The 144,179-nt window shown below is 39.2% G+C and overlaps 1 protein-coding gene and 1 non-coding gene across 3 annotated transcripts; both read right to left on the reverse strand.

The window, feature by feature from the left end:
* Window positions 1-16,246: 16,246 nt before the first annotated feature.
* FUT8 (fucosyltransferase 8) lies at window positions 16,247-74,564 on the reverse strand. 2 transcript variants are annotated; one of them, XM_086613503.1, is made up of 10 exons: window positions 74,362-74,564; window positions 64,881-64,996; window positions 64,568-64,733; window positions 63,733-63,813; window positions 57,061-57,199; window positions 43,373-43,610; window positions 29,508-29,754; window positions 27,810-27,986; window positions 20,803-20,953; window positions 16,247-16,579 (listed from the first exon to the last, which is right to left on the reverse strand). In XM_086613503.1, the coding sequence occupies exons 1-10, from the start codon at window positions 74,562-74,564 to the stop codon at window positions 16,262-16,264; spliced, it is 1,836 nt and encodes a 611-aa protein (XP_086469629.1). In that variant the 3' UTR covers window positions 16,247-16,261. The 2 variants fall into 2 exon arrangements, with proteins under 2 accessions (XP_086469629.1, XP_086469630.1); XM_086613504.1 differs by lacking the exon at window positions 63,733-63,813 and having other exon boundaries at window positions 57,061-57,175.
* Window positions 42,301-42,382, reverse strand: TRNAS-GCU (transfer RNA serine (anticodon GCU)). The gene has a single exon. It is a non-coding gene; the product is annotated as a tRNA-Ser (tRNA).
* Window positions 74,565-144,179: the final 69,615 nt, after the last annotated feature.

The following is a 144,179-nucleotide window of genomic DNA, read 5'->3' on the forward strand; positions in this document are numbered from 1 at the left end:
TTTAAAAAATACAGCGTTGCACAGGGGAATTCAGGGTAGCATTTTGGCTACCAGACCCTTCTTACTGAAACTAATTCATCAGACAGAAGCAACTGTAATTCTTACCTCCAGTATCATCATTTATTCACAAATTGACCCAATTTGACAAGGACACATTCGAAAAATGAACTCGGAATTCCGCATTGATATTTCTAAGTATAAGAGGACAAAGGCCACAGTCAGATCCCCTCTCCTGCCTTTCTAGAAGATAAGAATGGCATTGTTTTCTTCTAGTCCTTAGGAAGATCCCCCAAACAGAATGACCATCCAAAACCAAGAGTGACATCAGCTAGCTCCATCAGCATCTGCTGAGTCAGGTCCACTCATGGACTTGTGCATGCTCAGTTTAAGTCTTCCCTAACCTAACTCTCCTCCACCAAGGGTAAATCTTCCTTGCCCCAAACTTTCCTACTGGTCTCAGAGGTCGGTGAGAGAGGTCAGCCTCAGAGAACACACTTCCATCTCAAATTCAAGAACGTATGACTTTGTTGATCCTGTCAAAGATGACTGAAGATAACCAGTACTCACAGTAGCTGTCTGAATTAACCTTGAATGGGGACTTGGCTAATCCTGTCTTGTTTATGCCAGATACATCTGAATGATGAATACAATGATCGGAAACTGAAACACAGTCTCAGTGAAACTTCTGGAATGTGTTCATTGCAATACCATTTGAGCGGATGAGAATAAAGAAGAAAAATTGATTAGAACTTTTGTTTCTTCCGGACTGAAGAGATTACAATCAGGAATTAACCCTCAGTGTTTAATAGTGCAGAGAGCATTATTGTGCTCAAATTACGCTACCTGAGCGGGCTTCCCACTTATGCTATGGAGAGAAGTATCACTGAAAGAAGAATCTTGTCCTTGTCAGGAAAGCAATATGGCAGTATTTAGCAGGAAAGTTGTATGGCTTAAATAAAAATTAACTAAGTATTTACAAACTTGGGAAAAATAAAGAGTGTGTCACAAGTCAGATCCATTCTGTATTGGCAAAGTGGAAAATAGCCTTTGCCTCAAAAAAAAAAAAAAAAAAAAAAGAAGATTCCTTCTATCGGGTTTTCTGGTTCTGCAGTTTAAATTGGCTTCACATTCTCAGAATAATCATAATTAATGTTATTCAAATAGTAAGCATCCAAGCAACTAGAACCAGGGATAATGCAGCATGCTGAAAATTTTCATCTTACAAGGGATCCACCATCAAGACATAACAGGTCAAAACCAACAGGTAGCCAATGAAATTAAAACATTTCCTTCTATCATGCCTTTTCCTTGGAAGAGTCACAGAAGAATGAAATACAAAGACAGAGGAAGATTCTACTCAATCCAAAATAAAGCATCCACTAAATACCTTTAACTCCTCCCTTAGAATTTATTTTCTAGAGTGACAGTTGTCACAAGTAAACAGACTTGAGAAACTGTCCAGTTTTCAAACAGAACATTGACTTAGGATCTCTTCACAGGACACAATGCTGCTTGCCAAGTTCATCTGCATGATGTAGCTTTTCTTCCCAGACAAAAAAAGCAAACAAACCCCTCCCCCATGGCTATGAGATGTTAATTAACCTATCATTTCTAAAATATAATGACTTGGCAGCAGAAAAGGCTAAAATTGTGAACTGACTTCAATAAGGTTCCCCATTCCAGATGAGAAGTATCTTTAATTAGCACTTAAGCAACTATTAGGTAGCCATATTTGGATGGTCCTTACAGCTTTCCTTAGGTTTGATGGCCAGTAGGAGTTGAAAAAGTATCTGACAGTAATCTGAGTCTTCAAGACATATTCTCAAAAAGGCCCCTAGCAAGCTCTTGAATGCAGACTCAGCTTGACAGCCATTTTTTTTCAAGTGCATCTACAATTAGGACGTCAGTGTCGTGTAGGTATGTTTAAACCAGGGTTAAACTGAATGAATGGTTAATTAGGTGATGACGACTTTCACTTTACTATGGTGAGATTGCTGCTGGTACACTCACTGGTGTATTAAAACTATCTGGAGTATGTCTGATTACATTCCACCAGAGTATATGCAGCAGACTGCTGAGATACAGACATACATGATGCTCAGGATTTTTCCTACAGGTTTACCATCTTCCAGCACTTATGGACTAAGGCAAAATTAAAGCAAAACTCGATTAATTTATAATTACCCAGCAATAATGATTATGTTTTCTTTTTCTCTGAACATCTGTCACAAAATGTTTTCATCTTCGCTGAACATTAGCCAAACACCTGCTTCTCTGAGCTGTGATGCTGTGAGGAATCATTCTCCAACAGAAGCTTAATATGTGCTGAAATGGGAATGAGTACCTGTGCCTTTAATTAACATGGAAAAAACGTAATAATACAAAAAACCTGCTAACACCTCTTGGAAGCTGAAATGCAAACATAAGTTCTCTTTCAAACTAAATGAGATGAGCCACTTGAAGCCACTTCAAAATAAGGATCAAGAACCAATGACAAGGTTTTTTATCTGAAAGAAAGTGTACTGTCATTAATCTTCAGGTTTCAGAATTCTTCCTCCTCTTTTTTTCTTTCTTTGACAGATTTTATTTTTTATAAAATTAGGATATTCGAGTAGTTAAATGCTTTCTGAGTTTTTTTGGCCAGTATGAGATGTGCATTTCAGTCTAGATTTCTTATTCTCATTTCTAATATATAAAGGTTACCTTATTTTTACAAGAAATTGTCAATTATTTGGATTGAAAACAGATTAAATGTATATGACTAAACTTAAAAAATACTAATGTTTTATTTAATGAAAAACTTACAAAACTCTTAACGTCAATAAATAGCAACGCAGTATGAACTCAAACATGAGTTTCTTATATTTCACATATTTTAAGGTTTGTATTACACACTGGCAGACTGGAAGCTGAGAGTTAGTCCTGCTGCTGCTCTGAACTAAATGATGGCAGGGCAAAGGATCATCAGAGATCACCACCTGATGACATTTTTATTAGTGACACTTAGGTCAATTAGTATGAGTCTCCATTCAGAATATATATGCTCAAATTAGGCTCATTTTGCAGTTGTTACAGAATTATCAGTGTCCAATTCTAAAGACCAACATGGTTCCTGAAAATAGAGGAATAAAGAGAGAACCACACTATGCATAAATGATAATGCAGTTGAACAAATGATACTGGAAAAGTGTCAATCTGAGAACGTCACGGTTTAGGCCGACGGGCAACTAAACGTCACTTAGCCGCTCGCTCATCCTCCCACACCCCCAGGGGATGGGGAAGAGAATTAAAGGGGAAAAGGGAAAGAGACCTGTGGGTTGCGAGAAAAATTTACTACTACTACTACTACTACTAAATGAATATATACATATGTATAATGATAATAATATATACAATATATACAAACTAGTGATGCACAGTTGCTCACCATCCCTTGACCAAGACCTGTCCCCATCCCTGACTAATAATCCCAAAACAGATAAGTCCCCACACCACAATCCTGGACAAGTGAGAGGCCCGAAAAGAGAGAGCACTGCGAGAGTCCGAGAGTGAGAGCGTTGGAAGAGCCAAGGACCATTTTTCCAGCTAACCCTCATTTTTCCACTGGCCATAACGCTGCATGATATGGAATACTTCAATGGTCAGTTTGGCCCTCAATCCCAAATCTAAGTTCAAATCATAAGGAGACTTGTAATAATAATGGTGAGTGATCCCTCTCTGCCCTTGTCTTGACCCACGAGCCTTTCGTTATATTTTCTCCTCCCCATCCCACAGAGGGGGAGGACTGAGCAAGTCTGAGTCTCGCTAATACGTAGTTTAATCCTGCTGAGCCAGAGAGTGAATTCTGTGACCTCCCTCAGTGATGTAGTACATTGCAGTAACAGCTGACACTGATGTAGACTAGATTCCGCAGTAGTGCTACAATCCCTGCAACTACTCTACGCAACAACTGAATCTACACTTCATACCTAGTCCAAAATCTTGAGACCTGCAGTTCAGGCCTCCTTAGGATGTCATGACAGCATTACTTCTAATTTAATGAACACTAAAAAGTAATATTGCTTTCAAGAAAATCATAGAATCATAGAATGGTTGGAGTTGGAAGGGACCTCAAAGATCACCTAGTTCCAACCCCCCTGCCATGGGCAGGGACACCCTCCACTACACCAGGTTGCCCAAAGCCTCATCCAACCTGGCCTTGAACACTTCCAGGGATGGGGCATCTGCAACTTCTCTGGGCAACCTGTAAAAATAATTGAGCAGGCTCCAAGTTCTGACAAGATCAAAATATAAAGCTACAGGGATCTTGGAACTGTAAGGATCAGGGTTAAATGGTAACAAACATCCCTCATTTTCACTGCCATCTGCACATCTAGAGTGGTCACCATTGTTTGTGAAACCTGGCAATAAGGGAACAAATCCTAAAATGAGTGACTTAAGGTTTCTCATAAAAGCACTCAGTCTGCTCCAACAACATTCTCTTAGAATAAAAAGCCTAAAAATAAAACAGATTTATATATATGCACATTCTAGAACACGGATAAATAACCCTAAGTCAGTGATGGCTGAAGGAGAAAAATGTCACTATGAATTTGGGAACTATGTATTTGGGGAAAAGCACTACTCGTTATTCCATCTCTTGATGAACACTGTGAGGGAAAGAACTGACAGGGGACTGGTCTGCTCTTCTTGCCCTAAACTCTCAAAACCAGCAGCCACAAGAGCAGTCACTGTCCAAGAGTGTAGCGGCTGGTAACTAAATCACCCATGACACCACACACTGAAGAGTAGAGGAAATACGTAAGACAACTATGGAGAGAAAGGCGGATGCACAACTCCAGCTATTAAACCCTTAATAATTAAAAAATACATACCTGTGTGGTAGCTGATGTTTTCCAGACGTGCTGCCATTGTGTGCATTCCACGAGGGCTGGGCATGGATTCCTGCTCCTAAGGTCAGAGAAGGGAGACTCTTCAGTTCATAAGTACTCTTCAGCTATTGATGCACAGTGGAAAGGGAACATTCTACTCTCATTTCTTTTCCTTTATGGACTTCATGCAGTATAAAGAAATCTGAATCAAAGGGGAAAGTTGGGAAAAAGTAGAATACATACGGGAACAGCATGTTACAAAGGTAAATCTGTTACAGAGGCAATTAACTTTTCTCTTTCTTCATATGTTTTTTCCTATTCAACTGTCATTTTCTTTCAAACAATGAATGAATGAGGTAAGAAATCAGTTCTTTTTCAGTACTGATGGAAGGAATGACTAGCTAGAAAACATACACTACTTGTTCAAAATGCTTTGCAAAAGGTCTACCAGGAAGTCTCTATTTTTTTTTTGTACTTGCCAATAAGTAAAGTTGGCGAAAATTCTTGAACATGCTGGGATTACACTGAACATTGGTGTCTGACCATTGACAGCATCCCTATTGCATATCTAGTTTGAAAATTTCTAGTGCAAACTAGAGAACTTGTCAATCTCTCAAAAGAGACAAGTTTTGAACAGCTTAATTCAAACCCAAATAAAGATCAGGGCCAGTATGATACCTGAGCTGTGTATATTTATCAGTATTTTTAGGAGCTTTGGACAAAGGATACTGCCTTTTAAAGGACAGAAAACTCTAATTGCTGGCAAGTACACATGAAGTAAATGCTGGGAGCGGCCAAAAGCTTGCAAAGAAAACTACAGCCACTACCATCAGTAGTTGCAATTATATATATATATAAAACAAAACAAACAAACAAACAAAAAAAAACCCCAAGACTTTCTTTCCTTATCTAAATTTTCTTTGTAGATTTTTTCCTGGTATTCAGATTAACCTTTTATTGAGCATAGCCTGCATAGGTCAGAAATGCACATAAAAGCAATCTTACTAGCTAGAGTAGAAAAGGTTAGAGTGTGAAACTAATACTCTGTTGTCAGTCAAAAAAATCACATTTTTTTTGCCAGAAAACTGGCAGAGAGTTTGAACAACCTGAAAACTGAGTTTGTCTTGTCTATGCAGAAATTACTAGTATAAAGTGCTTTACTTAATTTTTTGAGAAGTCTCAGAAGCAAGAGAATTGTAAGGAATGCATCCATCAGCACATCTGGAATCAAAACAGCATCCTTGGGAAAACCCAGATTCCAACCATCTTTGAAAAAAACCTTGTTACCTTTCATTGCAAACAGACACATAGCTAAATGATACTACAGCTGAAAATAAGTTAATACTTAACCTCAGCATTGACATGGTAATCTGATGATGCATGCATGCATCAATTCCAGAGCTCTAACAATCATGTGTACAGAAGGAAAAAGCATTTGGAAAAATCTTGTTTGCCTATGTAGCATATTTTTCTTATATTGTCATGTACAAACACAATCGTGACAAACGTTAGGAATTCTGAAAAAGCATAGGATCAGAGTAACATAAAATGAATAGATGCTCTTACAAACAGTAATAAGAAAACACGGGTACGGCGCACTGTGCTGACGCTCACTTCGAAAACTAAATCCTCCCTAGACAGACAGTTTGAAGACTCCGGAGCAGAGACTTTTCTCTGAACTCATTATGAGACTTCTAACCTAGTAACTCATTCTTTCCTTAATTTAAGTGATTTGGGGAGTTTCTCCAAAGCAATTTGTTTGGCTGCTGGGTGGGACTCAACTATCCTTTGATTTTGCCTGCAGTAGTAAAATGTAATTTACATCCTTCACTATTCGGTCATTGAGTGCCTGCCAGACCTCAAACCAAAACAATGGGGAAACTTGTTGTTAGCCATAGCTACCGTTCTCTAATGAAAACATCCCGGTTAAAATGGACAATGATTTCCCAAATCAGTTGTCAGTCATACTGCTGTGCAGTAAACTGTGATACACTTTGCACATCCTGAAACTGAAACGAAAACAATTCATTAACATGACATCTCACCGTATTGCCTTATCCATAGACAGCTGTTCCTACTCTTTCCAGATGGACATCTTTAAAGTTCATCTTACACACCACCCACTAGTGGTTATCCAATAAGCTCAAGGGGCAAAAATATTAAATGTTATAACAGAACATCAAGATAATTTTGTATTAAAAATGTCTTGGGATAAAATTTCATAGAGTTGTTCTGATAGGAAGTCTGTACATTGAAGAGTCTGGCCGGTTCAGCAGATGCTAATTAATGCTGGTTCCTCACAGAGAAGCAGCGTCTTAGATGACCTATTTAAATCAACATGGGGAAACCAGGGGAAAAAAAAAGTTATAATCCTGTGTATGTCTTATTCTAGCATTCAGAGTAATCTTTCATGCAGTTCTACTTTTAGGAATTTAATGAGATTTCTATTTTTTATGATGTTTCTACTAGATCTAAACAATCTACTGCTTTTGGAAAAGCTTCACTCCTTCTAGAAACCTTTTTGTCTATTAAGTACAAACAATAAAAAAATATTTTTTTTTGCTTCTGAGAATTTAAAATTCAAAAATGTGACATAGAGAAGACAAAATTTGATAAAAAGGCAGATGTGTTGATAATTTAATGCATTTAATTTCCATGTTTTGCACATAGGCAGTTTTGAGTGAAGATCATTCTACGTATAAGACAGAGGGAGGAAATCAGTTGGACACAAAGAAATTAAGTTGGCACCGCTGGTAGAGAAGTTGCTGGAGAAGATGTTGCATAAATGAAGAGATTAATGAACATTATTGTGCCTTGCACTAGCAGTACTAGTAAACTCATTTACAAATGCCTTTCAAGCACAGATAACACTATTGCCCTGTACACCTGGAACTGTGAGACAATTTCTAAAACAAAGTAAAGCTGGATAAAACAAACAGAGGCAAAAGAGTGGTAATGTTGGTAGGAAAAAGCGTATCACGCAATTAGCACAAACTAGTTTTTGTGGACTCCATACAATTACCACGAGGGAGGTCACCACTCTTTCTCAGACAGCAGGAGGAGTCAGAAACACTGGCAGAGGTTTAAAGTTGACTTTCAGTACCAAATAGCTGACTACAGCCAACAGCAGTAAGCTACTTGCCACAGAAAAGAAGTTAAAATCTACCTTGTGGTTTTGCAGGTGAGTAAGGCAAATTACAAGTATCTCAGCAATAAAATACCAGGTTCAAATCAGCAAGGAATGGAATTATTTTCTTTTTTTCAACCATTATATATGGCTTTACCAAAAGGAAATGCTTCAAAGGAGACTGTGAAGAGAGATCAACATCAACTAAACACCGCACTGAGAAAATCCTGGTTGTTTTACTACAGAGGTAGTACAGCAAAGCACCTGCATTAATAGGATGCATCTCATTAGAAAGGAACAGCATGTTCTGGAACCGATATCCATCCAGCAGGAAGTCGTGACAAAATAACGTACGTCTGTTAAATGAATCCTGAAGGGGCAACCCAGGAAGAGAAGATGACGATGACGACCTCCAGTCAACCACATCAGCAGATAAAGCGAAAACTGGAACAACTTCATGTCAAGACAACCACTACGTCAGTTGCATCCTCACATTCTGAAGGTTTTTTCAGGCTCTTCAACACATTTTATCCCTTCCTGTTAGATACATAACTGTTTATGGTGTATGCATCTGTCTCTCTGTAACATACTTCTGCAATGTGTTATCTTGAGAGTGAAAAACGGCACGAGTAAGCTCTAGCCAGCTCAACAAAAGGTGACAAAACCCTACTCTTCCGATGGTTCTTACACTTACTCTCCTACATTCAATTCTAAAAGCACAGAAATGAAGGATACACATTCGTGTTTACTTCCCAAACTCTCGTTGATTACCATATACCAACTCAATCAGCAGTGGCATAGATATTAATCTGTTTCGATTCCCACTGAAATAGATTTACCTTACACATAGTCTGTTACCAAGTCTCGAGAGAAGGAATGAGAACAAGCAAAGCACAAAAGGTAATTTCTTAGATCACTGCTGTTTCAGAACCGAACATATAAATATACTATCAATAACAAAGGTCATGAGCATGCAGTAAGGAGCTAAGAATACTTCCTGAATTTGCCTTCTGATATTTGGGCTTGGGTTTGGAGTCTTTTTTAAAGAATTTCTTTCCGTACACACAATGGCAAATAAATGACATATATAACTAAACAAAATATTAATGTAATAGAAATAAAAGCAAACACTATAAAATCATACTGAATTTAGCATTATAGATGAAAAGCTTCACCCATTTTATGAAAACAATTGTTATTTATATTACTGTACTGTCTAGGGATCCTACTGAATGACAAGAATCCCACTGTGACAAGACTGGTGGACACACAAAAAAAGGAAACTCCTGGATCATAAACCTTATAATCTAAACATCAGACAAAAGGATCGAGCAACACACTCAAACACAAGAACATGAGCTAGTATGAATCAGTGTCACAAAGAGTAGTCACAACACATCAGCAGCCCTGGAGAAACACATTTTGAGCAGGCAGTTACATCCTACCATTTTTTAATATATAGAAAACATTTTTTTCCTGTTGTGTATAAACAAAAGAAAAAATTAAGCAAATAAATCCATCAATCCTAAATCTATTCTGCGAAGGTTCATTAGCCTCTGTATAGTGATGCACAGGTTAAAAAATGGTCAAGCCAGCCTAACAGGATTTGTCTATTTTTGCTGAAAAATTGAAGTTTAGACCTAAGCAAAAATCATTTTACGAAATGTTAGGGCACAATGAACTCCATCTGAGGCAAGAAGAATCATTGTCAGTTCAATCTCACAAATCTGTACTACTTTGTGTATAAAAATTTTATTCTCAAGTGAAAACAAATAAAATTTTATAGATGTTGCAAAGTGACCACAGATTTAAAATTCTAAACTCGTTACAGATCATTCTCCAGCAATAAACTGGAGTAGTGAAGCAAACCACTCCCATCAACTCGTCAACTGCTTTCCAACGTCTTGGTTGGACGTAACTGATGCCCAACCCCTTCTCATTCACAAAGAAGGAAGAACATCATCCTGGTTTTTGGTCTCCTTCCATTCTTCCAGGTTGCTACTGCTTGGAAAGATATCAGTAAGCATACTCGCCTTCTTTAAGAGACAGATCTTTTGTAGAGAGCCAAGCTGGACAGCAATCTCTGTGCTCAGTGGATTATCACAGTGGAGATGTGATATTCTTGTGGCTTTACTTGTACTGGAGTAATTGAGAATTGTACAGTGGTGTTATACAAAAAAAAACTTGCCAAAGAAAGAGAGCAGGAACACTAAAGTCAAGCTAAAATAAAGGATTCTAAGACCGAAGAGAACAAAATGATCTGTCTCTTATGGTCCTGTGAAAAGACTGCATTCAGATTGTGTCCCTAGTGTTTGCACACTAAGCTGCAGGAATTACTGTATAATAAGTGCTAGTCAAAAATGGATAGGGAATGCTGTGAGAATACATCTTCCATCTGGTTAAGAAACTTGCTACAGTGTGAGCTGTAAATCTTACTAGATAAGGAACTTCTACGCCTTGTAAGTCTCCTAAATGCTAATTAGGCATATCTGATTATTTTCTCTTTGGATCCTTGACTATACCTTCCGTTAGGGAAAATACAAAAATGCATTTTGTAAAAAAAAAAAAATAACCTGCAAGAAATATAATTGCATGTGTTGTTATGAAAAATCAAATATGGACACTTGCTGACCCTTGGATTCCTGGACAAGTAGTGACCACTAGGCAAGGAAATCAAAACAAACTAAGCAGAAAGACTTGAAGAAGGTTCATACAAGCATGGTAGATCAGGCTCAGATGCAAGTAGGCAATGGGGCTAATGGAAGAGCATAAAAATGTCATAGTCTTCAGGAAACATTGATCTGGATGATTCTATTAAAATGTCATGACTGGAAGATGTCTTTAAGACAATCAGAGGAAATCGGGTGAGGTCCGATATACTTCTCAAAGAAAATGTATGTCTCACCATGATCAAGAAAAACTTTCATAAATATTCTAAAATAAAACTAAAATCTTGAGTCTGTATAAAGTGGAAAATTCATGCAAAATTGAAAGTAAAACCAGTACACGTATGTGCCAGCAGTTATACCAAACGTACAGTATAGCCCAGTGGAGAGAGCTCCTTCCCTCAACAGTGTCTCCTTAGGAGTCCGTCTAAGGGTGTGGAGTTCATTTTGAGTAACGGTAGAGATATTTTTGTGCAAACAACTGGTGTGCCTTTGCATTAATCCAAACTTGCTTGAATTCCAGTGCCAATAGGATTCTGCTGACAAGTGAGTTGAGCCAAAGGAAACCAGCATACAAAATAAAGGAATGTTCCACTGCACAGCCAGCACCATCAGCATTGTTCGGTATTTGTACACGGTGCCAAAAGAGGTAAAGACCAGCAAACACATCAATAGAAGGGATTCTCCAACCCCTGTAGGGGGCTGGAAGACCTCTGCCTTATGTATTTTGATCCTGAAATAATCTTGGACACAGCAAATGCAACCAGTGATGCAGGCAAAGAGACCAGCAACTTTTTTTGCAGGTTTGGAAATTTTATACTATCCTCTTATTTGTATCACGCAGTGCCACATTTCATGGTTTTTAGAAACGAACAGGGTACTCTGAGGTCTAACCTAACCTGTTTGCAGCTGATATTCATGTAGAACTTTCTTCGCTTCGGTCTTGCTCCCGACATTGCAGGTACATATAGGGGACCTTGGCAAAAGCCTGTAGACTACAATTGGAATTCTAGTGGTGCCTTAGGGAATGGAGTTTTTGTGAGTTTTAAATGCAATTTTGATTCAACACAACACATAAACTAAACAAAGTTTGTGCCCTTTGACGGTGTGCTCCCAAGCTACCCAAATATGAATGAAACTAATACAGTAACAACCAACGATCAGAATATGACCAGCATGATGTTTATACACGACTGGGACTGATATCAGGCAAAATCAAAAGAAGGGTTGCAAATTTTAAGTATTTCTGGCAAAGAGCAGGATGATTTTGCTGGCAGAGGTCCTTAACCCAGCATTGAAAGGTTTATTTGTGGCTTTATACACTGTTATAGCAAGTTAAATTAAAAGCACAATATCATATCTTCTTATTAGACTCTCTCCTTCCCACTTCCCAAACTAAGCAAATGATTTTTAGCTGGATTATTCAGACACTTGAGAGATTACATTGCAAAGAAATTTATGACGTGGTAAAACAAAAGTTCAATTCCCTGTTTTGAAAAAGTTCCAAATGGTAGGTGCTACTCCACTGGCATGAAGGAAGATCTCCCTCCCCTTATCAAGAATTATAATGAAAATTTTCTATTTCATATTCTATTCTGTTACAAGCTCAGAAGACAAGACTCTTATTTCATAATTGCATACCAAAGAAATATAAAACTCATTACGGAGGAATCTTTCACACTGTGAATATCTCTCTATAAGAAAGGTAACATCAGTTCTCTTTTCTGAAAAATTTGGTAAAGAAGAGAAATTTTTCTGGTAATTGCAAGTTTCCTTAACATCCAATGGTAGAAAGGGTAGACAAAAGACTTCTCTGAAGGTAAATATTTTAAAAATTTGAAATAAAACATCATCCTTCATGAACGAGTCCATAATACTCTGCAATTCACAGGGATATGGTGTTGGTGTAGGAGGTTGAGAATCCCATGCATGTGATCATAGGCTGGGCTGAAAATCAAGGACAGAATTCAGGCTGGTGTAATTGCTGCTGACCCCAGTCTCCAGGTGCACCAATGTCACAGAAGACTAGCTAACCAATCTTCTCCGAATAAATTACTTAGCCCAGCTGATAAGAAGCAAGTAGAATATTCAGTTTCCAGAAACTACATTTACCTGGCAAATAAGTTATTACAGAGAACATGACAATGATAACGGAAAATAGCAAAGAAGGAAAGAGTACTCTTCATATTCTTTTTTAGGAACGCAACACGCGCGCACACACGCGCACACAAATGTTTCTTAAAGAGGAAAAATTTAATTAAACATTAGCTTGTTTAAGAGAGTATGAGGACTGTCTTTGTTTTACGGATGTCCGACTGGGTGGTTTGGTATGAGGCAAAAATTACACGACGGGATTGTTGCAGAGCTACAAGGCGAACGGAAGAAACAAGATGCAGACTTGCTCGCTTGCAAGCGTTCTGGTTAGTATCTTCACTGGTTCACAGCTTTCCAAAGATTCAGCTTGCTTTCAGGTATTTAAGACAAAATTTTTATTTCCTGTTATTTCAATTTTCTGTGAGCTACAATAAAAATCTGGGGGGGGTGTGTCTCATTTTCATTTACCCATAGATCCTTCCATACTACCTGGACTCCACCGTAACTGAGAATAAACCTCTAATATTCATTTTGGTTAATATAAAACAAATCCAGTTTTAGTGTCCCAAGTTCCCAGGATTCCAAGACATAACTAACTGGTAGTCTTAAAGGGAACAAATCTCTAGAAACAGATGCATCTAGTAAGCAGCCTATTGTTAGTTTTTTTCCTCTGAAAAGTACTGCATTATAAGCACTGGAGGATCATATGGCCCAGGGGAATAAGGTCACAGCATCTACATCAGTGCATTTCTTAATTATTAACAATAATTTTATAATTTCATACCATTTCATGACCGTTTTCTCAAAGATGATGAGCTAATTATTCATTAGGTGCTTAGAATACGTAAGGAGGCACATGTACCTTGCCAATCTTTTGTCAGATGTAGTCTGTTGAGGAACTGGCACATTATATAGGTACATCTTCTGTAACATCAGTGTTTTCAGTTCTCTCGTTACTACATCAGAAGACCTGCTCTGGCTTTTGGGCTCACCTTAGATGTTCTGTTATTTATCTTCTTTAGTGATATTTTCAGTTGAGTTACCTGACTATGGAGGAATTTTCACATGTTAATTCATTTATGAATACTATTTCTGCATCACACTCTAAGAAACGTGCTGGAAATGATGAGCTCTGAAGCTTTAAGTAGCGCTTCAAAACCAAAACATTTGCAAAATCTATAAATATCAAATAGCTAATGTAGTATTTGTGGAGAAATAAATAAATTAGTTTTCCCAAAGATAATATGCATTGGTCTAATTACTGAGGAAGAAACGTAGGTTTGGATTTTTTTTTTTTCAAGTTGAAAAGGAAAGCAGCAATAGCTTTATATGTACAATTCAAATTTAAGTTTTAAAAAAAGTTATAATTTAGCCTATACTTGTGCCTCTGAAATACCACAAGTTTGACTAAGTTAGTGGAAAATTTATCAGAATCACTTAGACAGGAAACTGCCATCGAACAGCTTCCTTATCCTCAGTAGTTCCAAAAGACAGAAACCCCAGTTAACCCTCACCCTCTTTAGCCACAAAGATTCATTGTCTTTAGCATTTCTCAGCCACTCTTACTCATCTGCCTTTATCCTTCAATCTGTCTTTAAATCCCATTTGATATCTCCACTCATTTTTACTGATATGTCTATTAAATACTACTACCAGGCAATTTATCTTTTTTTTTTCCACAGCACTTTTCAACTTTGATTTTGCTATTCTTCTTCAAGATACAAAATAGTTTTTCAGCTGAGGAACACATAACTGGAAGGGATCTACAGGACCTGTCCTGCAAGTAATGTCAAAGAACTACTTTGTTAATTCCTTTACGTACCAATCAAGTTGCATCTTACTCACCACTATTTCAACTGGAAGACTGCTGCTGAACTCCTCATCGCTAGAGATCTCCTTGTACTTTTCAGTCTAAAATTTATTCATCCTCAAGTGCATCCATTTGTTGTCTCAACACTGTCCTTGGTCTATTCATAAATATAATTAAATATCCTGTTATCTTTTGCTTTGTTAAGGTCAACCAGTCTTTTTTTTTTTTAATCTTTACTCTTGTGGCATTTTCTCAGTGTCCGAATAGTAAACATTTTCTGCACTCCCAGTAATCCAGACTGGATTGCACTAGAACCTGTACAACACTATTAATAATCTTTCTATTTGGAAATAATCTCTTGGTATCTTGTACATTTTTTAAATATAGATATATACATACAACCCCCAAACCTGAAAATTTGTTTGTAAAATTGTTTTGTAAATTATCTCTTTCCTTAATAGAAAGCAGACTAGCAACAGATTTCGAAACACTAAGAATTACTAACAATTTTATGTCATGCATAAAAATTAATCCTTGTGTATATTTTCTTGGAACCTATTATTTTTGGGGTAAATTGGTAGATTTTTTTAGAGTACTTTAGATTGAAGGGTTCTATAAATAGGATAACCTGAATTATTTTACTTAGAAGGAACTACATTCAATGCCAAAATTATAAATGGCCATCTATAATACTCTAAGAAAAATATTTTTGGACGAGAAACACAGAAGGTAAAAGAACAGTGCTAGAGAGTAAATGTAAGAAATTGAGACACTGAAGTCATCCTGCTGAAACCACTGTCCACAGAACCGAGCAACACTGTGCCACTAAGCAGTTGTTACACTATATAACAAGTGTTTAAAAATTCAATAAAACTCCAGCGACTTTTTCCTTTGTAGGTTTAGTGGTTTGTTTTGGGGTGGGTTTTGTTTGTGGGGTTTTTTTTGGTTTTTTTTTTTTTTTTCAATCAAAGGCAATGTCTAGAAACATTATCAATACTAAAGAATCTGTTCATGGCATTGTTTTACAAAAGTTCCTAACAGACAGTGACTATTTTATTGTTGGATGTATCCTTTATTTTATTAATGATGAGAAGTAATCAATGAAATGCTAAAAAGAAGCTCGTAAAGAAATCTAGTCTGAAATCTGAATCTGTTGTTTGAAGCGAGTTCAGTGGTCACGGTAACACCAGTCGAAGATTGACTCTTGCCCATTGTGAAACAGGCATGGCTCTTCTAAAAAGGTCACAAATTTTTCAAATATAGGCACCATGTTTTCAATTTTGCACATACAAAATATGTTCATGTCACTCAAATTACACAATGTGGCAGTGTTACAAGTCTGAACATTATTGTCAATTAATGGCAGAGAAAAGAGCCCAAAGCTCACGTAAGACTAATGACTGGGACAAATCCTGAAAAGAGACAAAAAGTATAAAACAACCGTTTTCCTGTTGTAGGTGGGTTTGTGTGTGCATGTGTGAGAGTGCATATAACAAAAAATGTTTTAAGAGTAGGTTCAGATAATAGCCCATCCATTTGTTCTCAGTTTCTTATCCAGTTCCATTGCTAAAGGCTTTGACTTTAACTGCATGTTAAAATGCAAATTCGAATCCCATATAAACCATTAGTTAGTGTGTTGACTGGTCCAAACCAATCAAAATTGAGAATTACTGCCGAATGTCTTCCTTTTAATCTACTCATCAGCCTCTGGGTATGTAGGATACTTGACTGTCTCAATTTTCTCCTTAACTTTATAGGACGGGTACAGGCCTGTTCTTCCTAATTTCCTGTTGATGCCTTTTGAATAACCATCCCAGTGGTTTCCGGCTACTCCAATTACGTCTCCAGGTTCCATAGGGATTTCCTCAGCAGTTCGTGGATGATGAGCATAAATAGCGACCTGGTTGTGGGCGTTCTGTCCCCCAAAGTAGTAGATATCATCCAAAGAATGGAAATATGCTGAGGCGTCTGGATGCAATGTCTGCATAATTTCATAGGCAACGCGACACACCTTAGAAACAAAACCAGAAGAGAAGTCATAAATCATTGTGTGTGCCAACAGCATGCCACAGAAATCAGAAGCCAATATGTAACAATTAAATTTCACAAGAGGATCAAGTTTTGAAATGTCTAGGTCAAAAAACAAACAAACAAACAAAAAAACCCAGAAACAACTAAACACAAAAAACCCTGAGTATTTACTAACAAGAAGCATATAATTTTGCAGCATTTTAATTAGTACTCCAGTGATCAGATTTGGTAAATAAATAAATAACAGCCTACTTTTCAGTAAAAATTGAAAACATCTATATGAACACTTGACATCCTGCTTTTTAAAATGAATGGTATGTAGCCAAACAAATGTAAAAGCAATTTTGTTTTCCTTTTCTTCTACTACTAAAAACTGTATTTTGCTTCCCTTGCAACCTTTTAGAACTTAACATTTTCAAAATTTATTCTGCAATAATGAGGTTTTACATTTACTTTTCTACAGGAAGCTCCCATTTTCACAACCCAGCAGTTCCAGAAGTCCAAGGCTTTCAAATGCTGTTAATATTAGAACAGTGATAGGATTATGCCTGTTGGCAACGTGGAAGACAACTAAATGAAACTGAATTCCAGTGCAACAACAATGATGTTGGTGAGCAGAAAGATGCACTTTGAAGTGTCATTGTATCACATCTTAGGAAGGGAATTTTCTTCCGATTGAAAACAGGTCCCCACATCTGTTGTCAGAAACACAAAAAGCTGCCACTGTATTAAACAAAGCTCTTTCCGACAATGGGGTAGAAAGTTCTTCTCTGCCAGGAGTCTGATCTGGCCACTGTGACCTTTCCCACTTCCAGCTGACATTCCTGTATCCTCTGATTCTGTGTAAGCTTCATAAACTAACAATGCAGCAGACTTCTTCAATGTGAAGAAGCATTTAAGCTGCTTTTTTGTAATTTTCAGTCTGTGTAAATATAGTAAAGCTTGATTTTACTTTTCTTTTCTTTTGTCCCTCTGAAGATATGGTGAATAGAACTTTGATCAGTCAAAGCAGACATGTTTGTACCTTCCTAGCTTCTTTGAGAGAGGCATTTGCTTTACAAATGTAATAGATTTCCTTTTATCCCTCTCCATCTGATCTCTGAAATAACTTTTCAGAAGTAGCTTTCAGAAGATCAAGCTGAAGTTAATTATTTCAAAGTACCTGTTATACCCCATAATACAGAAATAAATTTGATTATCCAAACATTGGTAAGAGGTTATTTATTTTATAGCTTCTGTGATTGTTTTTGATGTTCCGTTCTCTGCATGTGTGAGCACCCCAGGAGGAGGATGCACACACACTCTGTAAAAGATTTGAAATCTTTTCAGTAGAAATGCTTTTTAGTGTCAGTGTCCTGCATACCTGGCACAGAACAGACACCACCACCTCGCTGCAATTGTTTCCTTTGTAGCACCAAACCTGGGTAACTAAACTGTGAACTGTGGCAAAGAATCCACATGAAGAACTACAGTTAAAGCCAACCTCCCATTTTTTATTCATAGATTCACTTGTTTTGCAGCCTGTATACTTCCACGTACAATACAAATAAAATACAAAGACTAGTAAGTCCTGGAAGGAAATGAGATCATGAAGAAAAATAAGTCAGGCAGACAGAGCTACCATTTCATCTAAATGAAGACTGAAGAGACAAAAAAGCTCTTTGTTTTAATGTGCAATCTCAATTCTGCTACCGTGGCTTTTCTATACATCTCAATTAATGCAGCGTTGCTGAAATACAGTGCCAAGTAGGTTGCTTCCCTTGACATCACTCATTGGGCCTAATTTCTTTAACAACAGTATCTTAATGAAATATTCATTTCATTCAATTCATTTAGTTTTGGTAGCATAAATAAGATTTAATATAGGCAATTTCCTAAAGCACCTGATTCTATTCACATATACCGTAGTTTTCTCTTAATACCTCTGCAATGAAGTTTGGATTCTTTTTGGCATGGAAAATGGAAAAAAAGTCAGTATACAATTGATTAATGTGAAAGTCCAAATTCACACTGGAAATAAATCAGACTACATTCTTATCCTTACTTTCTCTTCATACAGGTTGGACAAAAGATGGTCATTAACAGCCCGATTTTGCTTACCTTCAATGCCCAAGTAAACACCACGCTCTTTATTTCATTGATGAAAAGACAAGGATAGTGGTTCAAATGTTAGGGATCAGAGGATCAAATTTTAAACCCATAAAAGAGGAATATTTCTAAACAGTGGGAGAACTTGCAACAGACCTTAGAAAAGCCCAGAAGAGCAAAATCACAGAGATCCACCTTGTTGCATGACCAGCAAAACCAGTGCTGAATGAGTTTTGAGGAGTTTGAATTATGAAAGCACAAGAAATTGTCCAGAATAAATTAAGCAGATGGCTGGACCAAATTCATAGTCCCGGCTATTAAGAGTAACAGTCTAATACAAGATTTCCTAGACTTTGACAGAATTTTCTGCAACTGCGGAAAATCGAATGTGTCATCCAGCAAACATGTCTATTGTCAACTACAGGGAGATGCAGACTGAAACTGGGTCTCAAAGACACCACGTACCTCAAAGGTACCCTCCAGAAGTCCCCATCAACCTCTGTCACCTTAACAATGTCAATGTATTTTAACACACATTATTCTTTTGAAATGACTCCAACACTTAAAATTCAATTACAATATATTCTGTCCAAGCAATTTGTACCTATATTTAAACATTTCTTCTACATTTATACCCAGTGTTTTGTATAAAGCAAACATTTACCACTTTTAACTCTGAATATAATGATAGCAGAAAATTTTCAAGGTTTCTTAGTAAGTTTTGATCCAACACCACATAATTCTTCCTTCAGAATACGAACTATCTCTATCCCAATGCACGTGTGGCATTTAAGACATATAGTCCTAAGCCTTGGCTGATGATCGCCCCTCACTGTGACGTGCATCCAGTGGACACACATCAGCTGAATCAAATATCTGAAAAGTGGATGGCTTCTCACAAGGTTTTCTTAGCGAGGATTTTTACTTCGGAGTATATTCATGTCTTGAAGTAGCCTATACCAATGACTTTCTAAATATGCTATAAAATGTCACTTTTTTCACAGGGTTTGGTGAACAGTGAAAAAAAAAATGTATCCACAAGCATCATTTCTACTCTTTTTCTCGTTTTGCTGTCTTCTTGTCACAGTAATGCTATCACAAATCTGGCTGTCAAGGTCAATATATCACTGTATTGATCATATCTTAGTATCAATATTATGCTTGTTACCTACTGAATTGCTATTACAGTGCAGAAGACAATTTATATTGAGGCTGTGGAAAACATTTCTTTTTGAAGCAAAGTTTAACTTCCAGTTTTGTGTCCACTTCCATGTAATAGTACAATCATGTTTGATCACGACCTGTTGCCATCCATAGTCGAATGCTTTCCTAACCGGGAGAGTCACGAAAGAGCATATATCACAAAAGTAGGCAAAAAACATTCACTGTTTGATTTCAATCAGGTTTTGCCATACTTGAATTACATGGATCAGCATATCAGTCACAAAATACTGCTTTCTGATCTTTTTTTAATCTTCAAACAGCTTTTAAAAAAAGCTTGCCATGATATATGAAATTAATATATAATATGATATAATAAAGAAGAAAATGCCAACGATGACAATTACAGGATTCAGTTTTCTAACGGACTTCAACTTGCTTCATCAGACCACTCAAGAAAAGAACCTTGTAGCACATAATTATCTGCAACAAGGAGTCTCTCTGGATTCCAGTGGTCAGAATTCACATTCATTGCGCTGCCGTTGGATTGCCAGAAATGTAATGGACAGGAGAAATTAAATATCTGCTCTCTTCATTCCATTCCCACAATCGACTAAGGCAACAGCAGACATGTTTGAACTGTAGTAGAGTGCAATAATGTGTAGAATTGAATGGACACAAGCTATTCATTAACTTTATGAAAAACAAGGAACTCAAACACATTTAATATTATTTCTTATTTCAAATGTCTTAATTAAGCCACTAACTTCAATTGAAGAGACGTAATCAACCAGCGTGCACAATCCTCTAAATACTCACACAGCATACTGAGCCTTTCATTCTTCCCTGAAATTTTCATGAGAAAGCACTGAGAATAAGACAACAGGAGCACGAAGAAAATCAAGATTTAGAACTGATACATATACTCTATATTGTATTTGTATTGCAGTTTACCTGGGACGAAAACGTACAGACCAGGAAGTCTGCCTGAGACAAGAAGTGAATATCCAGAATAACACCTCGGAGGGAGTTTTCAGTGTACCGGTTATGAAGTCCTGCTGACCAGGATATGGAGTTATCACTGATAAATTCGTAATTTGGATACCTGGGAAAATACGATATACTGTTAAGAGTAAAGTCTTATTCTTTTTTTTGCTTTCTTTTTTTTTTTTTTTAAGAAGCATCATCTTTGCTGCAAGACAAGGTTGTTAATTTGTTTTAAGCAAGTCTCTGCTTTACAGGGAACAAATTGTAATTTTGCTGAACGCTCTAGAATGTTACTGCTGCCTCAAAGCACGACCTCTCTTTATCCAGAAAAAAAAGAAAATTATATAACACGATGCTGTTAGTCTATCTGAAATCCAACATTGTAAAAGAATATCAGGAAGTATATGCCACATTCTGCTAATGCTACTGATTTTAGACAACATATACTCAGATCACTTCACTTTCCCTGCTGCTAAATAGAATGTGGGATTGTGTCTTTACTAGACTACATTTTGTTTATTATCACACTCTTCATTAGATCCTGATAACGACACTGCATAAAAATCAGTCACCTGTAAATAGGACAAATTAATAAATTACTCTAAACTAACAAAAAAAATTAATCAAAAAGTCTTTCACAGTTATTAAGGTTGCATGGAGAACAAATTCTGCAATTTACTGGACAAAAGGAAATAAAAGAAATGTAAAATTTTATGTCGATACATCTTTCTTGACATATTATAAAAATATAGTAATGCTTTAAGTCAAAATATTTTTATTTGAAACATAAAACCTCATTTTATATTAATTTAAACATATATTTAAAACTTTTTAACCTGTAACAATGACTTTCAAAGAAAAAATCCTTTTTAAAAACGTTGAAAAAGAATAGTCTTTTTCAAAACATTTGTACCCTTTTACTGGGGAACTGAAATCTGAGATAAACTGCAAAAAGCAGCACAAATTAATTTAATTTTCAGTTAGGCTCCTACCAAAATATGTTTTATTCAAGAAATTCCAGGTAGAGGTAACAAAGATGGTAATTATGCTGCTCTTACACAATAATTATATTTCAATCATGAAGTGCAACTCATGCGACTAATGTGCCAACTAATGATAAACTAATTTAAATAAAATCTATTTTTCAGATTTACAACATCATAGCAATTAGAAAGCAATATAATACATAAGATACAAATGTAATATTGGCTGCCTTTTTAAGAATTAATCATTCTTACAGTGCTTAATAAAGAAAATCAGGATATAGAGCAGGTCGTAAGGGCCAGAACATCAATAACTCCGACACGTACGTAGATGCTTCAAAGCCTGACAGTTGGAAAGTTACTGAAGTTACAAGCACTTGTACGCAACAACACAGCACGGGCATACACTCTGGACACGTGGTAGACATGATTATGACAACTTCTGGTAAGAATATGCCTCATTTATTCCATTTTCATGCAAAAACTGTGGGAAAACTGTTTTCAAAAGTGAAATGGCAAATATAGCAGGCTTGTCCATCCAACGTTCACTAGCCGTGACCACCAAATCAGGAAATTTATCTCAAGAGCGAATCAAAAAGCCATATGCAAGAATTCCACATTTAAGGAAGAATTTTGATTTATCTTCATAGTGATTTTAATATAATTCTATGTTCCCAAGAGGAACACCTGCTCTAACAAAAAATAATATATGTATGGTAAATTTCCCAGAGATAGTGTGACAACTTTCAAGGGTACATTTGATCACGAATGTCAGGGGAAGTTCATGTCACATTAAAAATAATACAAAACAAAACAAACAAAAAAAAAAGGAAGAAAAGGTGGAAATATTATTCATTTGGAACAACTGCTAAGATATCTGAGAAATTATAGAAGCATACGCATCAAAAAATAGTTTTTTCAAGATGAACTATCACAATGATAAGAAAGAAAATTATCTACTCATGTCTAACGTTTTTTGTCAACGCAACAGATGACACCACAACATTTGTCATACATTCTGTTTCCATTGTGTGAATGATATTAGTAATTTAAAAAAAAAAAAATAAATGTACAGACTAACAGGAAATATATGAAAACTACCTGAGGAACAAAGATGGGCATCAGCCTTATTTCAGCGACACAACTCCAAGGGGAGCAACATGAAGAACGTTTAATAGATGTCATTTCTAGGGACAGTGAACATAGCAGAGATATATTCACACACCCTTTTGCAAGTTCTTGGCATCAGGAATACTGCTAAAATTAATCACTTCATTCAGACTTCAAAAATCAGAATCCACGTGCTAAGTACAGACAGAAGACCCTTTCTTGAAGAATCTGATTTTTTACTAGCAAAAGATCAATCTAATACCTTAACAAATGAAGCACGCTGAAAAAGTGTCATATTTGATCTGGTAAAAACCAAAACCAAAACATTTACACATCTTAAGCACACATTTAAAGCTTTCTCCTTCCTCCTTTTATTCTGGAAATAGTCTTTGAGATGCATTTAAATCCGTTCTTCAATTGCATTCTGTAAAGTTGATCCAAATTCACTTAACTAACATTTTCAGAACCCATGTCTTCAAACCAGTGATCCCAGCTTAGCATTTATCTACTCACATGTTTAAGTTTTCAGACAGCACTTTCATGGTGTCCTACACACACGACGTTAGATTCATGCTTGGGAAAAGAGGTTTCTTTTAAACACCCTAAAACGTGAGTATAATAGCAGCCATGCTCAGTGTGACCAAAGAATTTTCTAGTCCACTGTCCCATCGCCAACACGGGCTGAAAGCAGAGCACAAAGGAAAAGGCCAAGTCTATTCCCCTCTCAAGCTTGGCCATACGTGGCCCACTGACTTCCTGCACGAAGCGAGGTTTAATCCTCCTTCCCACTCACTATAGTGCTTTAGATCCTATTTAAAGCTATTCTTACCACAATGGCTACAAAGGATAAAAGAAATGCAAGTTCTAAAGCTCTATAGTTAGCTCTTACTTCCTTCTATGCCCTTTTCCATCTGTATTTCTATTATCATTAATGTAATGCTTGCATTGTAAGCTTTTGGAGAATTTTTTTTTTCTTTTTAAGCAGAACTCGGGCACAATCCTATTGCTAGGATTCCTGAATATGTGGTAAATGAATAATAAATAATAAGATGTCATATTCCTACTGACAGAATCACCTAAATACAGTATTTTGTAAGATCCCTCCTAGATTTCCGAAGAAATTACCCACACATTCTCTTCTCTATAACAGGAAAGGACCAGACTGTGAAGATAAAACCAAAGAATGGAAACTGGCATAATACTTTTTTCTTTGTATCAGACTCCATATAGAGAGTACATCTCCTCCACGTATCTAAAAATAATATCTAATTCTTCTAAAGCTACCTAATAGATTCTTGAAGTCTATACACAGGCCAGGAAGGAAAAGAGGAAAAGAAGAAATCAGAAGACAGGGAAGAGATAATTTAAAATCTTTCCTTCCTGCACCTACCAGCCTCAAACCCAAGCACAGTTATGAGACTATTTTAAGTTCCAACAGGTTTCAGAAGCTGACCAACTAGCTGTTACTATGGCTTATCGCTACGCCGTGCGGCAGGTGCAAACCAAAACCAGTCCAGGCTCTTGTTCCCAATTCGCCAGGACTGGGGAAGTGTCCAGAACAGGCAATGCAAGTTTTCTTCCCTCTGAAAGAAGAGGGTGAGCATGTGTGCGAACAGATAGAGTAACAAATAATGTGTTTGTTCAGGTCTTGCTCCAAAAAGAACTGGAAAATATATGAGCTGTTCATCAGACTCCAGAACTTCGAAGCACTACAGAATTCTATATATCAGGCATGCTGTAACTCCGGGGCAGGGCAGGTTGCAACAGCTAAACTATAGATAGTACATTGGCAGAAAAGACATTAATTTGCTATTGTGGAAGTAAATAAGCAGCAAAATACGCAGGGAAAAAAGCTTTCATGAGTGCCGAGAGAAACAGCAAAAAAAATGAAAAAGCAAAATACAGGTGATTTTACAGGGAAACATCCTGAAAGGAAGAATGCAATTTATTGCGTTTTAGTGCTTATATGCATCAGAGAGAGACCTAAATAGATTCACATATAAACCAGAAAGGTATTAAATAGAGTTTCTGAAGAATTTATGTGCATGTTCAGCCGCATTATTTTGAACACTCTACCTTAAAGAGAGGAGATGCTTCAATACTATCATAGCCTAGAAATTCAAAAGTTTGGATTTCAAAGCTATTGTATCAGCTGAAAAACAAGTGACTTACACCGTCCCTAACACACCACTTAGATAAGACAACTACCTTGACCTCTGCCTACCAGAAGCTGTCACGTGCTTTAATCCCACAATCACCACAGCTGTTGAACCGTGCTCCTCTATAATCATGTTGTTCGATATCATCCTAATTCTGAAAATATATCACTTCTTTCTTTCTTTTGGAAGATAGATCAAACAAAAACACTACAGACTGACAGCACTGACTCCGCTGTTTTTAATGCTGTACTTGCAGTTGGCAGACATCTGACTGCAAGGGAAGCTTCTGAAACTTAAGTCAAAACATTTCTGGTTTTGTGACTATGAATAGTTTCAAATATTTCTCTTAATAGAAGCAACATGCCTATTCGTGTGAATGTTGGCTAAATTTTCATATTTAAATGTCAACATAGTTTGACAGCCATCACTCCCATGTAAAGAGAGTTACAATACCTAGTACTTACCAGTACTACTGCACCCAGTAGTGAATGCAACACAAGCTTCTGCAGTACAACGTGACAGCTGTTTCTATCAAAGCTTGGTAGTTCAATGTCACTAGAACTTTTTTGTCAGAAGCGTAAACTAATTTGTAGTTTTCTTCACAAGAAGAAGAAAAGGTTCTTTGTTCTCCAAACCTGACCTTAAGCTGCCTTCATATGCCTTTAAATGCTGAAACATCGAATTGCATCCTGCCTTCTACGAAATCACAGCAAGTTTCAAATGCCTTCTACTCGACTGCAAGCAGCAGTAGGGTGCAAGCAACTTAGGAAATTATGTCTCAGAGCAAAAAATGACCTGAAAACTCAGCAGCAACAGTTAAAAAATTCTTCACTAACGGATTCTATTGCTTTTATCGAGAAAACATACAAAATGAATGCTGTACTAACGAGCTGTATCTTCCCGTATTCGAATAAAAGCGTGATTTGGAATGGACCTTGAGCTGCCACAGAAACTGCAATGCTTCATCAAATCCAGTATTGTTTTACTGAGCAAGTCACAATTCTATTAGTTTTTGTTGCTATTGAGAATTGGGAAGATATGTTTAGCTAGGTAATGCATCTCATTATTCTTCACAAACTATATATGTGCTAAGGATTGAAATTTGAACACAAATCAAGAAAAAATGCATAACTAAGATTGTTACAGCAATACTGAATTCTGTTACGTTACAAACAGTAATCAAAGTTATTTAGGACAATGTAATGAATTAAATATTATAACCTCAGGTTTGTATTACCTGTCTTTTCATTGTTCAGATTTGCACTTTAAATGTTATGTTATCATAATTGTTTCTGTTACTGTTCTTGTCTCTACATACACGAAAAAGGATTAGATTGCCATCATCTGGAGTTGTGTACGTTCATTGAGTTTTTTCAAAACTCCATAATTTTAAACAGCAGCCCTTTACAGATACGAAAGAAAAATAGAAATAGCACAATTGAAATACACAGGTTTGCAACGCTGTAGAAAATTCCTCTACTACAAAATCACATTTTCTGCTCACTTCGTATATGCCAAAGAAAATTTGTAATCCAGTATGTTTTCTTATGTATTTTTTCCAAGCATGTCTACCAAGAATAAAAGTTCAAAAATTGGCCATTTTTTGAGTTAGCTTGACTTTAAAAAGTATTAATTTCCTTGCTTAAATTAAAAAAAAAAAGTTTTCTTCTGTTCAAGGAAGAAAAAACTTTGGAAACAGAAATGGGTGCTGTTCAGTAGACAGATAAATCAATAGTACTCAAAAGGAAAATACAGTAACTTGTATTCGGTAACAAATGCACTTAAATTCAATGCATCTGAAACACTTATCCAAGTTTCCAATGTCATGGCAATAAGCATTTGTGAAATTATTTATACACCGTAAACACCATAACCCAAAAAAGATACAGTTAAATACGGAACATTGTTTTTCCATATGCATCTGCCTTCTTTTACTAAGCAGTAGGTTTTGCCATCTCAATGACACCTCGCAAAACATGCAACTTAACAGTGAGTTTTTACAGGAAAACACAGGCTGTGTTAGGAGTAAACAGATCCATGCTGTGCATTTCCAGGTTTGGACACGGATATATTTTCTACGACAAGCTGGGATATCCTATAGCTAGGGTAGGTGGTTACATCCACGTTCTGGAGAGCTAGAAGAGGTCAAAGAGCAAAAAAGGGACAGAAAATGTTACAGATCAAGAATCCCACTTATATTTAAGGACAAATTTTAAATTATTCAACATGTAGGGTGAAAATCATCTAAGCTGTCAATACAGAAATCTTTCTGAAAATCATCGGAAGCTTTTCAACCAACTTATAAAAATGTCTCTGGCGACGATTCACAGAAAGTTGAAATTTCTTAATATATTAACTACTTTTTACAGTATTTCTGAGCAGTTTCTTTTTAGTATGTATGTTCTATAAGAAGTTTGGTGTATTTATTAGTCATATTTTTGTTTCCCTTTTACAATATTGGTTTGTTTTTAAATAGCCACAGGTATCTTGCTGCACTCTTCTAGATTTTTAACACTAAGCTTTGAAAAGCACACTTGGGAAAAAAATCATGCAAAAAAAGAGAAGGTCTGAGAGAAAAATCAAAATCACTGGAAGCCGAAATGCAATCTTAACTGTATAAATGATCATAAACACCTGATGCTAAGATTTGTGCACACAATAGTCAGAAATTGTAACGCTAAGCAGAAGGAACAAACTGTAATACGAACATAATTCATCTTACTTGGATTTTGCCTCTTGCAACAACGAAGGGTCATCTGTCGCCAAATACACTCTTTTTTTATCAACGTGCATTCTGCGAGCGAGAAGTTCAAACCTCTCTTCAACATGTACCATGTATTCTTCTATGGGATGAAACGCTGCCTCTGTTCCTACTTTGTCTGTCCTTCGGACGTGAACACTGGAAAAAGGTAGAAACTAGGAATTCAATTTAAAACTACAACACATACCTCAGCAACTGAAATCTTAACTTTAAACTCCATGCTTGTGCTTTTAGAATGCATAAAAAATTGAATCCCTACATAAAAAAAAGGAAGGATACAAAACTCATTGATGTCCATCAAGACACACTGACAACCTGAATTTAGCTGTCAGGCTGGTTTTGAAAGCAATATAATAATCTTGCAAGGAAGGCAAAGGGTAACCAAAAGAGAAGAATGAAGGAGATTTAATTAGATCACACAAGGTATTTTGCGCAGAAAGTTATCTGGTGTAGTTAGATCACGCCTGAGCAATGCAGTTCAAAAGCAAAATAGGAATATTTGCATCATGGATACACTGGGACACCGGCTACAACGCAGGGTTTGAATCAAGGCAGGTAAAAATGCCTCTTCCTCATCTGCTTGAAACCTAACAAGTCTTCAGATCTGCCAATGAGTGACCTACTGTCTTAATGGTCAAAAGCCAACTAACGTTTGGAGAGACCTACTGTGTACTCCTGCAAAAAGAAAGATTAAGGATTGAAGGACAATTCTGGCAAAGGAAGCGATATTTGCAGATTCTAGTACAACAGCAGCAAAATTTTTTACATTACATGACAGTAAAACCTGTCTTCCACAAGCTGCTCTTTATTGCCCATAAGGTGCTTTCCTTCCTTCTCCCCGCATCTCCTCGTACAGACCTTTCCAATTCACAGTTACCACTAACGAACAACAATAGTGAAAAGATCAGCAGGAAAGGGAAAAGCACATACCACGTTTAGGGGCAGCCAACAATAAAATTACTTGTGGATTGTGGGATGTAAAATGTAGGCTTAGCCTTTTTTCCTCAAATATAAAGAGGGCAGACTTAGATTAGATCTAAGGAAGAAATTTTTCACTCAGAGGGTGGTGAGGCACTGGCACAGGTTGCCCAGAGAAGTTGTGGCTGCCCCATCCCTGGAAGTGTTCAAGGCCAGGTTGGATGAGGCTTTGGGCAACCTGGTGTAGTGGAGGGTGTCCCTGTCCATGGCAGGGGGGTTGGAACTAGATGATCTTTGAGGTCCCTTCCAACCCAAACCATTCCATGATTCTATGATAAAGGCTATAGGCACTTGAAAAGAAGACGCAAACAGAAAAGTGTCTGTATTTACAGAAAAATAATTAAAATTTTCTTATTTAAAGAATACAAGCTGTAAGGCAGTTACATGAATGAAATTCTGTATGACATTACTAGATATGGAAGGACAAATTAAAAAACCTTCTATTGAGCCACTTTTTATGTATCTGTCCAACTACATGTAGGCAAGTATGCTGAAGAGGTACCTGTAATCAGCTTGTATTATGCACAGTTAAAAATAAAGAGCGTCATCTAGAAAGTTCCCTCTCTCCGCACAAAACGCTTGAGGCTTTTGGACAACCATCATAAAATGATTTGTCCAGAACAGGAATCATGATCACACATATTAAAACACAGACAGTTAAAAAGACAACTAAATACCCACCCGATGACTGGATGTTTGAAACCAAGTTTCCGTGTGGCTTCCTCTATTTCTTTTTCTAACCAGGGCTGTGGACGGATCAGGTATTTCACAAACTGTGAGACCCACCAGACTGCAGGATCCCCGTGCACACGGATGAGCCTGTCGGCCAGGTCCTCGGGGACAGCCAGCGGTAGGTACGGTGGCCGTGGGTGTAAGCTGTCAACAATGGGAAGTTCCACCACCTGAACGTCCTTATCATTGGCCTCACCTGTTTCAAAATACATACTAGGATGAGTCAAGCAGTTTTCTTATTAATAAGCTTTGCCATTGGCAAGTAACATCCCAAGCATATCACATAAAGTGTATCTTTAACCTCAAAAAGACTACATAACCCTTGCTCTACTTTTTCAAAATAGCATTAAAAAAATTAATAAAAAACATAGTTTTAGACTAGATTTATGTACGAACTGTATCTAACAATCCACTCCAGTAAAACAAAGTTGAAGGTCCTTGAATTCTTAGCAGCTGGTAGTTAATAAAATATAAAAAGTGTTCCTGTTTATATATTCATACCTTTTTATAAACAACTACATCATTACTGTGTGCTATGGCTTACTTGGACAGACATCTAAAATGCTTAAAATTCAGTTACTTGTTTAAAAAATAAACAAAGAAATATTTTAAGGCATAAGAAATTGTTAATAAAGTACCTACGCAGCCCTGCTGCTCTTTTGAACACATTTTATTGCAGCAAATCTCAGCATTTCAGACATCATTAGAGCCACTGAATTAGCTACTCTACTGACAGAAGGGGAGAAAGGGCAGAGACAAAATTCCTGCCTTGAAGAACTTCTACTATGAAGATAAGTAACAAATTAAACAGATCAAGGAAAACAGCCAAGAACTATATGAGCATGTGATTTACATACAGGTAAGAATTTCTCTTCTAAATACTAACTACAGCGGAATATACAGATGTTTTAGATGGGACTTTCATTCAAGGTTCAATAACCACGAAACATTTTTAAAGAGTTTTCACAAATTACACAAACATAAGTGTCTGCGTAACTGATAATTCAAAGCTCTCTTCATAAACTGAAATAAATTATAATACATGAAAACATAAACCAAAACATTACATTTTTGAAAGACGGAACATTTCAGGTAAGATTTCTGGTGCACTCATTGCCTCCAGAAGAATATTCTCCTTGTCTGCAGCGTTTGCTGATGAAGATGGCTAATTCTCTGTTTAGTGCTCAACAGTCAGGAACAAAAACTAGTTTCCATATAATCAAACCAAACTCACGTAACCGTTGACGACCAAGTAAACCTAACGGCTCAAAAAATCGATTCTGTGCAAGGGGAACGAGTCTTATTTCAAGGACAGTTAAAAATCCCTAAGGTTGGAACACTTCTGCATGCACCACAAATTATTTTAGTCCTAGAAATACGAAAATTGCATGATTAAGTCATACATTACCAGAATACTACATGAACACCAGTGAGCCTATGGAAACCAGTCAAAACCCAGCAGTAACTCTCTAAGATATGGTTATTTAAATAAGGAATGTTTGTTAGGATCAGGTACATTTTCAACTAACTTCCAATAGATTGGGAAAAATCTGACTTCACAGACGTATCCATACGTTAATATTTCATCACTGTGCTGTCTAACACCAACCACTGCAAAGAGATCTTTTAGAAGAATTTCCCACAGAATATGTGCTGCAAGCACGGATGACACTTTTTAATTCAAGAAGCCAATTCAGTGTTTTACCATCAATTATATCACACTTACAGGAGAAGATTTAGTAAAAGTTCATAAATTTAGTAAAAATACTGAGCATTTAAGTTTTCTTATAGTAAGATGGATAATATTTTATCAGGATGTCTCTAGAAAGCTGCAATGAAGAAAAGCAGCCTGAAGCCAGGGAAGTGCTAAATCTGGTGGTGCATGAAAATCTAAATCTAGCAGGTGCATGAAAAAGGTGAATTTTTGGTAAGTGTGGTATCACTGACAAGTTTTTAAACTTCATTCTATCATGGAAAAATGTGTAAAGACAACCATTTGGAGAGTCTTGTCACTGAGAAAGCTGATTGAGTGATCTGACCCACTATTTGGCATTTTGACCCTGAAAAGCGCCCAATATGTTGTTCCATACTATTCAAAGGACAAGAGTGTGCTTCCAAAAATTTCCACGGGCTGTCTTAAGGTTTTGAAGGAAACAATACTGGCCAGCAGTAACTAGGAAATCTCTCAGCATATAGCAAACTAGATTAAAACATACCGAAATCACAAGAATACCAAAGAAGATTGTGCAAAAAAAGCAGATTTCAGCTTTCCACTGCGTATGATACGTTGTTTGAATAGTAATGAAGTTGCAAACCAAGATCAGAAGCAAACAAAACTTATTCCATTAAGACAAAACAAAGAATTTGGTTGTGCAAAATTAACTACTGGGTCAAGTGTTAATGAGTGCACTTTGAGATACAGAAAACAACTTTCCTATTAGGTCAAGAGTTAACAAGTGCACTTTGAGATACGGAAAACTACTTTTTGAGAAGGAACTGAAATATCATACGGTTATTTCACAAAGATTAAGAGTTCCTTAATTTGTAAAACTACATAATACGAGACCCAACAAGGGAACTATTACCGAAAGTACAGGTAACAAATGGAAAGTCATAAAAGGAAATGTTCACAAATACAGATCAAAGAATGTGGTGGTGTTATAATTCGAAATTTTGAAATGTTTACAGAAGCCCCTCATGCTTCAGAACTTTTGCCAGTTTCTAACTGTTGACAAAATGATTCTGATACACACAGTGTCATGTTGAGACAATGCATGTAATTGTTTTTTTTTTTTTAAAAAATAAAATCAAATGATCAGTATGGTCATCACTATTTTGAAAAATGTTCTATTTTGTTAATAGTTTACATAAAATTAGAAGTGGGCAAGTGTACAAGTCTATTTAATCCAAACATGCAAACCTCTGGTAAAGCACAGCCATTTGACATCACCGATTAGAACATCTGTGTAATCGAACACACAGATGTGTGAAACTTTTGGACAACTTTCCAGTTTTTATTACCTTTATTATCATTCTGAACAACGAAGAAAAAACTTCCTATTAGTCTTCACTCACTTTAAAAAGCGTAAGACAGCAGATGCAGGAAAAGGAAAACTTACAGCAACTGTTTGCTTTTCTCCTGGATAAAAATATGAAGAGTAACTCTTTAGTAACCTGAAGGAGTAAATAAATATCTGCAACAGCCATATAGGCGAGTGACAGCTTTTTTATCCTATTGATCACTTTTTTTTTTTTTTTCAGTGTTCGTTGAAAGATTCCTAATAGGCAATGATCTGTTCTTATTTTCAACAGGCATAGTTTAAAAAACTTTCATGGAAATTTTGGATAGCAGGTTATTGTTTTAGTTTACCCAGAAAGAAGCTGCAATCAAAATCAACGACACAGCAGATAACCAAAACTTGGACTGATGGGAAAGCATATATATTACAAAAACATTAAGTTATATTCTTCATCGATATGAGTCGTAGCTGTTCGACTGAAGATAGTGAATGTGGGTTAAAAATACAAAATTATCTTTTTTCCACACATTTCGTGCGTTCTTAGCTATGTATTCTCTAAATTCTAAACCAGTTCCATTCTTCCCCTTCCCAGCTGTGTTTTGTTAAACAATAGATAAGCCATAAAAGGCAATAATTCACACTAAAGTAGTTCAAATCACAGTATCACCATTCCAATCAGGCCCAATTCCCTGCTCAGTGCAGGTCCCACTTTGATATTTGATCCGGAATCACGAGATTATTTAGGTGGGAAGACACCTCTTGAGTTGTTATAGGTCATTTACATTTCAGCAATACTTCAAGCTACTTCTTCCAATGTGATTGATTTTGCTTTCACAGTTGCCAAATTTTGCCTCTATAATTGTGTTTACAGCTTGTTTAACTTTCATATGATTCCAGGTGCTATTTCTCAGTTTGGATTAACCTAAATAACTGTCCTCTGAAGTTCTGCAACTTAATCCATTTTTCCTTCACTGATTTTTGTAACGGTCAAAGTACTGCAATTATTGGTAACACTCGCTCTTTTATCATAATAACATACTCTGGAGGAAAATCATGGTCTGTAAAGAAATTGATTTTTATTTAGATGACCCATGCCAGTTGCACCACCCAGTTCTAATTTATCACTATTTTTGGGATATGTTCATCACTAATAGATCAGTAATACATTTTCAATTTTCAGGAGTCCCACTGGTTTAATTTTTAAATACGGAAATGAGCTCTGTGTGTTACAAAAAGCATAACTTTGTTTCCCTGCAGTATCCCAACATGCCTGAATCGCTTCCTTTATAGCTCACAGGACTTACACATGTTATTTTTCATTATTTGCAATAATCTTACAGCCTACTTTCCAAATTTAATCTTTGTCCTTCTAATCTAAAGCCCATTTAGAAACTATCGCTATTTGTATCTTTCATATCAGCTTCTTTGAAGCCTGAAAAATGTTCGTTTGGCTCAAAGCAACGTTTGGAATTTTGTCATTTTACCTTACCTCACTTCCTGCTGAACGTTGGCTCAGACCTGCATTTGAATGGGCGTTTTTGTGAAGTGTTCATTGCTTTGCACAGCAAAACGCCAGCCTCCTTTCAAGCAACAGTCAATACTATTAGATAACGTTAACTGAAAACCTGTTTGAGCACTTTGTTCATTATTTCATTTCAAAGTACTCTTTCAAGAAGCTGTCCTTACAAGTATGCCAAGGAACACCGTGCTAAGGAAACTCCTGTTGTGTAAATGAGAACTGAATTTAACTTCAATTTGTGTTGCTAGAAACACAACTGAATAAACTCAATTAAGAGTTACTTACTAAAGTAACTAAAGTAACTGTTAAGACTTAAAAGACTTACTACCAATTTGAAACATCACCCCAATTGAGTGAACACCTGTAAATTCAATCACACAAGCTATGTCAGAGTTCTAGGAACGCTGTTAGATTATCCTGGGATATGGTGAAAGAGGCTGTGCTGAATTCTCCCAAGGCTCCTTCGTTATCCTGCTGGCTACTATCACGTCTGCAAAGACAGCAGGCTCCTGGTTCATCAGCTTCAATGATATCATAATGCTTTTCTTTGCAAAGCAGAGAAAAATGAAAAATGGAAACTATGCAAAGTTATGGTGTGTTTTGCTATTTATGAATTGTCAACTAGTTCAGAAGAAAGAAAAAGTATGCTTTTATCTGTCCTGTGCTGCAGACTTCAGCTCATCTTTTGAGCATTTTAAAACATTATTAGTCACCTAGTAAGGACTTTATGGCATAGTTGAACAATAAAATGGAATTAAAAGGAGATAAAGAATACTATTTTTCTTTTAAAGTAGTCAATGTAAAATATAACTTGTATATCTAAGGGTTTTTCTCTAAGATTTTGCTTTGTACATTTTTAATACAAAATTTTTTGAACTTGATTTCTGATTACTTTCTCACTAGTGTTCCACTTACTGATTTTTTTTAATCATCCTTCATCTAATCAAACGTTTTAAGGAAAGCCAGTATTGAACAAATTCAGCGCAATTCAGTCTTACAGAAACTGAAAATACAGTCTTTTGGGTTTTTTTCCAGGTTTTATATGCCATACGGGTAGTGCTGTCCCATTTGTCATCCCAAGAGGCTGATTCTTGACAGCTTCAGGAGGGAATAAACCAAAATGTTTATTCCAATTGAAACATGCCAACATGGTTTCTATTATTTTCCCCAACCTAGCACTCCCGAGGCTTTTTTCCTGCCTCTCTTGTACAACTCTTGCAACTACCCTCACGTAATCCCACGTCTCTTACCACTCTCTGTGCTGTTTTCCTGTTGGAAGGCAACATCTGTGGTCAATCACTGCTTCTCACCTGCTGGTGGGCAGGACTGAGAATGGACTTCAGCAGCTGTAAACACATACCTAGACTATCTATACTAAGTACTTCTAAGAGACCTTAACAAGACCTATTTCTTTCAGTCAAATTTGGCCAAAAATTTATCCAATATTCACAACTTGTACTAAGTTAGGATATAAAAAGGAGCAGATAGAAAGGTACAGCACGATGACAAAACTTTTGCTTTCACAAGAAACCTGGCAAAAATAATTCTCTGCCAAAGATACAGTTTTATCAGTTCCCCCTCAAAACAATAAAACTTCTATGGTAGTCTTATTTTTGCTCCAGGAAAAAAAAACTTCCAGAGCTCCTGAACTCCCAATGTGTCTTTAATGCCATTAACTCTGCAGAACTTTTTATGGTTTGAGTTTGCAATTTTCAGTTAGTCCTTTTGATTACTGTTGCCTGATTGGCTTTAATAAATTTAAAATTAATTTTGTGTACCCACAGTATCCTCTTTCTTGAATTATACATATAAACTTATTAGATAATTTATATTTTAAGCTTATAGTTCAATGAATACTTAAAGCTGGCACTACCACCACATGAAGAGCTTTACCATTTTTTTCCCCGTCTGTTTCAGCATGTTGCAATGATAACATTAGGATCTAATAATTAAAAATATTTATGTGCAATGTAACTATTTTAAAGAAAAATAATCAAAAAATGTAATGATAAATACATCTTCACAAGTTCTTTATATTTCGGCTCTTATTACTAGGAAGTCATACATGCTTCTTATATCAATTCCTACCTAAATTATTCATAAATAGTTTGGCCATAGATATGAAGGAAAAATGAACTACGAGAAAGTTACAATTGCAGGCAAGGTATCATTTTAAAATTAAAATGAATGTGCATACAACCATCTCTTATCAAGATTTTTCTTCTCTAGAACGACAGCATGAAAGTCAGTGAAACAAAGGAAAAGGAAAAACTGGGCCACAGGGCAAAAAAACTGCTGTATTTGCGAAAGCTTGAGATAGAATTCTCAATCTTTTAACATATTTAAGCTAGAAAAACTGAAAAATAGGAATAGAATAGGAATACCATGTCAAAAGCAAAGAACACTTCTCGCCAGGGATGACAAGGAATGAGATGACCCCTAATTCTCCACACGGGTGAGAACATGCCTTAATCCTCTTTTGCCATCAGACCAACATCAGCTTGCCTTTTAAAATTCACCCTACTTCCCAAATTCCAAAAACATGCTAATTTCCTGTGAAACAGACAAGCTTAGCTTTTATTCCTAGTTAGGAGAAGACTGGACCAACAATATTTTAAAAATATATATATATTCTCAGCTCATATTAAGCCTCTTGATTCTTTGTAGAAGGGATTACTAACCAAGTCATTTTGTTGAAGATAGACCTCAGAAATCTCAAAATTTCATGTTGCTAACACAACTAAAATAAAAGTGTCAAGGAGAGGCAATTTAATTAAAAAAAAAAAGATAGATAAATGCACAGATTTAAACAATTTTGTCATGAAGCACAAGTTATTAAATTATTATCCATGCAGGTCTGGAAAGTACATGAAAGTAATTCTTTAAGATGATGGAATTTTCTTACTTTTTGGCCTATTTCTGTAATTTACACTGATATCTTGTTACAAGTATTTACCTGCATGAATATTTTTGATACATAATTTAAACACTTTTATTAAAATCCCACACATGGCATGGTAAGTACACTATGTAGGAGAAACATTTAGTTTATGAGAAATGGAAATGTATAAATATCAAGGCATTTTTACACACTTATTTTGAAAATCTCAAAAATCCCACGCTGATTTCAGAAGTTGTAGAGGGAAAAAAAAATTAAAGGTATGGTTTTGCAGACAAGCTGTTTTTAATTGCAGTTCAGAATTTCAGACTTATTTATCCCTGTAAAAGTACAAGGAGTAAAAAAAATTAAAAAAAAATAAAAATCTCTATAAATTTAGAAAGACGTAAAAAACATACAGAAGTCTTCAGCAAGACAGAACGCATTTCAAATTTTCTGGCAATTAAGTAACCAGTGAAGATTCCTACTGAAACCACATTGAAGCTAGTAAAAGAGAATGATTTTTCAGTATCATTCTTCCTCAGCCACTGCAGAATATTAGAATTTAACAGTTTATTGTGTGTGAGGCTCGCCAGCAGGCGAACTATAGAAAGATTGTCTTTCACAGCTGAATGTCTGCCATCTCTAGAACATCAAAAGTCAAATTAGTGGCATTCATTAATTTTAAAATAATTTTATCACATCAAAATATTCACATGTTCAGCCTTCAAACTATTCATCTGATCTAGAAACTAATTGGAAAAAGAAACAACAAACAACTGTAGGGAGCTAAAAGGAAACATGGTTTCTATTTTCATCATCAACAATCCATAGGAAATCATGGAAATCTGTTAAAAAATCATTAAAATAAGACACGTGTCTTTTTAAGCCACGTGTGCATAAGTGCTCCAGAACGCTGGTCCACAGCCTACTACGCTAAACATGCATTGAGAGCAGCCCTGAGGAGAAGGACTTGTGGTGCTGGTGGATGAGAAGCTCAACATGAGCCGGCACCGTGCGCTGGCAGCCCAGAAAGCCAACTGTGTCCTGGGCTGCATCCAGAGCAGCATGGGCAGCAGGGCGAGGGAGGGGATTCTGCCCCTCTGCTCTGCTCTCCTGAGATCCCACCTGGAATACTGTGTTCAGCTCTGGGGTCCCCAACACAAGAAGGACATGGAGCTGTTGGAGCAAGTCCAGAGGAGGCCACAAAGATGATTCCAAGGGCTGAAGCACCTCTGCTATGGAGACAGGCTGAGAGAGTTGGGACTATTCAGCCTGGAGAAGAGAAGGCTCCGGGGTGATCTTATAGCAGCCTTCCAGTACCTAAAGGGGCTACAGGAAAGCTGGAGAGGGACTTTTTACAAGGATATATGGTGACAGGACAAGGGGCAATGGCTTTAAACTGAAAGAGGGCAGATTTCCATTAGATCCAAGAAAAAAATTCTTCACTGTGAGGATGGTGAGGCACTGGAACAGGTTGCCCAGAGAAGTCATGGCTGCCCCATCCCTGGAAGTGTTTAAGGCCAGGTTGGATGAGGCTTTGAGCAACCTGTTGTAGTGGAGGGTGTCCCTGACCATGGCAGGGGGGTTGGAACTAGATGATCTTTGAGGTCCCTTCCAACCCAAACCATTCCATGATTCTGTGAGTCTATGCACGGCTCAAAAAACTGTCTGCAACTGAATTCTGGGATCACATAGAGCAGTCTGCCCAGAACCATGCGCAGATGGCAGCTTCAGTTGCTAACTTTGCCAAACACAAATAAAACTTCAGATGATGTTTTCAACATTAGTTTTCCATTTCTACTTACTTTTAGAAAACATTCAATCGTTTCAAAGAATTGGATATTTTGAAAAAATTCTCATTCACAAAAAAATGCTGAGTTTTCAAAGAAGAGTATTGTAGCATCTTGAAGCTTTGAAGAATAGATGTGATTTCAATGTGCAAAGGTTGTTTCACTGCAGACACACAAGTACATTTACACACCAATCTATAAATTGGATTTTGTAAATGAGAAAAAGTTCATTTTCGATCTCTAAGACTTTAATAGTTAAATTCTTTAAGATTGCATATGCACTGGGTATGCAGGGTCCTATTGAGAAGCTTGAAGATTTTTATACTTTCTGACTATCAACTACATGGAGAAGGACGGAAGATTCACCTGCATGTATGAGGATTCAATCATGTAACCAAAACAGGAGGATCTGACCATTTGTAGACATTTCTCCTTGACACAGCTTACCCTTTACTTGCCCGCTGTTCTTGTAATTTCACCTTCTAAAGCAGCTGGTTCTGGACAGTGCCGGTTCATTAGGATAAAGGACCAGGTTAATATTAGTCATAATCAACACTTCCCACACTAAGTTTGTCCAGATCACACAGTGTATAGGTCAGGAGGACATCTTCAAACTTCTGCTCAAAGCAGGCTCAGTCATGAGACAGGAAAAGGTTGCTCAGGTCTTCAGCCAGACCTTGAAAGCCTCTAAAGATGCAGACTGCACACCCTCCTTAGAGAATCTGTTTGGCTATATTCATGAGGAAAAGGTTTTGCTTTTAATCAGCATTGTTCTTGGTGTGGTACCTACAATGAGGACTTGGAAATGGTCTTTACTGGTCACAGAAGACAAAAGGCTGGCTTACTGAACTAGAGATGTGGGCTTGCTTTGGAAAGGTGAGTACTGTTTCTGCATTTTATATGAAACCATAGTCACCTGCAACATTTTACCCTGCCCTGCCTTCCTCTGAATTCCCCAAGGTTATCATATCTGAACCTTCTAAGAAGCTACAAACAGTTAATTGGAGGAATATTCTGAAGTAGAAAAATACGTGTAAGACCTTTTCCACAGAGACAACAGTGGAAACTCTGAGATGTGGTTGACACTTACACACACACCATGTGTTGGATCAAGGAAATTTCTGTGAAGTTTGATTCTTGTTATGACTGGACTCGAATAGCCCCTGGGCCGAATCGTCCACTGCACAGGCAAATTCTCCTTCCTCTACATATCCTCCAGGGCACACTTCCTCACTAAACTGCTAATCAGCCAGGTAACAAAGATCTTCAAGTACTATTGGATCCAACATGAATAAGAAATGTTACTGATTCTCTGGAAAAAAAAGAACACAAATGCAACAAACAAAACAACACACTGCTCTCAAAAAACCAACAAACCCTACCATATGACACAGCTCCCAAGAATTTTCAGTAGGAAGTAAAATAACTCTAAAGCAATCATTCCAAGCAGTACCACTGCTGAAGATACAGACAGTGCCACTGGATGTAACTGGAAATCCTTGCAAGGTGTCAGTTCTGCCTATCACAGGCTCGAGGACTCAAATACTTCAGGAAACTGTGAGAGGCACGGTCACTATGGAATGACAACTGAAACCTGTGACACTTGTCAGAACAGACAATTATTCCCTGTCTGAAAGTACCTATGGGACTGGCCACATGTTCCACCATTTCAAAGACAGAAAGACAGAAGTAGTGAAGGAATGAACATCTACATATTTTTTTCCCTCAGAAATGATGTTAATTTTCAAGCCCAGTGACTAGTTCAGAGTACCCCTGAATCACAGTGTAACCCTGCACCTGCCAGAAATGAAGGAAGAGGAATATTTCTTGTGACTCCAGGGTACAGTCTCTGGTGATTTAGAGATTTGGCCATTCTTCCCTGCATCTAACTTCACACACCATCCAAAATCCATGTATGGGGTAGCCAACAGAAGAGGAAGAACGAAGACAATGGAGGGGAAATCGGATTCCGTCACTCAGAATTGAAAAGCTCTGCCTGCTAATCCAAACAGACAAATTATATATTTATATTTATAATCCAAACGAAAGACTGTATATTTATATTTACAATCCAAATGGACAAACTGTTCATTGTCTCTGTGGCACTGGGATAGTAACGCTCTGCAGAAGCCATGTGGTTCCAATGGGAAAACTGTACACTAAAACAACATCTCACCAGTGCACTGGCTCTTACTGATGAGCACAGTCTGCACAATCGTCTGTTGAAAATCCCTACAAATTTTTTTAACGTCCCAATGAAACCCAAGTCACAACTGTTGCTGCTAAATAGATCCTTCAGGACGTACTGGAAAGAAATTCTTGAATCTGTTTGCACCACTCACATAAATAATAAAAAGTACCAGTCCTTCTTACGTGTCCTTAAATGGAGAGTTACTGAGCCAAAACTCCTTTCTGGGATAAGATCAATGTGCCACATGCTAATAATCAAAATTTGCATCAGTGCTGATAAATAAAACAGCTATAGCCTGAAAAGTGGCGCAGCATCTCCCTCACTGTTTCCCACTCTAAATTGTTTTTGTCCATAGCCTAGCCCATTCTCTACCCATTGTTAGCTTATCTACTCATCCCATAATTACTATGTGGACTATCGCTGCCAATAATACAAAATATTATTAAAATTAACATTCCACCTATGTCTAACTCAATTTTTTTTTGGTTTTGTTTTTTTTTTTCCAAAAATCATAGAATGGTTTGGGTTGGAAGGGACCTCAAAGATCATCTAGTTCCAACCCCCCTGCCATGGGCAGGGACACCCTTCACTACACCAGGTTGCCCAAAGCCTCATCCAACCTGGCCTTGAACACTTCCAGGGATGGGGCATCTACAACTTCTCTGGGAAACCTGTTCCAGTGCCTCACCACCCGCAATGTAAAGAATTTCTTTCTTATATCTAACCTAAATCTCCCCTCTTTCAGTTTAGATCCATTGCCCCTTGTCCTATCACTACACACCCTTGTAAACAGTCCCTCTCCAGCTTTCCTGTAGGCCCCCTTCAGGTACTGGAAGGCTGCAATAAGATCACCCCGGAGTCTTCTTTTCTCCAGGCTGAACAGTCCCAACTCTCTCGGCCTGTCTTCATAGCAGAGGTGCTCCAGCCCTTGGATCATCTTCGTGGCCTCCTCTGGACTCGTTTCAGTAGCTCCATGTCCTTCTTGTGTTGAGGACTCCAGGATACGGTTGGCTTTCTGGGCTGCCAGCGCACATTGTCGGCTCATGTCGAGCTTCTCATCCACCAGCACTCCCAAGTCCTTTTCCTTAGGGCTGCTCTCAATCCGTTCTCCACCCAGCCTGTACTTGTGCTTGGGATTGCCCCGACCCACGTGCAGGACCTTGCACTTGGCCTTGTTGAACTTCATGAGGTTCTCACAGGCCCATCTCTCCAGCCTGTCAAGGTCCCTCTGGATGGCATCCCTTCCCCCTCCAGCGTGTCCACAACACCACACAACTTGGTGTCTTCTGCAAACTTGCTGAGGGTGCACTCAATCCTACTGTCCATAAAAGTGTAACTTCCCGACGAGGATGGGATTCGAACCCACGCGTGCAGAGCACAATGGATTAGCAGTCCATCGCCTTAACCACTCGGCCACCTCATCACTTTTATCTCCTTTTATCAAGGAAGACATCCCACTAAACTTACCTAGTCTTGGGTAAGAACAGTCAGTTTTATTCTTTTTTGATCAACTGTCTTCCCTGCGTTTCTTAGAGCATTTAAAACTCCCACTGTAATACCAGTTACGGACTTAGAAAAAATAAGTATGCCTAACAAAAGTGGGAGAGTCAATAAAATCCATGTTTTACAAAGCTGACAATTGTTCACATCAAAATTATCTGTGCAGAAATTTAACTTAAAAAAAATTCTTCCTAGCATTCATCATAAATTGAGAGCAAAAAGCGTATTGCCATCCATTTCCAGTTGTGCTGTATACCTGAAAAATGTTAATTCCATTAAAATGAATGCTGTTTGCTTCCAGACAAGCCATCTGATCCTCCAAGCATGAACGCCTCCCTAGCAATCCTAGCAAAATTGTTCAGCCTACTATAAGAATGGATCAACTTGCTGATCTACAAATAAAAAAGCATTTAACATTGCCACTGTTTTTACAACCTAAATTTTGAGTCAGTTCAGTTGACATTAAAAATTACTTCAATTATTTTCATTATTTTGTTGGGGTGCGAATGACTATTGGACACCATTTTCTTTGCATTTCTTTGGCTTTATATTTGAAACATGCTTAATTGTTTTAAAATTTACCAACAACAGCCTCTACTTAATACTCTCTTCCCAGAAAAATTAGATTCAGATCTGGCACATAATGCAGTGGCAGACTGCTAAAGGATTATAATTCAAGGCTCAAATGAAAAAACTTTATACTAAAAAAATCTCTGCCAAAGCAGAGATATCTTAATAAGGATTTTTTTTTTTCAATGGAATGAAAAAATAAGACTTAAAAGATGCTTATGTATACAATTGCAGTCATAGCTGTTACGCTCCACATAACTTTATAGAAAGAGGTATCAAGAGAGTTCTACGGTAATGAAGCTGAAAAAAACAAGGAGAAATTATTTGAGCCATGAGGTCCTACCTGACCAGTGTCCAGTGGTGGCACCTGACCTGTCAGTACACGTCTCGCTCACAGGCCTAAACACAGTCTCCCAGCCACCGGTAGCGTAGCGCCAGTTCTGAGACTCCAGGATGAGCGTCCGCCGAGTGCCGTACGCGATCATGAAGCAGTAGACGACATGATGGAGTTGGCAACCATAGCCACAGCCTTTGTTGATATTGCACACCAGTTTCTTAGCTTTGCTGCAGTCCTTCGGGTTCTGTAAGCACGGATGAAAAAGTGAAGCTGAAGAGAAGCCATACACAAAGGCAAACTTTTTTCTGAAAAACTCATATCATAAATCACACAAGCCATCTTGCTGTAATACACCTCCTATTAAAATGGAAGAGCAAGCTTCAGCTCCATGCAAATTTTATGTGAATTCTTCTCTGTGAACATGAAGAGTTACTGAATGCACTTCACTACCCTAATGTAAAATAGACCTTCAAGGCTTTAAATTACTTTCTCATTTGTAAATCTGTCAGAATAAGCTAACATTTGGACTCAAGAGTTCACGTTTCATCAACACGATTCTCAGTGCTGGAATGCTTTTTCCAAGTTTGTTAGTTCTCTTTCAAGCAGCATGCATGTCATCCAACGAAAGAAAACGTCCACCTGTCTACAGGACACAGAATAAAACAAACGCTTATTAACGGGCTGCTTCCCAGCCTAACTGACCACACAGAATATAAAACACATCTCTGAGCACTGATAAAAGACACTATTTTAATCTGCATGCACTCTCAATAAAATAATATATTACACTTCCACGATCCGAGAAACAACAACAAAAGAGGCAAACGTCTACCTGTTGTGAATGCTACGTTTAAAAGTAGAAAGTAATAAACATTTTTAGGTGTGGACAACACAACATAATCTACAGAAGTTTTTATTTCTGTAAAATATAGTACTTAGTTGTATATATCCATCCTTGCATGTCTCTAGACATACTTCTGCATTCTAAGAAGTTTTTTTTATAAAATCTCTAGGATGAAAAGTTAGTTTTCAGTTAAGCTGTGAGAATACTGATATTTGAGCATCAATATAAATTCTGTTCCTCTCATATGTAAACAACTTTAAAAAAAAAATTTCTGTCAATTTGCAATAAATCAGGTCTTTCCAAAAACCAACAAGCACCTTCTGGAGAACTGAGATCTCTCCATCAAGTGATCTGAAAGATAATATGAATATTCTGAGTCCTGAAATACTTAATAAAAACTTTTAATTTGTGCATTCAGTTGTGTAAAGAAGGGGAGAACAGTTCAGATCTGGAATGAAAAAAATAAAAAAAAAAACACAACAAACTTCACAACTAGTGTTACTTCAGAATTTGTTTGGTTTTGGTTTTTTTTCATTTTAAGGAAAAAATAGCTGATTGAAAACCTAGCAAGCTATGAAAAACAATAATTTAAATAAAATCTCCATTCCCAAGTTTGTTCCTCAGACCAGTACTCTTGCTATCACAAATCTAACAGATAACTTGAGAATAAATCTAACAGATATCTTTGAGACGACAATAAATCTACTTCCCACAGTGTTTTAGGAGAGGAAGTATTGTGTGCAAGTCTACAAAGAAAGAATCCCGTGAAAACATCTCTCCTGCCTAAGTCTACGGACACATTTACACCACGCAACGAGGAGCAGGGACAGCAGGTGCAAGTAGAAAAAATTTCTGCTATTAACTGTTACTGTGTAGAAAAGACTTCAGCTCAAATCCCAAAGACAAAAGTGTACATTGTTATGGCGTTATTTCTTTAACTGAACTATTAGGCTAATTAAAAAAAAAAAATAAGCAGCTTGTTTCTGTTATTTAGAGAATCGGCAGAAGCAGACATAAGTGTTCAGTTGTAAAAGCTGAAAAATTGTATTTTGTGTTTCTTTATCTGTTTTACTTCTATTTTTGAAAGATGTGTCTAGATGTTTTAACTGCTACTTAATAATTCATACTTTATACAGAGCATCTCAGAAGAGTTTTAATACCACTGTGTGACATATTATAACTAGATTGTTAAAAAGAACTATTATGGCCAAAACTGAAGCATTAGCAAAATGTATTTATCAAAAAGTAGGACATACAAGTCTGTCACAAGGTATCAATTGGCTTAGACAGAATTTCATTTGATTTATTTTTCAAGTGAATTAATGATTTTGCAATATACTTTTGTTGAGACATTTTAAAAAAATCTTGATTTTAAAGAAAGCATGCAAAAGGAACAACAGGTATCTTAGACATAATAACATACTTTATGTCCCTGTTGACAAGACTGTCTTCCTGGTTTTTTCCACAGAGCAAAAATTCTTATTGAAACTAACTTTTTTGTAACTATTTTGAAAGGATAATCTCTGAGAATATTTAGCAAATACCATAGATAATGTTTTCTACACTTTCTATTACCTTAAAATGCCTGTGTCCTCTTGAAAAGGAAAGCAATTAATTGATGACGTATAGGAAGTCACGTAAACATTAATAAGGAAGGCCCTTCTAACTTTCTTGCATGCAAATGCAAGTTTTATATAATTGCTTAGTAACAATATTATGGAAATCAAGTAGGAATCACATAAAGAAACATATTTTGATACCGTGGCTGCTTACCAATGTTAATATAATGCACTTACTTGGGTTTTTACATTACTTGGAGACTTAAGTAGAAAGTATGTATATAAATATTAGTTTGTGACTTAAGTAGAAAGTAAGTTAATTTCTTTATGACTGTGGTTTTTTCAAATTGCTATACTCAAATTTTAAGACAAGGCAGTATTTGATCTTAAATTATTTATTGAGAACTTAAAAGAAAAAAAAAACAAACTAGAGCTACTCGGATATATCACAGTTTCAACTGGGATTTCTTGAAAAAAGTGGAATTAATAATCATCAAGAAGAAAAACTACAGTCACGTTGTGCACATCAGAATAGTTTGTGTGTTCATAAGCCAAAAGTGGCCAACTCAAGCAACCTACAAAGGTGTTGAGTTGATAAAGGATGACAACAGTCAATCTCAAACCCAGTGAAGACTGACAGAAGATTTTTCCTCCTGGAACAAAGTCACAGAACAGGATTTTAAATCTCTGATTTAAATGAGCAGTGCACTCTGTTCTCATCCCTACCTACGCTGCTCATCGCAGACTCATATCCAATTGAGTTGTCTACATCATCGAGAGGGATGGAAGGGACCTCTGGGATTGCCAAGCCCTGTAACGTAACAGCTGTACAACTGCACTAAAAACCAACCAACCAACCAACCCCACAGAAAAACACAAACAAACAAAAATACCAACCAGCCAAGCACACAAAACATACTTCAATATGTAGACGACTAGATTATCAAACCATGCCAGAGTTTACACCTTTTATTTTTGAACGAACACTGCAACTGAAAATTGTAACAGATTTCCAGAACTGTAAAATGGTTAAAATGACGTATTTCTGTGGAAGGGAATGCTACATGTCACCTAAAATATAAGTGTATTTTTATTAACCGGCAAAATGGATTTGATGGTGTTTCATCACCAATAACATAGGTATACGCTGCTGCTGTCAGAAAATTCAGGGTTTCCACTAAACTGATACAGTTCACCTCTGTCCTAAATAAAAATCCCATTACTTCCCACCTGTAAGCACCAGCAGATTCCAGCTCGTCCTTCCCTTAAGAAGTTCTACAGTCCTTTAGGCTGCAAATGACCTCCCCTACCTGGGTTACAAGGAAAGTAGTGTGCCCAGAATGTATCTCCTTAATTCTTCCTAGTACCTGCCAATGTTTGTAAGGAACTCTGCAAGCCACATGAGCATGGCCGAGTTACAGAGGTCTGACTGACATCTCCTTCACTGTTACATTGCAAACTAACAAAGCTGCATTAGCAATAAAAAAAATAATGTTTAGTCTTGGATTTAATCAACACTCATCGGTTTGCCTGTCTGAAGGAATATCCTTGAATGGTTTCTTTTGAATAACTGACTTGGTAGCTACTTTATCTTCATAAGACTTATTTAAAATGGTTCTCCTGCATCCATTTAAAACCTATTTTAATTGAGACATGCCAAACAGGAACCATCAGCCTTTAAATAAAATTATTGAAAAATTACTTTTAGTAGCTATGGTTCACCAAAGGAATGCTGTCACTATAAGTCTTCACAAGAAGATGAAGGAAACTGAAATAGATTCTGTGCTATTATGACTGACCGCCCCAAATATGTAAAGCCTTGTAAAATTCAGCCTTAAGTTTAATTCTGCAAAAGCAGCACAACACAAGCCTTGTATTGAAATACATCATCTTAGGAAGAGATTAGTCTGTCATTCCCTACTCAAGTTCTCCCGGGTACTCAAGATTTTGTAGACCTCTACATACCACACCCCCTTCTCGGTTCTCTCAGTAGGCTGAAATCTTCATCTATTTAGTCTTTCCTCTCAGAGATACCAGCTTCATGTATTTGATCATCCACATTACTTTCCTCTCCCAGTTTTCCAGTTTCATTGCAGCCCTTCTGATACGAAAAGACCAGAGCTGCAGTTTATCCTTGATGCACGTGCATTGTTGAAATACTGTTGAGCACTGCAACAACATTTTCACAGAATTATAGAATCGTAGAATGGTTAGGGTTGGAAGGGACCTTAATTATCTGTGGTAACTCCAAGATCTTGTTACTCAATGGCATTAGTCAACTGTATATCTATATGTGCATTAAAGGCTGTCTTCCCTCATGTACATAACTCAAAACTCAGTGCAGATGACTGTAATCTGCAATTTTAATATTCAGTCGTGGGAAGTATTAAAAAAAGTATTGTGGAAAAAATTTTGAGGGGAAATTATAGTTATAAGGGGCTATAAGTGGGAAACACCCATTACTGAGTGGGTTTGTCCTCTAAACAAACAGCAATATTTTCATTTGAACTATCAGCAAGAATAGTGAGAAAAGACCATATCTCTATTCCCATAATTCTACATATTAAACAAAAGAATCAATAGGTATAATGCTCTCTAGCGCATTATTTGTATCGTGAGTTCATTTTTGTTTCTTATTCCTTACTGGGTGACTGAGTGCTCTTGAGTAAAATGAAAACACACTCCACTAATTCCATAACCTGCTGCAAGACGATGAACCACCACAGTATTTGCTTGATGTAATATGTGGCACCAAAATCACAGTTTGGGGTGTTTTGACATTCAGATTACAAGCATACAACAACAGCAACAAAATTAAAATAAAATGAAAACTGTCAGAAACATGATTATTTGAAACATACATAGGCAAAATCTATAGTAGTAAATCAAATGTGCCTGAGTCTTATTCTAGCTGGCACAGAAAAGATTACACCCATGCTATTAAACTGTCTAAACCTCTTACAACAGGGCAATCTTATTTTAGTATAAGAGAAATTATTGTGGTGTTTGGAAATTTAAAGAAGTTTGGAGAAAGGTACTCTCATCCAATGAGTCAAGACAGATTAGAGTGCTGGCAAGCAGACGGCTGCAAATTACAAAGTAACCTCATAAACACAGCATGATCTCATTAGCAAAGGTGTTCTTTTTTGTATTTTCAATAAACATTTCATTCCTTAATGCTACATGGTCTGCTGGAGGAGATCATCCCACCCAAACTGTGTGGAAAATTCTGGTTTTTGAGAGAACGATGTCAAGGAAAGATGTTTCTCATCCTAGTTATCACAAACACAATTCACACCATCTTCTATTCCCCTTTCTTTGTGATGCCACTTGTAACGGTTCCTTTTCACACCAGCTCCCCTCAATACTTGAGGAGGGAAAAAACAAAATAAAACTCCAAAGTTTCTTCCAGCTTGTCCTAGTGTCAGCTGGGATAGAGTTAATTTTCTATTTAGCTAGAATATCACTGTGTTTTGGATTTAGTATGGGATTTACTTTGAAAAGAATGTTGACAACGTACTGATGGTTTTAGTTGTTGCTAAGAAATCAAGGGCTTTTCAGCTTCCCATGATTTGCCAGGGTGCAGGTGCACAAGAAGTTGGGAGGGAGCACAGCCAGAGCAACGGGCCCAAATTGGCCAACGAGATATTCCATGTCATGCAGCGTCGTGCTCAGTATACAGATGAGGGTTGGCCAGGCAGCGGGCTCGTTCTCCCTTCTGGAATTGCTGTTTCGGGATCTCTCTCCTCCAGGATCACTAGCTATGGATGGACTGGGCATTGGTCAGCAGGTGGCGGGCAACTGCATTGTGCAGCACTCATTTGTACATTTTTATTATTATTGTCATTTCATTTCATGTCAATAATTATATTTTTCTTATCTCAAGCCACGATCCTCCTTACTTTCACCCCTCCAATTCTCTCCCCTGTCCCCGGGAAGCAGGAGGACGGTGAGCAAGTGGCTGCGTGGGGTTCGGTTGGCTGCCAGGGTAAAACCCCAACACACCTGCTGCAGGAAAACTTCCTTCCTTCTCCAGCCAGAAATATTATGTCTTTGATTCGAGAGACAGGGAGCCTGATCTGCCTCTCATGTTAACTCCTCCAGCTTGCACCTACCCTGCTACAACACACCAGCTTCAGCCTGAGTGAAACATCTCAACCTGCAGATGGACAAACCACATGGTGGTCCTCAATCCACCCTACAGAAATTCTAGAGGAAACCTCAGATGGATACCAGCTGTGATCACCCTTTATTAAAGTGGTTATTATCCTAATACCGTTCTGCCAGGTACTGAATTTACGAAATAACTTTAAGAAGATGAGCCAAGACATTCAAAAGTCAAATAATTTTTACATTTTCATACGCGACAGAAACTATTTAGACTCGTTCTAAACCTTCACAAAAGTCAGAAAAATTGGCTTCCTCTCTGCTTTCCCTTTAATTCTTTTGTTTCACTTTAAAATCTATTTTGCCCAAGAGACTAACTTTTTAAATGCTTATCTTCATGCATATGCCTAAGTTTTCTTTTCTAGTGTTACAGAGAAGGAATCAAATCACTCTTCCAGTGCTGTGCAATTAATTCAGCAACCTGGCAAAAATGGGAAAACAACTGCAAAATACAAATGAGCTTTATAATATCAAACAGTAAAGATGGTTCAATACACAATGAAAAAATCTGTTCACCAAAAACATGAATAAGAGCCAGAGATGTGCAACTACAAAAAACAAATTAAAATTATCCACTAATCACTCATTGGACAAAATGTCAGATTACAAACATAATCACACTTAAATTTCAATTCCAAGACTTTCAGTAGGTAATTTGGAACTATTAAACTATGTAGCAGTAAAACAGAAAGAAGAAGAATGAAATGCATATCCAATGACAAACACTCCTGAGAATCAATCAGAAGTAAAACTAAATCTCCCAATAAGAAGGTTTTGGGTTGCATGGGAAGAGGGATGATTGGGTACAATCCCAGCACACAGAGCTCCTGGGGCTTTATAAGAAGTTTTCAGTTCCAGCCACACTTCCAAATCTGAAGTAGGCCAGGTATAGAAACTTTATTTGACAAAATGTGTTTTAAAGACAGTTTCGTTTTTGATTAACTATTTAAATGACATCATTTCCCAAGACAATTCAAGTAATTCTGGAAGCACCAAGACTAATCAAATGAGTTTCCTACGCGTTTTTAACTAATGGATCCTTTGCCAGCTAAAGAAGGGTAAGTGCAAACTTCAGCCTTCTCTACATTAAGAGTTTCTTGCCTCTACCTCAGTCTTCTCTAGTTGATGCACTAAGACTTTCTTGCCTCTACCTGCCCCACGTATTTCCACACAAAATTCTGCATTAAGAAAACGTTAAACCACTGATGCTGCGGAAAAGAATGTGCCAAAGTAACAATAAACATCTGCTAGATGCTCCATTTTTAGGCCTTACCAGTCTGTCAGTAAACCTGAAACTGAGACAGAATCTATTAATTGTTCTTTTCAATGACTTCCCCTTAGATATAGACAGCCACGTGACTGTCGTGACCCCCGTTCAATTCTGCTGACCACTAGCGGCGCCGATTCATTTATAATTAAATAAGTGAGTTATGTGAGTCAAACAATTGAAGTTTAACCCAATTAATAACGGACATAGTTGTCAAGTTTAAGACAATCAGAAGACACAGCCGAAGCATGTCAATACTACGAATTCAAAACCATAAATCTTGACTGGAGCTATATTTCCTAAGCAAACAAGAAGCCTGTTTGCCTGGCCAGTGCTTCAATCTTACCTTTGTCATTTCAAGATGAGACTATTCAAGTGTGCTATTCATGGAATCATAAAATAGTTCGAGTTGGAAGGAACCTTTAAAGGTCATTTAGTCCAACCCTATCCCTAGGTCTACTTCTTAAATCTATTCAGAAACTACAACTGCTATTCATGACGTTTTTTTCCCTCCAGGACAAAAATTATCAGGATTCGATGTATTTAGAGTAAATGCCGGAAAGTTTTCAAATAAACCTAAGGATGCTGGGTCAACCACGGGAAAACTGAAGCACTGCAAGGTCTGCCCATTAAAGAAATCATCTCTTCTCCCAGAACAGTGCCCATACAGACCCATAGCTGAGTCCTTTAGCTAGTGTCCCTTCTTCCCAATAAAACCAGTAAATGCTGATAGAGAACTTTCTAATGAGATTTTTTTCCCACTTTGAAATTTACTTTTGCCTTTGTTCCAAATCAGTTTGGATTTATCGACACTAACAGCACACCACAACTGCCACAACACACTACAGTTTGTTTCTTGTGACTGGAATAACCGGGAAAAGATGAAATACATTAGATTTGAACTATTGAAGGATACAAGTCTACACTTTTCAAGACTTACAGTTGTGAAGGGTACATCCCTCTGCACAAAAGCAGAATGCCCAGAGCTTTTCTTGTTGCTGCTGTCATTTTAGCATGAGCACTTTTATTAAAAAGATATGTCATTAAATTTAAGAGGAGGGAAAGAGAGAGGACTTAAAACACTTTGAGACAGAAAAATTTAAGTGACGCATTAAATCACTGGAAATACTGGGAAATTCAGAAACCTCAGAATAAAGTCTTGTGAGCGACTTTCTTTTCTTTACAAAAATACACAACCCCAACTAAACAGCACGAATACGGCAAACTGTGACTGTTACAATTGATGATGTTGCTGAGTACTCAGTAACCTTTCTCGCCTGCTTATATTTTTAACCTTCACAGTTGAACAAGATGTTTTGATTTTTTTAAAAATTAGAGGCAAAAACGTTCTGCTATTGGGAGACTGCAAGATGAATCACAAACTTCCTCAAATAAATAGAACAAAAATAAGCATAAGAGAAAAGGGGAAGAAAACAAACTGCTGCCTTCATAATCATTCGCCCACACTATCGCTTCCAAAATATACAGTACTACAGAAGCCCTTGTCTGATTTCTCCTGCACATTCTCTTCAATTGTTTGATAATGAACATCTCCGAAAAAAAGGTCTTTTGCCTACACGTAAGCTCCTGGCTTTCTAAGCATTGCTCTAACTACAGCGAACTAGTTAAATGCAGCCTCATTAAATCAAATTTATGGTAATGCTATCCAAATGAAGTAGCAGTCATCACTATTCGCAATCATTCAGCTAAATGATTTCCCAGAGAGACATCCTAAAATAATGCAGCTGTCACTGTTCAACACGTGCTAGAAAGAAAACTATACAGTACTTTTATTCTTCATCAAAAAAAAAAAATTACAAATATGTTCCAGATAGTTCTTTTTGGCATGGAGTTGGGGGGTTGTTGATTTTTTTATTGTATTTTAGTTTTTGATAGAGTCATATTATGATCAGAGGTGTATGTGTGTCATTTCAGACCATGGACTGCTTTATATTGCTTACTAACAGTCCACCCTGTACTCTTCAAAATCCTGAAACCCACACTAGAAAATAGGCCAACTTGTGTTCCAACTGTGTAGTCACAGACATACTCCAGTTTTGGATTATTACTTGTAACACTCATTCAAGACAGGAGACACTTCAATCCTTAGAAGGGCTCCAAAAGCTTATGTCTGGCTTGCAGGCATGTAGGCAAGAGATTGCATCCTTTTTTTTCTGACAGAAGAACAAAAATGAAAAGGAAGAGAGATGGTAGTAATTGTACATGTGAATGCCCCGTCTCAAAGACTGTAACTACTCATAAGAAAGAATATTTTCTATCATTGAAGAGTTGGCTACGTTTCCACCTCAACTTCAGGCAATGTTGCACAGACTGAGAATTAACCATGCCTCGAGGTGTGAATCATTTCTATGAGCGATGGTAATAACATACACCTGGAGGTAAATGGTCACCCATAAACACATGTAGGCACTTGAACCATCCTATCCACAGTTTCATGCAACATGTAATTTTTTTTTTTTTTGTCTTTTATCAAGCAGCCTTCAAAGAAACAAAGTAGTGAGTAAGGGACAAAGTCGAAGATCAAAATCAGATTATAAAAAGAAGTGGGAAATGGAAAATTCACAGGGAAATGGCTGCTAGTTATCTTAGTGGGACTCGTACTTCCGTGCATGAAACATGGCAGAACTGGTAAAGAGTAAAGCCAATAAATCAAATGTCTAAGAAATTTAGAAATTGGTCAAGTCCAGAGGAGATTGACATGAATTCCAGAAGAAATTAACCAAAGGAAGCCTGACTCATGGCAAGTGAAATCTTGTATTGATAATTAAATTTAAAAGTAAGCACAGTGGATTGAGTTTCAAAAATTCAGCTGAATTAAAAATCTTGGGCATCATTTTCAATAGCTCTGTAGTGACGTGAACTCAAGGGAGACCTATTATTAGCTAATTAATATCTTAGACTGTATAAAAAGTAAGGTAAGGAAAAAAAAATGTATTTTGGTGCTGTTCTCTAAATCAACAGTCTGTTGTCACTTGTCAGCTACTGGATGCTCACTTCTAATAGCCTAGGGAAGAACTAGTGTTAAGGGAAGACATCAGGAAGCAAAAATTAAAGGTATTATAAATTCTCACACATGAAGAATGATTGAAAACTTTAGGTACGTTTACCCTGAAAAGAGATTAATAAAAAACACAATAAGCATGTGAAAGAAAGAACAGTTCAGTGGGAGAAGGATCATCACATATTTCTATTTCACATTTAGGTACAACAAAAACTGAGCATTCAATACAGCTGAAATGTTTCAACTAACGTAAGAGACACAGAATAAACAGGGTAATATTATTTCGTCATAAAATATGCAAATATTTTTAATGTCTTGCTGCATGTTTGGTAAACCCAAGAATTTAGTGCTATTTTTGATGCCCTGCACAGTTATAAAGCTAAAAATATCAACATTTATCAAAGCTAAAATTACATTTTTTGGAAAATATGTATCGCCATTCTTCAAATTAAACCTCAAAGACAATTACTATCGAAAAACATGTCCCTTCCATGTAGTTTCTACACCCATCCATGTGAAACATTCACATGGAATTTGATGTGCAGCAGTGATACATTTATATGTTTCTAATTTCTATAATCTACCAATGATGACTTATTAAAAACAAAAAACAATGTAATTTCTTCTGTAATATAGAAAATACTAAAACTTAAAAAAAAAAAAGAGAGAAACTCATTTTCTTGCATGTTTCTCATTGTTACCGGATGAACTCATAATGATGAATTTTATATTTTAAATGCATAAATATGAAAAAAAGCAGTTCTTCCCATGAGAGAAATTATCTTATTGATTTCTTTTTAACAAATTTATAAATAAAATAGAAACAAAAATGTCCTGTCGATGTAAACTGAGCCAAGTATGCTGAACCTATTTCTAATTCTGAACCTAATGTCAGTGCTTTCTGTAAACCATCTGCTCGTTCTCATCGTCAGGTTTCCTTCCCAAGATAACGAGGATAAAGACAGTCACCTTTCTTGCAAGTGCATCAGGATATAATACATTTTCTGAAAGGCTTTAACTAGCTGTGCTACAAATCCGAAATATTAGGATTCTGTAAGTGTTGTGACGTGGTGCTGGTTTCATCCTTAATATTGTTTGCACATTTTTTTTAAAAATGAGAATAAATTACCTCTATAGAGAGGAAAGCCCTTTATCATAGATTATACGCATCTAACTAAATTTTAGGAGTTAATTGGGCTCCCACCTCTTTGCTCAGCATGTAAATTTATTTCAAATTCACTATAAAACAATGTAAGCATTTATTTAATGCTGCAATTTTGAGGTCTGTTCTCCTAAACTCCTTTTACTTTTGTTATTTACTGTACGCACTTGGAGGTCCTGGTCTCGAACTAAGGCCCTGAACATTGTAAAACATACAACAGGATGGCAATCACTCTCTAGAAATACACACATGTGTAAATAAGACAACAAATGCATCCAGGGAAAGAAGATTAAAAGGTAGAGAAAGGCCATATTTATCAGCATGAGAAGTAGTTACAGCACACCACTGCCAAACAGTGACTTCAAAAATGAAAGAACACGGAACAGTTCTCAAGAAAGAGTTCAAAGAAGACAAAAAAGTGATGTCTCCTGCATAACTTACAGGGAATTTTTTCCATGGAAGGGTATCTTTTTTTATTTAACAAGTGACAACTGCATAGCTTGGTCATAGAAGAGAAGGTTCCAATAGCTGAACTGGGAAATGTGAGATAATGAAAATCTGAGACACAAATTCGGCTGTTTATGTAGAGAAGAGACCAGACATGAGGGGTGACCATACAAAACAGAGTGGTGAGGTGCACACATGCAAGGTGAAGCAAACCAAGCACAAATGAAAATCAAATATCTTTTTGCTCACTACATAAATAGCTTCATGCATTCACAGAATCATAGAATGGTTTGGGTTGGAAGGGACCTCAAAGATCATCTAGTTCCAACCCCCCTGCCATGGGCAGGGACACCCTCCACTACACCAGGTTGCTCAAAGCCACATCCAACCTGGCCTTGAACACTTCCAGGGATGGGGCAGCCACAACTTCTCTAGGCAACCTGTTCCAGTGCCTCACCACCCTCAGAGGGAAGAATTTCTTCCTTAGATCCCATCGAAATCTCCCCTCTTTCAGTTTAAAGCCATTGCCCCTTGTCCTGTCACTACACACCCTTGTAAAAAAGTCCCTCTCCAGCTTTCCTGTAGGCCCCCTTTAAGTACTGGAAGGCTGCAATAAGATCACCTCGGAGCCTTCTCTTCATACATGAATAGAAGCCCCAAAACCTTCAGATCAAGTTTTATTTAATTTCATAGGCACACACAAGCACATATATTAAAAAGGCTTTATGCACTCACAAACACGAGCCTCCATGAGGAGTCTCTCACAATTGTTGAAACAGTCTAGGACTGGACAATACACTTACGAGCACTTCAATTTTGCATACTCGTATTTTTAAAAAGTCGCTGCTTGTTCAGAGGTATCATACAAAGACTTACATATTTTTAACACCTTGCAAACATATGCATGCATTCTGATACCCTAAAGAATCAAAAATAGATTTTATAATCAAACAAAGAATCCAAACAGGTAAGTACAGCCCAGTGAAAACCACAGATCAAAAAAAACCCCACAAACAAACAAAAACAACCAACAACAAAACCCCAAAAAACAAAGATTTGCTTGAAATACCATCATTCCATATATATATGAAAAAAAAAATTGTCACATAATTATTCTATTACAAGGGTACAGCTAAGTGACAGACATATATATAGGTATGTGTGTGTGTCTGTGTGTATGCAAAATAAACAAATTTAACCTTGATTTAAAAGCTCTATCCTCTTACCTGTAGATAAGTTATTCTCCTCTGCACCAAATCTGTTAGATCTTTGGCTTCTTTTTCTCGCCAATCTCCTGCTCCATCTGTTTGACTGAGGTAGTACAAGTCGGTCATTATTGACCTGTAAACAACAATGGAAAACCATCTTTAAAAAAATGGGAAACAATCTTAACACTACTGAAGTGGAGGATCAGATGAAATCAAAAACACGTTATAAAGACACTTCAATTATAGCCTCAAAAACAGTTTCTTCATAGCACTTCCTGCCCCACAATCCAAACAGCAGCCAAGAAAGACCGTGTTCTCCGTTTAACATATGTTCCACACCCATAAGTAATTATAGCACTAAACAGGAGATGGGTTAGAACACTTCCTCGGCTGCTATAAAGCATTTGTTTCAGGTATGTGCTAAAGGAAACTAAAAAGAAATAGTTCTATGCCAGATACATTATTCAGTGGCCCCAGATGAAAGTCCAATAGCAATTCCTGCAGTAGCTTCTATTATAATGCACTGTTGCTTCACCTCCTACAATCGTCTTACTATGCTTGCATAGAATATAGTATTACGAATGTCTTTAGCACAGATACAACAGTAATCCTTCTATTTTCATTAGTGAAAACTAGCCACAGAATATGATTACAAGGTTTAGTGAACAGTATTTTCTATTGCATGGAGCTCCTTCTGACTCTGGAAGGAGGTAAGCGCTCTGCCTGCTTAGAACGACTTCATGCTACTAATACTCAAATGGAAAAAAAAAATAAAATTCAAAATCCAAAACAGACTCATGGTCATATCACTAGCCTAGCCTACAAAACATGAATTTTCAGGAACTAGTAAATATTAAATTGAGGTTATCTAATACACTAGAGATCCTCTTCTTAGGTTTGTCACAGTTTGGTGGATATAATGAGAGGATAAAGAACTCCTTGTCATGAGAAGAAAAATGATATATGCCATTTATTTGCTAAGATTAGCCAGGAACTTTGTGAAAAACAGCCCAAACCGTACCACCCAGGAAAAGATTTTTTTCTATCTGTGGCTTTGGGAGGAAACACAAAACTAGAGGCAAACTACTCAAAATATTTGTAAAAACATTAATTGCTGTTCTACAAGTACAGGTAGCCCAATTCAGAACCAATAACTTCACAGCTGGCTTTATAGTCTGAGAGTATTTAAATTGCTGAAAATTTCTCTATAACAACCCTAAAATTTTAAGTTTGAATCACTTTTCTTAATTCTTTCTTCGGATGTTGCAATTTTTGCCTGGAAGTCTTGATAAGCCACAAGTTTGACCAGTAGGAAGAGATGGGGGAGAATAAAGGCAGAGAAATTTGGGAAGTGACAAAAAGGAGTGTGAGGGGAAGACAACCCCTAACAACCTTTGAAGAGGTCTTGTCAGTGAAGGACAAGAGACCACTGTTGGCAGAACACTTGTTCGTACTGGAACCACAGTTTACCAGTTTACGTGGTAAATATTGAGATAAGTCAAACTGGGGTGGAACTATGTTTATAAGTAGAATTACCAGACAACCTTCTCTCACTAATAACTGGGTTTATGGCTCTGTATTTTTCCCTTCTCCTACACTCATTGTGGTTTTCCCACCCGAATAACACTGACCCTGACTTACTGCATCACCGACATTTGCTGCGGTTCAGCCCGGCGGCGGCCCCGCCATTGCTCAGCCGCTCCCCTCAGTGCGGGCAGAGCACAAAATGGCGCACGGGGCTGAGGGGGAGGCGGGAACAGGGCAAGAGCACCCACCGACCGTGGTCCCGGGAAAAACGGACCCGGCTTGGGGGCAAACCAGTTCAATTCGTTTACAGTTACTAGAGAGGATCACGAGAAACCAAGTCAGACCTCAGAAACAGCACCTCCTCCTCCCGCCTTTCCTTTCTTCCCGCTCTACCTCCTGTCATGGCGGCGCGGCGGGATGGGCAATGGGGTTGCAGGTCGGTTCACACGCTGTTTCTGCCACTCCTTTCCCGAAGGAGGAGGGCTCCTGGCACTCTTTCCTGCTTCAGCGGATCCTTTCCTCACGGGACAGCCCACAGACTGCTCCTTCCCGCAGGACGCGATCCTGACCCATGGGATCGCTCCGGCGTGGCTGTTACCGCAGCCGCGGTGCTGAGGGCGCTGCCGCCCGCCCTGCCGTGGGTCGTCCCACGGACTCCAGACGCGTCTCTGCTCGGCTGCCAGAGCCCCGTCACACAAACCCCGCACAGCACTGGGCCCAGTCTGTCCCGCAGCACTCATGTTCCCCCTCAGTTAATCAACTGGAAGCACCACATTGACATTCTCATCTCAAACCATACAAACCGGAATTTCTGTTCAAGGTAACTGAGCTTGAAACCCCCTATTCTGGCTTTGTATGAAAAAATAAACAATTTAAAGTATCATCAGGTAACTGGTTTCAAATCACTAACTATTAAAGACACATAATACCCAAAATAACAACCAAACGCAGTTTAAGGACAATTAGAACAGAATTAACGACGCGGTAGATCTAACACAACGGATTACACACAAATTACTGAACAGATAAAGAGTCTCTCCTCTTGGAGCAGTGTTTTCCAATTTACAGAAAACATTATAGGCAAACAGGCAAATTAAAAAAGGAAAGCTATGCATTTCCTTGGGAGTTTAAATATCTTTTTCTTCCCAATCAGGATGCAACTATGCTGGACGTTTAAAGAAAAAGTATAAATTTCAGGTCTAAACATTAAAAAAAATAATCCTCTACTATCATTAAAAGCAGCTATGTAACCAAAGCCATATTTTAAACAATTTTCAAATGCCCTCTTTCACTGGCCTTAAAAGAGTCTTTTCTGTACTTGTGATTTAAGTAATCAACGTACTGTTCTTTTACTTTATAGAACACCGGCATAAAATAACTGAAAAGACAAAGTTTACCAATAAAAAAAAAAACACCACGTTTTCCCTCTCAGCAGTTAAGCAATTTTACCTATTTCTAAGGAAAAAAAGTGTTGTCCAAATTTTATTTTATATATTATTGGCCATGGTGACCACGACAAAGCAAAGGCAGTAGGTAAGTTTAAATAACCAGCCTTACAGATGAAATATAATTATTTTCCATCATTTTTGAGGTAAAAGGAATGATGACAGAGTCCTTACACAGCCTCAGTGACTCAACGCTTTAGGGAAAGGCAGCTTTGTACAGTATAAACCATAAAGAATATCAAATGATTTGTGGGAAATTTTATTAATCCATGCAAGAGTTTTCAGATAGTATCCACAATGTGTGTGGGTTTTTGGTTTTTTTTTTTAAATTTACTCTTACACAACTCTGAAATAAATCAGGAAGTGAAAAATTCACAGATGTTATCTCACAGAAATTTTAACACACTTTCAGGTGTCTTTCTTTGATTGCTACGCTGGGAAATATGGTGGTTTTTTGGTTTACATCTGCTAGTTCTTTTGAGTGTGACAGACCATCACGATGGCTTATCAACACAAATTTAGAAGAGACACAGACTAATATCAAAGACCAGAGTCAGGTTCCATGTGGAGAGCTAAAAAGTAGAGGGACCAGTGATCCGTGAGAGCAGGATAGCTCGGTGCAGACAAAAGATGAGCCTGCGCAGGATTATCAGAGGCTATTGTGGGTGGCAAAATGGCAGAAAGAATTTCAGTCAATGGCATTACAAATATTTAGTAAGTCAAACTTGGTCTTTCATTGTGTTACTAAACAAGAATATAAATTTGTTGTTTTTATTTTTGTTTCATATCATAAATTAAATCTTGGAGTTGCTCTTAAAAGGATTTTTCTCCTGGAAAGCAAAATGAAGTAAAGAATCTGCCTATATATTTCATCTGCATTTGATTGTCACAAATAAAGGGGGGAGGGCAGTCAAGTTTAACACATTTTTAAAGATCAGTCTAGACATTTATTCCAGCCATATGACAAAATCACATTTAAACATCACGGAAACTTTACATCAACAAATCAAAACTCAAGGAAAAAAATTGTGATACGTTCCAGCAAACTCAAAGGAAATAACGTGAAAATATGCCCAAACATTATGCATCAAACCTTGGCAGCGACCACAAAAGCCCTGATGCCAGCTGCTCCCCAGGAGGAGAAGGAATGGAACTAACTCAGTAACAGCCACTTTGCAAATGACATAATGCCAACGTCGGAAACAACCGTGACAGCTAGAGGATTAATCTGCTCTAGTTTGTTAACTCGATATCAAATAGTCTTTCCACTGCTAAGATGAAGTTACTCTCAGCAACCCTTTCCACTATGGCTACTACAAGAATAAAATTACGTACTCCGTAACGCAGGAAACTCTGTATTGGGCTACATTGTTCCTTAAACAGAATCAGTAGTGAAATACTGGACAAAAACATCTGCTAAGACTGGCACTCTCCAGGAGAAAAAACTACACTATCCATAGGATACAACCAAGAAAGAGTAGTTAAGGCATCCAACAAGAGAAGCACCATCATATTAGGAGTAGACCATTTGCATAACAGCACCAGGATTAACAAAGAACTCTAACACTACTTATCCAGAATCACATAAATTGTCTTTATCATCTCTCAAAACACAAGCCTTCTCTGCCACACAACAAGCTTTCCTCACAAACAAAAAAAAATATTCGATGCTTTCCTTTCATAGCTATCTCATCATTTAATCATTGCCCATCCCTTTATCTGCTTTCCCACATAAGGAGGGCATTACAAACTGCTTTAAGTATTTATAATTAACACTAATCTTTCTAATGCAAATATTAGATTATAATATATATTAAAACATCTAAGATATATGATTATGTATATATATAAAAGTAAGTAACACTAGCTTCACGTGCAATGTTCCATTTATCCAAGATACACAGGTGACAGTTTTTTAAGACATCACTGTCAACAAAAGGGTATCTGACAACTTGTTAAGTCCTTCTAAAAAAACCAACAAGTCGACATGGACTTTTAAAAAAAACAATGCAGCAATAACAAAAAACCCCACCAAAAAGCTTACGTTATATTCCTTTCAGGAGAAGAGACCAGATGGACTACGTCGAGGGAAAAAGAGACCACTCCTTCCCTGGGGAACCACCGTGTATCCTAAGGGAGAAGAACACCCCAGAGCCAGCAGTGCACCCCAGACCAAAGGACGCACACACAAAGAGTTGGGAGTTTTCCTGCAACTCCCACAGCAAGGCTGAAAGACTACAGGGAAAGAAGCAGACAGCCTGATCTCCACGGTGAAAGAACAAACTTCCTTGGGGCTAGAGGCAACCAAGGAGAGCGTTCTGCAACACACCATGATTTTATTGTGTGAAGCCAATGTTGTACATGCACCAGGAACACAGGCTGACTATGCCAGAAACATTTTTGCATCTGTTTTCTCTTATGCAATTGCTTTGAATTACCATATTGTAAAAAAATTGTCTACATTTTCTCTTAATAAAACCTAGTTTCTGACTCTTTGGTTTTAGCTTCAATAACTTTAGGCTTCTTTGGGGACCTCACCACACAGGAAGGTCTACACAGATCTACTACTAGGACTCAACAGACTCCAGGACACTCTGCTTTTGATAGCCACTGTGTCATTCTAAACAATACTTTTATTCAACAAGAAAATTCTTCAGTAAAGAAAAAAACCAGAAGAGCAGCTGTAATTGCTTGCATCATATACAGAGTTCTTCCAGCACCACACTGGTTTCAGACTTCCATAGTGGGACTCATCTCTCAACTTCCAGAGGTCTACAAGGCAGGATTTTATTATTTAGTATAAAGGAGTTTGCATTTCTAGTATGGGTTTCACCTTACCCTAGAGCACAGACAAACGTGAACATGAGGCTGTCAGAAACACCAAAACTTGCAAGTTGGGCTCAAGGACTTAATAGTCATCGGTATATGAAGGAAAGGAATAAGAAAAGAATTCATCCTGGGAAGCAGGGACATAAAAATCTTCTGGCATCAAACACATAACATTGCTCAAGGTTCCACTGTAGCGACTGCTTGATGTGACAGTGGCTACATCAGCAGAGCAGTAGCGTGCACATGAGTGGTGGTGTTCCCATGATGGACATCAGTAACTCTGGCATTAGACTACTTGCTCCAGTTTTGGCACAGATCGTTTCAAAGGTACATTGAGAATCCATGACCTGGCGTCCAAGAAGCCTGAAGGGAAATAAATTCCCTGGAGAACAAATATTTCTGAGCACAGGTAACCAGTGAAACAAAGCGCCCAGGGAAGTGACCGCTTCTCTGTCAGCTGACTGAAGATCTCAGGTCTTTTTGAAAATTCTGCTTCAGCCAAGCAGTACTTTTACTTCAGTCAAACAGATATAATTGCACTCAGCAGAGGAATAACTGGATAAAATGTAACGGCCTATTTTATATAGGTAATAACTCTCAATAATTGAATGGTTCCTTCTCACTTTAAACTCCATCAATCTGTGACAAGCTGCGTTTCGGAATTGTGGAAGATTAAATTACAAAATTTAATGGACTAAATTATTTGTCCACGTTAATAATCAAATTCACATTATTTGTAAATTATGTTTTAAATAGTGCTTACATTATTTCCAAATAATTGCAAATTGTTACTGTTTTTTCCTTTTACTACTGTATTATTTTCAAAGGCTCCATGCTCTACTACTGATGTTCACACATACAGATCTCAGCTTTTTGGGGAAAGAGATACTTGTTTAAGGTGCTATATTTAGATAAATCAAATATTTTCTCATGACTGTTTACTAACAAGACACAAATTGCCATTGCAATTGTGTTGGGAACATAGTTATAAATACTACAGACAGATTTTACTGAATTTTTAACACTTCTTGGATTATTTTTGTTCAGTATGAACAAAACTCATACAGAATGTTTTAGTGTAATACAAAAGGTACTTTAACGATGGGGAGGTCAGAAGATCAACAACAACTGAAAATATAATTCCAACACATCTTTGAACAACATAATAATGACAATGTAATTAAAGGTCATTTCTATCTGAAATATTCTGTTACGTTCTAATTATGAAAAAAAGTGACTTTTCAGAATGACGATTAGTCCTGAAATTCAGATATTACGCAATTTTCAAAGAATTCCAATTATATAATATCTCAATGATCAACGTAACTTACATTCTAGTATTTATGAAAGGCACAACCAGATATCTAAAACATTTTTAAGTTTTTTTTAATGGTTTTGTTGTATGTACAAACACGCACATATGTGCATATATAGACAGATGCAACTGAAAAGCAACAACTGTCATCCAGAAGCCAGATCTTCTGATAAAAGAAATTGAAATATATTAAGTTAAAAGGTCATACGATAAGCTGTAGTGACAAGCTGGATATATACTTTATGTCTCATGAGACACAAGTAATAATTTCATGTTCATGCTTCAGACATGATATTTTAGCCCACACACCAGTAATTTATGCTAAGATTTTTCAGCAGTATATCAGTAGTTTACTTAAATCAATCCACAATCCTTACAACATATATGCAGGATCAACTAGTAAAGGTACCTTTCCTGATGACCCAAATCAGACAGAAATTCATCGATGCGTCTTTGCAGTTCACTTCCCTCTAGATTTTTCAGCTTCTTCAGTTCACTCTGGAGGAAAAACCAAAGTTCCTTAGCTCCATTTTCAATCCTTCTCCTCAATATTTCATGGTCTTTTCCAAGGCTTCCTATTTTTTTTTTGTTTAAAAAAAAAAAAAAGCACATTAAAGCATCAACACTTGTAGCTGAATTATTGGTTGAGAAATCAATACATTTGTGATATGGAATACCAAAGCTTGTTTTAGTAGTAAAAAAAAAAAAACTTATCTACCAACCATCTCCTGTCCGCTTCTTATAGTTTTCTATCTGTTCTTTGGCCTTTAAAAGTTGCTCCTCTAAAGCATGTACCTTTCCTGCAGCTGGTCCCTGATCAATGGGGCCATCTGGTATCCTAGGATGTAGAAAATAAAGAAATTATATGATTTATAAAAATAACTATTATTTGATAAATTATTTCCATTAACAACTCATCTGTCCTCTCAATTTTGTTCTGTGCTGTTTCCTGCTGATAAGCCTCCTTGGCATTTTCTTAAAACCATCAGAAATTAGACATGTTCACAGAAAAAAGATTTTAAACTTCAATCCCACCGTAGAAAAACAACAAGTAACACAGCTGCAGCGCACACATCCGAGCCGGTGTCAAACCATGCTGTTTGCCAGACCGCCACTCGCTGACGAGACAATCCCAGGCTCTACTGGGGAAAATGGAATTTGCAGCAGCTGAATTCGGACCGTTTGTTGGACTGAGTGCCACACAAACAACGTTTAATCGAGGGATGCACCTTCACAAGACTAAGTTCCAGCTACTTTTTCCATTCACACGTGAGATACATTCTGGTCTTTAACGTGGGCCATATGTTCATAGAGGACTGGAGCTCCAGCACTGGAACTCCACTTTTAAGCCAAGTCTTCCTACATACTGGCACAAGATGATTTCAATATATCTTCTGGACTCAGAACAAGATCCTAGGTTCTTAAATGTATCATCAGGATAATTTTTCATGACAACTCTGGTATTCTAAACTGCTCGTCACATAAAACACCACTAGCAACTGTAACAAGCATTTGCAAAATCTCTGGAATGCGAACACAGGAGAAGTATAGAAACATGTATCCCAAAATCTATGAGCCATAAATAAGCCCCAGAGAGTATCTGAGGTTTGCTCATCACTTCAACTTGAACCCACATATTAATAAACTGAAATTATTTAAGTATATAAATCAGATGCTATCTTCTACTTGCCTCACAAATTAAAGATTAAAGCAGGGAAAATAAAGAGCCCTTTCATCTCTAGGAAACAACACTTCTGGTGGATTGAAGGGTTAAAAATTATTTCACCTTTTAGAAGACTTTTGTATGAGCTGACTCTGACAAGAAAAAAAGGAAGCAGATGCGTAATGAAAAGTCTTGAGAGTTGTAAAGAATACAAAATTCTTGCAGAACATGAAGATAATTCTTCATTCGTAATGGGAGATGAGCATAAAAAGAAAGGGATATTCCCACACACAGAGTTCCAAGGCACCGTACGGAAAGACCCCTTCCCAGACAAAAGACGCCTCTAGCATAGAGAAAATCGTGGTTACAGGGACTATCTTCACCCTAAACCAGAGATGACAGCATTCTAAAGATCCTACTGACATGCCATTAACTCAAATATCTCTTGGATCTGGATAATTGAATACCAATAAAAAATTAGGAATTGACAAAAAGTCCATTTTCACTGGAACATTTGAAGGGAATTAACACTCAATGTCGGCACCAGGAAGCTGTATCACACAAAGCATAGCATTTAAACCCCTTTTTTCAGAGAGGGGTGGGAGAGGTGGAAGAGGAAGCTATGTAGTCTGAAAGAAATTTAGCAAAAAAATTCTACACTCTACTGAAAGCAAATTAGAGATAATGAAATTATTGAAAAATATTTATTTATGGTTTAAAGCTACCATGGTAAATAAAAAGAAATTATCAATAACTGCTCATATATCTGCTTTTTGATGCACTGAGGGAACAAACACAACAAAACTGAGGAAAATATTCTAATATTAAACATATGCACTCCCTAAATATACTCCCTCTGTACAAACAATCCATTTGGGAATTTGTTTCTACACCAAATGTACTGAGATGCGGCACTGTACGGCCATGTACAAGACAACACAAATAAACCTGAGAAAAGTACTCGAACACACTTAAGCTCTTGCAATAGTTTAAAGCCACAAAGTTGAAATATATTTGTGATCTGCCAACTTGGTATCACTGTTTGGATTGAGACAGGACAACTAACCACAAAATCACCAGGAAAAAAAAAAAAAAAAAATCGAATGGCTTGTGTTGTGTAAGTCACATTCCCTAAAGGTAGAATTTGTGAAGAATAAGGCAAAAGGATACAAAGTCATTCCCATAACCAACCCTCAGCCAGCACACACATCATCCGAACACAAGGAAAATCTGGTAAAGTAGCAATTACAGAATCCAACTGACGGATGGTGGTGGATGACATGGAAGAAGCACAAGAATTCTGACCATTTGATATAATGAAGATTTTAAAAAAGAAAAGTAGGTGCCATTTAACATTCAGCTTGCTTTGGCACACTGCAATAAAAACGTTTGCTATACGTAGGTCGTTTAGATAAAAAGAGGATGGGGTGGGGGGCATTCTCCTAAGCCAGTTCTACAAACTTTCAAAAATTACATCGTTTTAGGACAACACAACTTATTCTTTCTGCAGTTTTGTCTCTACACCTGTTAACTCACCAGACTTGGAATTGCTGTGTTCCTCACTTTCATCCAGCCTCAAAATTAAGGAAAAGGCTCTTCTCTGCAACCAGCACAGCTTGCTTGTTACTGCCCTCTACAAGTACATCAACTGAGTTGGAGATAAGGCAACATTTGAGGGGAAAGTGTTTGAATTAAAATTCTGATCTATACTTAGGGCATCATCTACGTATGTAACTTCTAGCGCAGAATATCCTAGGAATAACACATACTTATGAATAAGAATTCCTGTTGAAAAACATACAGGTGCATTTTCGTACCAAAATAAGTCCTGACAACTGACTCGCTCCTTAAAATTTGAGGAGTGAGTTTCAAGTAAGTTTATCTAAACTATGATGATTCTAAACAACAATAAAAGAACATGTCAGTAAGCATCTGTGCTAGAGTCTCCTTCTCTTATTGCTATGACAACATTGGAAACTAAGTTATAAATAGAAACTAAACAAAATTATAATGCACTTATATGGGCAGCCATGATAATACACCAAATTGTGGTTTTGTTTGAATTACTTTTCTAAATACTTACAAAGTGTGATTTTTGCATGTTGTTTCCTACCATTTGTATGTAAATATAAATTAACTTTAACCATCGAAAATACTGAGTTGTAGAGATAACCCTTTTCTGCTTTGTCCCTTGTTTAGCAATCCAGTTACACTTAAAAGCCAGAAAAAGAATTCTGGGTACATCATCTGTATCACTGAGGGCACTTTCTCGACACCAATGGCAAAGCAGCCAGCTCTGGGCTGAATCTCTGCAGGCAAAAAGAACCACTCAAAAAGTAATTTTGACATCCAATTTAGCTGGAAGAACTGCCATACTGTGTAAAATTATTGTAAAACAATTTTAAAACAAAAAATAAATTCTAAACCCCATTCTGACCTTTTCCTATTTCCAAGGTATTTAAAAGGTTACACTAATTTATCAGCAGAAGGAAAAATGTAAGATTTCACAAGCTCACGTTCCAATATTTAATATTTTCTCATTCTTTCATTTATATCTTTCCAAGTTACTTGTATGGAGCTGGAAGGCTTACAGCTAACTAAAGCCACATTATGATTGGTTTTAATTCTTTCACTTTTTTTTTTCCCACAAGAAGAAAATAGATTGACATCCACTGAAGATGTGTTCCTTCCCTTAATTCAGAGCTGCGCAAAATCCAATAAAAAGAGAACCGACGCATCACACAGTTCAACGATTTCCCCCCTCACGTATCGGCCTTGCAACAGCCTCAGTTTCAGACCTGAGACACTTGAAATATAATAGAAAACAGCACATTAAAATCAGCTTTGATTTTTTATCGACCCAAAGTTGTTCTTGAATCCAAGTCCCTTTCAATGCTTACTACAGGCTTACTGCCCAGAGTAACTGATAGAAGTACTTCAATAGATTTGCTTATGACTAATCGATCCTGAGTTTGGATTCTATCCCAGCCTCAGTGCCAGCTACGTTAAAGCAACTATAGTGCTCTTTCAAAATCGAAATCCTACCTCTTCTTTCTGAAGCTGCACTCAGAACTGTGAGAATAATGTCTAGAAATACCAGTGTTTGGTTTTCCACTCGTGTTCTACTTTATAACACGTGATCCAAATCAGATAAGAAACAGGTTATCGTATTTATTAAAAGAAATGCAGGTTCTACAGAACGTAGTGTTTAACAGCCTCCAAGAAGTAAATATCTATATTGGTAATAAGAACACAATATGAATATATTTAACAAGATTCTCTATTTCCCTGAAAAGAACTCTGAATTACTGGTTCCTGCACTGCCAGGCTTATCTTCCAGGAGAGGACACCACTAATATACAATAAAAGATTTGACTGTGCCCCAGCAAGACACAAAGAAGCCAATGAATACCACGAATCATTGATGTACTGCAGAAAAGGAAGCCTAGGGCACATCTGAAGGCATACGTACAACGTTTCCAGTTCCCATTTAAGAAAAATCAGACATTACAGAAGCAGTAATTCTAAGCTCTCCTCCTCCTAAAAGCCTTACATAATCCAGATGCAACAGCCTTTAGCAGTTACGTCATAATCCTACTCGAAAATAAAATTTTCAGGTAAAAGCACATTACAGGCAAACGATGAAACAACGTTATGTAACACTCTGATTTGATTATTACTCCTTATCGAGTTTCCCCTAAATAACTACCAAAACTGTAGTAAAGAGTTCCCTTTTTGCTGCGAGACCTACGACATCTGTACTAAGTGCTCTTGAAAGGGCTCTTCCAATTCTACTAGATTTAGAACAGTAAAATAACAATCTATAAAAAAACCTCACTTTTATTACTATTTTACGCTAATGGGATCTAGGCTGCTTCTATAAATCAACCCAGATTTGCTCACACAATATTGTTTACAAACATGTAAGGACTATGGTAACTCCAAATTTCATTATAGCAAAACACTCATGCACATAATTTCCAAAACTCAGGCAGTACAGAACACCTTTGATTGTGTTAATTGTGATAATTCTGTATCACTAATATACATCTTTACTTCTTTACAGCCCACAAGTAAGGTTTTTATAAAGCATCAGATTGGCAAAAGAAGAACTACAGTAACTCCTCACCCAAGGCTTTTCAAGTGCTCTGTAAAAACCAAGTGGTGCCTGGAGTCATTCTGAGTCATCAGAAGTGCACCACAAAAGTGTACTCAGCTCCTAAAGGAATATTTTTATTTCGGGCAATTTTCAAAAAGATATGACTGTTCCAACTTGCACTATCGTGAATGTATGTATTTAAAAAAAAAGTATCTCAAAGTAACCTCACCAAAAATCCTTACAAAAATACGAACTATTCTTGATCAATATGGGTAATAAATTACAAATATTTAAAAAAAAAATAAAAATCAGAACAACATGATGTAGTTTATGAAATCAAACATACATATGTTGGGGGAAAACAAACAAACAAAAAACCCACCAAACAAACAGACCTCTTACTGCCCTAAAATCTTAATTCTACTCCCCACACACCCCGTGTGAAAAGAAATAACCAGGAGCAAGATTACAAAATCAATAGGATTTAAGTATCAGAGAAACGTGATACTTTGCCACAGACACGACGTTTCTCAGCTTTTGGAATGGTTGATTTTCACACGCACATGAGGTGTGTTTCGCAGGGCACGTTTTCGGGTTTCCTTGTTGTTGTGGTCTTTGGGGCTGAGGAGGAGCTACAGAAATTCGCAGCAACAGAGCATTCAGATCCTGGAGGGGAACGATCACTCCCTGTTTTCCATGCTGCCGTTCCTGGACGGCGGGATGAACCTGAGCACAGCACAGCTCCTCTTTCCGACCACCCCGGAGGACGGACACTTCTGCCGGGCGAGAAGGAACGCAGAGAAGCCACGAGAACCCGTGACAATGAGAAATGCTGGGCAGCTGAACTTGAATTGGTTTTGTGTTGTACAATGAATTTTGGATTGCATTGAAATGTGTTTTACCATTAACATGTATTTTACCAATGAAAGATGAAATACCAGTTTTCTCTAACTTCAAAATGGAAATCTTTACAACTTACACTTTCATTAAACTACTGGATTCTTGTAACCACACCTGCCTCCTTGCCCTAATTAGCTATTATTAATGACACAGCTAGATATTATGATAATTTTCTACCATTCACAAAGCTTCTCTACCCACTAAGAGAAATTCTATTAACTTGGAGCATTTTACCATCTGAAAATTTTATCTAATGATGTCAAAATACTTTAACTAGCGTAGTTAATCAGATGCCTGCTTATCGTTACAATTTTCCAGGTAGGTGCTCCTGTCTTGTTTAAACTCCTCCCGAAGTCACCTTAAGTTAGAGTTATTATTGACATCTGCTTAAATTCATGCATTAGCTTAATCCTGTTGCGTGCCAGAATCTATTTTATATCTTCACCAGAAAAAGTGTGTTTCTGATTTGTTGGAATAAAAAAAACCAAACCTCTAGGTCTCCAGATACAAAAATCTTAGCGGAGAAGGGCAGCATCAACATAACAAAATCCAACGTGGCAATGGAGTTTACCTTTAAACTGATGTAGACTGTCATCTTAACCACTCAGATTTCATGGCCAGTATCAGTAATTAGAGTTTTCAGTACAAAACCAAAACTTTCAGCAATTAAATTATATTTCAATAATAGTTCCAGCCTTTCTGCCTTTGACCAGTAAAGCCTAAAACAAATAATGTCTTCACTTTAAGATGTTAACTGGAGCAAAATCATCTTTTCTGTCTAATTCTAATTCAACTTCTGAAATTAAGAATGGGTTTTGTTTCTTCAATATATGATCATAGCAGCAGTGATCTCTTCCAGGACATAGATACTGAATCCATAGATTGTCAGCTAATGCCTCTTTTAAACAGCCATACTGCTATAAAACTGGAAATAGGATGATTTTAAAGCTAACAGTTACTCTTAACACCATTTGTTCTATCTGGCAAACAAAGAAATGAGATACTGGCTCATTTTGGGCCATGCAGAAGATCACCTCCTGAACCTGGAGATGTGTTGCTCTTCAAACTGGTATGTAAAGTCATTTTAGGCTTTCTCATGAAGAGTTCCAGATTCTCCTGTGGTTACATACAACCACTTGGAAGAAAGGTCTCGGAAATATTTTTCAGCAACATACTCACAAAAAAAGAAGCTGAACAGAGTCCAGTTAAGACAGTTTTGGATCACCTAATCTAATTCTAGCAACCTGTAGCAATTAACTGAAGCACAGAGAAGGAATATTGGAATGTTCTGTTGTAACACATTTAGATTAGAACTAAACTAATGTTTTCATTTCTATAAATCAAGGAAAATTGTCAACAATATAACCTATTTTTTAAAACTTAGCCACTGAAACATAATATTGATCTGAATACAGATAGGCTAAGGAAACAGAGAAAGCTGTTTAGAAAAATCATCACTGCCTAAAATGTAGCTTAGCCTGTACCTACGGCCTCCTTCTCAAAAGGAAGAGTACCCTGTCATCAGTAAAATCAAGAACATTTACTCTCCTCTACTGTGCAATTTGAAGTGGCTACGTTTCAATGACTGTGCAATACATCACATTACCATTTATTCACGTCAGCCAAACACGGGAGGCTGAAACCACAGAGGGAGGTCATCTTTACATTCAAGGCCAATATTTCCCTCTCTGAGGCACAAAACCCTCAGGTTGACTATTATTGTCTAACATTAAAGGAATTTAAAGATACTGTATTTATTCAAACACAGGAGCTTGCTTAAGCTCATTCACAGCAGTACACTCTACATTTCACCATTTTGTCAACAAACCCATACTAAACCTTTTGCCAATGCAGTTGTTATCACATATTCCTAAATCGAGCCTAGAAAGCTGCAGCCCACTCAGCCATCCACGGCCGTATTTCTCAAGGAGAAGATTATCCATGTGTAGTGTAGAGGGCACTTGGGACAGCAGCATTCCTGCACCTCTGTGCAGCACCACCAAATGTCGAGGTACGTCTTTAGGGCTGACATGTTCAGAACTAAGACATCTGTTTTTCTACGCTAAGAAGCCCTTCAGCCTACAGAACATTCCAGAAACCAGAAACAGAGTGCCATGAAAAGAAATTTCAGTAAGGCAGAGCAGTCTCCCCAGCCCAGCAGATCAAATAGTCCTGGCCATGCATGAAAGAGAGAGAATACACCAAAAGAAACATCAGAGCAGGGTTGGGAGGAAAGGCATTCATTTCACTGCTACAGAGTCCGTATGTGGGATTTCATTCAAACGAAGGGGAGAAACAAACTCACTTAAATATAAGGTAACAAGAACAGGACTAGAACCATAAAACACCCTACTAAGGAAAACAAGGAGATTCGTGCAATTCCGTAATTTTTCCTATGATTTATAAAGCAAAGTAGAAAGGTAGAAGATACAAAATGGCATCTGCTCCTAAAGGGTACTAAAAGGAAAGTCCAAACTCAGTTGCTTATTGCTGAGCAAGAACCACCCAAGACACATGACGGAGACTCAGCTGCCAATGCCCGTTGCTCTCCACACTTTCCATGCTCTCCACAGGCGACCTCTGCCAGACCACTGCTACACACATCCCAGCACTTATGAGTGCATAGTTGTGAAAGAGACAGTAAGTGGATTCAGCTCACTTAGAGATTTCAAAAATAAACATCACCCTCCCGTTTTGTAAAATCTTGAATTGAGATTTGCTCTTCCTCAGCTTCCTACAACATACAAAGCCTCTGCACGTCTTCCCACGCTGCTTCAGGACTTTTAGGTTGCATGTGGTGACGTCCACATACTTAGGTCCAACCTGACTCTGGCACACATCCTGCCTAAGAAGCTCTCCCTGGCAAGCTCTTAGGAAAGGAGACACCAGAAGACTACGTTAAAAGCTGTCTGAAAAGGTGAAAGAAAACACTTCAAATTGTAATTGTACCCGTATATAATGTGACAAATAATTATAAAAAGGGAGATGATCCTACTATTTTACAAGTATTGCTATGAGTTTAGCAGCAAGGCAAGGAAAAAAACTTAGTTAAAAGAATTCACATAATATAGCTGTCTAATGCAGCTCTTCTTCAGCAAGTCCATGTTTATCTTCAACAAGCTGTACAAATGTTTTCGGCACTTTTCAAACGAGCTCTTCCTGTTACTGCATGCAGAACTGTAGAAAAGTCACTAGATGTTCTAATTGGTTTGAACATCATCACAATTGCACTTGTTTGAAGTTGGCATTGAGGTGTTAATCACCCACAGAACTCTGTTACTGTGACAGCAGCACTTGGACACCATTAAATAACGACTGAAATAATTACTATATTAGACCAAAACTAAATGTACATTATTTGTTTAAAGGTTTCGCAATATATTTTCGGTTAGTTATAGCACTGATTGAAACATTAATCTATACCTTTAAGTGTTAAACATGATTTTACAAAAAAAAAAACCCACCACAACTTTTTCAATTAAATTTCTGATATTTCGTATTACAACCATTTTCTGAAATTTTAATTACTTGTAGATCCTACCTGAGAGATTCTGCCATCCGCCTTAAGTCTTCATTTTGCTGCTTTAAACGTTCAAGTTTAGCGAGTATCTTGGATAACTCGCGACTAGAGTGATCTGGGTGCTCACTGTCTCGTACCAGGTGTCCACCAATATAAAAGAGTAAAGTTCCCCAAGCAAAGAGGATGAGCATAATCCAACGCCAGGAACCAGTCCATGGCCGCATTTTCAGAAGTTCAATTCACTCCAGAACTGCTTCTGCTCACAAAATAACAAACATTCTCAGTCCTTAGCCTGTACAAAAGTGCACAATTTTAGTTCCTCTGCTTCACCACATTGTTACTGGAGAAAAATTTTTCTCAGTGTTTATCTTACTGCAACTCCTTAGAGAAGATCCTTATGGGGCTGTACATAGAAAGCATTAATATTGCATCATTCTTCATTTATATTCTGTGAAAAGAATAAAAAAAAATCTGAAATTATAATTCTGGTATGTAAAGATATATTGGATTGCAATTAAGCTGAACGTAGTCACTAACATTCAGGAATGACGACAGACAATGTTACCACTTCCTGGCAGCTTTTAACTTTCCACAAAAAATATGCTGAGTTCAAGAACGCATGACAAAGAATATGTAATTAATTCTGGGTTTGAAATAGCCAGAAGAAATGCTACTTTTTATAAGGTAAATATTTACCAATTTGTGTGTCATTTCACACATTAAAATAGCTCAAAAATCATGCTATGGTAAACTTAATAGTCTCCTTTACTATCAACAATTACAAATTCATAATTACAAATTCACCTTCCTTTTTTCACTTTTGCAAACTCCATTTTTATGATGGCTCCCCCCCTGTTTCAGAAGAGGTAAAGCCATTCCAACGATATATTCTACTGTTTGCAAGTAGATTGGCCCAGCAGCAGCTGTAACACTAATTAAGCAACTTGCAAGCACTGCAAAAAGTGTAACCAATAGTTTTTTTAAAAAACAATCCATTGTATATTGTGCTCTTACATTTATAGTGGCCTCTGAAACGCCCATCTAAAATTAAACCTCAAATTTTTTTTCTTGCTTAAAATGGTAAGACAACACAACTTCTCTCTTTACCCCTTCCACCGTACTTGCTAAAGCAGTTAAGAACACTGAACACTTAAGAGGCAGAACAGAGGGGGATTTCCAGGAGAACCTATGTGGCACTGCTACACTCACACATTTGACTTTAGAAAGTGATTTTTAGAAACGTTTTTCTCCCGCTTCAAAACTCTCAAACCCATTTCGACAAGTGTTATTACTAAAACAATAAAAATGCAAAAAAAAAAAAAGCTCTAAAGGTAATACTTTCGCTTATCTAAAAACACTGCGTTATTTAAAAAAAATGCAAAATCACCTCAACTCATTTTCTACTTGGCACAACATCATTCAATGAGTATAAGAATCTCCTCATTCTATCTAGAATAGATTTTATAATTCAACTGATCAGCACGTTCAAAATCTTCTTAAGCACTTCTCACTTCTTCTCCTCTTTCTCTGCAATGTAACATGTCTATCTTTTGTGAAAAGCATATATTTTCAATTTATATTCAGTTTCCAAAACAATCTGTATTTCCAATCCTCAAATCTGTAAATCCACCATATTTCCTCTGAGATGCTATCCACATCCACCTTGTCCCAAATTATTCTGTTCTGTTTAATCCTTCTCTCACTTAAACTTCTTTACCTTTCATCTAGGTTTTTTTTATTCTGTTCCAACTCATTTCAAGTTTAGAGAAAAGACTTCCCAACTTGCAATAACTTCCAAACTCACCCAGTCATGTAGATATGCCTGGAGCATGCACTTCCAGACACAAACACACTAACACAGTATTAAAAATGCTGAAAATTTTCTCTAGTTATCTTGAAGAAGGGCTTTCGCTTCTATATTTTTGAAAGAGGCAGAAAAATTCCACTTAAGACCACAAGACAAACTATTTGAAAACTGAATATTCCTAATAAAGTGGAAAACATTTGTAGTACCTCTTTCAGGATTTTCCACCTAGTGCATCTGTGACAAGGTGAGTTACAAGTTATGTAATGTCAGAATCCCACACTAGGAGCACGTCATTTTCCGCAGATCTCTAGGAAAGCTTTCTATAGCTTTGGCTTTAGCTTGGCAAAAGCTGGGACTGCCTTCAGGAAGACAGTGGTTTCTTCAACAGTCTTGACAGATCACAGCACGAGTGAGAAGAACCCACATGACATGAAACAGAACAGGTCATACCCAACCGACGGCGGGTTGTTGCTCTAGGTGAAGCAAGCCTAGTTACTTGCAGAAATGATTAATATAAAACCTCGATGAACTGATGTTTAAGGTTTGAGTGGGAAAGGGTGTTCTTACACCCATACTGCCAACCACCAAGAAATTGGTTGACTGTGGCTGCAACAGGCTAAGTGAAATCATAAAGTCGGTGAAGGTGGAGGAAAGAAAAAATAATAGGAGACTTCAAATATTCCTCTACTGATTGGGTAAATATTATGCTGGGAATTGTGATGAGAATAAACAGATTGCTACAGACATCATAAAATTACTGCTTAAGAGAAAAGCGACTACGAAAAACTCTCGACTTAATCATAAGCAGTTTGCAGAACTTAGATCAAAACGTTTCTGCTGGAGGACTACTTTATAACAGTCTGCATAATATACTCAGATATGATCTTCTAGTGAATAACAAAATAAAAAAATTCACTACAGTTGTGATTAATTTCAAGAAGCGAAACTGTTTTAAAAGAGAAGTGGACTTCACGCCACCTGGAATAAAACAGCAGGTAAAGATGACTGTTACAATTAGCAAAGAAGTTCTCCTTTTAAAACGTTACAAGCATGATCAAATGATAAGATAGGTAAGACTGTAAATTCTGGTACATTAAAGACTTAAAAATTAATACTAAACCTTTTATCCAAAGCAGATAGCTTCCTAGAGACTCCAAGGTCAGCAGATGATGAGAGCATATATGAATTGTTTAGAGTCCTTTGCAAGGAAAACAAGGACTTTCTTTTTTTCAATCTGTTTTTCGTAACAGAAGAGCTTAAGTGGACACACAAACCAGGTACCTTCTTTGTAAGAGGAAGGGTTGGTCTGTCTCAAGCAACAGTGTTAGTAGACCAGGGTATCGAACAAATCCACAAAATTAATATAACAAGTCATCAGAACAGATGGTATTCTCCCAACAGTTCGAAGAAGTTAAAGAACGCAAGAGTTTAATTATTAACAGTAGTATGTAACCTCTCACTTATAATCACCTCGTAGAAAAGTAATGGAAAATGAAAACAGTAAACGGAATTCTTTGTAAGGGCTCCAGCAGGGATCCCTGCAACTGCAGGCCAGAAAAAAAATGATATTCATGTCAGGCAAACTGGCAGAAATAATAAGATGAAACAAACTGGTAGATCTAAGAATGAATGTAATCAAAAGTAAAAAAGTACTAATGTGGCTTTTGGAAAGAGAAATTGTGCCTCAAATTTATTAAAGTTATTCTGAAGATGTAAAAAAACACACAGGCAAGACAGAACCAGTTCTAGATGTTACACAGTTGATCTAGTCAACACGGATTTCCAAATGGCATTCAAGAAGGTTTCAAGGGAACTAAGCCGCATGGAAGAAGAAAGTTCATCATGTGAGTCATCACTCCATTAAAAGAGAAGAAACTTCCAGTAAGACCAAGCAATCAGTTCAAGTGGAAAGAATGATCAGGGCCTTCCCTGGGACTCACAGCAGAGCCCATACAGTTGGGCATGTTTGTAAGTGATTTGGAAAACAAGGTGAAAAGTGAGGTAACAAAGTCTGCACATACAGTACAAAGGTTGATAGCAATAAACTGAAGGACATCAAGACACTGCCTAATGAAGAAATAAAATGAAACATGAAAAATCAGTTTATATCAGTGTGTAGAGCTGTGATTAGATGACCTTTGAATCATCACCCATCAGGAATGGACTTTAGCTGTGATAGGTAATTCTGCAAAACATCAGCTCGGCATCAGGCAAAAAGCAACCAGTCCTCATAGGTTTAAAAAAAAACCCCACAAACCTCAAAAAACCCAAAAACCAATCAAAAAAATCCCTCCACAAACACAAACCCAGGAATCCCAAAAATACACCTCAACAGGACTTTGATTACTTCATACCATTCTGACTCCACCAACTCAAAAAGATACAGTAGAAATAGAAATGACACAGAAAAGGGTTACAAAAATTAGCAGAGACTCAATGGCCTTCAGTGAGTGGCTAAGCAGATGGGCAGAAAGGACAATTCGGGAATTAACAAGGCAAATCTATAAAAATCATTAATGGTATAAGACAGTAAACAGGGTATAATTGTTTGTTGTTACTTCCAGGACAAGGGGACAAGTAAAACTTCCTGATTTGAATAGATTCAAAACCAAAGAAGGGTTTTCTCAAAATGCACAATTCCAGCATGAAGCTCATTTTGATCAAACACTGGAGGTGTTAAAAGTTTACACCTAAGGCCACTAGACCATTTCAAGGAAAGTTAAAATTCATCAAAGGTCTCAGAATCCCAAGTCACACATTGTTGCAAACTGGAGAACATATCAGGGTAGTACCACCATAGTATCCTGCTTCTTGCAGTTTTCTCTAGACATCCACCACAAGCCAGTCTTGGAGATACATCAAGCCACATAAGCCTTTGATCTGACACAGTGTGAATACTTCTACAACAATATTGTAAATGTTATCAAAGGTTTTGTGTTATCAAACATAAAAAGACCACATTTTAAAAGAGTTAACCATCCTATATTTACTTTATAAAAACAATTTTTAGAACTCATTATTAATAAAAAAGTAAATTCTTGAGTTTAAAATGTTTAAAAGGATAAATAGAAACTCAGGAGAAATATCAGACAATCTTTTTGAGGAAGAAAACAGAATGATAACTTTGTCCACTTGTCTGTGGTTCTGAGGAGAAGACTGGTCAAGTACGTCTGGCTTTCAAGAGGTCATAAAATTTTCAAGTGTCTATAGGGTGGAAAAATAACTAATATCATTTTTTATTTAGGTCACTGTATATCTCAGGCTATAAATGGTGTACAGTAATTATTTTCAAGTACATTGTTCTTGTAGCACCTTCACTCTGCTTTTATACAAGGGATTTTAAAGTACTGACACTTCAAATTTAACTTTCTTTAATAGTAGACCAGTTTTTACCTCCTGAAAATACAAAAAATTACATCTAAGACAATTAATGGACTTAATACTTTAAAGAACATAGAGTTCTGAAACTACTCAAAAGTTTTAAATAATATGCAAAAAATAGCATATTTTCTCTGATTCATATGACTGATGATGTCGTTATTTTTATAAGTTAGGTCACAGTACAGTTAAATATCAAATAAAGATGACAAACCATCTGAATAAATAGGAAGGACATTCTGAACTAACATTAAGCAGTCAGCCTGTATCTCAAGAAGTGGTGTATCTAATTAGACATTAGTTGTAACTACTCTTAACTATTAGCTTTGTACTTTTAACGTGCCTTTTACAATTTTTTTTTTCCTTTCATACTGTTCTGGGAATGCAAAATGTCAAAGTATTTCAGTATTTCGAAGTTCATACTCGACCTTTAAACAAATTAAATTATACTAAATAGAAGACTAGCAGAAACGAAAGAACAAATAAGTAAACAAAAAGGAAAAATTACCACATTTTTAAAGCTCTTAAATTTCCACAGCTTGTACCAGGTTTCTGAAAGACCAGGAACCTGTATGCAGACGGATACTACAGATATCTGCCTGACGGAAAGCCAAGATGGGATGTCAATATTTATCCTTCTTTAATTTTACAGAGCTGTTTAGGAGTTTTCATGCTGGAAACCAAGCTTAGGACTGCCCAGACTGAAAGTTGGAGAAAACTTAGCAGCAGCCCACGAACCCAGTAACTCAAACCTAAATCATAACATCCATAATCATTAACATCGTCTGATACTGAATATCAAAACAAGAGCCCATCAGCCCTGAAAGGTGTGCAAGAGAAGTACCCAAAAATGTATTTTATTAGGCAGGTAACAGGAAAATACGTAAATAACAATGATAAGTTATCATTAAATTGTTATGATACAGTGAAGATCCTTGATCTAAGAACACTGTGTTACATTTCTTTTACCACGTATTTTAGATTTAGTAGCTATCCCCTAAGATTTACGATGATTTCTTGTCTTACGTGTGATTGGATTTACCTGAACCTTTGCATTTCCCAGTGCATGAGCACGTCAAAACGTGGCGTACTGACGATTAGCTAATTTGCATTTTCTTCTGTGCAATTTTAAATTAGTTCTTGTCTCCCTTCTACGGGATCCCAAGAATGGTTGACTACATTCTTACAACATTACCTTCTAAAATAACGTAGTAAGGTATCTCTTTTGTCTCTTCGAAAGAGCTTACACTGGGTGTTCAAGGTAAAAAAGAATGTATTCCTCCATTCTGCCCAACAGCTCTTGGAATGATCTCTACAGCAATCTTTCAAGCTAATTTTCTTTTTAAATTTCATCACTGCACTCAGTTAAGATGGGTACAGTCTGATCTCTCAGCGAAATAATCTCTCATTCCTAAGAACCCAGCTATTATCCACGGAAATCCCAGTCGCAGCACTGGGGTAGGTGCCAGGCACGGACTGACAGACAAAGCTCAGGAGAAGCAGCAGCACACAACGCTACAGTGGCAGAAGCAGCTTCAATGCCAGTACCAGTGTGAGGCTGGAGACACCACAGTGAAACTGGGAACCTTCAGGGAGTCTCGAAGGCAGGCGTGTAAAGTCGCAAAATAAAGTGGTTCAGACTCACATAAAGGTGGGAAATCTTCCATATATGAATGCAAAGGGTCTCCTGGTTTCACAGGAGACTGATGATGAAGAGACTACAAACAGTTATGAAACCTTCTCAAAATATAGATATCGATAGTAACTGACATCAAGGCTTTTGGTATTTCAATGTCGTTTTCTGTCATTCCTTATAAATTGATTTGTTATCTCAACCTCCTGTTTCAGCTACTAAAGGAATCAAACTAACATCAGGAAGAAGTTCTGCAGAATAAGAGCAAAGTAACGTTAAAAGCAAGTGCTACGTTGAAAGCAAAGTATCACCTACGATAAGCTATTTTCCAGCTTTAATTTAATCCTGTAGCTTTATTATGAAAGGTCAATACAAAATACGTGGTATTATTGAAAGCAGCAAAAAAGTTCTAACAAGTACTTGTTGCTATAAATCATCAGGAATACACAATCTTTAATGCATCAGTTCAATGGAAAAATAATACAGTGAGAAAGGAAGTCAAATTCAAATTTATCTACTGCTAAACGCACAGCACAGAAAATGTGGTGGGTGTCACAAATTTATTTAGACTCCCTTAAAGAGAAGACGAAATATTTACACAAAAATAAGGGTCTGCTTCAATGCCTTAAACAGGAAATCAAATCGTGCCTACTACACATGTAGCCACAACTGATTGTAAGCACATAAAAATGTTTTGTTGTCAAATCAGCAGGGAAGGTTTGGTTAAAAACCATCACTGCAATGCAATGTTTTCACAATGACTAAAGGAAATAGTAAAGAACATTAAATTAATTAAAAGGATAATTAAAAAGAGACTAAAGTGTAGCTCAAACATCATTAGGAGAAATAACGTGCATACATGTCAAAGTTGTCTTGCTATAGCAAAAATGATTAATCAATGAAAAAAGAAATATATACTGTCTTTCCTCTTCTTGCCCCCATAATGCCTTCTGGCTATTTTAAAGCTTTAAAAAGCACTTACAGATTAGAAACTTGAAGAGCCCAATACCATCATTTCAAACGAAAGGACATCTTCCATAACTCAAACAAGGTTCTCATTAACTTACTATTGTCAACATGCTTTCAGTAACAAATTCGGTGATGGAGTGGAGATTTTCTCCATGTGTGTTTTCTCTTGCTATTCAGAATTATGGCCCCAGAACAGCATTATGCCTTTTCTCAGAAATGTACAATTTCAAGTTATTTTCAATTCAGTTCGAAGCAAGCCTACTTTTTTTGGTTCAACCACCTACTGACCTAGATTGACTTAAAAAAAAAAGTGTACCTTGTGTAAGTTGAAAAGAAAAAAAATTACTCATGAAGCAAACCTCATATAACCCTACAGCTAACATATACAGCATTATATATCATGGCATGTACAGCATTTACAATTCTTTTTTCATGATGTGAAACATGACCTTCACTCCACCGTTAACGGGCTATCGCGGTGACTCATTGCTAATTGTGAAACACTCCAAAAGCATGTTACACTGCTCATGCAACTTAGACTGAAACTTCACATCATTGTCAGCTTTGCTTAAAAGTAAAGTAAACTTAAAAACCTAAAGTTGGCATTTTTAAGATTTCGCTACCAAAACTTAACTTCCTAGGAAAGCATGTTACTCTAAGTGATGTTAACCTGTTCTGCTCGAATAAAAATAAAATTTAAAAAACCCACAACATTCTTTATGAAGACTTATAATTATTTGATTAAGGAAACACCATCTTCACAACCTGAACTAGGTAATACGGGCAAGACTTCTTCAGTCAAATCTCATGTCCCAGTACTTCAGGTAACCATGTCATAAAACCTCTAAGTTCCACCAAAAAAAAAAAACCCAAAGGACTTCCTTTCCCCATTACTGGAAGGCTGTTTAAAAACTCACTCTTCCAATGCTGAAAAGCCTTTAATTTCCAAACTAAATTTATATTTTGCTAATTTATACTTGTTTTTTCTTGCACTAGTACAAACTCAGTTTAGAGAGGTCGGTTACCGCCCCGTTCTGTACACAGTGGTGTATCGACAGAAAGCAGCCACATCCCTTCTCGGATTTATATTTATGGCCAGGTTTACACGCTGGCTTACAAGCATTTCACTGCAAGAGGCTTATAAATTCTCCATTTTTGTAAGTCTCCATTCCAAGTTTTTTCGGAACATCAGGAATTAGAATTGTACACGCAACACGCAAGTTGCCAGCGCCTTGGATGAAACAAATACTTGCTTTTCTCTCTTAGACCTGCTTTCTGTGCTATATCCTAGGATTGGATTTGTCTTTTTAATGACCACAGTACTCTGGCAGCCAGCAATCATTTTGTAAGGACATAATATCTGCAAATCTTTTTGCATCTATATCTCTTCAAATTCATAAGCTCCCATTTTATATGCAGAAATTCTTATTTTTAATCCTTGTGTTATTATACTTTAACCCATTCTACCACTCCGGTATCCCAAGTAAAAAATGCTTCTTGCACATTTTTCTGACCTCCATCAAAACGCTCCTCTACTTTGCGGCCGAAGTTTCCTTAGTCTATTATCTTTTTGTGACATTGTCACTACCGAAAACACCCACGACGAATAACAGATGCGATCCACTGCACTAACAGTGTCTCTCCTCCAGTTTAATGCTCTTTTTTGCAGCACAAGCCACTGTCACTTCATCCCTTCAGCTTCTTCCTCTTCCAACGATTCTCCTTTTCATCCACATTTTCTCTAACTCAATATACAACTTCCCACGTGCCAAGAAAACGCTGAAAGGAAGTTCAGATACGCAGTTTCTCCCACGCTATGTTTCATTAGGAAATTTACTTTCCCTCCTTGAAACAGTTAATAAGTAAATTTAGAATAATCCAGATCAAACAATCTTTGGCAAACCTGTGTTGCATTTATCTCATTTTCCATTTTCATCTAGCTCTACTTCGTTAATTGTCGTTTCTTTCAAAATTTGTCCCCATGCTTCACATACTACTGCGATCAAGACAGGGCTGATAATTATTTTTAATTCTAGCATTCATCTATACTAATCCTAAGAGACTTTATCCAATTTAGTTCCAAAATTTTTAAATTATTGACTGGAAACAATTTAGAAAGCATTTCATTCATCCATAACTTTTTAATTACGTTTATTAATATACAAATTATCTATATTTTTTTCTTCAACCAGAGAATAGAAACGGATTCAGAGAACATGTATTAATGTTTGTATTCTAAAAGTACCGAAAATGAAGTTCCTTTAGTTTTCTATTCAAGTTCACTGTTTTAATTATATAATTTTATTTTTCTATCCGTAAAAACATTCCCTGCTTTTTCTGGAACAAGGACATAAATTTTGTAGCATTCCATATGTATACTGAATTATTATATAAATTTACTATTTTTTTTTTCTTAATTTCTATTCACATGTATCACAGGACAGAAGTAAAAACAATCATGAGACTTGCTTACTATTTACTCCTACATCCATACCTTCATCTTACTGTTCCTGCAAAAGCTCTGAGCAATTTGGGTGATTTTCTCTTCACACACTTCCTTACAATTCTATATAAATGAATATGATCTGCTAATCTGATACAATCAGCAGATTACTCTCGAATTAAATGTTTTCATAATGGAAGTCACCACCCTTTTCAGTTTCATTGCAAGACGAGATTTATTCGATACCGAAGCCTTCAAATATTGCAATTTTGGAGCTTCACCACAGAAAACTCCCTGGCAGGAAGACATGGTTCTGAGGAACTTCCTTAACTACGTGAAAGCTCGACCCACTCCTTTCACTCGGTGAGAAAACAAGATCATAACCAACAAGAACAAACTTTGGAGAAAAATGCAACGTGATCTATCCTGCCTGAAATTTGGGTAGAGAGATTCTGCTACTGAATGTAGAAGCTTGACAACTTTTCAGACTTACAGAGCTTAAAAAGAAGTTAAATTACTAGGAGTTGGGGAATTAAAGCTAAAGTCTAAAAAAGCAAGATTACCAATTTGAGAAGAGTCATCTAAAGATTCATTTAGAAGCACCAATGGAATACATATTATAATACAGACAAAAATTCAAAGCAGAGGAAAATGAATCTTAAAGGATTCTGATATTACTTCTGAGTTTCTAGAGTGTAGTCTAAAATGCTCAGCTGACCAGAGAATTTTTTCAATTCAACTGCATAAAATTTTATAGCTGAAAACAACTTTGCAGAATTTCGAAAAGCTTGATCTCTTCTGTGTATCCGTCAGTTGTTACCTAGATTGCCCTTCCCAAAGACATTGAACTCTCTTTCTACTTCAGTATTCATAAAGCATCTTGTGTAGTGACCTCAATTACTGACATAGTCCATCAGCCCATCACTGTTAATGTAAGTCTGAAACCAAAAAATCTTTAAAACTTTCTGGATTTTTATCTACCACAGGTCTAAATATCCTCCATAAAGAAAAAGCTTAACAAGCTCAACGTCATTCAATCAGGAGATGTTACTGCAAATGTTTCCTCCCCGCCCCCCCCCAAAAAAAAAAATCTGTTCATAGCAAACACAAATACTTGATTTGAAATATTTTATAAAGTAAAAAGTAAAAGAGAGAGAAGACTGATTCGAAAGGATATCTAGAAAAATAAGATTACAAGACAATTGCTAGCTATTTGTTTTTCATGATCAAATAAATAGTTCACTATTAAAGTTCACAGAATCACAGAATGTGACTATTAAAAGTTCCCATAAGAGCTTATTTCATACAACACGTCACATCGGATGAAGTTCTTTGTATTTAGTTTTCCTTTATTATTATTTCCTCAGGGTTCAATGCTAGGGCCGGTTCTGCTCAATATAATCATCGATGATCTGGATGCAGGAGTTGAACACACCAAGTTTGCTGGTGATACCAAACTGGGAGGTGCTGTTGACTCTCTTGAGGGACAAGAGGCCTTGCAGAGGAATCTCGATAGATTGGAGCGTTGGGCTACGGTTAATGGGATGAAATTTAACAAATCCAAATGCTCAATTCTGCACCTAGGATGGAGTAACACTGGGCACAAGTATAAATTGGAAGAGGAGTGACTGGAGAGCAGCCCTACAGAAAGTGAACTGGGGGTGCTGGTTGACAGCAGCGTGCCCAGGCAGCCAAGAGGGCAAACCACATCCTGGGGTGCTTCAAACACAGCATGACCCGTGGTTATAATCAAAAGTGGTGATTGTCCCGCTGTATTCAGCGTTGGTGCGCTCTCACCTTGAGCACTCCACGAGGTTCTGACCCCACAGTTTGAGAGGCACGTGAAGGTCCTTGAGTGAGCCCAGAGGAGGGCAACAAAGCTGGTGAAAGGGCTGGAAGGTGCGTCCTGTGAGGAGCAGCTGAGGACTTGGGGTTTGTCTCGTTTGGAGAGAAGGAGGTTGAGGGGTGACCTCATTGCTCTCTACAGCTTCCTGACGAGGGGAAGTGGAGACGGAGGTGCTGAGCTCTTCTCCCTGGGATCCAGTGACAGGATGCACAGGAATGGTTCAGAGCTGTGCCAGGGAAGGTTGAGACTGGACATTAGGAAGCATTTCTTTACTGAGACGGTGGTCAGACACCGGAACGGGCTTCCTAGAGAGCTGGTTGATGTCCCAAGCCTGGCAGTGTTTAAGAGGCGTTTGGACAATGCCCTTAACACCATGTTTTAACTTCTGGTCGGCCCTGCAGTGATCAGGCAGTTGGACTAGATGATCATTGTAAGTCCCTTACAACTGAAATATTCTATTTATTCTATTCAACGGGCACAAACTAAACCACAAAATTCCATTTAAGCCTAAGAATATACATTTTACTGTGAGGGTGGTCAAACACTGGAACAGGCTGGGCAGGTTAGTGAAGTCTCCATCCCTGGAGACTGGACACAAACCTGAGCAACCTGCTCCAGTTGACTCTACTTTGAGTAGCAGGGCTGGACTAGATGACCTCCAGAGACACTTTCCAAAGTCAGCTATTCTGTGATTCCGTGAAATAACAGAACTCTTGGGGAATTTCATTTAATCAGTGTTTTTTACAGTTTTTGGTGGGAAAAAAAATCTAAAATGCATAATTCTGTATATTATATTTACATAAATAGTAAATTTTTAAATATCATGACTTCATCACATGTCTGAAGAACAGCTTACCCTCTCCATGACAGCGGGAAATAAACACAACTGCATCATGGGCTTGGAGGTGAACAAGTAACTCCACTAGTCCAGTAGTGAAAGTGGGAATTTCCAGCCAGTGAAATTAATAACTGTTTAAAAGAAAAAAGGTCTCTTTAGTTTCACATTCAAACAAAAGTGTTTCACAGTCTATAAGAATATCTTCCTTTTGATTTGCCCTTGTATCATAACATTGATAAAGAACCTGATTCTTCATCTTAAAATATCACATTTTCTACTTTTTATTTAACTAGTTATGGATTTTCCACAAAGATCAATCACTTACTTAATCAGAATATTTTTAACCACCATCTTTCATTATACCTAGATTAGATACAATGTGATCTAGCAATCAAAGAACTAAATCAATGAATATTTAAGGGTCTGTATTGATTCAGTGAGTAACTTGTACAAGTCAGTCCCACCAGGCCCCACTTTCCCTCGCTAATATTCGCCAACGCCAAACTGGTGTTTGAAGTTGAATTCATGAATATTTACAGATACTACCAAATTTACAGCTGAAAGACGTTAGAAATTTTGAATGCAAGATATAAATCTGCATAATCAATTAAAGTAATTCAGCCATTTAGCCGTTTTGTCAAATAATTGTTTCCCCATCTTTAAACATTACTCCCTGTTCAAAATACCAGTCGAAACTTCGAAACTGAAAAAAGAAATCAAAGATGGAATATTTATTTTTAACCCTATTTTTTTATAAAATGAATAGAAGAGTATTCATGTACATTCTCTCAAGTATGTTATGTTTTATAAAAAGTATAAATATGTTAAGGAAACCTTGCAAAGAAAATGAATTTTCTTTTAATCGAAATATTAAAAGTCACTAGAATAATCTCTTAATGTAGCTTGAGAAATCAGAAATCTGTAGATACGGAGAACACAACATACAAATAAACTGAAGGGCCCTTTAAAAAAATTCCACAGCAGAAGAACACGACTCCCAAAATTTCAAAAAAATTCCCGCTATCTTGCAAAATACATAAGGTCTCTTCATAACTTCTCAACCCAAAAATATAATTGAGCTCTCATAACAAAATTCTTTGTTCATTTTAGTATTCATTAGAGACAACATCCCTATTGTTCCAAGTCCTGCCTTTTGTGAATTCTAGGAGCACCCTTAGATGTATATAGCTCCATACTTTCTAGAAGTGCTCTCCATTCTTTGGCAGACAGTATTAGAGGGGAAGAAAGCATTCTGCTTGCTTGTTCACAATCATTTTAATCCTTCTTTAAGATGACTGGGTCAGATAAGACCTCCAAGAGAAAGAGAGACAATCTGCATTCCTAGGAGATATGCTGACTATATCCAGGAGGTTCAAGAAACTGTATAGCACAGCAATCAAGAAAATCCCAGTATAGGAGCTTGCTGCCCGAGCAAAGAAATCGCAGCGAGGAGGAGGGAGCAAACCACCTGACATTACATACTGTAGGAAAACTTCCAGAAGATCAGAGGGCACTGTGCAGTTCTCAGCTTAAAGTCACTGAATTCACTGTAACCAAGTGAAATTCCCCCCTCTGAGGGTGGTGAGGCACTGGCACAGGTTGCCCAGCGAAGCTGTGGGTGCCCCAAGTGGAAGCAGCAGTATACTCCAAATGACAATGTGGGCAGGGACAAAGTTGTTAAAAAAAAAAATTACTTTTCTTCTGTTTTCTCTATTCACTGCGTCTGCAATACTTAAAATGTTAATTATCCTAACTGTTATTCTAATAAAACTTGGTGCTTTTTTAATTAAAAAGCATTTGGTCTCCTTTGAGGAGCTAATTGTAAGGAGAAAACGTAAGCAGAACCACACCAGAAGTATGGCCAACTCAGAGCCCCATGTCCCTGTAGTTATTACGTATATTTATACAAAAAAATAAACAAAAAGGCAATGGAGAACTAAGTTAGGTATTATTACTAATCCTACCTCAACTATATCACTTCTGGTGATAGATCAGGGGGAAAAGAAGAAAACCAACCAACCAAAAAACAAAAAAGTAATTTTAATATCACAGACCAAATATTCTCCGAATTATGCTGTGTGAACATGCAGTGGTTCAGTGCTGCAGGGATCGGTACCATCTGGGGTACCCACTGGGGTTTTTAAGCTGAAGGTACCAGAGCACACCAACCTTGAAACAGTTTAACAGGAGTTAAGAACTAATCAGAAGAACTTTTTTAAGCTAGATAAAAGCCTTACATCAACAACAAAACCAAATGCTTTTTGAAAATATTAAGCACTTCTTTGTTTCAGATACAGTAACAAACACAAGTGCTTACAATTTTGGTAACATATTACAGTTGAAAGCTTGAAAAAAGATACGGTATAGAAATTAATGCGATTTTAAACAAAAGAGAGAATTGTACCTTGAAAGGAAAAGAGCAGTTTACTTGTCAAATACATGCAAGATTCTCTGCCCAACACTTAGACAAAAAGTAACTAGTGATTTTTCTTTTAGAAAGATAAGAGAGCCAATTGCAGAGACAATACAATCATCTACGGAAATGACATAGATGGACTCATTTTAATAAGCAATGAATAAAGCAGTCTTTAGTTTTACAGTCCCATGGAACTGTTAACACATTAACCAGAGACACAGCAATGTAAGAAGTTACCTTTTGTCTTATCCAAACTAACCAAATGTCTTTGCAAGATAAAAATTATCTTGGCGAATGAACAGGACAACTATATAAGAACAAAGGTTTATTTATTCTTGTTTACTTACTGTATTGACTCCATGAAATCCTAATCTAATAAAGCCATGGTCAAGGATGAATAATAAAAATTCAAACATCAACCCTAACATCAAGCATGATCTTCGTCCAGAGTGATAAGTTAATAATCTACTGATAGCCCTTGCAGAAACCTCGCTCCAAAAGAAACTAGGAAGAGTGAGAATCTGTGGAAGCAATATAGTACAAGAACAGACTATGGCAGTTAGCAGGACATAACTTAAATTGGAAAAAAAAAAAGAAAAGTATTTCTGACACTGAATTGCTTCTTACACTTGCAAATAAAGGCATAACAAAATCCGGGTATTAGGAGTTTAACTCAGACAAATTCAGCTCATGAGAAGGGGAAAGGAGTTCCCAAACCTGTAAGTGTATAACAGCTAAAGGAATCAGCCATTGAAACAGATGATTTAACGAGGTCATGGATCCTCATTCCCTTTAAATTGAAGCACCCAAAAAGCTTAGAAAAAATACAAAGTAGTTCAATCAAGAGGTTGAACAAATTTGGGTTTCTGCCCTGCATTAGTCAGAGTTGATAAAAAGAAACAGCCCATCTCTTTTATAACAGAACTTAGAACTTACTATGTCTTAACAGAGCCCAGAACTTAATAATTCCAACCCTGTGCAATACTTCTGGAGATGAGTAAACCTCTAAAATAAAGAAAGCAAATCTTTTTAGCCCATCAAGCTGCATACCCGTATCTTAACATGGTCAACAGGCACGTCGTACGGCACATATCTCGAACAGATAACGTGCTCAGAGGCTTCCCTGAACCACACCTGGTGGAACACCCTGCTGCACTTCCCTGCTGCTGGCTGCCTTCCTGCTGCTCGCTGGCAATTTCTGCCAACCACCACCCCTGGCTCAGCACAACGAGATTCCAAAACGTGAGTTGAATTTCAACCGCGTGTAAGCTCCGGATTCGCGATCGCTTCTCTAGAAGAAAGGACCCCAAGGCACCCCAGTGTGACCCAGTTAAAACGTGTTCAAACATGCTTGCTGATCTCGCTAATCTTTCAGACAACCCTTTTAGCCACAACAGTCAAACTTTGGGGTATCTTTTTCCTCCAAAAGCCACAAAAAGCCTGATTTTAAAAATAAGCTAATGCTCTCCACATTTTACCAGACATTTCTCTTAAAATCAAGCTGAACTTGTCATTAGAAGCTTAAAGAAGAAAACAGCTAATTTTCCAGCATCACTTCGAATACACAGCAGTAAGGTAACACCTTTCACGCTGCCTCTGGTTCCACAGCCAAGAAATTCCCAAAGTAACGGTATGTTCCCCACAGACATACCCCCGAAATGTTACGATGTTCTGCAGTTTTGCATTATAAACCAAATTTACCAGAAGCAGACCTACAAATGTTTTGCTTTCTGTTTCAGTGCTTTGCTGGCTCTCTTACACCTGGGGGAAGTGCAGCTTCTTGGCGGTAGCACAATCTAGATACACTGAGGAAGGGACAGAGTGGGACAAAAAAGGTGGACAACCTTTAGCTCCTATTTGATCTTTCCATTCTGGCCAGTGCTGAAGCTCTCCACTAAATTTTCTTTGCCACCAGCTTCCCCATGTCATTCCTAAGTGGCTGCAAACATCAGAAGCAAGATCAGAAGTAAGAGCTTTCTTCTTTCGGCTGGCATCAAAGCAACATGCAAAATCGAACAACCAGGAGACTGAACATCAGGCTGCTCACAACTCAGCTGGATGTTTATAAATCAAGATGAAAACCAGGCAGATGAGAGAGCTGCTGAGTATGTAATAGTCATGCAGAAATGCATGACACTTGGCAGCCATAAGAAAACTGGAAAACTATTTGCAACCAGGAGGTTTTGCAAACTCAAAGTGTAGTCACAGCTATACAGCATTCAGAAACTGGGGAAAAAAAAAAAGAGTCAAAATTGAGCTAAAAGCCTTCCTTGTTACACCTGGGAGGCTGGAGACTGGGTGACTTGTTACTGTAGACCAGTAACAGAAATGCCAGAATACAATTTTGAGTAGGTGACATCAGGGAAAGGATGTCTGAAGTGATCATTATCTAAATAATCAGATTTGCTTTGTACCATCATTTTCTAATTGAAATTAGACTGCGTTTTCTGCAGTGCTTTTATTAGAAAAAGACAAATTTTACTGAAGATTGTAAACACTAATATTGCCATATGATAAAGAATTATTTGCCTTAGGTTTAATTCCACTGTGCCCCAATATATGTCTCCTAATCGGTAAAAATTCCCCTTGGCACTCCAATTTTCTTTTAAACGTTTTTCTATTTACGTAGATAAACAACTTTCACTTTAGGACAGAGAACTTTACACACTACGAAGCACAATAAAGAGACTTAATGATTTAATTCAGGTATGGGAGGCAATTTTGTGTGTGTCTGTATGTATATATATATATATATCTCTCTTTATCAATAGAAACGAAATAAAGTTGTTGGAATTTTTTTTCAACAAAGTTTTTTTTATAAACTAAACATTCTAAAAATAAGACCAATTAATTTGTCATATAAAATCTGCACTTATTAAAACAACATGAACACTGTTGTAAAAAAAAAAGACTTAAAAGCTAAATTTTCATATTTTTTCACAGGTAAGTCTAGTGCAATCCTATTCAAGTATTTCAGACCAGTAATAAGGAATATAAAGCAGGGTTTGAAATATCCTTTTTAAAAAGGTCAAGCACTAGGGAAAAAAAATCTACAATCATGTGTTTTTCTTACTGTTTCCTACGCAAACTGACAATACTATCCACAAAGCAAGCCGCTAAATTCATAGAATCGTTGCGTATAGACTCATTATTCAGGAGAACATTCCTTCGTGGTGCACAGTTTGTAACACGGATGTGCCAGATCATGGGCAGCTGCTCCTGTGTTTCCCAGTCCTCCAGTAGTATCTCTCAGTTCCCTGAACTTGCAAGCCAGGCTTTTTCCATCCGCTCTCTTCTACACCAGATATTATCTTCTTGTTCCCACTTCCAGTGCAGGGTTTTTTTAGCCCTTCCCTTCAACTTCCTTGATTTCCAAATAGTTCAGCCTAATTTTAGCACACATTCAAGAAAAAAAAAAAGAAAAAAATACTAAATTAAAAAGAGACACCAGTTATCCCCCAGTCTGGCACTTGAAAGAGCTCTCCATGGTCCTGGGCAACCTTCTGCAGGAGCCACCTGCTCCAGGAGCTCTTGCTGCAGAGTCTGGCAAGGGCCCACCACAGACAATAAATCCAGTGCCAGTCTGATGGATTCCTGCTTCAGCAAGGTGAGTCTCAGCACAGAACAACCTAGAAACGTAAAGGGGAGTCTGGATGGCATTAGAGTTCAGCTCCACAGGAAGGGAGGAGAATAAAGGATCTATACTCCTTACATCATCCACAAAATCACTGGGTTTTGAAGTTGGTTTTGCTAAAATCAGAACACGTTAGACAGAGAAGTACACTGAACGGACTTTTAAAGACTTGAGCAACTCCGTCTCTGGGCTCAAAGGTCAAGGAGCAAGGAGAAGAAAGAAAATTTTGAGACAGAAATGGTCCCATTAATCTGACAGTAGATGATACCAACATCATTCTTACCTGGAGATGAACTTTTTGATGACAGAGGTTCCAAAGGACAGAAGAAGGCAGGTTGTAACAGTGAGGCACTAAAACATCACCCGTACAAGACAACGAGCTGTTTAATCTAGTGAAGGCTCTGTGCTAACATGACTGCTGAGTGCAAAGACAGAGGATTTTATAACAAAACTATGCAGACTTTTAGAAAACGCTGGCAAGGAGCTGGTGACTTCAAGTCCACACTCACTCCTGGAAACAACACAGGAAATAGCAGAAAAGAAGTCTGTGGAGTACGACTTAAGAGAGGTGGGGATGAAGCTTACTGAATTTGTAAGCTATGGAATTTTTGAGAAGCAAGTTCTCACACGCATAAATGCTACAGCAAAACTTTTAAAAAGCACAATAGAATGAAAAGTCTTGACAGAAATTCTGCAGGGCCAAACGATGTTGGAGTTGGAACAGCACAACTTCAATACAGGACCAAAGTAGGAAGGCTAACTGAAGTGCACACATCAGCAGTTACTAGGAAGGAACTTATGTTGATCCCGACATTGAAATCTTTCTTCACAAAGAAAACAACAGAAAAATTCCTGCAGCTTGAAATGTCAGTCAAATGACCAATGACAAATCACCAGGACCAAACTGTGAAAACTGTGTCCACATACTTATTCCAAATGAAGTAAGTGACACAAAACCGGTAAGTGACACTTAAGAGCCTAAAACAATGGAACAGAAAATGACCATCAGTTTTTCAAAAAGGCTCCAAGGAGGACCTGAGAAAGAACAGATCAGTAAAGATGACTTCTACATCAGGTGAATAAGATGAAACTACAGTACACATCAGAAATAGCAGGCACAGGGATAAACACCACATACTTGGAAATAATCAGCACTGGTTTTGTGAGGGAAGTCATGCCTCAGAAGGTGACTAAGTTTTATGAACAATTCAATTAGCATGAAATGAAGGGAGATCTGGTTGACGCCACATATTTGGATTTTCAGAAGACACTATTATATTGTGGAATTCACTGTAATTAAAATATGTTTGAGTTTAAAAAATTAGATATATTAAAAAATAGATGTAAATAGAATAATCCCTCCACGGATATTACACTGCATCTGTCTTAGAACAACACAGGTTCTGGAAGCTCAGAGAGTAAGCTAGAAAGATCACGGCTGCTGTTTCCATTCCTTCCACAGATAACCATCACTGACATTTGAGAAGGACAAGAAAGCTCTTCAGACAAAAAATCTGAATGAATTAATATTTCAACTGGCTGTTTGCGTCTGGATCTTACGTAGCCACGGTCGTTGCTGAAAATCTCTTCAGGTAAGTAAAGAATAAGAGTGAAGGAAATTGCAACAAAATACAGTAAATCAGCACTGTCACAGAATTCAGCCCATTCCGGTAGAGCTTTGAGACAGTTCTTAGAGTCTTCAAGATGCGAAATATAATGATCACGAACTTCTGAAGCACCAAAGTTAGGGAGACTCTGTTTGTTGTAATGATTTCAAAAGTAATTATGAAGGAGTTGGCTGGAATGATACAAAGTGCACGTACGTGCACTGGGAAGGAGGCAGCACAAGTGGAGTTCAGCAGATCTACAACAAATCCACACTGCTGGAGAATGGAGGGCTGCCCTTTGCAAAACTGAGTCTTACTGTGCCAATGCTAACAGAGATGAAAAGTTAGTAGAGAATATAAATTTTACTTTTAAGACCACTTTCTCTCACTCTTCTTTTTATGAGAGCAGCAGCAAACCATATAGAGGAAGAAGCCACAATGAGTGACCAGTCATGTGAAACCAGAGAAAGATGAGGGGATATCATACAGCCTAAGTATTTCTACAGAAGAGATATCATGAGAGTTGTTTGGATGGCAAAATAAAACAAGAAACGTAACTTTTGATCTGTAGTTTGTAAAACGGCTTATTTATAAGTATCAGGGCTTACAGGAAACAAACTATTACAAGACACATTTTATCTGATAACTTTGTTCTCATCAGAGTATTAGCCATCCCTCATAGTAATCTGATTGGAAAATCCCAACAATTAGTTTTGTAAATGCAGTAATTACTATGCTCTTCTATGAAATAATAGGGCATTATTAGGACAAACACAATTAAGGGCTCCAAAACGCTGGCTATTCAGAAAACAAGATCAAAGAAAATTTGTAATTGTTTGCTTCCAATTAGTATACAATTTCTAAAACAATTATCTCCTTTGAAACACAGAAGCAATCTGAGAACATTACAGAAATCTGAGATTTATTCCGAACATTACAGAACCTGAGAACTACAGAAAATACACTGACATTATAATATATACTGAATGTCTGAAACATCACCGTTTCCTCCTAAGCAGTTCCCACAGTCAGCTTTAAAACTTCCTCTCTGCAGGCACGCAGTCCCTTGCAGACGAATCAAACACTTCTGTTTATTGTAATAAAATAAGCATAAATACAGAAAACTGATGCCATGTTTGAGCAGGAAGGATGGATGAGTTGGCCTCCTGACTTACAAGAGGAAAACTGATTTTTCTGTGATTTTGATATCCTAATGAAATCTGTGCAAGTGAAAACTCCGTGTTCATGTCTTAATTTACAAGTCACAACATTTCAGGTGCACATTTACTATTTAAAGCACAGGCAGACTGCACTTTTCAAAACAGTGTAATAAATAAAACTGTGCTCGTAGGGCGTCACATGCTGCTGCTGGTAGAATTCAGTCCTTCTGCATTCAAAAGACTTATTGTCCCTGCTCTGCACCCCGAACTTAGATCCTCATCCTGCAACTGGCATTCACAGAAGCATCCCTACATACCCAAAGTGTCAGCTGCAATCAATACACAAAAATTCTCAGAAGCAAACAAAACAGAACCCCTGACTACCTGTGCGATTTCATACATTTTAATTGTCTAAAACTGGACTGAGTTATTTCGACTCTTTTCAGAACGATATTCAGTCATCAATTTGGAGAACTACTCATTTTTCCTTTTTTATTTACATGTGTCTGTGTAAGCGATGTCAAATAAATAAACTATTTACTAAATTCACTTATTGGGGGTGAAAAACCACAGAATACCAACACCACGTTCCCAATGCACTGGTTTCTAATCACATTATATGGAGTAAAAGACTGAGATTGCCGAAACATCAAAACCCACAGGCTTCACTTAAAATTTAAGTAACAATAAAACATTACCTTTCAAGTCTCTCAGGGGATGGGAAGTAGATTAAGATACTAAAACTTGTTTTCAAAGCTCAGGGAATACTATATGCTTTAGATTCTAAAAACTCTTAGTGTCTGCTATGAAATATCCCAGCAGTGCGGTATATGGAGAAACAGAAACTGGAAATTAGTGGTAATTAATTAACCGATGAAGTGGTAACTGATTTTCTCCCCCCTCTCCATCTATCACCACAGTTTGAACACAATACTACCAAAATAACAAGCACAGGAATTCTTTCGTTAGAATTTTCACATATACCAGGTCTCCAACGTACGCTTTTGTAAAGAGTGAATCAAACAGCCACCAAAATTCTGACTGAATCGAATTTTACAACTTCCTTGTTCTCAACCTGCAGAACTTGTAAACATTGACTTGTAAAGACCTCAGAATCAAAACATCTAAGCATAGCATTGGGGCATCTCACATGCAATTCTAACTCTGCCTCTTCTGCTCATAGTTTAGTCAAACTTGAATAAACCTGGACCGCGTACATCTGCTGTTCTCACATTCTTCATAAAGGCATCAATTTGAAATTAAATGTAAGACTAACCTGAACACCTTTTTAGGCTGGATCCAGGTTTTGAGATGCTGAGCAATAACGATGTCACCTGAGGCTGAAAATGCTATGATAATTAGTTTTATGGTTTCTTAACCCATCTTTTCAGGTGCTGATTAATACCATCTTGTACAGCAAAAGGAACACTCACACTGAATTCCTCTCAGAAAACGTGTCTCAATTTTGTGGTAACGTTTCTTCTTTTTAAATTTGAAAGAAAATTAAAAAGTGCCAAATTCCTTCATTAAACTATAACACCTAGGTTAAATGAGAACGTCGTGCTTTTTTATTTTCACCTAGAGTGGCCCTGCCAATCGCTTCTGTCATTTCTGTCTAACCTTTCACTAACACAATATCTGCCCAACACAAGTGAACATTATGTTTTTGCTACGGTCAGCGTAGCACTTTAGCAGCTGAAAATATTCCCAGGACTGGTGGCAAGATATTCTACTTCATCATCAGTCTTCAGAGGCGTAAGTGAAGATGGACATCAGTGTCCCTGTGTCAGGTCAAAACTGATGTAGCTGCCTCAGATTTAAAAAAAAAAAAAAAAAAAAAAAAAAAAAAGGCAGCAACCGGAATATGACCTAGATGAATTTGTTACGTATTTACTAAATACATTTCAAATCAAAAGACAGCAACACTGAGGGAAAGACAGTTAAGAGAAATGTAACCAGGCACGTACAAAAAAATTCATACGATATCGTGACATTCCACTATTGTAGTTGCCCAGAGTATTTTTATTAGCTAATGATTTTCAGAAACTTATTTTCAAATACCGGATATTTGGCAGAGTATTTCCATTTTCCTTTGGGAAAAAAAAGGGAGTGATGGGCGTATAATTTATGATTGCAAACTGTCACTGGTTATTTCACCGAAAGACATATAGATATACATAGATATATATGTATATATAACTTTACAAAAAAGATCTTTAACTGACATATACAAGAAATGATACTTTGTACGTTTATACTCAATATTTACAAATGGTCTAAATATTTATTAGTAGATTTCATAAGATTTCTCTAGGAAAAAGTCTCTATGCAACAGTGGATGAAAAAGAAATTACATATACTGAGTTTATCTCACTGTGATTTGTATAAGTGGCTCCAGAGAGAAATAAAAGACTTCAGATCCAGTTCTCATTGACCCAAAAAAAAAAAAACCCTGAGTTTGGGAATTTTTATTCATTTCAGTCATACATAAGTCAAACTTTTAAAAACACTCATGTGATGGATATGCATTTTAAATATACCATTATATCTTGCTTTTCGTAGCAATAATGGCAGTGGAAGTCTACAATAGCATCGGGTAATCAAAAACTCGACTCTGGTGGTTTTTTAAGAAAAAAGCCACTGCCCTGATTTTCTTTTAATGGATCTGTTAACATTTTCCAAACTGCAAAAGGGATTCCTGATGCTAGCAAAAGTGATGGGGTACTGACAACCAGATCTACAAACAGAACGTTTTCATTTCTTTCAGATTATTAAATAAGAAGTTTCTAAAGAAACTCGTTTATGCGTAAGTATAAAAACATTTGTGTGTTGTCAAGAGCCAGAACAGGCTTTAAAAAATATTATTAGAATATTCACATTACAATACACAGAAAGAAATTATATGTGCAATAAACAGCAACAACTGCCACAAAAAAAAAAATGTGCTTTACAGTTCTTTTTCTTAAGCAATGCATATTAAGATCATAACCAAGAAAATAGGAACATTCAAGGCCATTGTTTTGAATTATACCTTTAATGTAGTGAGTTGAATCTAACTCCATCTAAAAATCCACCCAAAATCCTACTTTCCCTTGAACCAGAAATGAACCTAAAGCAGTATTTTTCCATTTGTTAAACTGAACCAGCACAAACTGAACTAAACTGAAAAATTTGCTGGTTGCTATTCGAGTGCACGTAAACCAACATCCATTAAATACAAAACAAGGCGGAGGGGGTGTGCGAAAAAAGTTCTTTACTACCAAATTCAGCTTTCTGTTTATGGAGTATAAACCAATTTTTTCAGTCCTTTCACGTAGTCAAAAGGCTTCCACAAACTGTATTGAGCAACACAAACAGCCATACCCTCACGAAAAGCTTCATGCACAGGTTCAGGTAGTACCATTCAGCTATTTTTTTTTAATTCCTTAATATGTACTTATTTCTAACTTTCCTCCCTCCTATCTATGTTAGAGAAGTGACACTTGAAATGTAAACATGATGTCAAGATTATTTAGAACCAAATATAACGCTAAAGTTTCCCACACCGAGCCGATTCAGAAAAACTCCAGAGAGTGCTTTCCAGATAACTTATTCTTACGATGAACTACACATGACCCAGTACAGTTCTTTGAGCAGGATAAGATGAATTCTTGCATTATGCTGTTTCTATTCTGAAAAAACCCACATATATTCCTGTTTATATCCATTTATGGAGTTACAAATTCACAAAACTGTTTCTCTTTTCCTAGCACACTTTTATTTTTCTGAAAGTGATTGTTGAAGAGCCTTGCCAAACCCAGGCAATTCAATTACAGTTATTGATCAGGTCACCTCTACATTGGCTCTTCTTCAATGTACCATGCTCAAAACACATATCAAACTACTCTTTTTTTCACAGTTTCTCCAGATTTGCTTGGTACAGAAGTTAAACTTACAGATCTTTTGCCTCAAAGCCCAGCTTTGGAACTCTTTTAAAATAAGGTTCTATTAAATACATCACCTTCTGTTTTTCTGGTACAGACTGACACAAGCAACAGGTACACAACAAAGTCAGTTCTGTCTACACCTACGAATGGGATTTGGTCCTAGGACAGAACTATAGCCAACTAAGACAAAGCTATATCCTACAAAAGAAGCACATGAACTGGGAGCAACATGGGCCATCGTTTCACAGCTCTGTTGAGGAAGCTTTCCCACACACAACACGGGCTGTTGGAACAGTTTGGCATATGCTTTTTTCCTTAGTTTTTTTCTGCTAGTTTGCTTGTTTATTGGTTTGGGGCATTTTATTGGTTTAAGTGTTATGCTTTCTCTTTTTTCCTTCCCCATTCTCTCAGATTTTCTCTGCTTGACAAAAAAGTTTATTATAGACCAAAACTACTGAACGTTGGGATATAAATAAAAAGGCACGAAACCAAATAAATCACTACGATCACATACCTTCAAAATATTCTTTACACATTCGTAGTTAGAATCATAGAACCAATCATTGACTTCAGCTGTTAACCCAGCACTGCCAAGTCCACCACTAAACCATGTCCTTTAAAATGTTCAGGAGACCATTATCCATAATAGAAAGAAGCAGGGGGGATAAACTTACTCTGACAATAAAGAAAGAAAAACATTATGTTCCCCCAAACACTTTGCACTGCAACCAGTTCTACCAAGATGATCGTAAAATAATTATTTTACTTGAGATTAAAAAAAACAAAATAAAATTTAGCCGAGAACTGGTTCTTAGCTTGTTATAGAATAACTTGTCTCCCCTGCTTGCTTAGAAAGAATGTCTTTTTATTGGTCATTCCTTAATCTTGTATAATTAAATGTCAGGTGGGGAAAGATGAGAATTAACAAAAAAAGACCAACCCAAAAAACCCACACATAGCACAGAAAAACCTGGAATCCTCTCCACAACTTGACTGCATGAACTGGTCCAGAAGATCAGGGATAAAAAAAGAGGCAAAATCCTTCTTGCCTTGAAGAACTCTGAACAAGCAGTCACACCGAGCAGTTCAGCTGCTGAAGAAACATCATCACCATCAATTCCTAAACACAACAATCTTTCTGGATGAAAGAAACACTCAATTACTCACCACAACAGGCCAGGAATTAGACTGAAATCAGAAGAAGTTACAGCATTAAGCAGAGTAACAGAATAAATTGCATTTCAGAAAAAATAATGTAGGTGTGTATAAAAAAGAAAGCAGGAAAAAGCATCTGTTTATACTACATCTTCTAAAAAGAATATAGATCCGAAATTACATTAAAAAAAAATAATCAACAAAAACCCCACAACCCAGCACCCACACTTTCCTGTGGGCACAGATTAAAATCCTGTTGGAATTCAAGCCACTAACAGAAGTCGCGTCTGCAGGGAAAGGGGGTCGGGAAGAAGCACACGTGTATGGAAGTACTAAATGGCAACAAAGTTCTGACTACTTTCTGCATCAAATCCTCAGTTAATTCTTCTGATGCTTCTTTACAGTCTGTTTTAAGCCTCAGTACATACAGAGCTGGAAAAAAATCCATAGATTTTAGGAAATTACGCAGAACCTACCGATGATATTTGGCATGCATGAGGCAAAGATCTCATGCTCTCTGCCATCAGCTCCATCTCCAGATATGTTTACAACCGTTACTAAATTATGAAAAAGCAGATGCAAAGGAATACACGAAAGGCAGGCAATAAGCAATCTTTTGATTTAAGGCAAATGGGGATACCCTGAAGTGCTGCCAAATTTGAGGGATTTGCAGAGTTCAAGCCTGGAAGATCGTTGCTCCAAAAAGGCAAGTTGAAGAAAGAAAAGCAGCACGAGAGGTGGAGAGCATAAGTTATCAAGATACCCTCTAGAGCCATTAGAATGTGTGAACTGCATTCCACTAATTTTCTGAACAGAGCTGGAATTTTTTCTTTGTCTTGACCTTTGTGCTACGCTCCCTGTTCTAGTGAGGCCTCAAAATAATAATGCACTCTAATATATGTTACTGCAAAACACTTCCAAACTCAGAGATTATTTTCCACTGGTCACATCCTAGCAACATTCCCTGGAACACTGCTGTTGTTTTCATCAGCCAAAACGAAATGTAACCGACTAGCTGAAAAATCCAGGGATCAGTCGAATAGTTTTGATGTAGTGATTCTGTAGTATGTTCAGAGTATGTGTAAACGTCATTACTTTTGACTTAAAGCGTGTGCTTCAGCACAAAAGTGGTCTTCAGAAATGTACCATTTCCAATATATGTGAAGCACTGATGTAGAATGAACATTCAATCCTCATTTTTTTGCAAAATAACTTCAGAAGTGTCAGCATCAATTAACTTTTCCCCTCCAAAAGACCTTGGTAATTCAGGTTCATCACACAAATCGTTTCGTATCATAACACATTTTAAGAATTACCTATTAGTTAATGGCAACAATTATGAATTGAAAAACAGAGAACCCGGGTATATGCAAATTAGTTTTCTGAAATATCCCCAGAAAAACATGAAACAACATTATCAAATGGTAGAGAACATGGAGATCAGCAGACTGAAAACAACGAGATGAATTGTTTGAACGGAACCAGTGGAACAAAATTAGTGCAGGCATCTTTAATCTGGATGCAATTAAAATAGAAATGGTTTATTAACAGAGAAATACAAACATCATAAAATATTTTGAGCAAAATAACTTAAGAGCCTATTCTAACAGTACTGCTACACTAGAAAACATTTTATTCCAGAAAGCATAAGTTGTCACACTGCTGCTGAGAGGCACATCACAGCATTCATAACGCTGTTTTTGTAAATATTCCAGCTCCCATTCACAAAACCTTGTAAGCACAGAAAGGTGCACACCCCAGGTGACATTCCAGAGTCTTATCACTGCCTAAGATATGATTAATGGATTGTTTCACAACGCTCTGTCGGATGCTAATCCCAGCATTCAAGGAATGATGAAAACTCAGAATCCACTTCCCACAACTCTGTTTGTGGCTTTTTAGTGTTCCCTTTGTAAAACACCTGTGGCTCTCCACATCAGTTTTCATTCTGCCACCCTCCAGAGGAAACACGAGAATTCTTCGCGGATGAGCGTTACGCACATCTAACAGCAGCACGCATCGTTCTGCCCTACTTGTCTGGCATCAACAACTACCAAACCTCGCTGAAACGAAGACAAGAGAATCGAGAAGAAAGGATGCACCATACAGATGGTGCACAAAAATCCTCGACTGCTGCAAGAACTCATTGACCAGCCGCTCGGTGCTGACTAGTGCTTTTGGGTCTGTGAAAAAATCATCTGGTTTTAAGATCATTGTTACAGTTACAGGACAAGCAGCAATCTCCTCATGCTCTTCGGATCAGGTTCGTGCCAAACACGACTATCACAACACCACTGACAAATTGCCCTCTGGACATCTGCAATCCCAGGTTACTACCAGTCACCAGATCATCTACTTGAAGGGAAATACAAAGTAAATGGCTATCACCACGTATAAAGAGCCACTAAAACATGACCTCCTGCACAGCACTGCAATGTAAGGGGTGGGAAAAAGAACATTTTAAAACAACAGAACTTCTAAAATGTGATCAATCAAGGAAAGAGACACACAGCAGTTCTGCCTTCTTAAGCCAATCTTAAGCACAGAAGGGAAACGAGTATTCTTGGTTAAAAAAAGAATACCATCAATATTAACGTGGTTGGGCAGCAAGGTGCAAAAAGTGGTCTTTCAAGAATAGGACTCTGTGAAAACATTTTTCCTGGAAAGGCACATATCAAGTGGCAGAACTGCAATGCTAATGCTCATTCTGAAGGATTTTACCGTAAGCCTGACAGGTGAAAGTCTACATGGTGTCTAAAGAGGAGAAAGGAGTGATGCAACTGCTGCGTAAGAAGATGGAACATGTCTCTCCAATGTGAGACAAGGATGTCGTGTGGGACAGCATCAAATGCTTTGCACAAGCCCAGGTAGATGATGTCAGCTGCTCTTCCCTTATCCACCAGCGCTGAACCCAGCTGTAGAAGGCCACCAAATCAGTCAGGCAGGATTTGCCCTTAGCGAAGCCGTGTTGGCTGTCACCAATCCCCTCCTTAGCACAGTTTCCAGGTGGGCTGATTTCCCATGAGAATCTCTCCAAATCAGATCAGTTTGTTTGAGGAGTGGTTCGTCACCACCCTCAGGAGAGCTGTGCACCATTCACCACAGCTTACAGACACCAAAAGGCTGCAGGGTGAACTGCTGGGTAGCTGAAGACACAAATGTAGAAACAGTGCACTAAAAACTGCCAAAGTTTTTGAGATAGTGATGATTATGGGTGCTGGATGATGCTGAAGGTAATCATGGCAAGCATTATACTTGGCACTGGTGAGACCACACCTCGAATGCTGTGTTCAGTTTTGGGCCCCTCACTACAAGAAGACATGGAGGTGCTGGAGTGTGTCCAGAGAAGGGCAACGAAGCTGGTGAAGGGTCTGGAGCACAAGTCTCATGAGGAGCAACTGAGGAAACTGGTGTTGTTCAGCCTGGAGAGAAGGAGGCTCAGGGGAGACCTTATCCCTTTCTACAACTGCCTGAAAGGCGGTTGTAGCGAGGTGAGGGTCAGTCTCTTCTCCCAAGTGACAAGTGATAGCTGACTCCATTTCTACCCTAAGTTCAACAGAGAGATTTACACAGTGGTTTAGGACAGTGCTTCCCTTTATTTATCCTGGTAGGATGTTACATTTCAGAACTTTCTTTTGTGAAGGATACTGTTGACTTGAGGTCAGCTCTTGACCCTCAATCTTCTTCTTCAGAACTTTCAGCCATTCCTTATTCTGGTTTTGCCTATTTGATTTTTCTTTAATTTACAAGCAGTATTTTAAGCTTGCCCTTAATAGCCTGTATCCCATTTTTCCCAGATCATTCTAATTTGTTGGTTCATGTTAAATTCTAATCCAATCTTCCAACTTCTCTGCAGTCTCTCAGCCTGGTATCATTTTTCACTGCAGTAAACATGCAAGTCAATGGATACATCAGTCACCTTTTTTCTGGAGAAGGAAGCAGACATGAAAGACTGTTGTTTGTGCTGCTGAATCAGAACAGACTTACATAGAACACACTTTTAATGAAGAATATATTTCAGAGAGCCAGCCAAGCAACAAGCCACCTTTCAAACAAGAATCCAAGCTAAATGACTACCGGAATAAAACCGTGAACTGAAGCCAAATGTTAGCACAAGAAGCAGGCTTCGCTGATCCTCAGGCAAGGGGGAAAGTAGTAAGCAAGAAAGAGAGTAGATAGATCCTCCAGAAACCCAGAGGGATGGCCCAGCTTTGATCCTGATAAAAAGTGCAGGACTAGATCAGCAACATACCCTTCTGAAAAGATATTTTCCATCAGGAATCACATGTGGATCTATTTAGATATGTAGAAATAAAGACTATCTATCCAAGGTTTCAGGTGCCTCTGCAATAAACCTTAAAACTCAAAATACAAATGCCTTCTGCAGAGATTGATTTAATTTTAAAAGCCTACCACAGATAAATCTAACCTACAGTAAGACCAAGAAAGGATAAGAAAGTGGTTTAAAATGTAATAAGAAACATCCGGTTGATCTTTCTTTTTTAATAAACTACAAAACTGCAGTTCATAGATTAAACTGATTAGACCAAGTGTGAAATACGATGGGGGGTGGGGAGGAAGGCAAAAGACTACCATGGGAACATTTCTCCATGTGAGAAGCATCATGAAAAAATATTAAATAGGTAGATGGATCAAACACATTTCTCCCAGCCAGACTCTGATAGCAGAAAATAGTTCCAAATGCAGTTTGCTACACAATCTGACTGGAAGCAGGAATCCAACACAATCCATGGATTGTACAAACAAGTTATATGGGAAAGGTATACGCCTTCGCTCTGTTAGTTACTCGCCTCAACCTACCAGTAGTACCTAGATCCTACCTAGATATTAAGCTCAAACGAGTGGGGCAGGAAAGCTGAATCTCCCGTAGTAGCTGAGCAATGCCCACCAAAGCACTGGCCTAACGAGGACTCCAGACTGCAGTTTACAGACCTGCACGAATCCTCTTAATTATCCTCCTGCACAAACTGAACGGAAAAGGCACAAAGAGGTTGCACACAGTTGTCAACCCCCGAGCTTTGTCTTTGCTAAAGGAAGGACTGCATCCCTCCGAAAGGTGCAGCCATCGTCACAGCTTACAGACAAAAGGTAACGTAAATACAGTACAAAATTAAGTACAAAAACTAAATATGAGCAAACATATGTGCTGGTGCCCAGGCTCACACTTAAAGAAAAAAAATTAATTTACAAACCCATAAACTAAGATACAGACAAATTGCTGCATTATGTAACATCACGTACAAGGGACCAGACGATTCTGACAAGAAGTGAGATTTAGACAAGTCGTGCAAGTTCTTCACATGTACTTTTCATTTGTTTCCAGGGCCTGGAGCACACAGATATTTCACATGGGGCTTAGTGGGCTGGGAAGACTATTACAGATTTTCTAGTCATCTGCTAGTTTTTTCCCTCTGAATCATCGTTTCTATTCGGTATCAAGAGGTCACTCCTACTAACAGCAAGGACTGGGAGGGATCTGGCAAGACAAGCCAGTTCCAGTCTGAAGCTCTCACAGAAGCCACTCTTCTTCTCTGTTCTTCTCCAAGTCCAATCCTGTATTTCCAGTCTGGCAACTTCGACACAGCATTACCAGAAAACGCTGGACAGCTGCTGCCTAAAGGCACAGGTTATGCTCCCACACCCTGAGCTCCTGCCTGCAGTCCCCTTTCTTCTTTACAGCACTTCAACGCTTTCTGAACACTTATCTGAGCTGATCCCACCCACAAACCAACAAACAAAACCAGCCACCTTTTGCTGGGTTTGTGAGAAAAATCAGCGAACCCAGTTTCAGCAGGAGGTGGATGCAGAGGAGAGCAGGGTGCAGAAACTGGAAACCACTCCTTTCAGCAACAGTAAGCAGTTACGACAGCTAACCCAATTTCAAGAAATCCAACTGGAAACTGGATGCTTGGAAAGCTACCACCATATTCTTTGTTCTGTCCTGGCCACAAGGTCCTCAGAACATCATTTTAAATCCCACATATTTTTTTAAAAAAAACATCCATTAAATTCTTAAGCTAACAAAGTACTTCAAGAGTTATAACTGCATAAATAAATCATAATAATTGAGAGTACTTTAGATGTCTTCTGCTTGACAACCATTACTGAAGTTGGGTGAACGGCAAAAGCATCTCATCTGCAACAAATCTGCTTGAGCTGTTGGTCTAATTTGTTCAATTGTGAAAGTTCAAGAAACTTCACAACCTTATCCTCACCATAATTAACAATACTGATCATAACAGTCTTTTCTACTGTTGCTTCAAAAAAGAATAATGTCATAACATGCTTAAAGTTCACACCTGAATTCACATTTCAGTGAAGTTCACGTCATTCTTTAATCAACTTCCCAAAGAGAAGAGAGTTACTATTCTTCCAAGATTTGTCTTTTATGATACATTTATTTGAGTATTATGGTACTTGCACACACTTTCAAAAACATAAGCATCTGTAATATTACGTTTTTAATACTTGCCACCATTTCAGAAAATCTAGCACTGGATCTAGGATAACCCAGAGCACACAATCGTTTCCAGCCACAACAGTTTAGTTAGTTATAACCCTCAGAGAACCTTCATGGAATAGGGCCCGTGCCCAACGTCTACAGAGGTACTGCTTATCTCTGATAAATCAATGTAATATCTGCAACACAGACAAAAGGCCCCAAAAATACTGCCAAACAATAAGGGCTTTGTATAGAAGACAGAGGATACATAATGAAGCTATCAAAGAACTTCTCTTTTTGGAGGTGAGAGGCAAAGAGAAGAAGGGAGAGGAATGGGTATAAAGAGAAAAGTGAAACGGGTGTCTGATTGACCCAAATCTGTCAGATGTCTGACATAAAAGCAAAGGACATGATCTCTCTTTTGCAAAGTTTGCTTTTTCCAGCTGGCAAGGATTTCCCAACAGAAGGGCAGTTTTCAGTTGCTGTTTAAGTAGCACAGGTCTTCATCCAGTTTCTTTACACCTAGTTTTTGTCCCAGAGGAGGCAACGTCACAGAGGAAAAGAAGTACTTACTCACCGGCAATGACTACTCTTCGAATTAATACTTTTAGGGACTCTTCTTTCTCACTTCCATTTTGAAGCCTAGACAATTCTCTGAAAGTAGAAGAGGAAAACAAGATCATTAGTTTTTATCCCTTTTTGTCTTTCTCCATGTTTTCACTCTTTAACTACTATGTGCAGCATTGAAGAGATGCATGCAAAGATTCTTATTAAAAATATTGCTGAGTTGTATACAATTTGTGACTAGATGTCTCGTAGCAAAGCTCTTATGAAAACAGAAATTTATACATATGAACAACCTCTATTTATACTGAGGTCCAAAAAAATAGAAAATGTCTGCTTCATTGCCAAAAAAAACTAAACAAAGGTTAAGCATAGACCCTCCAGGCAGTAGTGAAAACAAATTAAGAAAGCAAGGGGAAAAAAAGCAGTGAATTCACTCTTGGGATACACATAGACAGGCTTTAGAAAAAAAAAAGAAACACTGAGAAAAGTTATAGGATCAAGATCCTAAAATCAGATGCCAAAAATTAAAATAGTAAACTCCTCAAACTGAAATAGTTGCCACATGGAAAAGAATAGGCTCCACCTTGAAAACAGGTGTAAGGAAATTAAGTTGGTTTGTACCACTGGGTTTTTTACGTTTGGACAGAACTTAACATACACAGTAGACCACATACTACATAGCAGACTGGTTTTAACAAAATCTTACTTTTGGCTTATGGAGGCACGGAGCTACTACATCGTTTCGTAACAATGTCCCACTAATTCAGAATGGCTGTATGCTACTAAACCAAGTGTTGATTCTCAGCCATTTAACAGAAAAGCAGTCAAAAACTGCACACATCAGACTCTGAAACAGCAATGAATTGGATGTTGAAAAAGCTAATTTGTGAACTTGACTTCAAGGAAAGAGATAAAACTGGGGGAGAAAAATAAATAGGAAACCAATTAAAGCAACAACAGTAGCAGGAACAAGAGCAAAGAAAAATGATAAATGCTTCAAATAATTGTCTTCTATTGCAATAAGAGTTCTGCTGAATTAGTCTTATTTTTGAACGAAAGTTAAGTGATTTTATATTTTGAAGAGAAGCTACAGCAGCTGTACTGTTAAATGAGCAAGGTGAACTGGCAACTCGAAAAAACTCAAAAGCAGCAACAGTGATAAAAATTTTAAAAAGACTGAATTCTGAATTTTCCTTTTCAGGTAATAAATTATTTAAAATAATCAGCACCTACAAGGTCAGAGCCCATGAACTTCTGAAAACTGAATGCCTGGGGGAAAGAGTGAGGTAGTCTTTTTTCGTTTCCATTCGAGATCGATAGTTTGGGTGTATTTCGGCTAAGGATACAGCTTTTCCTGTGATGCAGGACCTCAGAAATCAAAACGAAAAAATTCAACACTGTTACCCCTTGTATAAAAAGCACCATCAGGGTTTTAGCTTTCCAGAAAAACCAAACTTGTTCTTTTCTTGTACCTCTCACCAAATCAGTGACACTACCTGTTTCACGAAAACAGAGAGGGGAAGCCATCAGCTGAAGGTGAGCCAGGAGGCCAAGCAAAACTGAGGATGGAGCCCACCTGCTCCCAGAGCCAGCCCTGCAGTGAACCCTTCTGGAGCAGTCTGGAGTGATTGATTTTGCGTGAAGCATTCTGCTTTGTCTTCTTACAAGCCCATGTTTGCAACGCCAACAGCGGGACAAGGTAGCGTATTACAGGAGCCCCATGTGTGGAGAAGCGGATGCAGACCGACTGGCTCATCGTAAAGTGGAAATGTTTCCATTTCGTGTAATGAAAGGAACTATTATTAAATTTACAAGTTGATTTATCTGTGAGCAACAGCCAGGGTTGGGTTGGCCTCTGGCCCAGAGCACGGACTCGCCTCCATTCACTCCCTTCCTTTAAGCTACTGCCTTCAGCCTGCCGGGGAGGACACAAGACCCCCATGATCTTGGCTTTTTCCAGGGGCTGCTCCTGTTTCTCTCTCAGGTTGGGCAGAGCATGGCACCACTAGTCTACCTCTTTCTCAGACCTTTCCAGAGGAGGCCACGAAGATGATCTGAGGGCTGGAGAACCTCTGCTATGGAGACAGGCTGAGAGAGTTGGGGCTGTTCAGCCTGGAGAAGAGAAGGCTCCGTGGAGACCTTCCAGCACCTTCCAGTACCTAAAGGGGCTACAAGAAAGCTGGAGAGAGACTTTGGACAAGGGTGTGTAGTGACAGGACAAGGGGCAATGGCTTTAAACTGGAAGAGGGGAGACTTTGATGAGATCTAAGGAAGAAATTGTTTACATTGAGGGTGGTGAGGCACTGGCACAGATTGCCCAGAGAAGCTGTGGCTGCCCCATCCCTGGAAGTGTTCAAGGCCAGTTTGGATGGGGCTTTGAGCAACCTGGTGTAGTGGAGGGTGTCCCTGCCCATGGCAAGGGGGTTGGAACTGGATGGTCTTTGAGGTCCCTTCCAACTCAAACCATTCCATGATTCTATGATTCTACTTCCCCTGGCAGCTCTGCCACCATGCCAAGCACACCTCACCCAGCTGTCCTCACCGCGGCCGCCTCGTACCAGGGAATGGCTCCGGCACTCCCTGCAGCCTGGGACCCAGACAGCCGCCTGTTTTCGGGTTCTTTATTTTTAGTTTAAGATTCCGTACTGCTAAGAGCTAAAGAAAAGCTGGAATATAGTCAAGCCATAAAATGCACGGATCAAAGCCAAATCATCTCATTTCTACTGCACACAGAAGAAGGGCTCTCAGGAATCAGCTGTTTTGCAGTGAAGTGCACAGGATTCTTTCTGCAGTTAATTTTGTGGAGAAGAGTCCCCTTCAAACAAGCTTTGACTACTACTGGTTTCAGAAGGACACACAATTATTCACAAGATACAGATTTGGAAGCATTATTCCTCAAAATTCCTCAAAACAAGCCTAAAAGACAGATTTCCTCACATTTGTTTTTCCTTATCAGATAGGACTCGACTACTTTGACCTTGTTCTAAATGGCACAAATAATAATTAAGAGCAAAATTCAAGATCATTAGGTGCTTATCCTTCCCAGAAGAAAATCTAAAACAGTTGCTATAAGGTATAAAGTCCCTTCACGATACTGAAATTTTCTCAAGGCATAAATTAAGAACAGTCTACAAAACCAACACAGCACACGGAACAGTCCGCATCCTGCTGGTCTCTTTCGTGGTCACATCAAAGTGCCAAACCAAGATTAAGTTACTAGACAACATTCCAAAGATAAACACGTTTCGAACCTACTCACTTGCTAGGAATTAGGTCACCCAGGATACAACAAAGCAGTGTGACACCATGCAGTTGTGAAGTTGTTTCCTTCAAGACACATTGGCCCAATCACTTGACTCATTTTTCCCTTTTATTTGGAAAAATACATGGCCCTAGCTGACACACCTCCATATTCTCAGGAGACAGGTCAGGGTCGTTCAGTGTCCCAGCCCTACATTTTTCCCTTTACAGAGTTTCATGCACGCTACAGTGACATTGCTAACACATTACACACTTGCATGCGCAGAGCAAATTTGGGGAAAATTTGGGAAAACATTGCAAGCGCTGGACGTCCCTTAGCTCTCAAAATCCAGGAAAACATATGTTATGTTTCTCTTCCCCAGAGTCCCACTTCTTCTCAGCCATGTGAAGTGCCATCTGGGCTTGCCAGCGTGGCAAGCTAGAAATCTGCTGTCATTCATCTCACTGGTGAGGAAATTAAAGGCAAAGACTGTCGTCTTTAACAAAACAACGAGACAAACAGCAATCTAGAGCACAGCTTCAAAGTGATGAGCGGTGAGTGGTTAGTTAGAGGGTCCTAGGGAAGAAAAGGTGGCAAAGAGGAGACAATCTTCAGAGCCTCCTTGATCTCTGCAAACTAATGCAAAAACTATGGGGAATAAAACGACAGTAGGTGGAAATCTCAAAAAGCAAACAGAAACATGACTCACCCGACACAACACATTTAGTGGGATACTGCATGAAGTTAGAGGGCATGCTTGGCTCAGCAAGGACAGATAGAGATGGTGGAGCAGGAAATCTTGAGTATCTAAGGTTTGTATACCTGCTCTGAGATCCAGAATGCAACCAAAGCCAAATACTCCATGTAACAGGAAAATGAGAAAGTTACAGGGAGAAGGAAAGTGTAAACTTTAAGTGTCCTATAAATTATCAAACAGAAAAATTTCATAGAATCATGGAATGGTTTGAGTTAGAAGGGACCTTAAAGATCATCTAGTTCCAACCCCCCTACCATGGGCAGGGACACCCTCCACTACACCAGGTTGCCCAAAGCCCCATCCAACCTGGCCTTGAACACTTCCAGGGATGGGGCAGCCACAGCTTCTCTGGGCAACCTGTGCCAGTGCCTCACCACCCTCACAGTGAAAAATTTCTTCTTTCTATCTAATCTAAATCTCCCCTCTTTCACTTTAAATTCATTACCCCTTGTCCTATCACTACATGCCCTTGTAAAAAGTCCATCTCCAGCTTTCCTGTAGCCCCTTTAGGTACTGGAAGGCTGCTATAAGATCACCCCGGAGCCTTCTCTTCTCCAGGCTGAACAGCCCCAACTCTCTAGCCTGTCTCCATAGCAGAGGTGCTCCAGCCCTCAAATCATCTTCATGACCTCCTCTGGACCAGCTCCAGCAGCTCCATGTCCCTCTTGTGTTGGGGACCCCGGAGCTGAACACAGTATTCCAGGTGGGGTCTCAGGAGAGCAGAGCAGAGGGGCAGAATCCCCTCCCTCGACCTGCTGCCCACGCTGCTTTGGATGCAGCCCAGGACACAGTTGGCTTTCTGGGCTGCCAGTGCATGGTGCCGGCTCATGTTGAGCTTCTCATCAACCAACACCCCCAAGCCCTTCTCCTCAGGGCTGCTCTCAATGCATTCTCCGCCCAGCCTGTACTTGTGCTTGGGATCGTCCGACCTGCGTGCAGGACCTTGCACTTGGCCTTGTTGAACTTCATGACATTTGCACACTCCCACCATCCATTTAAGTGGATGAGGGTTTGGAGGGACTGTTGAGGGCTGTTTGTTTCTTTCTGGTTCTTTTGTTTTCTTTTGTTGTTTTTATTTTTCTAGACATCTAGCAGAACCATTGAAAGCACAAGATTTCATGTTAACGATTCACAGTAAAGGCCTTTCAGGAAGCAGATCATAGGTGTAACCGAGTTAACCTCCAGGTGGTGTCTGGCTTGACCGTTGGCTTTACGAAAGTTAACCTAAAAGCTTACATCAATATCCTGATGCTTGAAACCTTCCTAGACACTGAATTGCAAACCATCGTGCTAGAACTAGCTCTGAAATACTTTTGGTAAAGGCCAGCTGCACTCTTCCAACCTCTGGGAACAGTCTGAGGGTTATCACACGGCCAGGAAAGCTTCCCAGTGGTACTGCACATGCAGTACCTGTTTTGAAGGCTGGAGTTTAACAGGAAGGACTAATCTTGGTCCATGCCAGCTGTTCTCAATACCAGACAATGGTCCACTTTATTAGCGTTGGTGCAGTCAAAAGACATTTGAAATCAAACCCGCTTAAGGAAAGAAAAATCTAAGTGCAGATAAAGTCTGGAAGAGTACATAAAACTAAGGAAAAGGGAAAGTAGTAACCATCTTTAGAAATTTAACCAAAAGAATGAGGAAATTTAGAGGCAAGGAATTCACACAGAGAGAACACTCTCTCTAAATACAGGCTACTGAAAGGAAAGGCTGCAAAAGTCTGTCGGGAAAGCTCAATTAAGGAAGTTGCTAAGTGAGAGTACAGACAACATGAAGAAGAAATGCAGCTGAAATGCTGGCAAAACCTGTTCTCTTGAAATAAGCTCAAGAAACTCAGTGAAAAAACAAACCTGTGTTTGAACTTGAGGAAGGAAATTGTTTGTGCAGCGTAGCCTCATGATTATTTGTTACGGGTTACAGTAATTAGTTCCAAAGAGAAAACCTGTCCTATCAAAAGATAAGGCTATGAATACAATGTTTAATGGTCCCAGCAAAAAAAAGAAACATCTACATCAGCAAGCTTCACCCAATAAGATAAACAATGCATGTCACTGAAAAACAATTGTGATGTTGAAAACAGAATAAAAAGGAAAATGGTTGTAAGCCAAAAAAAAAAAAAATCTATTATGTTTCTATTTCCTATTTTTATAGAAAAGTTAGAGGGCCTTGCTATTTATTATGAGGGATTATTTTAAACTGCAGGATTTAATTCAGCCTATCAAATTTCAGATATACAGGAGACAAAGTTTTTAAAAAAATTAAAAATATATACCTTACTAGCCATTATAAATACCAACTACCCCAACAAACACCATTACTCAGTCTTTTAGAGTCTGAGAAGTTTATACCGAACAAGAAGTGAACAGACAAGAGAAACACCAACAGAATTACTAAGAATCCTTTATGTATGTATTGAAACAATTTGTGTAGCAGCAGATTAAACAAAAAAGAAACAGCATCTTGTATTGTGCCTTAGATGCCTACCCTGTACCTTCCCTTTTCCTTTTTTTTTTTTTTTTTTTCTTCCTTCTGATAAAGGTAAGTTCTTCAAACCTGCCCGCAGCGAGCACACAGCTTGGTATTGCTGTGGAAATTATGCTAGGAATTCATACATAATTTCATCTTTCATTTTTAGTTTTTCAAACAAGAACCAAACAAAAATCACAGCATTTTACTGCAGAGTCTATTGTCAAACAGCTTGAGTGACTCTGCTTTTCTGAACTGATTGGTAAAACAGCAGTAAGGTGACAAGTCTGCGGCCACCTTCGCTGCATGATTCATGACCACACCAGCAGCTGGGCAGATTTTAAACCTGGTACCAATTTCACACCTTGCTGCTCCGTGGGAAGGCCATGACCACATGCAAGCAGCACTCAGCACCCAGGAAGCGGAGCAAAAAGGAAAACACAACCATGGAATCGTTGGAGTCAGAGCAGACCTGGAAGATCACCGAGTCCCTCAAAGCAGCTTCACGTTTATCAGCCACAGCCTAATCAAAGGTGGGTCTTCAAACAAAGGTCAAGGTGACTATCAGAGCTGAGATTCTGGCAACTAAGATCAAAGAAGTGGTCAGGGGTTTTCAACACGAAAAAGCTAAAAGACCTTTTTGAAGTGTATCTGTTACGTGGCTGATGGTGCCTGATAATGAAGTAAGCCGAAAATTTGTATCGAATACGATTCTATCAGCATGAACGTTACACACAAAAATATACAATGTCTATATTTCAGTACACCTGAAAATGCCTTTGACTCCTCCATACCACACACCAAGCTTTATAGGGCCTAAACGTTCGGGGTAAAAACATCAATACTATGGTACGTTCCCTATCAGAGAGGTTTCAGGTCTTTTAAGTTGTTCGTATTTGAATAATCTTTGACATCTTTTCCTTGGGTGTGCTTCACCACAGACTAAAACAGTGTGACATTCCAAAGAGTTTATTGCTAAATGTATGTTTGAAGGTTCCTCCTGAAGTGGTTCTGGTTTTTTATCTCCCACTTTTACTAGGCAATCCATTTTCTCCGTTAGGCAATCTTGCGTTCCTCTCTTACTCTTCTGATGCTTAATTTATGACAGAAATTTTTAGGAAATTATACATGCGTCTTCCCTACTTCGGGATAAAAAGCAAACACCATTTTTAAAGTTACGTGTTGAGTTTAATCAAGCTGAATTTCACCTTTTTATCTCTTCCAGTTTATAATGTATGAAAGAAAGCAAACAGACTCACTGCAACGCATTTACTGTGGGTTAAAGGCTCCACAGCCGAGAGTTCTTCATTCATTCCCAAAATAAGTATGTGCTGGTAGTAATTCAGTTTCCCTACACAATCTAAGAACTGTGGTACAAGCTACCCTAGGTGACCAGTATTAGATATAATCTAGTATAATTATATAGTTTTTTGTAGATGTATAAGATGGATATGTATAATCTATGCTCTATGCATAAGCTGGTTTTCACGCAGCAAAGAACTTCATAAATGACACCAAGCATCACTTCTGTTTTCCTCCATAACAGCAGCTTCCCTTTGCCATAAATGCCCCTTCCCACAGCAGTCAAGAGGTGCTGACGGTTGATGGTCCGAGGGCTGGAGCACCTCTGCTATGGAGACAGGCTGGGAGACTTCAGGAGAGAAGTTGCTAACGAGGGTTTTCAATTTAAATATTCCCTGTTTGTTTATGACTTGGAGTACCAGAGATGGCACACAGTAACGTGAGGCACACCAGCTGTTCTTTACTGCCCTGGAAATCAGATCAATGGAAATCTCCTCAATAAACAAAAAACTGTCCTGGCTAAGCGTGTTTGACTTGGAGGTGCACAGAATTCCACCCACTATTTACAGACTTCCCAGCAGGAAAATACAGTCTTCGTGAACTTCCAGGATGCCCCTTCGCTGTCTAACGCAGTATGAGCACATTGCACCATTTCACATCAGCGTCGTGAAAAAACATATTTAAATAAACCTTTAAGGACTGGGATAAAAGTGTATCTGTATTTAGATTAGCTACAAAAACACTAAAAATGCCAGAGGAAGGCTGTTCAGAATCTACACGCACTTTTGATACAGCACTCTGAAATTAACAGGATAGAATTCTGCTTCCTATTTTTGACATTTATTTCCATGTAATTGATATTTTGGTTGACACTTCCGATGGGATGCTAAACTGTATCTCCATCTACGAGCTCAGATTTTCAGAAACATACAAAATTAGTCATATAAATCCATAAAAACAAAACCCCACCAAGATTAATCATTTCTTTTCCTAAACACTCCGTAGCAAAACACATTCCAAATATCGTACAGATGCCTTAACCAACATGGCATGACTCAACAATACCTGAAAATCTTTGCTACACTGTATCATAGCCAATTTTATGCTTGTCTTCTAAAATACACAATTCTTTCACAAATCTACTGTACTTTAAGGAGAGGGCTCTCTGCCTGAGAAAGGAGGATGTTATTTAACCAAGAGAAAACACACGTCTCTAACAAAAACTGCAGTTAAAAAGAATTTATATTTAACATTTTCCAAATGCTAACTGGTGTCAAAAGGGTATCCTAATGGCAGGGGAAACTCAAAATATCAAGTTGCCTAAATTACTGTCCAGAAGCAATAGTATCCTTAGTACTGAGTGCAAATTATTTTTAACAATTCAGCATAAATCCACAGGCACTTAACCTGAGAATTCAGTTAAAACTCCTTCAAAAAAATGAGCAACTTCCTGAAGTAAAAATATAGAAAACATCACAATTATGCCTTCAGATAAACTAATGAGACTCCTCCTTTTCAAAAATTAATTTCAATCATGTTATTTACCTGAACAAGATGGCATCATTCCTGTAGAAATGCTCTACTCCTACCTCCCAGTTCCCACTTTTTGCAAAGCTGTCACTGGATCTTGAACAATTCCCTTGGCTCCAGCCAATAGGTCTAACCTGGCACCAAAATTCCGTTATGGTTATTACAACTGTCGACAACAGCATGGGAAAAATGAAGTCATATTACGTGCTAATGGATTTACCAAATATTATTTCAACAGGAGCTAACCATAATTGCAAAAATTGCCAACCGACCACCAGAATTCTGTTATACATTCAGAGCTTCAGCATTTACTCGCCTTGGGCATTTGGACTAACTGTCTTGTGCTCCCTCTGTCTTCATAACTCATTTCAGCCTTTCTCAGGTGTACTGCTTTCCATCCTGCACCTGACAGAAGGGGAAGCACACTACAATCCTCAGATTCTTTCTGTAAATTTAAAAAAAATTTTAAAAATGCAAGGCTATGGCAGAGACGGGACAATGGACAGAAGTTGATCGGTATCAAAGACCATTCAATCAAATACAGAATCATTCCTAGATGCTCACGCGATAAATCATTGCAAAATGGAGTTATTTTTTTTAAGATCCATACAGTTTAAACTCTAGTGACCTGCACGCTTGAGAGATGTGTCGTCCCGATATTGGTTTTGGCACAACTCTATCTTTTTGGAATCTAGTCTCAACTACAGGGAGAAGTGTTCGATGCCAACAGGAGAGCATTGTCCCTTGAGAAAACAAACAGAAAACCACAACACTGCAATGAATCACAGAATGGGTGAGATTGGAAGGGATCTCTGGAGGTCATCTTGTCCAGCGCCCTGCTCCAGTGGCACCACCTAGAGCCAGCTGACCAGGAACACATCCAGCTGGCTTTTGAATATCTCCAAAGACAGTGACTCCCACAACCTGTGTGCATGACCCATACCAGTGCTCAGACACCTTATGTTTCCTCACTTTCAGATGGAACCACCATCACCTCTCGTCCTGTCACTGGGCACTGCTCAAAAGAGCCTGGCTCTGTCCTCTTGGTACCTTCCTGGACTGATCTTGCCCAAGAGACAGTTGCATGTTTGGAGTCAGTAATCCACACAACAGTTAATCTGAGCGGGTACAGGTCTGTGCTGCACAAATTCCTTGCCTGCAGGATATACTCCTGCTAACTGCAACAGAGGAGCCTGCAAGCAGCTCCCACTGGGGACCGCTGGTCACACCACCTGCAACATCTGGCCTTTATCTAAAAGCGTAGCAAGAACTTCTCACAAGAACATCCTTTAGGAAGAGCTGTTTTTTTGTGAGGGAACTATATCATGAGCAGAAGGGAGAGCTTCTCTCCACAGACAGGATCTGCTCTGCACAGTGTGCCAGGGGGAAAAAAAAAAAAAAAAAAAAAAAAAAAAAAAAAAATCAATCCAGGCTCCTCTGACTGATGCTGCACAAGCAAGGAGTGCCCAGCGTCCAAGGGGAGGTAAGATTTACTTGCTATCTATATTCCTCTTCTTACTCTGCCTTAATAAGATAACTCTTTTAATAAGACATTTGTTGTCAGGCCTTTCTTACAGAAATCCAGAACGTGCACCACACCATCTCTCAGCTCACCTCCACTCCAGCACCTCCCTTCAGGTATTTAGATACATTGATAAGATTCCTCCAAGCCTGCCCTTCTCCAGCAAATTCGTTCCTAAATGAGGAACAAACACTTGCAACTGAGAAAAACTAAAGACATAACGTGCCCCAGTCTTATACAACCTGGAGGAGGAGAAAAACAGAAGAGAGTGGGGAAAGAGACCATCAACACACTGCGCACACTGCAGCAGCAAAACCTGTTCAGTCTCAAGCATACAACCATTTAATGTTTGAACATCCATTCCGACTGTCAAACTGAGCAAGTTGCTCAGCCGGCCCTCAGAAAGAGCCAAGGTGGCAGCTAAGTACAGTTTAAAAAAAAATAAATCAGAAAACTGTACACGTTTCAAGTGTATTACGTGTTTTAGCATCATAAATAGAGAAACGGAGCTAAAGACAGAGGCTGGAGGCAATCTGAAAGCTCACATTTTTGAAACAGGTCACTTGGTCAACAGAAATCTCCTTACAGGCAAAGGCTTTAAAGAAGTTTAAACATAAACAAGCTTGGCAAATGTAGCTGTACCCATAGAAATCAGACTTACCATAAAAAGTCACTGTGACACTGTGCGAATTCTAACCAAGTTATGATGGAGTTCAACATCAGTAATTAAATAAACCAAAGATGAACATTGGGAGGTTGTTGGAACAGAGTTCTTACTGTTCTTTTACAAACCCTTTTGGAAGAAAGATTCTAACACGCAGCAAGTCGGAATTAACTCCCGCAAGATACTCGCTGCAACGTTCCACAAGCTTCTAAAACCAGTCTTTTCCTTGCAGAATTAACAATGTCGTGGTGATGTTCACTGCTATTAACTGTCTCGCAAAAGGAACTCTCTAATCCTGGAGAAAATTACCCACCTTACCACTCTAAAGTTACGAAGCAAACATACAATGAAAGCAGACTCCTAAAAAGCATTTACATTCAGAGTAACTGTAGGAGCACAAATTTCACCAAATTCTCGAATGACCAATACCTGCAGCGTTTCGTTTTATTTTGAATGTATTACACCTGCAAATAAAAGACTTAAATTATGCTTTATTACTATCTAATATTTGATGGAAGTAAGCAAAACAGCTGGCTCACTGGAAACTATGATTTGCTGCAGAAATCACCACTTGTTTTCGGGAGGATCCCTGAAGACTACAAGTTAGCAAATTCAAACAAAGGGGCCAAAACCTCAGAAAAGGTTTTTCAAACCAAAGGGCATTCAAAGCCTTCCTCAGGTGGCATCTCACACTTGAATAACAAAAACAATTTCATCTTAAAAAAAAAACAAACCATCCCCAGCTTATCACTTAACAGGAGCTACTTCAAAGTAGCTCTTTGCTACAGGTAACTCTTCTGATTTGAAGACCTGTAGCCAAAAGTCTTCCAACCCCAGTTCCTGGGTGCCCTGTATCTCAGGGCTGCTTCGCTTCTTTTATTTGTTCCCCATCCCCACCCGTAAAACACAGAGATGGAGAGAGGGGGGACAAGAACAGGAAGAAACAGCAATCATGAGGGAACTAGTCTATCATATATTTTGGGGGCAAAAAAACCACAGAATTTATTGCAACTGATTTAATGGATCGAGAGAAAATCACTGCCTTGAAACGACGCCTTGTGAGCTACACAATATGAATTTCCATATGTGCTACAGCAAACGACCCCGAAAGATCACCTATTTTTAAGGCTGCCAGATACTTCCTTGTAGAAGATGAATTTTTCAGCTTCTTTGAAGTTGCCAAAGGCTTTCCAAGACAAGCCATTCTGTGCCAGGTGTCCATCTCAAAGCTGAGCTACTTCAATGTTTCCATTGTATGCAAATTTCCCCCCCCCCCATTTCCAAGGAAAGCTACAGAAAAGACACTGCCGCCCTATTGCACAGGATGGAGACTCACAGGATACTACAGGTTAGGAGGAACCTCTAGGTGTCCATAGTCCAACCTCCTGCTCAAAGTGAAGTCAACCATGAGATCAGAACAGGTTACTCGGCTTTACCCAGTTGAGTCTTGCCCTAAGACAGAGGCTACACAGCTTCTCTGGGCAACCTCTTCCACAGCTTGACTACGCTCATGGAGAGAAAGTTTCTCCTTATATCCAACCTGAACCTTCTTTGTTTCAATCTATGACCACTGCCTCATGGCCTCCAACCACACGCCTCAGTGAAGTGCCTGAACCCATCTTCTCAGCGATCTCCTCAAAGACACCAGTGGGTTGTTGGTAGATCCCCCTGACGCCACCTCTTCTCCAGCTGAACAAACACAGCTCTCAGCCTCTCCTCACAAGGCAAGTGCTCCAGCTCCCCAATCATCTTGGTAGCTCTCCATCAATTTCACTCCTGTTTGTTGATGTCTTTCCTGTGTTGAAGATCCCCAAACTGGGCACAGCACTCTAGATGTGTTCTAATGAGAACCAAGTCATGAGGGATAATCACTTCCCTACATCTACTGGCTCTGATCCTGTTCATACAACCCAGGATATTGCTGCCCTTCTCTTGAAGAGGGACTTTTTACAAGGGTGTGTAGTGATAGGACACGGGGCAATGGCTTTAAATTGAAAGAGGGGAGATTTAGATTGGATATAAGAAAGAAATTTTTCACTCTGAGGGTGGTGAGACACTGGCACAGGTTGCCCAGAGAAGTTGTAGATGCCTCTTCCCTGGAAGTGTCCAAGGCCAGGTTGGATGAGGCTTTGGGCAACCTGGTGTAGTGGAGGGTGTCCCTGCCCATGGCAGGGGGGTTGGAACTAGATGATCTTTGAGGTCCCTTCCAACCCAAACCACTCTGTGATTCTATGATTCTGCAGGGGCATGCTGCTGCTGGCCCATGGCCAGAGTGCTTGGCCACCAGAACGCTGGGTTTCTCCAGCAGAGCTGCTTCCCAACTCATATCACTGCAAGGTGCTCCTCCTTCCCAGGCGCAAGGCTTTGCCTTTGTCTTTGGTGACTTTCAGAAGGCTCCAGATAGGCCTTGTGCCCACAGCGCCAGAGTCGCAGCCCCGTCCTCATGCATATCAACTGCTCCCCCAGCCTGGTGTCACCTGCGAGCACAAGGGGATAATCCACCACCTTCTCAGGACGAACCCCTGCAACACCTCACCCGTTACCAACCTCCAGATACAACAGGTTAACCACTACTTGCTGAGTCCATCACGCAACCAGCCTTTTACCCATCTAGTTCTCCATCCATTCAGACTGTCACATCCAAATTCGGACACGAGAATATTGTTGGAGGCAGAGGCGAAAGCCTTGCTGAAGTCGAGGTAAGTGAAATCCATTGTTCTTCCCTCAGCCATTTTACCACAGAAAGCAACCAGACTAGTCGTGCGCCATTTACCTGAGATAAATCCATGCCGACTGCTCCCTTCTTCTTGTGCCCAGAAACACGTCCCAAGAAAACCTATGCCCTTATTTTCCCAGGGACGAAAAGGAAGCTGGCCTGCTTTCCAGCTCCTTGGACTGTATTTTGGCCTTTTTTTGAAGGGTGCAACACATGCCTTGCTCCAGTCATCAGGAAGCTCTCCTGATCTCCAAGATGTTTCAAAGACGATGGGGAGGGACCTCACTGTTACTCTAGCTACTGCTACTGCTAGCAGCTACTCTCCTCGAGCCCTCCCACCAAGTGCAGAGGCCTGGGAGACCTTGTTGGTGAAGACTCACTAGGGCAAAGAGGGCATCATGTACCTCAGCATTACCTGGGGCCACTGTCACGAAATGAAACATCACGTTCAGGAACGAGCCCGGATTTTACTTGTCCAGCTTTTTACTACTAAAGTACTAGAAGAAACTCTTCTTGCTGCCTTGGACCTCCCTTGCAAACGTCGTCTCTAGGTGAGCATTGGTTTCTTGACGTCATCGCTATACACGAGGACAACGCTTCTAAATTTCTCCTTTGTAGCCTGTCCCAGCTTCCAATGTTTGCATATCCCACTTTTGCCCTGGAGCTCAGACATGAGCTCCCTGTTCAGCCAAGCTCATCTCTTGACAGGCCCGCTTGTTCTCCCGAGTATCAGGACAGACCACTGGCATCTAAATTGCTTCTCATGATATCCTGCTGGAGGCAGCGTGAAGAGGTAAGCTATCCATGTGGACAAAAGGGTGGAAAAGAGGGAGACCAACAGGACTTGAAAGAAGAACGAACTTCAATGTGGGAAAAAGCTGACAGAGTGACCGGAATTCTTGAATTTGTGTTACAGATCAAGCCTGAGACGGGCGAGAAGACTGGCAGGAAACACATTCAGGTGAAAGACCAGCTAGGCAGGAAGACCAGAATGAAGTACAACACTGAAACTGGAAAACTTCAGAAGACAGAACAGGAGCCAGCAGAGAGGACAGGTCCCAGCCGTGACAGATCAGGATGTGAAGCTGAGGAGAGCAGACAGAAGCCTGAGAACAGCAGACCGGAGTGCGAATAGCTGGATGGGATCCAAACAGTGAAAGAACACTGGGACAAACAGTTTCTTAATTAGAATCTCCTTGCACAGCAGTTCTGGATCTCAGATAAGAAGCCCTTTCGCAAGAAACAAACCGTTTACACGGGCAACATAGGATTGTGATGAAAATTTCAAAACAGGGCCACAAAAAATGGAACAGGAAGATATTTAAGTAGGCATCACAGAAGGAATAAGCAGAAAAATCAGCATCCAGCAGAACATGCTCATTTCCAGAGCCTGGAATAGAAGCCAAGATTCCAGAGTTTCATCACCACTTTGAAACACTTAAAAAAATCCCAGGAAACCATTCACAGCCCGAATCATTTGGGATTACAAATGACCAGTATCATGATCTCTCACAGCTCAAGTGGCAGAAGTCACATGGCAAAATATACATATTTCAGCCTTTCCAAAGGCTTATACGTCATAATTGAACCCCACGTGATAAAAGGTTTCCTCCTGTCCATTAGGGTCGCTGCCCTCCTTAATCCAGCATATTGAATATTTTGTTTCTATGCAAAGAATACAATATTTTAACAGATGAGTACAACAAAAACCTAACCCTTGGTTTAAGAAAAAATAAATTATAGTCACATCACAAAAATTAAAGATTATTGGATCTTGTTCTCTGTGCCCTTGTGTGCAAGGTACTCTGGTTGTATTACCGAACGAGATGTTAAAAAAAATTTAAATGACACTATATTATATAAGGACTTTGCCATGTGCACTGCAGATGTTGGCAAATGTGCTGTTTATAAGATAGGTATCGCAGGAAAAGAGAGGAAATTAACATTGTCCTGGACAATTTGATTTTCTTCTTGTTCCTCACAAGTAAATTATCTTTTTTTAAAAAAAAGAAAAAAAAAAACAACACACCACCACCAAAGAAAAACCCACAAAACAACAAAGCAAAACTACACCAGACTTTCAATAACTAATCCACTCTTCATCAAAATTTTGGGTTTAGTATCTCAGGGTTAACGTTGCAGTGGATCTGAGTATTTATACTTGCAGTTTAAATCAGACACCATCCTACAAAACAAGCAGCAAGGTCTTTTTCTAGCACGTACATTTATAGATCCCTGTCAAAGGATCTATAAAAAAATAACAAAGAAAAGTCAGTTTTTTGTCAGTAAATTACATGGGGAGACAGATCTCCGTGAGAAAACATTTTAAAACAAGCGAATCATTAAAACACTGATAGATTATTTTGAAAAATCATATTGTGAAGGCCTTAAACTGGATGTTCAACACAGAGGGACACACAAGACATCTCTGGAGGCTTCTGTGGAAACATCACTAGTGGAACACGCAGACACTGGAGACATGAAACAGCAAAAGAGGAAATTCGGAAGGTGCAGCACAAACAGCAAACAGCGAGGCCACACGTTATTCGATCCCAAGAAAAAGGATTCAATGTTGCTCACTGAACACGATCGATGCCGTTCTGTGCTCCACGCTGCACGGAACGTTGTAGGGAAAGTGTAACATTTGACCATGTACTCACAGGCCGAATCACAGCCCTTGAAAGAAGCTCTAACTCCCACATTTCATGATTTACCAGAGCTTAAAGTTCTTCGGAGATAGTTTTTGTTGCACAACAGCAAAACACACGTGCAATTTCCCTGATTTCCCCAAAACACACACACATCACTTCTCGAGCAGATCACCCTCATCGTGTGAGATGCACATTAATGAGATCACACAGCATGCATCATCTGCACTTGTGTTCCTTATTCCATTAGAAACATGTTCTCTGAGCAAACAGCAAGCTTTTGAGTGGGTCTAGCAAAAAACCACCACATTTCGTTTGACACTAGCTCCCCCTCCAGACCAGCCTTACAGTAATTACTTTTTATTTTAAATTCTGACTCTGCAACGAGACTGAAATACTCAAGTCCAAGTCTTCTTCATCTTTATCCCCTGAAATGTCAACGAACAGGCTGATCAGATCACGTGTATGTAAAATTAGAGTTTATGATTTTTTACTGTGCATAAATTCCACAACCCAAGAACAGATCTGACAGATAAAGCAGCAATTCTATACAGCTACAGAGAGACAGGAACGGCCCAAAAGTAAAATTTTTCAGATTAAATGAATAGCCTGAAAGATTTGTAACATATAAACACGCCGTTATACAATCAAGCCTCTGTTTGCATCCCAATCAAGTGATCATAAGCCACACATGACAAAACAAAAGGAAGCTCCTGGGTGGTTCAGGACTACCTTTACCAACTCACTTCAAGTGAATTAGCTCCATTTCTACTCCAGCAAGCACAGCTAATTGGTCTAACATTAGCTAGAACTAGAATCCTTTCAATTGCTCGGCTAATGAAACTGCCAAAATTTTAAACAACTGAAGACATGAGAGTAAAAGAGAAAGCAAGCTACAACTGCCTGTCTGACCCCCTGTACTTCCCAGCCGGCTAACGTCCCGGCAGCCACACCACTAAAAGAGGGAATTTGCAGCGCTCCAGGTTGACTCCTGCCCTTCCCTCATCACTGAACTACCTGCTCAGAACACATGAATAATTAATTACACTTTCAACACCGAAAGAAGGTTGTTGGGAAAATAAGCAAACTTTGCCATGCGCTGGTTTGCCAGTTTAAGGTACATGTACAGCTATATATGAAATTATAACAAATACCAACAAAAGTTTGGCAGTAAGCACACCTGTAACACCCAGAGAAACAGCCGTTACTGGAAATGCATCAAAGCATAGTCACCAGCTCCTAATAACTAACTTTCTGTAATAACGAAAGGAATTGTGACAGAACAGTCTGCAAAACCACCCCAAGCAGCAGGGGCAGCAGCAGCACAGGCAGCGCCGGCCATTTATTTGCTTTTGCACTTCAGACTTTGCTAAAGTTTTTGACAATTTACAGTGGAAAATGACATTAAAAAAAAACAAAAAACCAAAAAACCAAAAACCTTTTCATGTCTAAACACTCTTTCTGAAGTACTCCATTCACTTTCAGTTAATGCCCAGATATTAAACCGCTGCATTTTGGAGCAGAGGGAGTACATGGATATATACTATAATTGTATGTGTGTGCTGAAACATACACACACGTGTACTGAAACATACATGTTTCCGCTGACGTGTATGTTTCCTTATACACAAACACACACACAAAACCAGTGCTAAGTGCTAACATAAGACCACAGGCAAAGCGACAGATGTCCTAAACGCACGCTTAGGATGTTTTCCACATCCAGGTACGTGCAGCTGATGATGACACCGTGCTGATGATGCCCCATCCCTGGAAGTGTTCAAGGCCAGGTTGGATGAGGCTTTGGGCAACCTGGTGTAGTGGAGGGTGTCCCTGCCCACGGCAGGGGGTTGGAACTAGATGGTCTTGGAGGTCCCTTCCAACCCAAACCATTCTATGATTCTATGACACCGTGCTGACCACGTTACACCATGCGTGCTGACCACGTTACACCATGCGTGCGCTGAGGACCCAAGGACAGGTACTGCCCCGAGGAGCTCAGTCTTTCAACACACAACGTGCCAGCTGCTGTCTATGCCCACAGGCTCTTTGGTACAGCCTGCCCCACGGCCTGACAGTCTCTACCCGTTCTGGTACCCTCCATCCCGAGCTCCCGAAAGCAGAGGGGCACAGCCTGGTCCTCGGAGAGCAGCTGGAGCACAGCGAGCACACGCTGAGCACAAATTCGGCTGGAGGAAAACCCCCCGAAGCCTCACGAGTGACAGCACTCAAGGCCAAAGCGGTTAAACGTGCCGGGATACCGTAAAGGTCGCCGTGGGAAAAGCCCCGGGCGGCAACCGATGGCTCCGCACCCTTCCGAGACAACCACTTCCTCGAGGGTGAGCCCACGTCTCACGTGTGTTTCTCCGCCAAACCCCGGCGGCCGCAGTTCCCGGGACACGCCAAGTTGGAGGCCGCCCCCCCCCCCCCCCGCGGCGCCCGGGACGGCGGCGGCCGCGCTCCCCGCTGCGGGAACCGCGCTGCTCCCGGGGCTCCCGGGCCCGGCGCGGCCGCGCACAGTGATGCACGGCCGCCCGCCGAGCCCCGGCCTCCCTCCCGTTCCCCTGCCGGGCGCAGGGCCGCCGCTGCCGTCTCCGGCGGTTCCGGCCCCACCGGCGCCCCGCGGGGACCCCGGCGCGCCGCGGGGGACCGGCCCCCTCCCCGCCGCATCCCCCCTCCCTCCTCCCCGGCGGCGGCGGTTGCTGAGCAGCGCCGGGACCGCGGCGACGGCGGCGCCAGGCCCGCGGGGAGGGATGGGGAGCGCCGGCCGGAGCAGCCCGCTCCGGGCTCGGTACCCGCTTCCCCGCCGCCGCGGCTCCCCCCCTCGGCCCCCGCATCCCCTTACCGACTACCGGCGGAGCCCGCGCTGCTGTCGCCGAGGGCACCGGGCGCGGGGAGACGCCGGGGGGGGGCGGGACGGAAGCAGGAACCCGCCGCGGCTTAACGGAGCCGCCGCCGGTCTGAAGAGAAGGAGCGGGAGAGACGCGGGGCGGTGCGCGCGCGCACGCGCGCGTGCGTGCGTGCGCGCGCGCCGAGGGCGGGGAGCGCCGCGCGAGCGCGGCTGACAGCAGCGCGCGACCCAGGGCGCCGGGGGGGGGGGGGGGGAGGGAGAACGAGCGACGGCGCGCGCGCCCCCGCGAATGCGCATTAGGAAGAAGCTCCGCCGCGGGCGCGCGCCCGCCGGGGGAAGGGAGCCTGTGGGAGCGCTCTCGGCACGGAGCGCCGTGCGCATGCGCGGCGGCGGACATTTCCCCCCCCCCCCCCCCCTCATCCCCACCCCCCAACCCATCACGGTGCGGCGGGGGCGGCGGGTCGCGGGAGCGCGCCGCGCGTTCCGTTCCGTTCCGTGCCGGGCGGGGCCGCAGGGCGGCGGCGCGGGCCCGCGGCGGCGGCGCTCCCCCCGGCGGCGGGAGCGTTGGCGGAGCAGCGCCCGGCTCCCCCCGGCGCCGCCGCGCTCCTTCGTGCGGGAGAGCGCCGAGGCGATGGGGCGGCGGGAGCGGGGCTGCGGCGCGGTCACGGGCGGCCGCTGCGTTGCGGCTCTCTGCCGAGACATCCCGCCGCCGGGGGATGGTGCCCGCACCGGGCCGATCCCGCCTGCAGTGCTGCTGCATCCCGCCCGGGGAAGGAGCTCGGTGCGGTTTGGGGTTTTCGTAATGCAACGATCGCTGCAAGGCTTTGTGATAAAAGGAGAGAGGAAAAGCAGCGCTCCGTGTCCGCGGGGTGAGGGTGGGACTGGGGAGAGGCCCGTCTCTGGGCACCCCGACTGCTCCGACCGCTGCCTTAGCACATAGAGTCATGGAATGGTTCGGGTTGGAAGGGACCACAAAGATCATCTAGTTCCAGCCCCCCTGCCGTGGGCAGGGACACCCTCCACTACACCAGGTTGCTCAAAGCCACATCCAACCTGGCCTTGAACACTGCCAGGGATGGGGCAGCCACAGCTTCTCTGGGCAACCTGTGCCAGTGCCTCACCAGCCTCAGAGTGAAAAATTTCTTCCTTAGATCCAATCTAAATCTCCCCCCTTTTAGTCTAAATCCATCACCCCTTGTCCTGTCACTACACACCCTTGTAAAAAGCCCCTCTCCAGCTTTCTTGTAGCCCCTTTAGGTACTGGAAGGCTGCAATAAGATCACCCCGGAGCCTTCTCTTCTCCAGGCTGAACAGCCCCAACTGTCCCAGCCTGTCTCCATAGCAGAGGTGCTCCAGCCCTTGGATCATCTTCGTGGCCTCCTCTGGACCCGCTCCAGCAGCTCGTACGACTTGTTCTGTGTCTGTGGCTGATCCAAACACTTCCGTGAAACACTCAGAAACAGGTGAACGCAGGTAGATGCAGAATTTCAGGGCTTTTAGTGCAACTAGAATTTCCTAAGGATTCCCACGGGAAGGCTATCCGCATTTTCAAAGTCTGCAAGACAACGTGCGCTGGGAATGTTCCTGTGTTCTCGGGAGGTGAAATGGCAGAGAGGGGAAGGAAGTGGGAATCATAGTGGGATATGTCTCAGTATCCTATGAGCTGTGTGAAGGCCAGAGCTGGTAGGGATGGATTTTTTGGAACTATCACAACTTTCTTAGACCTCCTCCCAGTCTGAGAAGAGCTGTCCTGCATATCGTTGCTCTGTCAGGTATTTCTTCACACTTGTCTTCTCCAGCTTATTCCACAAGCCCTATTTTTTTCTTTTTTTTCCCCCAGAACTAGTAAACATTCACAAATGTGCTTGTAAGGTCTCTCAAGTGTCTCTTGTTTTTTCTCTTTTGACTTCGTATGTTATGGGTCAGCTGCCTGCTAACATGAAGCTCGGGGCGCAGCTGCTGCAAGCGTTGTCTGGGGGACAGAAAGAAGAATTATAATATTCTGTGCCCATAGCAACCTTCCAGAGAGATCTGGAAATGCAAAAATAGTGAATATATCTGTTTTCCCTTAAGGTTTTAATCCCTGACAGCACTGGAGGTTAGTTTAGAAGTTGAAATCGGAAGCAGATTGCCAGTGGCTGCCAAGTGTTGAGCAGCTTCTGCAGGTCCCTGTTGCTGCCATGGTTGTTACCGTTAATAACAATTATGTTGCGCTCATGCCCACAAACTTAGTCAAGGATTTGGATTCCAAAACCCATTGGGTTAGGTACAGTGTTTACACAGAAGAAAAGAGTTGTAGTTTCCAAAGAGCTTAGAGGCATTTTCCATGTGTGCTACTAATCCACTAGTGAACTGTTGCTAAGGCACGTGTGAGAGAAAAGTAAGAAAAACTGGACTATCATTAATAACCTTAAACTTGCTATCCTGCCAGCATTTCATAGGAAAGGAAAAACAAATCAAAAAAAACAGTGCCACAAATCAAAAATATGTGGAAAGTCTCAATATAACCAAAAAAAGGCCAACAATGCGTGTAAGCGAAGGAAGCCCCCATCCCTGGGAATGATGGTCAAGGTCACACTGGACAGGGCTTTGAGTGACCTGATCTCATTGACGATGTCCGGGCTCGCTGGAGGAGGCTGGACCAGATGGAATTTAAAGGTCCCTCCCAACCCAAACCGTTCTGTGATTCTAAGCTGCGTCAAGATGATCCAGAAATGATCCACGGCTTTCCAGACAACATGTTCAACTGCGTGTTGCTTTTCTTTGGAGGATCTCACGTAAAGAAAGATTCTGAAAGAAAAGAAAACTGGCCAGGGAGACATCTGAAAGCTGAAGAGCTGCTTCTGAGAAGTCTTCCCTGTATGGTGGGAAAATACTGTTTTACAGGCATAAACCTGGCCACTACCCCAGAAAATGCGGAGTACTTTCAGTGCAAACATTTCTGAGACACAGTGTCTGCAAACTGGACAAAAATCGGGGCCACAATAAATGTCAGGACTGTTTCACGAATATGCTCGTGGTGATTTCAGTTGTACTTGCTATGGTGTGAAATTAAATACATTTTCAGTGAATGCTTAATGTGGTAAGGATACTACTGCTCGTTTATTTGCTTTCAAGTCCATGACATTCTCAGCTATAGGCATATTAACTTAATCCAGAGAAAATGGCACAGTACTGGGATTGACCCAGTATCCACTGGAGATGCCGGTGGATGAGATGTGATCGGTCTGCACACAACTTGTGCAGTTCTGAGTTATTTTTATTTGTATTCCAGTTCTAACCATGTTCTAGCAGCTACTGCTCTCAGCCTTGGGGTTTTTTTTTGAGGAATTGGTGGCCTGAGCAGTGCTAAGCGGTGACATAATGGGAGAAAGAAAATTAAATTACAAGTGGGAGAGATGAAAAGCTATTGAGGGAATTTAACTTTTCACGAATGCCAAACGCAGCAGGTACATGCACGTACACGTATGTTTCCCTAATCAGACTAAAAGGCCAGTAGCTATTTTTTTTTTTACTACCCAAAAATTAATTGTTAAACATGGAACCTCACTTGTGACTCCAGCAACTGCTCCTTCGTCGGGTGGCCAGGGGTACAAGCCTGGGTTGTGGATGCCCTGAAACCCTTGAGAAGGGAAATTTGTGCTAGAACGTGGGCCACTTTTTTCACTCCTATGATTGGGAAACGAGTTATGTTAAACAATTCTTCAGTCTTAAGGTGGAGGCTTCTGGTTCTGGTTGTCCAGTGTGTGTTTTCTGGTGCTTCATCTCACAGCCCTAATAAATTGCCTTTAACTGATATAAATCCACTGGAGTCAGAGAATTCTTTCCATTTGGCAAGAAGGTGGTAGTACTTTTACATAGCAGGTGGAATCTCAGCAGGGCAACTCTTTGATGAGACATCCTGCCACCTGTCTCAGAACTTACTCTGAGTAGCAACTTGAGTTAACATGAAATGTAAAGAGGTTTTGACTGTGCCCCCCAAATACATGAGCACACACCGGAGTCCACATTTAACCCTCACAGGGTACAAAATTCTACTTTTGTGAACTGTTTCTTTCTCGATGCAGTGTTAGCTGTCTCCTGTTCTTCACTAGCTCCAAACCCCAGTGCCATAAGGAAGTGTTAATGGACACCACCAACTCCCATAAAAATACCTGAGTTCTTAAATCCAGTTCTGTCTGAGTTCGATGATGGCTTCAAAAACTTTAGAAGCAAATTCAGTGTTTAGCTGTCGTAGTAGTAGCAGTAAGCTTGAAAGGAAGCGTCACCAGAGCAGGAAAGCGTTTTTTAAAATACTCCTGGAATTGATCTGGGGATTTTTATTAAGCATCAATTTTGGGTTCTGGTTACTTTAGGTTTTCTGAACACTACTTATTGCAGTGTAACTGTACCTTGCACATACTTCGCTTCTAAAGATGTCCAGTTCTACAGGTGACACCAGAGTTAAACCTCACACTCATCTGAATTCCTCTCTACAGATCTTGGGGGTGCAAGCTGGCTTGTTTCCTGCCAGCTATTCTGTATTATCTATTGCATACCACTGTAAAACTCAAGTACCACCAAACCCAAAACCAGAACAGGAGAGGGTTACAAGCACTTCCTTCTGTTGGCTCAAAGACTAATACAGTTTCTAGCACAATTTATCCAAGCTTTATTTTCTCGTAGAAAGTAGGAACAAGGCATGGGTAGGAACACCTCTAGATCCAGTATATTTGAGAAACAAGTGTAGAAATTACATCTGAAAAAATGCAACTGGAGTGGGAGGATGTTCTGCCTTTGTCCCTCTTAAAAAAAGACTGTACATATTGGGGAGGAGGATGAGTTGGGAAAGAATATAGACATCTAAATCAGTTCATTCATCCTCCATTCAGAAATCAGCTTGTTAGGAGTACCCAGACACTGTACCAGTCAGGGAAGCTGTGTGCTTTTACCTGCAGAAATGCAAGTGGAACATAAGAATTAAATAAAACTTGCCACTAGGCTTAAAGGAAAATCAAGCCATAATCAGCAGGGAGAGTACAGAAACTGCCAATGTTAAATGCAACTTTTTAAAAAACGCCAAATAATACTATATATATATATATATATATATAATTTCATATACTATATATGTAGTATATTTTATATATATAAAATCATTTAATATAACCCATATTTCTTGAATTCTAAGGAATGTTTTAAAGAGTCCATCAAATATTTCTTTGCTAACCCTCAGGATATTTCCTGCTTTTACCACTGGTTTGAAATCGGATTTGTTAAGTCTCAGTTTCAGGTAAAACAGAATTTCAAATAAAACTTGAATTTCAAGAAAACTTGAGTTAGTAATGTTATAAGAAACTTTTTAAAACATTTTAACTAAGACTTACGTCTATGTCCATTAAAGGAGGTTCCTCCTCTGTGGAGAAAAAGAAAAAAATCTGAATTACTGAGCTGTATTGCTGTTGCAAGATGTAAGACAGCGCTTCAGCATAACATACTTGCAGCTGCAGAGCAGCTCAGCAAACTTTTCTGTACCATTTATCAAAACACTTTCTGTTTCCAGCTTAAAGCAGGTGAAGCCATAATAAATATTGCACAAGGACTGTTGATCTGTATCCAAAGCATTTGAATAAAGTGTTTATATGAATCAGTGTAAACTTCTTCCTTCTCGACGCTTCCACTTTTACAAGGCTTCACTTCAGATTCCGGCGGGGTTTTATGTGACACACCGTTTTGTTGCTGTCCACACACTGGTTTTACAGCAGGCAAAGTCTGAAAGGTCAGAGGAGCGAAGTGCAAATATGAGTAAAATGAGCTGGGCAGGTCACGTCATCAAAAAATTATGTTGTGGATGTTCTATGATTCTATGATTCAATACACGTCAGAGATGCCTGGGATGATGTGGGAAATACTCTGCACAGCGATGTGTCTTCCGGGTGAACAAAGCAGGGACATACCGCTGTCACGCCGGCAGCCTGTGCATCTCAGCAGAAAAGATGATGCCTTCATAATATTAGAATCACAGAATCATGGAATGGTTTGGGTTGGAAGGGACCTCAAAGATCATCTAGTTCCAACCCCCCTGCCATGGGCAGGGACACCTTCCACTACACCAAGTTGCTCAAAGCCTCATCCAACCCGGCCTTGAACACTGCCAGGGATGGGGCAGCCACAGCTTCTCTGGGCAACCTGGTCCAGTGCCTCACCACCCTCAGAGGGAAGATCTTCTTCCGTCTATCCAATCTAAACCTTCCCTCTTTCAGTCTAAATCCATTGCCCCTTGTCCCATCACTACACACTCTTGTAAAAAGCCCCTCTCCAGCTTTCCTGTAGCCCCTTTAGGTACTGGAAGGCTGCTATGAGATCACCCCGGAGCCTTCTCTTCTCCAGGCTGAACAGCCCCAACTCTCTCAGCCTGTCTCCATAGCAGAGGTGCTCCAGCCCTTGGATCATCTTCGTGGCCTCCTCTGAACTTGCTCCAGCAGCTCCATGTCCTTCTTGTGTTGAACACAGCACTGCAGGGGGGTGTCATGAGAGCAGAGCAGAGGGGCAGAATCCCCTCCCTCGATCTGCTGCCCACGCCGCTCTGGATGCAGCCCAGGACACGGTTGGCTTTCTGGGCTGCCAGCGCATGTTGCCGGCTCGTGTTGAGCTTCTCATCACCCAACACCCCCAAGTCCTTCTCCTCAGGGCTGCTCTTAATCCATTCTCTGCCCAGCCTGTGTTTGTGCTTGGGATTGCCCAACCTACGTGCAGGACCTTGCACTTGGCCTTGCTGAATTCCATGAGGTTCTCACAGGCCCACGTCTCCAGCCTGTCAAGGTCCCTCTGGATGGCAAGATATTGGGAGGACAGTCCTGTAAATGCAAAGCCAAAAGGAGCTTCTGCATGGATTTTGTTTAAAATTGAGCCTTAAGTGGTACAGCAATATAAACACAATCATTTGTTCCTGGAGATGAGTAAGTAAAATACAAATTATCCAGCAGGTGTGGTTTGGATCGTCCAGAGCTATGCACAATAAATCCACTTCAAGGTTGAAATCCAACGATGCAACTTGCGTTACAAGCTGCACTCGCTGCAGAGTGGACACTGCCGCCTAAGTCAGCCCAGCACTTCCCACTTTAAGATCCTATTTCAGTTGCTTACTGCAAAAATACTCAATTTCATAAACTTTGGCCATTTGGACCATCCCTTTCTTTCATGTGCCTTAAGTTCCAGAGTAAGAGTTTCAAAAGTGCCAGGATCACACTGCTGATAAGAATACACCTTTAGCTTTTTCTCTAAAAATGGAGTTGTGTTTAGCCAGGCTATTTGTATAAGGAGCAGGGCAACTATACAAGTTTAAAAACCAGATTTTTTCATACCTTCAGAACTGTCATATAAACAAACAGTTTTGCAACTGTTCTCCCGAATTTCCCAAAGGTGTTGCATATGATCTACTATTTCAGTAGGACCTAATCTGAAACAGAGTTTCTAGTCTGGATATATGTGGAGACTGAAAGAAAAAAGTCTTCTGTCTCTCGTTTCTGACCATCTCCATGCGTTGCTTACTCCTGGAAAGAGGAGAGACATCCTTATAGACAGAAAAACTCATCATTTTTCCGCTGTAAAAGACGAGGAGAGACAGCGTTTCTAGAGCTGAGCAGTGATTACCAACATCTAAATATGTTAATGTGATATTACTAAGATGTTAATTGCTACAATATTTGAAGGACTCCTTGCTCAGATTTGGCTTGTAATGACTGAACGCATGACACTCAAAGAGTTCTGGCGTCGGCATTATTTGCAGAGTACATTAAAGCTGAGTTAATTCTCTCTTCTAGACACTGTGTCCCTCTGTGAAGGAGAAATGCTTGTTCATCATCAACACATTTTTGCATAAAAATTCCCCGGCTTTACTCAGCTCCTATTTCTACCACCAGAGGGAAAGGGAAAGTGGTGATTGTTGCTGAGTGCTTAACTCTGCAACAGTGTTTCTTCTGAGCAGTTTTTGCTTGTACACACCCACAGGCAAACAAATAAAGCGACTGGATTGTCAGTATTTTGTACACCAGGTCACTCTTATCCTTTGGGAGGAACTTGGCCCTTGAATTTGGGATTCTGGCAAACTTTCAGTGGTTTATTCCAGATTGATGATTTGTCTTTGCATTGATCTGGACATTACAATTCCTGCTTGCTAATTTTCTCCCTCGCTTATATCAAGTTCTCGATCCCAATGAATTCTTGTTAATAAAGGTATCATTTCTTGCAGGATTTTCAATATTGGAACATTAACAATAGCCTTATCAGATGGTTTCTAGGCATTCGTGTCTGCTGGAGAGCAGGAGCTTATCGGAGAGCTCCATCTGTGTGCGCACAGGGGTGTGGTGGCACCTTTAGCTCACCAAACAATGGATTTCCTCTGAAGGTAAACTTCTGCTCAAGAACAGCCCAGTCTGGTCTACAGCCTGAAATAGAAACGTGGGACACTTTATCTGTGCTTGCAGGGGAAATATCACCTTTTAAAATAATGACCCCAGCTGTCTTTTTTTCTCAGCATTGTCTTGGCGAATGGTTTATGCCCAGACTTTCAAAGGATGATCAGCTAATAAAAGATCTGTCAGAGAAAGACCAGCCTGTAGCACCAGCCCAGCATGTCACATGAAACTGCTGAGTCCTGAATGCAAATACTTCTGTAAACCAAAACCAGACGAGATAAACACATTTTATTCAACTAAGCTTTCATTAAGCTGAATTATTTTATTTTGCTTTTGACTAATTTCTTTGAATTCATCATTACATCAATAACTGCAGTTGAAATAGTTCTTAAATTTCCCAAGGGCATTTCATTGTGATTGTGCCTACCAGTATTTGGCACAAGTGCAAAAAGAGCTAACAAGCAAGCAAAATCAGTTTATCGGTACCGTTTACTTATCAGCCCATTCTCAAATCACATGGCCCACATGTAACCTGAACGACCAGTTTTTCTCTCCATTAGCAAGTGCATGAGGAAAAAGGATCTACCTCCTAGCAAGTGCCAGACAAAGCAGACACTGTGTCCCACCTGGAAATTCAAAAGTTATCTGCAGGGCCTTCAGTTGAATTTCATTCCTGTTTCCAGCAACATTGGCACGAAGCAAAGACTATGGCTAACAAACAAGTTTAAAGCGTGAGTTTGTATCTAATAAAATTAAATAACCTCCCTGCAGTCATAAAGTATCTACCAGAAAAGAAACAACAGCCTTCCCTTCCACCAGCGGAAACTAGAACAAGCCCTTCTCCTGCAAATGAGGGAAAAAATCTACTTGCAACTCAGGAAATGGGGTTTGCTGCGGCGACAGACGTATTCAGGACTGTCTTTCTCACTTTTTAAACTTCATTATCCCTTGGAAAAAAAAAAAACAGCTGGTTCAAAACATACCAGGCTCTTTGCTGGGAGCGAAGGGCTGTTGTGAGCGCACTACTCTGGTATGCCTCTCCGTGTTGGTCCCCCGCCAAGGCCGTGGTTGTTCAAGGTTTTGCTTCTCATATCCAGCATTCTCCCTTGGTGGGAGCTCCCTTGGTGTCCGACTGTAGCCAGGAAACTGTCAGCCAGTGGAGAGAAACAAAGCTGTTGTCACTGCACTGTTACCGGGTTTCAGAACCGGCTGTATCTCGTTTATTAATTTTCTCTGGATTCTTTTGACAATCAATTACTTCTAACCTTCAGGAAGGATTCAATATAGTTAGCAAAGCCAAATTATTCAGATTTCTCTACTCATTTTGAAAAATGTTATGTTGCGTAGTGTGAAGGATTGAAACTGCCTTTCATCACTAACCTTTGACCTTTCTTGAATTAATATTCAAGCGATGTCTTCATAGCATCTCTAACAAACCACCGGATTTTTTTTCAACACTGGTAATGTGCAGTTGCTGTTTTTGAAAAGTCTTACTGTTCTTAGGTGAAGTATTTAACCAATGTTTAAGGTAGCTGTCTCTTCTGCCAGATTTAACTGACTTTCTGCAATGCCTTTTAGCAACGCAGAAAGCAGCAGAGCACTGGCCAGTGTAGGACCTGGTTACTACCAAAGGCACTTACTGACTCGGTCTTTGCTGGAAGAGGGCTAAAAGACCCTCTTTTGCCTTCTAAGGTGGTAGTAGTAGTGTTTCATTTGTAATAATAATAAGCTGTCTACTGCATGCAAGCTTTTTTCAGCTCTGAAGTAAAATTTGGTTAGGAAGCTGGTGCACACATGAGATTAAAATTCACCTTGTCTGAAATGGTAGCATAAAATTTTCACTTATGCAGGGAATCACAGAATCACAGAATGGTTTGGGTTGGAAGGGACCACAAAGATCATCCAGTTCCAACCCCCCTGCCATGGGCAGGGACACCCTCCACTACACCAGGTTGCCCAAAGCCTCATCCAACCTGGCCTTGAACACTTCCAGGGATGGGGCAGCCACAGCTTCTCTGGGCAACCTGTGCCAGTGCCTCACCACCCTCTGAGTGAAATATTTCTTCCTTATATCTAATCTAAATCTGAGATTTGTGCCCAAAAACATGCGGCATGTAAGAGAAGATTCCTGTCTCAAAGGACTCAGAATAGGTGAGCTGCTTTTTGTGCTCTTCTCTTCCCGTGGGTACTGCAGGTGGGAGATAGACTGAACTAGAAACACGTGTATAATTTAATTAGTCTTATATCAGGGAAGGTCAATCAAAACTCATTACCAATTCCACCTAACTGAATTTACCTTTGCGAGGTGGCCACAGAACTGCTGATAGGTGGCAACATATTTTGCCGTACCCTCTATCATGGTTAGAGCAACAAAGCAATCGGACGCAGTCTACGTGGTGTATGTTTATATCATGTTCAAACATCCGTTTGAACTCCAAGAGTTGCCTCCAGGGAAGGGTTGAAGGCAGCTTAGCTCCTCTGTCACTAGAGACACCAAGGATGAAAAGTTTATGTAATCTTTTGCAAACGTATTTTAAAACAAATTATTATTTCCTTTTGATGTTTTCATTTCCTCTTGATCCTACAGCCAAGTTCGTATGTGATAACAGAAATAGGAGTGTCATGAGAGGGAACTGGTGAAAACTGGCGTATGTATATACAGCTTAACTGATGAGAAGTCAAAAGCATGTTAATGGTAACACAGATCTCAGAGCAGCAGGATTTATGAAGGAGGATTTAATCACGCCAGGGTTCCTCTAGGTCCACTTCATAAAGGATAGTCACTATTCAGGATCCTTCAAACCTGTAATAATTATTACAAGCTTTATTTTTTTTTTTCAGTCTCTCTTTCACACTTGTGTACCACAAAACTATAAAAGAGATAAAATAATGCAATTACAGAATTAAATAATAAATTTTATCCTTATGAAGTACATATACATGTATTTCTACACACCACAAACATATCAATAACATACAGTCAAAACCTGAGAAAGATTTGGAGCCATAAGTGACTAAGGAGACTTTTCTAGAGGCAGAGCCCTAGAAGCTGACCAAGAGCACCTCTGGGACAGGAATTAACGTGCCCGTTGGACTGATGGTATGTTCCACATGGCCAGGAAGAGCGAAGCAGATTCTCTTTGCCATCTGAACAAACGATGCAGGTCGTGTCTTGTTTGACAATGCCTTGTCCTGAGTGCCCAGTGGCAGCCAGCCATACCTCGCTCTCTCAACATCCGTACGGCTACAAAAATACACACACAACCTGTGACCATTTCAGCTCTTGAAATGGGAGGGCTGCTGTCACCAACAGAGAACTTTCATACAGTCCTAGAAATTCTTAATCAGAACGTGCACATGTAAAAGAACATTTCAGATCTCTACTACAATAGTTTCAGATAGAATCATAGAATCATAGAATCATTTGGTTGGAAGAGACCTTCAAGATCATTGAGTCCAACCATTCACCCTGCACTGTCAGGCTTCCTAAACCATGTTCCTCAACACCAAATCCACACGGTTTTTAAACACCTCCAGGGATGGGGACTCCACCACCTCCCTGGCCAGTCTGTTCCAATGCTTCACAACTGTCTCTGGAAAGAAATTTTTCCTGATATCTAACCTAAATTTCCCCTGGCATAACTTGAGGCCATTCCCTCTCGTCCTGTCATTCCTAACGTGGGAGAAGAGACCGACCCCCATCTCCCTACAACTTCCTTTCAGGTAGTTGTAGAGAGCGATAAGGTCCCCCCTGAGCCTCCTCTTCTCCAGACTGACCAGTCCCAGCTCCCTCAGCCGCTCCTCATAGGACAAGTTCTCTAAACCCTTCACTAGTTTCGTTGCTCTTCTCTGAACCCGCTCCAGCACCTCAACGTCCTTATGTTTCAAAATGTCCACTGACACGGGCCGAATAGCTGCTATTGGCAGATATTATTATTGGTGGCTAATGGAGAGAAATCTTCACGCCGTTTTGTTACTCTAATTGTCAGTAGTCTCTTTTCTAGAGAAACATGCAAAGTGGCTGGAAGACAAACATGTGAAGTGGTTTTGCTGGAAGATAAACATGTGTTTGCAAGGTTTTGGGGATAATGGTGCGGTCTGTCTTTCAGTAAGACCAACTGCTCTCTTTGGCTGGAGTGCCTGTCAGCTGCACCAGCACTGTAAAACTGATCTGGATTTCCTGTCCTGATACTTTTTTTAATCCACTCTTCTACAACTCACTCTGTCCAGGCTTTCGATTCATTTTTTGGCTACCATTGAAATTTTGTACAAACTAAATGGTAAATTCCAGCTTCATTGCTCTGAAGAAGAAGTGCACGAGGCTATATGATAGAAGTGTAGCTGTGCTGGATAACCCAAACCTCTGGCAGACCAGCTGCACAAAACCCAACACATTTTGTACGGATCAACCTGGCAGGATAAGCTCAACGTTGGACATACCTTACAAACGTAGATGGATACAGCTACAGTAGATGAACTGGAATGAAGATATTTCTTCTATCAGCTCCACTGTCGATTTGTTGTGTGAACTTTGATCAGTTTTACTGGTCTTGTTCGTCGTTGCCTTTTCCCACTCTGATCTGCAGAACGGCAAGAGAACAGCTGTCTTAAAGGGAGCGAGCCAACGTTTGCAGAAGAGCTCTGAGATCATTAGACGGTGGCTCTCCGAGGACACCAGCGGGATGTAAAAAGTACGGATGCTACATTTTCCTTTTAAACAATATTGGACACTGGATTTTTGTCAGAAGTTTTTACAAAGTTTTATTTCTCTATTAGTGTGGCAAACTTGTTCTTCCTTTGATATCTTGGGGGAGGCGGTAATTGCATTACTTTTTTTTGTTTTAAAGTCCAAACCTTCAGTGAATGCAGGTGAGCTGCTTTTTTATCATAAGGTTTCATCACACACCCTATTCCTAGGGGCTCTTTCTGGCTGTTAACAGACCTATTGGTTCAAATTTCATTTCAGTAGATTTTATACTGAATCTCTGGTAATGCCAACTCTCTTCAACTCTTCCTGAGACCCACTCTATGTAGGCTGTGACTTTAGCTTTTATTGGATGGGTGGAATATTTACTCAGCTGTAAGATTCAGATGTTACTTATTAAATAAGCCTCATACAGTGCACAGTAAATGACACTTGTATATTAGCTTGGAAAATGCTCTGGGATCCTGCAGGGCAAACAGTTGAAAATATTAGCTGTTACACAGATGGTGTTGTGTAATAGATCTCAGGTACTACTGAGCTGGTTTAGAAGTTGAAAGAGAATACAAAGCTATGGTTCCCAAACTGCTGCTCCGTACAGACCAAGGGAAAACTCCCTGGCTACCAGCTTTCTTAAGAAAAATGGCAGAAACGTGGACATGGAACAACGTAAATATAATCCTAATGTTCACATAAGTGAATGTCACTGAGCACCATGCAGCTGTTTTCACCTGGCATGCCGTGCACAATCTAAAACAAGGTCTCACAAATGGAAAGATCAGGTAGCACAGGCGGCAGTTCGCTGCAGGCGGCTGCCCAGCTCACTTCCAGCGAATGGGACACTATTGGCAGCACTTCCGTAAAGCATTGGTCCTGTTCCTTGGCATCGAGAGGAAGGCCCAGAATCCACACTGAAGGGTGTGGACACACTAAAATAGTTGAGAAAAGTTTTGCACCCTGTGCCCATGCAGAATTGAGGGAAACTGGTAGAAAATAATACTATTTGATAAATCAGCCGATAGTCTAAGTAACTAGTGGGCGGTGGCATAGGCACTGCTGGCCAAAGCTGGCACTGGGAAATCACGCAGAAGTGGTGCAACTACTCTGGAAGTGTGTCATCCAGCATCCAGTGCACTGGATGGTGACCTGTTGTAGCCTCTCAGCATTCCTTGCGTCTGCTGAAAGCAGTCCTGGAGGGTCCTCAGCTCCCTGTAAGCTGAAACTAGTAGGGATATTGTAAAGAAATACATCTGTTCCACTTCTGCAACACAGAAATATACTTCATATTTCTGAGAAGCACAGGAACTGTACACTAGATACTTTATAGAAAAGCTTAAGAAGGTTCTGCAACTAGCGGTTGCCAACTGCCTCTCACAGCAAGTGTCTCCATTCAATTTTCAGTAATTAAAGGCATTTAATTAGTGAGGCATGAGAGTCTATATCCCTGATCAACCTTTAATTTCATTGCTTTAACAAAATCAGCTGGTTGAAACTGAACCTCTGGATCTCTGAAGGGAAGGAAACTACAGTATGTCAGCAAATTCTTCAGACTGCCACCTTCTGCCCAAAGTTTACTAGGCAAAAGAAGCTAAAATCTGCTCTCATACAGGCACAAAATTTGAATTTAGAGGCACCCAAGAATGACAGGCTTGTTGGATATCTTAAATGTGCAATATAGTTTGTCACGTGGCAGATCTGAACGTATAAGTCAGCTCTGTAACTTGCTTCCTCTCAAATGCTGTCTTGCTCAGAAGTTGTAAACAAACTCTTTATTGCATGATTGCCTCAGGTGACTCACCAAACTATCAAAAAAGCGCACACATGTAGATCAGAGTTAATATTTATATACTGAACACATGCGATGAGAGTGTAACCAACTCTACAAAGCAAAGCAAGCCCAGCTCCAGCCCAGCTCCACGCTTCGTGTGCTGGTTCGTTAGCTGGTGCTTGGGTTGTTGCAACGTTGACTGCAGAGCTAACCCCCCCCAAGCTCTCGCTGGCAGTTTTAAGGCACGATGCAACGAGTCTTGCCTGGGTAGAACGCTGCCCGGCTCTGAGGCAGTCTGCTTGGTTTGGTTTTGACTTCTGCATAAACAATTTGCACGTTGATTTTTAGCACAGTGCTTGAAAGGGCAGGCTGCGCCTACGCGTTGTCCTGTTTCTTCTGCTGACTCCTTGTGTAAAGCGTTTAGCCAGCTCCACTTTGTTCGTTTTACAATCTTTCTTTGTTCCAGTTGGTAAAAGTTCGTGTTTACTTTGAATGCCTCTGAATGTTCCTCCTAAATGTGCACAATTTAAAGGACTTCTCATTTGTAGCGGTTCCTTGTCCACCCCAGCCATTGCTGTCATACTTGCATTGAAGTATGCACTGTTGAAATATTCAGTATTCTCAAACTATCCACGGAATAAGCTATACAAGGCACTTCTAGGGCGTATACTGTTTCCATAATCCCAATTTTCACCAAAGCAGCAATATTGGGGCAAGTTCAGTTGGGAAGTAGGCCTGAATTCAAAAGGAAAAAACACAGCTCTGTTTTGTTTTACAGACTTCTCTTTGTCATTTGATTCTGTAGAGAGATTCTTTTTAGCATTTAAATCATTGGCTGTTTTTAAGGTAGGCTACAAAGGTTGTAAAAATGTTCAAATACCTATTAAATTTCCAACACCAGCAATAAACAGGAAGACAAGTCCCGGATCACAGCTTCATTTGATCTAAACAGATAAAGCTTCTTTGAACTCAGCAAACTTACAGATTTGCACCAGTTCAGAATCCGACAGACAAGTATACAGGAACATACAGGAATATCCAGAAATTCAATGTTTCCACGCAATAGATGTCGTGGGGTTAACTGTTCAAAAAAGCTACTAAATAATTTCGATTATCAAAAGGCAAAAGGGTCTAATTCAGCAGTAATGTTGAAAGGTAAAAGGAAAAATCATAGACTGGTTTGGGTTGGAAGGGACCTCAAAGACCATCTAGTTCCAACCCCCCTGCCATGGGCAGGGACACCAGGTTGCTTAACCATCTCTCCCTGCCTGTGCTGGAGCAGCACGCTACCAAATAAACCTGTTTTTCAGTCTGTTGCTAAGTCAGCCCTCACAATCACAGCACGGCAAAACTTGGAAATGCTGATTTTTTAATCAAATAGATTACCTTCAATTGCCAATTTGAAATACAAGCAAATATCTGGCCTAGCAGTCT

Source organism: Tauraco erythrolophus, chromosome 6 (assembly GCF_009769465.1).
Source record: "Tauraco erythrolophus isolate bTauEry1 chromosome 6, bTauEry1.pri, whole genome shotgun sequence".
In the NCBI taxonomy this organism is placed as follows: Eukaryota; Metazoa; Chordata; class Aves; order Musophagiformes; family Musophagidae; genus Tauraco; species Tauraco erythrolophus.

What these genes read in the sequence shown, in the direction of transcription:
- FUT8 (XM_086613503.1), bottom strand. Translation starts at nt 74,564, where the DNA reads ATGCGGCCATGGACTGGTTCCTGGCGTTGGATTATGCTCATCCTCTTT. An exon ending in AAATATAGCACCTTAAACAA is followed by an intron (nt 57,200 to 63,732) that starts GTATCTCTTTCC and finishes ATTTTTTTAAAG; the next exon opens with ATGGTTTTCCATTGTTGTTT. An exon ending in TTGCAAGAGGCAAAATCCAA is followed by an intron (nt 20,954 to 27,809) that starts GTAAGATGAATT and finishes GTATTTTCCCAG; the next exon opens with GTATCCAAATTACGAATTTA.